This window comes from Dreissena polymorpha, chromosome 3 (assembly GCF_020536995.1).
Source record: "Dreissena polymorpha isolate Duluth1 chromosome 3, UMN_Dpol_1.0, whole genome shotgun sequence".
NCBI lineage: Eukaryota > Metazoa > Mollusca > Bivalvia > Myida > Dreissenidae > Dreissena > Dreissena polymorpha.
The window spans coordinates 29,850,225-29,994,403 of NC_068357.1; the positions used below are offsets into that span (position 1 = coordinate 29,850,225).

At 35.1% G+C, this 144,179-nt stretch overlaps 4 protein-coding genes across 10 annotated transcripts; 3 read left to right on the forward strand and 1 right to left on the reverse strand.

Moving 5' to 3' along the window:
- The first annotated feature begins 7,870 nt into the window (after positions 1–7,870).
- On the forward strand, positions 7,871–38,642 carry LOC127873469 (uncharacterized). 2 transcript variants are annotated; one of them, XM_052417348.1, is made up of 7 exons: positions 7,871–8,015; positions 13,100–13,476; positions 23,853–23,909; positions 28,670–28,859; positions 31,961–32,139; positions 34,077–35,732; positions 36,117–38,642. In XM_052417348.1, the coding sequence occupies exons 2-7, from the start codon at positions 13,192–13,194 to the stop codon at positions 37,608–37,610; spliced, it is 3,861 nt and encodes a 1,286-aa protein (XP_052273308.1). In that variant the 5' UTR covers positions 7,871–8,015; positions 13,100–13,191; the 3' UTR covers positions 37,611–38,642. The 2 variants fall into 2 exon arrangements, with proteins under 2 accessions (XP_052273308.1, XP_052273307.1); XM_052417347.1 differs by lacking the exon at positions 7,871–8,015 and adding an exon at positions 12,532–12,664.
- A 3,042-nt stretch (positions 38,643–41,684) lies between these two features.
- LOC127873476 (signal peptidase complex catalytic subunit SEC11A) lies at positions 41,685–73,419 on the reverse strand. Of its 3 annotated transcripts, none has more exons than XM_052417359.1 (6): positions 73,260–73,419; positions 53,363–53,472; positions 50,361–50,510; positions 49,302–49,421; positions 45,764–45,821; positions 41,685–43,793 (listed from the first exon to the last, which is right to left on the reverse strand). In XM_052417359.1, the coding sequence occupies exons 1-6, from the start codon at positions 73,314–73,316 to the stop codon at positions 43,743–43,745; spliced, it is 546 nt and encodes a 181-aa protein (XP_052273319.1). In that variant the 5' UTR covers positions 73,317–73,419; the 3' UTR covers positions 41,685–43,742. The 3 variants fall into 3 exon arrangements, with proteins under 3 accessions (XP_052273319.1, XP_052273318.1, XP_052273320.1); XM_052417358.1 differs by lacking the exon at positions 73,260–73,419 and adding an exon at positions 58,753–58,859; XM_052417360.1 differs by lacking the exon at positions 73,260–73,419 and adding an exon at positions 58,792–58,854.
- On the forward strand, positions 64,357–65,953 carry LOC127873473 (uncharacterized). The gene is made up of 2 exons (XM_052417352.1): positions 64,357–64,467; positions 64,620–65,953. Exons 1-2 carry the CDS (start codon positions 64,435–64,437, stop codon positions 65,577–65,579), a joined length of 993 nt encoding a protein of 330 aa, XP_052273312.1. The 5' UTR covers positions 64,357–64,434; the 3' UTR covers positions 65,580–65,953.
- Positions 73,420–99,461: 26,042 nt separating the features above from the next.
- LOC127873475 (uncharacterized) lies at positions 99,462–129,734 on the forward strand. Of its 4 annotated transcripts, none has more exons than XM_052417354.1 (8): positions 99,462–99,615; positions 114,048–114,179; positions 115,402–115,515; positions 117,531–117,612; positions 118,017–118,058; positions 120,028–120,159; positions 120,880–120,954; positions 122,676–129,734. In XM_052417354.1, the coding sequence occupies exons 2-8, from the start codon at positions 114,177–114,179 to the stop codon at positions 122,891–122,893; spliced, it is 666 nt and encodes a 221-aa protein (XP_052273314.1). In that variant the 5' UTR covers positions 99,462–99,615; positions 114,048–114,176; the 3' UTR covers positions 122,894–129,734. The 4 variants fall into 4 exon arrangements, with proteins under 4 accessions (XP_052273314.1, XP_052273317.1, XP_052273316.1 ...); XM_052417356.1 differs by lacking the exon at positions 99,462–99,615 and adding an exon at positions 102,609–102,660; XM_052417355.1 differs by lacking the exon at positions 99,462–99,615 and adding an exon at positions 104,590–104,703.
- Positions 129,735–144,179: the final 14,445 nt, after the last annotated feature.

A 144,179-nucleotide genomic window follows, 5' to 3' on the forward strand; every position in this document is an offset into this window, starting at 1 on the left:
TGCCCATAAACTAGTTGAAATATGTAAATTGCTGCTGTTCCTGATTTTGTATGTGAATGTATAATGAGTGATTTTGTGAGGTCTTGTTTACGCCTCATCAGTTTTGTTTATCGAGTCAATGTTTGTTACAAATAACGCATTATGTACCGATTAGTATGAGAACTGCTCTTAAATTAAACGTATTTAATGTTTGTCGTCTATCAATGTATGCTGCCGACTATGTGCCTTGGCTGTATACTCAGTATTTGCGTGAGTTCTTGTTTTACTCTCTTTAGGTTTTGTTATGTAGAGTACTTGAACGATAACATTAATGCAATAGGTATTGATAAGTATGAGTACACCCTTAAACATTATTATTACGGTTAATATGTATTTCTTGCTGTAAAATATTTATTGACACTACTTATGTAATTATTATAATTTCATGTGCTTGAATTAATTATGTACATATGTTTATTACTGTAAATATTATATTGTTTGTACTAAAATGTGTCCACATGGGCCATTGGCCTCCTGGAAATGATGTAAATAAAATCTAAAAAAATCTAAAAATCTATAAGTATATTACTGCCCTATTGTAGAATCCTAATAAACTCCGCCAGTAGATGTTGCAGGAAAATCTCCATCACACAATATTGGAAATATTTTTTATAGAGAAATGACTGTTCTTTGAAGAAAACACTGCACATAGATTGTGCACACGAAATCGTGTAAATGCCGCAGTGTTCAGTTCGGTTATGAGTGGATTATGGAAGCATAGATTTGCATACGTGACATTTTATTTATATTCTCAAAAAGTCAAATTGCAGGCAGTCACAATATTGCGTACCTTTTCGAATCACACCAGTCTGCCTGCACCCTTACGGTAAAAGAAAATTATCTTCACCATTTGTCTAAAGAAACCGATTGTGGAACCATGGGTTTGACGATAGAAATAAATCGATTTTTATTTGCAACACACGTTTTTTAACACAGCAAGGTTTTTCGAAGTTGTTTCATATAAAGTCCTTTGTTTGTCAACAATGATATTGTGAAATGCTTAAGTGATCTCATATATTTGATATATTTGAAACTATTTCTGCTGCCATTAACAGTAAGTACATATACTAGTATGTGTCATACTTAGTCGTTTAGTATGAATGTCCTTACACGTATACGCAAGGTATCGTAATAATATAGATAAAACGCGTGTGTGTTTATAAAACTATGCATGTTTTTATCACTTCCATATTTATAAAGTTAGTTACTCTGTAACAATTATTAAATAGTATATTATTCGTCCTAACAATGGATTAAAGTCAAAATATTGGTACATTTATTGTTTCCTACAAGATAATCTATTATCAATAAATTTATCATTTGTTTTAGTGAAAATGGTATTATTTCCGTGATGGTGTTCTGTCACTTTTCTGTAACTTTTATATCACTGGAACATATTATAAGCGACCTGAATATACGTCTTTGATATTAAAAAAGATGACATCCAAAGAACAACTTGGTTTGACATGCGTTCTGAAAATACACTCTAATTATAACAAATTCACTCAGATTACAGAAAAAGTATGACATCACTATATATCTCAATGTTTTTCACTTGATTTTTATCATATGATTCATAGGATACACGGTATTCAAGATGTTTTGAAAAATGTCATCATTAAGCTATGTTAAAATAAATTGATTTCGTGTATAAATAAAAGAGGAACGCGAATTAAAGGAAACAATTTCAGACTATCTTCAACCACTTATGAGTATTATTAAAATGTGCCTCTATGTGAGAAATAATCTCTGTACATTTCTGTTATAGCATTTTCTGGTTGAACCCTGTAAGCAAGCTTTTCAACGGCAAGAGTTATTTTTTTAAGCTGTTCGCAAAAATACAAATGAAAATTACAACGGAACCCGTATCCTGTCCGTTATTTTATTTTTTGAAATTCCGGTCTCATCTACGCTGTTCATGTAATCTCTCCATTAAAACAGAAACACATTTTAAATATAAATATTGCTACGTATATGGAGATGCCGTTTCTTTGAAATGCGTTGCAATAAAAAAGTATAGAATTCAACCAATGAAGCGTTCAAATAAAATGATTCAAGTATCGAACAATTACATTAACCGGTATATGTTCAACATGGTTGTCTCTTTGCAATCAGAGAACTATTGACTATTGTGTGACTTGATTAGCAATGAATAAAGGTTTTATAACGATGAATCATTTATGGTTTCCCCTTACTAAAGGTGTATACTGCACACACAACTAAACATGTCCATGTAAATCTTGTACCTTTTTATTATTTATTATTAATTATTATTTCAACGTTATCTTACTTTATGACAACGGATCTAATTTAACGTAAGTACTTTTTTATATTAAAAAAGTACAAATTTACACTCAAGTTCCTCACGACACATTTTCGGAGTAAGATATACACGTAAATTCATACATACAACAATGTCATCACAATTCCTCCATCAAAACTTAAATTATTGATTGGAAATCGGTTTTTAATTCTAATTATGACAAATACCCATGGTCTTAACATTTAATGTTAACATAGGAATGCATGAAATCTATCTACAAACACAATTCAGCACAAAACCTCATCTAAACTGAAGTTATTTATCGTCGGTTGTGCAATCGAACAACTAAGGTTAGTACTACGCGTTGCAAGTCGGTCTGCTCTTAGCTACGCTAGGAACGATTACCACTGCATCTGAGGCTATTAATAGATGCTGATAAACAAGTAAAGCGGGATGTTGTGTAACCTCGTTCATAGTGCATGCTACTATTGCTGTTTCTGTGAAACATTCTTTTGTTGTCAACAGATAGCGGCGATCTTTTGTATTCACGAGTGCTAACAACGCAATAGTAGAAGGTTAAGTTTGTTTACATTCACAGTTCTCAATTAATAAAACGTTGAACTTGAGTTCACCAATTACTACAGGTATATTATAGACAACAACAAAATGCTTTATAATCGCTAACACCAAATATAAGGTAGTCGGCGTAAATGCTGACTTTGAAATAAAGTTTGCAATTTACGTTTCTAAATAATTAAATTGAAACTAAAAGTTTAACTATTGTGTTTGTTAACTTGGTAGTCACATATTCACCGTATGAAATGTGTGTTATCAACTTATCATTGTCAAACCACACATTAGTGTCAGTAGATAAACATTATACTATCGGAGTGCATATCATATGTGTCCACACATGCCTTATTATGAGTGTATTTCTTCACCATCGAAATATGTCGTATGTTAATATTTGATTTACACGCAGTTTTCTTTCGACACATTTAAATCACACTTTCATAGACGCGCTATGCGAAAATGGGTCTTATGCCATTCGGCCAGCGTATCTATAGCCCAACATGTGCATTTGCGCAGTCTGGTCAGAGGCCATGTCGTTCGCTATAAAATCACCTAATGTGTTATGGTCTCATTATGTATCTCCTGGCCAGACTGAGAGATGCGCAGGCTGCGTGGGCTATACATATTATGGGCGCACATGGAATAAGACCCATTTTTGCATGACAAGGGTCATTAAAAGTCTCATCGCGAATTGTAAATGGCACATTTTAGCTAAATGCTTTTCGATACAAAATTGTATTCAAAATAGCAACTTGTAAATAAGAGCAGCCTATCCAGGCGTTTATGAACGATTTCTAGACTTGCTGACCGAGTACGGCAAACATTTGCGGTTGGATAATTAAACGATTTCCTCTTATAGTGACACTATACAATTTGTTTGTTTTCTCATCTTGAAAGCAAAACTGTGTTTATCGATAGTTAATTATATGTTCCCCGGACGATTTAGTGAACGAGTACTGACCCTGAAATTCTTCGAGATGGATTTTAACGCATAATTGTAACTGGGCCACAATTTGTGTCAGGGCTGTTTTTATAACTACCTAATTCGTGAGTAAAAAGTATTGCTCGCAGATTTATTTTTTATTTATTTTCATCAATTATCTTATTGTATATTTTGAATTTGTATATGGTGTCAAAAATCAAAAGTTTTGTACAGGAAATTTCCAAAATGAAATTATATTGTTAGTAAGATAGGCATTCGATATTCAAACAATACTCATGATGATTTCAAATTGTCTTTATATTCAGTTTTCATTACCATTTTCATCATACTTACTATGCTTTCTGAACGTAATAAAGGGCCATGTTGTTGCTATTTTGTCAAAGTTATATCTATAAAATAAATAGGATGATAAAAAGTGCACACACATCTCGACCCGTGCATTAAGACACACTCTTAATTAATAAATTTGAATGGCTTGTGTTGATTTCAAACTTGATTAATTTTGAAAAATTAGTTGCTTCTTAAATTATGCAATAGCGAACAACGTTAGTGCCTTCAGCGCTTTGATTTGAATCAGTGACCGTAGCCTTTATCAAAAATCCATTCCCAGGCTAGGACTTCATTTAAACTTTTCTTATATCACAAGTTTCATCAAGAATGGTTGATGAAAAAAGGTATTATCCGGAAACCACAAATGTGATGTTTTTTATACAATGTGTCGATTCTTTTCAGATTTAACGGATAGAGTGACAGGAAATAATGTTTACATGAATACGTTTATTTTTGTTTGATAAAAAAATAATCATCAAAACTTACCAGCATACTTCTTAAGCACATGTTTATTGAAACAATTAGTCAAGTTGAAAGTATAAAATAGTCAGTTAGAGGTTGCTCCTCGACGAGAATCAGACCACGATGTACGCCGATATTGAGGCTGAGGTATTTACACCCCAAAGTTCTGGAATCGATCGACCCCACTGCCACTCTTGTGGAGCATTCCGAAGAAAGTCGATGTACATGTATCACGTTTGTCCCCACTGCTTGCCTGCCACTTCCTGGATTATCCGATACGACTCCCTACTGTTCTTCAATAGTGTCCATTTCAATATTCATCACATTCATCCCATTCTATTTTGTTATTTTAACAACATAGAAAATTAATAAAAATAAGTAATAATTAAATGAAGAATTACCATTGTAAAATTTTAATGCTATACAAATTTAATATCACGCATATCGATTGCATTGTGTATGCCTGAAATATTTCTTGACAAAAAGGAAAGAAATGAAAGAAAAATAAGAGAAATGTTGCACACAGAAAGAAACCTAGATAAAGCTCAATTGTGATATACACACTCTAATCTTTTTTTCGGTGACAAAGATTCAATTCATGTATAAAATTAAGGCATAAGTTTTGTATGCTAACAAGTTCTTTAATTACTGACCATCGTTATGTTTCCGTTTCTGATAGTTTTATATTCAACATTATATTGTTATATTAGGAGTAAGCCCCCGATAAACATTAAACTTTTGTAAAGTGTTCTTTCTTCTAGAATCAATTTGTTTTTACTTCAATAGTTATGATGGTTTTTTTCTTTTTCAAATCCAATACTTCCAAGAATAAATTATTTATAATTCGTTGTATAGCGAATGTTAAATATGTATACTAAGATGCAAAAAAGATTGTTTCTTCTTCTTGGCTTAGAAAGGTACAATTTGTATTGTTAGTTAAATTCATTGTTTACAATAAAGAATTAGTTCCTAACATTTGGTAAATTATTCTTTACTGGAACCACTGTGGGTAAGTATCTGTTTGTATGTAGAAATGATATAGAAACATAATATATTATATATTTCCATGTATTTTCCATTTCTCAATGCGATTAGGTTATACATTCTTTTGAACAAAACATTCATATATGGCTTTAGATAAACCTTTATAGTTGATAAAACAATTAGCATAGCATGGCAGGGAAGGCATTTGCACACCCGAGTCTCTGCTTTTAAATTCTAGATTTAAACATCAAATAAATGCATTCACTGAGTGAATAAGACCTTCAAAATGAATACAGTTTATATTTGTACCACTGTATTGTTCAATTAGTTTTAAAATGAGTTTGAATCAATAACTATTTAAAGAACAAATCGTATTCAAGTGTCATACATTGCTTAAACAAAAAGGATTCGTTACCGATGTTAAATTATGCTTGTAATACGAAGGCATACGTAAGACACTGTTAACATCTAAAATATCGAACAAGTCAATCAACTATTCGTAACATGTAAGCACTTCGAAACAGAAATCATTGTTAAAGTATTTTTTTACATCAGTTGCATAATGTTTTCCTGTAATAAAAAGTGTTCCCAAATTTTAAAAAAGGCGATTTAATAAAAATGACACATTTACTTTCACATCATGAATACAGTTTGCTTAATCATGCATTGTTTTTATGTTTGTAAAATATGCATATATGCCAACCATATATAATCAACCATTTTCATACTTTTATACTAGAATGGATCGAGCCTCTCATTTTATAAAGTTTGCCATCCCAGACAAAATCAAACATAAGTTTATTGATTTTATCATGGATTTCCCTTTTAGAGGTTCGTATAACATAAAGACAGGATTGATCACAAGAAAATTATTCTACACTGATTTTTTAAAATATAATTATAATATTCGGACACCTTAATTTTTGTCTCTTAATTTTCGAACACCTGTATTTAAAAAAATATTTTTCGTATCTAAATTTTCGGACACGGCAAAAAATATAAGTGTCCGAAAACTTAGAAAAATTACGATAATTAGTAAGTAAAGTAAAATGATCGAAAACACGATGTGGTGTCGGAAAACCATAACAAGTTATGGCCGGCGCAAAGTTCTTAGGATCGGTGGAATTAGTGGCAACATACAGTGGGGTTTTCGCCTAATGCAAGATTTGTTAAAATATTGAAAACCTCATTGTATCATCGCTTTTATGCAGGTCTCTTCATACAAGCGGGAAAATGTGGATTTATGATAAAAAAAGTAATGATGTACTTGTATCGTGCCTTAAACGAAAAAACTTCAAGAAGTGCCGGAAAGTTAATGTTTTTTCAATGTTTAGAAGTTGTAATTTATTTGATGGTTATCCATGACTATTACGACGATCATTCTCATGATTTCCGGTGTTCGTTGGAAAGAAGGTCGTGTTTATTCCAGGGTGCTGCTGCTATGAGTTTTAATTACGTAACACACACTTATGTTAGTTTGTTTATGAATTTATAGTAGCTTTATCAACTATAGATTGAAATATAACACGCGCGTGTTTTTGTATTTATTCACTTCGAAAATTCGTATGCATTCATTAAGAGGGCCGATACTTACGGAATCCGGATAGTGCCTTCAATAATCTCGCCCTTCTTTTATCAAGGGCGACACTAGACACACGAAGCGATACACGATATTTTTCGCTACAGTCGCGGCGACGCACGATATTTTTCGCGACAGTCGCGGCGAAGCACGATATTTTGCGCGACAGTCGCGGGACGCACGATAAATTTAACACGATATATCGCCCTTGTGTAGGTAGCCCAAAATGCGATATACTAGTATCGTGTTTAATACATCGTGCGTCGCCGCGACTGTCGCGCAAACTATCGTGCGTCGCCGCGACTGTCGCGAAAAATATCTTGCGTGGCCGCGACTGTCGCGAAAAATATCGTGAATCGCTTCAAGGGACGCACTATATTTTGCGCGACAGTCGCGGCCACCCACGATATTTTATTGTTCAAATATCGCCCATGTTATCGGAATCTCGTGTATTGCGGTCTAATTTCAGACCGCGACACTAGACACACGAAGCGATACTCGATATTTTTCGCGACAGTCGCGGCGACGTACGATATTTTTCGCGACAGTCGCGGCGACGCACGATATTTTGCGCGATATATCGCACTATCCGGTTTCCGTATAGACATGCTAGTAGGAGTATTTTAGTAAGGGAAGTAACTCGTACGAGCTTAATTTATTTTTCGCGGGAAATTCATCTGAGTCAGTCAGCGCTTGAAATACGATCAAGCGTATAAAGATGATGGGAACAAAAGCCAAGAGCTGATAAACTTATGCAAAGAATTCGTGCCTTTTACGCAATGTGTAGATATTCATCAGATTAAGCGGCGATTATATATTGTCAAAGGAAATTCTATATACAGGTATGAATTTATTTGTTTTGTTTGCAAAATATTATCTTGCCGACACACTTCTTAATAAAAAAGCAAGTTAATTGATAAAATCGGTGTAGTTGAACGCTCTTTGAAACAATGCGGGATATTTAATTTACGAGTTATTATATCTGACATGTCAAGTGTATGTTTTCTTCTTTCATCGGTCATGATTCACTTATTTATTTAAAAGAGATTGTAATTTCTGTTGGAATGGCATTGATTCATCATTGGTGTTGCTGCTGAAGATGATGATAATGAAGAAAATACCCATGGATGGTGTCTTGTTGTCAATAATAAATTTGGCATGCTGAGGTAAACATGTTTTTGAATTGAATTCATATGGCATACAACTTATCTGCATATTAAATGTCAATAAATATTTATCTAAAAAAAAAAATAACGGTACCATCAGAGCTCCAGATAAGGTTTTGTGAAATTCTTAATGTTACTACCAGATTTTCAACAAGAATTCTTTACTCTGAAATTTTATTCTTAACGTTACAACTAAGTTTTGGAAAATAATTCTTAACTTTTTTAAATGACCTAAAAATAAATAATAATGGTTATTTTCAAGCAAAAAATCATAATAAACATACTAGCAACTTTATTTATACGAGTTCAACAGTGTCTATTCAGTATTATACAATTTTATTTTTCAAATACCTTCATTGTCGCCATTGTTTTTTGACAGATAGACTGTGCACGCCGCTTTTATTGGAAAAAATGCGCTTTGTTAAACAAACCCGATAACCATTTTATATAAGCACCGAAAAAGATCTTTAATACGCGAAAAAAACTCAATAAAAATCTATATGAACCGATGTAAAAATAATATTCGTAACTTGATTTTGTAATTCTTTATGGCATACGTCCCGGATTGTCCGGGATTGTCCCGGAAATGAAGGACGTGTCCCGCAGTCCCGAAAATCTGTCAAATGTCCCGGATTTTACAAAATCCATATATACATGTACCTTATGCTTAACTGCACCTCGAGTCCGTGTTCCCACTAATCCGCAGCGTCTCCACGGCAATGCCTACCCAAATAGGTGACTACGCTACGTGTCAAAATCAATCAATTAACAGGGGTCCTGTTATCATATCGATTGTCTCACGTTCGCAGTCAAAGCAAAAAGGCGGCATTGTTTAATGTGGTTGTTAATTGTTACTACATTATAATTTCCCTCTGTGTAAGGGAAAGATTCTTGCGGTTGTGAATTAGTCATGCGTGAATAACCCCGTGCCACTATCAATCTATAGTTTCAGTGGCTTTGATATGTCACACTAATCGGTACGTATTGTGTACTCCTCCACGATAAAATCGTGGACCGTTATTTTGGAGACTTTTGATGAAAACATTGATGATGTCCTCGTGGAAATTGTGCATTTCATGCATAGTTCAGTTACAGTTTGTAGATCTATATGAACACATTTATTTGTACGCGATATTAAATTTATTTTAAAAAAGTGTAACTTTATCGTCTTTAAGATAATTAATTATTGAACCAATTATTATAAAGTATACTAATTAAACAAAATGCGAATCGCCTATTAGGCAGATATATAATGCGATTTAACGTTGCTAGGCGCACCTGCCGCTTACATCATTTCAATGAAAATAAATTGTGACTCGGCAAACATGGCAAAAAAAGATCGAATTAAGGATGGAGATCATACACTTAGAAAAGATTAATGAAATGCCTGTGATAATCAACAATGCATAAGATTGATTTAGATGCTAACAACAAATTTATTAGTAATGTACTCAATTTACGATGTGAAAAAAAAATGCATGCCATACATGCATATATGTCTATATATATATATATATCGCTATATGTATACATGTCCCGGAAAATCTGCAAAAGTCCCGGAAAATTGAGCTCAATGTCCCGGAATTGGTCTGAAAATTTATGGCAAGTATGCTTAATGGTACGACAAGATTTTAAAATAAATACGTAACTAACTTGAAAATAATTCGTAATTACGAAAATACAACCCTTATCTGGAGCTCTGACCATGCAGGTGGATCTTTCTCGGACTTTCTCATTTGAATGGCTTTGATGTGTAGGTAATGGTCATTGAAAGAATTTTTACTGTGATGAATTTTTACAGAATAATGGCCCTTTGTGAGTTTTAACATTTTAAAACATGTAGTTCATCAATTGTGTGGTATAAACTCCCCTTTAGTTATTATGGGAACAGTGCTCGAGCTAGGATTTGAAAATGGCAGGGGGGCGTTTTTGTCAAAAGGGCATTTTCGACACGCAGTTTTTTGTCAAAAGGGCACTTTCTAGCGTGAAGGCATTTCTGTAATGCTTCCTGTTGCATGTTAATTATATGTTATTAATAATTGTTAGAATATATTATTCCCATTATTATTAAACCATTCAAATTTAATGTCTATAATGAGGAATAAATTAATTACAATGTATTACGAGATTCATTTATTATCATATGCAGAATTTTTTATTTTTTTTAAAGGGTATCTGGGGGGGGGGGCTATGAAGGGCAGGGCAGGGTGGTGCGCCCTTCAATTTAGGCCTAGCTGGAGTACTATGGGAATCTTGCCCTTACTTTAAATTAATACATAATGACCTCACTGTGTATTTGACTCTAAAGAAAGGGATTTTGACTCAGACCAGGTATTTGTTAAATTATGCCACTTTTTCTTTTTGTCCACAGTAGAATAAATAGTGGATTTGTATGTGTGGTTACCTCCAACAGTTTCCTGCAGCAGCATTTCATGTTTTAATGCCATTCCTTAATAAGAACTAATAAATGAACTGGAAACTCATCTATCTGAGGAAAATCGCATTGAAAAACCATGCTAAAAACATGGTTCAACCTGTTTTATGTCTATGTCTTGCATTATTTAAGACATTTTATGACCATTGATGAAATGGAACAAAACTACATTGAAATAATCATAATGTTGCGTTGCATGCTCTTTGCAGCATTAAGATCATACTAGAGGTGTGTTCTGTGCCCTATGCGTAGTAACCTCAACAAAGTTACTTATTTGTTGAAACATGAATTTTAAGGGTACTAAATAGATCGTGTCTCAATCGATATAGAAAATGTCCCTTGGTTTTAATGAACAGTGAGACATTTGACGCACCTCATGTGTAACATTGCCAGAACATTATAAGTTTAATAATAATTTCAGAATTTCAGACAACTCAGAATTAATTGACACCCAAATTGGAACAAAAACTGTTTTGGAAGTCCATGCATTTTACAATACAAATTTTAACATCATTTCACATCCTTGTAAGTGTTAAATATTCCATTGTTATAAAAACTGTCCAAAAAAAGCAAACATTAAAAAGTTGTGTTGATTCAGCAGTTACCGTCTTAGTCCACTTTTCTTAGCGATGAATCTTTTACAGATATTGTTCTATTTTATTCAAAAATTTAATATTACTTTAATTCAGATTTAGAAAAATGATTATAAACTAATTAAATTTAACTGCAACTTATGCAGTTATATGATTGGTAACACAACAAATTTTCAGTACCCAATTTACATGGAGAGACATTACAGTTTCATGTAAACCAAAGCCTGGTGCCAGACTATAGCATCATTTAGGAGCATGTGGTTTTGCTTTAGGACACGAGAAAGAACCAATGTTGGTACCTGTATCAATTCAAACAATAATGTGAACTGAAGTTAGATACCAAACAGAATTATGTTAAAAAAATTATATTGCAAAAGTAAACTGTACAAACATCACACAAAATATTGTAGAACTAAAATAATAAATCAAAATGTCAAATATATTTATAAATTGTCATGTCATATGTCATATTTAATTTTTTGGTTTGATAATTTTTTATCTGTAAATATGTTATTTTGATGAACACATATTTATAACAGCTATTTTTATATTAACCATGGTTATATTGCTATGCTTCATTGTTTGTTTACAGATTAACCACAAACAAGTAAAAATATCATAATGCATAGAAAGACCGTGAGTGTACATGTATGGAATTGAAATCATATGCATTTCATAATAAAATGAAACCTGTCTAAACTAGACAGATTCAGGATGGGGCATATTTTCGAGTTGTCTTGTTTTTTTAAATGCCATTTGGACAGATTTTCTTTAATGACCGAGTTCTGTTTTACAAGATTTTTATCCCCCTTTTGAATCCTTTTTGGAATTTTGATCTGACCCCTGGGTCAAAAGTTTCGGCATAGGGAAACGCCGCGGACATGCCATTTCTAGATTATATTTGAAATGAGAAGGAAGCAATAAGGACCTACAAAGCCATTTGGTTGTCAGGGATTCGGTTTTCTATTCGTTGGTTCAGACAAGTTTCACTGTATTATGTGTAAGAATGTTTCTGGAAACTGATAATAATCTTATTTTGGCCTTATTCACAAGTTGTCTAGGACTGGTGTATGTAAAGCTCTTAAAAAAAATAAACATGCTAGAAAACATTTAAAATATGGCCTAATGTTCTGTGACAAAATTTTTTTGGATAATATCTGAGTTTAAAAAACAAAATTAGTTGAATGTGTGTTCTTAATGGTTGGAATGGAAATATTGATTGTTTTTTATGCTAGTGATAAAAACCGATAACGTATGGAATTTCTTTCAACGTGTCAATATTTTAAATGGAAGTACTGGTAGGTAAAAATTAAGATAGTTAAAATATAGTAATAGGTATAAATTTGATTACATGTATAATTGTTTGTGACTTAAATGTGTTTTCAAAAAAACACAACTGCCGCTAAATACATCTTGTTTAATTTACATATCAATCAGTTGTTTCCTTTTTTTGCAAGATCTACAACAACATTTTAAGTCTAGTAAAAACCCCTATTTATATTAGTTATCATAAAGCCAGAAGACATTTATTGAGACATGAGAGTTCTTTTCCAGGGTAGAACCTGTACTTTGTTTATCAAGAGAAGACCCTTTTGGAGCTCCTCTATTGGGGAGCGGACCTACCTCCTAATTGCTTGGCAGATATATACATTTTCCCTATGCCACCACACCCACAAAATGAGTTGTCTGCGAAAAAATCTAATGCCATGTTTACTTTACAATTTTTTTTTCAGACGGTGCTGCTGTTTTGATGGACACAATTTTAGAGTGGAATATAACCCTTCAGGTGCTCTGAAAAATATTTGTGGCATCAAAATGAGAAACCATGACCAAGGACCCTTCAAAAGCTGTGTATCCCATATTCAGCCCTAATTTTGCTGCTAAGAAATTTAACCTTCGACCTCTGCCGCCAATAAAACCCGTAAAATCTGACGACAAAATGTGCATTGGGCGAATAGGATGTTCCGGGCGTGTGGGGATTTTCCTGGTGCTTGGAGTGATCTTGATTGTTTTGGGACTGGTTTCGCTGGGGCTGAACATGAATATTGGGGGAATTACAACGTCCAAGGAGCATACAGAGTTGATGCCCCTGTATATACCTTGCGGATTGGTGAGTTAATACATGTAGATAAAAGATGCACCAACTACTGGCAATTAGGTGCTTTATATCTTTGCAGGAAGGGAGTATATTTGGAGTTACTAACTCTGTCAGCATAAAAATGTTACATGAATTGTATGAGTTAGTGGAGAATTGCTTCCATATTTCTCAAGCATTTTAATTAAAACAAAAGATAAAACATTTCATCATCATTCAGTGTAGAGGTACATGTACAAGACACATGGGTAATGTATTAATATCCACACATTCATGATTACAATGTGTGTGCCCTTGAGCAAGCAGTGACATTAGAAATGATTGTGTTGAAGTAAGTGTCCCATTCGCCATTCCCCAATAAAGTATTTAAAAAAAATAGTCTTACTTTTTTGGAAATAAACACAAAATCACTTCTTAGGAATTAAATGTTTCAAATAAATATTTGTCAGATTGCTCTTGAAGATCACTAAAACACAATAAAGAACAATATGATGTACATCATGAAAACAGCACAGTTCTCTTATACTCCAACAAACCAATACATGTACCTGTAGGAGCCAGACTACTTGCTTTTTTAATTACCGCCATGCAGACTGTATTCCATCTGAGAACTATTTTCCCACGGTAAATGCCAGGAAATATAAACAAGGATGACGGCTAGGAGACCCTAACTGCATCTGTTCTCAGAACACAGATAGATGCTTATTGCTGTTGGATGACACTTTGCTAGCACACTGCCATTGTCTGTAGTCAGCACACAGGGTTGGGGGGAAGTGTGACTCAGGCCTAGATTTCCTAAATTTGTGGTGGATTTAGTTGTTCTGCATTCCTTTCCAGATGAAATTGAAAATTGGTGTCTTGAAATATAGCACTATAAAAATAACTTATATATAATAAAAGTGAAATGGTAGGTTTTCCAATTTTTAAAAGTTGATAATTTTGGCAAAAAGTGTGTATTTATTGTTGTAATAATAATTTATTTGGGTTGTTATACTAGTTATATGAATTAATTTGGAGGTTTAAATACAGACTTTAGACTTTTACCTTCATTAATACAAACAGGATAAACATCACCTGCAGAAATAACTCATCGTTAATTACCCAATACAAATACTTGAGTCCTAACCTTGTTTATATCTTTGTAATAGACATTCCAAAGATTGTTATTAGGTCTGTGTGTATTTTTCAGTAACTGTGAGAAAACCAGATCGCAAATTTTCTCAGAAAATGCTTCAGTTAAATGTGAAGTTTTGTAATTGTTTGTGGCAGAGATGTAAATCACTGCTTAGTGTTGAGGAAATATTTAATTTCTTTTTCAATTTTGACCTTATTTTTGTGTGGAATATTTGAAATGAGAAACTCTTAAAGTTGTATAATCTTTTTGAACACAAGTGTGTTATAACATTCATGCTGTTTTATTTTTGAGACCAAAAACAATACCAAACAAAGAACATAATGTCAACATCAAAAACCTATTGTGTTTAAGTGCCAAAATCACACTCATTATTACGAACAGAAGTGTCATTGTCATAGTGGCTTTATTATTGTGATCATCATGATCATTATCATCACCAGGGCTTTTCACCCTAACATAACAGGGGCCGAAATTCGGCCCCTTCTCAATTCAAAATAAGGTAATTTTTTCCAAAATTGATAGAGGAATTTCCCAAAATGTAAAAAAGAAAAATTGGGCATCTCCCAAATTAAGAGCAATGAGCTATAATATCATTAAGAATGCACCACAATGTGTCTTTTAATGCTTCTGCAAAATGAAAAAGATCCTGTTTCAAAAACTTAAAAACACGGTCTTCCTAAAATGAGCAGTTATCGTGCATGAAGTTCCCAATTTAAAAGGCTAGGGCCTTTTCCCAATTTCCTCATGAAAAGCCCTGATCACCCCCATTGTTCTCACAATCAGAGCAATCATAATTATAGCATGATCATCATCACCATTATTATCATCAAGGCATCCCACCATTGCCTCATTTTCATAATTTTCCAATACCAAACAAAAATTGCTAATGTAAGTAGTTTTTTAACTCACAGTTCATAAATTGAATTGGTTGGCCACACAATTTTGGGTGCATGTGTTTTTTTAAGCTGAAATCTCAGCATCTCAAATTTCAAAGCCCCTTTGGTTGTGGTTAACAAAAGATTTGTTGCCATGGAAACTCATGTCACTTTGGTAACCATGGGACATTGAAGAGAAGCATTTCATTCAGTTTGTCAGTGGTGGCTTAAGGCAACAAAATAATTAAAATGGAGAAGAAAAAAAAGAACGTTATTTTTCAGAGCCCTGGGTATTTTGTGCGCCAAAATGTTTTTAAGGCTTTCCAGAACAAACCATCTTTTAATGAGGTCAAAATGCAGCTCTGGTGCAACATTTTAATAAATTTATTAAATTTTTGGGAAATATAAATTTTAATTACCCTTTGTTTGGTAGTAAATCAAGGTAAAAGCGGTTCCTACTTGTAGAACCTATTGCTGAATGAAATAACAAGTTTCTGTGTCTTTTGTTTTCAATGTAATCATGAAAGGCCTTTAGTTTATTTTTTGTTAAAGTATCAAACTGTAATTAAATTTGATAACTGATTGACTTTGCATCCACGTTTAATACTATAGCCCTGGGAAATATTCAAAGAGAAAGATTGCGAAAAATGTTAACATTGAGAAGTAGCTATACTTGATTACAAGATTGACTCGTATAGCTCAAAATTAGTTTATAGTTTGATAAAGAACAATTTATATAGATGTGGTCTATGTAATGGTGAAGGTTATCTTAGTAAACCATTTGGTGTTTGTTGTATCTGATATTTTGATATTTAATGATATCCAACTGATAAAAGTATTTGTTTACAGTATGAATTTAGTTGCGTGCACCTGATGACCTTGGTTGGGTAATAGAACCTGTTCATTTTTATCACAAATACCCATAATCATCAGTATGATTTGCATTATATTTATAAGGATAAATGGCATAATAATTGGTTTAAAAGGCATTTTCATGGTGTAAGTGACAATATAATCAGTACATGTATAAGTGTTATCTCATAAGCATCAGAAGCATCAGCAAGAACATCATTATTATCAGCATTTCAACTAGCAGCAGTGGCATTGTAGTTTGAGCAGTTTGCCCATTCGCCCGCTTTGCTGTCTGTGTTATTCTCTGGTTAAAAGTTAACACGCGCAACTTCTGCTTATCACTGCCCCCGGTAGGGGGGCATATAGCAGTTGAACTGTCAGTCTGTGCGTCCGTCCCAAAACTTTAACCTTGGTCTAACTTTTGCAATATTGAAGATAGCAACTTGATATTTGGCATGCATGTGTATCTCATGGAGCTGCACATTTTGAGTGGTGAAAGGTCAAGGTCATCCTTCAAGGTCAAAGGTAAAATATATGGCTTCAACGCGGCGCAGTAGGGGGCATTGTACTTTCACAAACACAGCTCTTATTTACTTTTAAAATTCAGATTATAGTTTGTAAGCAACAACTCCAGATCTCTGTATTTTACAGATATTGAAATAAACTTCACATAAATTAACCCTTTTCCACTCAGAAGCAAATTGAAAATGGCTATGTGCAAACAGCATTATAACCAGTACAGCCTGCGAGTAACTCGCAGTCTGTTCAGGTTTTATGCTGTTTGCTGCTCATCAGTAACTAAGTCTCTATAAATGGTCTCAATGACAAAGTCCCTAAACTTAGATCAGCATTGATATGCCTCCTTTTGTTCTTAGTAAAGTGTGGTTCAGGTTTGGGTGCAAGTTGATTTTCAGTTTCAATTCCAATGCAACAAGTAGACATAATGTCTTAAACTACATGTGGGCTCTAAGGTTTCTTGTGTTGTTTTTTTATGCTCCCCTAAAAAAATTTTTTTGGGGGGGAGCATATTATAGTCGCAGCTTCGTTTGTCCGTCCGTCTGTCCGTGCACAATTTTTGTCCAGGCTATTTCTCAGCAATTAATGACCGGAATTGAATGAAACTTTATGGAAAGCTTCACTACCAAGAGGAGATGTGCATATTATCAGCCGGTTCTGGTCGGATGATTTTTCACAGAGTTATGGCCCTTTGAAAAAAAAAATTCCATTAACTGTACATATAGTGCAATTCTCCGGGCTATTTCTCAGCATTTATTGACCGGAATTCAATTAAACTTTATGGGACTTGCTTCACTACCAAGAGGAGATGTGCATATTATCAGCGGGTTCTGGGCAGATGATTTTTCACAGAGTTATGGCCCTTTGAAAATTTCTATAAAAAAGTTCTTTTCCCCCCAACTACTGTGCCCTCAAGCCTTTTCCTTTTATCTGAATATATAGTGCAATGTTGTGACCAAAAAAACCTTTGGGGAGCATCACCCGTCTCCGACAGTTTCTTGTTTTCAAGATAAACTGATACATTCTTAAGGTTACAAATGTTACAGTTTGAACTTTGATTGGGTTGGTCAAACATATAACAGTCAGTATGAATATTTGAATGCCCCTGAAGGAGGGCATATAGTGATCAGACTGTCCGTCCATCTGTCTGTCTTTCTGTCACACTTTGCATTGATTTACTGGTTTCGCATATAGGTTTGGAAAAATGCTCATAACTTATATGTCGCTTCAGATAGCAACTTGATGTTTGGCATGCATGTGTATCTCATGGAGCTGCACATTTTGAGTGATGAAAGGTCAATGTCAAGGTCATTCTTCAAGGTCAAAGGTCAAATATATGGCTTCAAAGCGGCACAGAAGGGGGCATTGTGCTTCTGACAAACACATCTCTTGTTTATTATTATTTTAAGTTTTGCCTCAGGTTCTCTGTTAAGATTGTAGAATTTTTAACAAGATAGCAGTACACACGTGAATTAGCTTTATTTACAAAATATAAGTTAACTTCACTTGCCATCATTTTATCTGCTGATTTGTTTAGTCTACCCAGAGGCCATAAAAGTAATATAAAACCTGGTGTATTTCTTATCACAGCATTTCAGAATGTTAGATGTAAAAGTTTATGTGAATATTATTTGGTACAAATCTTGCACGCTTCACTTGTCGTGCAAATTGATGTACATTTTGTACTCGTGTGTCTGGCACAAGTTGGGCACGCACACGCATGATGTTTGCTTTAATGCTTCATATTAGATGTGGCCATTGTATTGTATTTGTGGTGTTATCATTTCAATTTGCATCAGCAGCAGAAGCTACATGTACATTATCAGCAGTTGCTCCATTATTATCATCATCACCATCAACAACAATATCAGCAGTAGCTTCATGGTCATCAACATTAGCATCTTCCTCATCATCACCAGTGTCATTTTAATAATCAGCACTGTCATTACATTTTATTATGCCACCAGTAGGGTGGCATATAGCATTTGAACTGTCTTTTCGTCCATCCGTCCAAAAACTTTAACATTGGCCATAACTTTTGCAATATTGAACATAGCAACTTGATATTTGGCATACATGTGTATCTCATGGAGCTGCACATTTTGAGTGGTGAAACGTCAAGGTCATCCTTCAAGGTCAAAAGTAAAAAAATACGATTCAAGGGAAGCAATAAGCTTTAAAAGGGAGATAATTTTTAAACCTGCCAAATGATATATTGAAACTATTTTTTTTATTTCCAAGCGGTGCAATAGGGGGCATTGTGTTTCTGACAAACACATCTCTTGTTTTTACCATATTTGTGATCATGATCAGCTTTAACACCATCATGATCAACAATATTTCTTATAATTAACTATAAAAAATCAAATACTGAATTCATTAAACACAAAAACATGTAAATCAGTTTAAATCTAAAGCAGGGAATTCAGTGCTCATGAATCAGTTAACTGTTAGATAAAGCAATTCTGCACTGACAAATGATAAACGTGATTCACCAGTTTCAATAAAACATCAACAAGTGTATAAAACATGATACTGATGCTGACAGGTTAGGCAGGTTGCATGTAAACAGTTTTGTGTGGTTGGCTGGTGTCAGGCACATGCCATGGTAACAAAAGGTGGCAATGTTATTTATTCTAGGGCTCAAATTTAACTTTATTTTGCAACAAGCAAATGTGGCATGTGACTTACTCGAACAGTTAAATTCACAAACATTAGCTTTTAACAATTCCATTAAGCCATAGCTGCTGCTGCTGATGATGAAGATAATGATGATAATGATATATTGGTAATGCAGATGAATTGATAAGGATGATGAAATTGATGATGATGGTGGTGGTGATGAGGATTGTCAATATCAGCAGCAGCAACACCTCCATCATCATAATCATTATTGCATTAGTTGTGGTTTGGGCAGGTTAGAAATGAAGTGCAAATATAAAGCCCTGCCACTGAAAAATAAATTTTGTATTTTTTACGCACTTGTATCGCCTCCTTGGTGCAAAAATGTACTATGTGACATTTTTGCACCAATGTCAGCGGAATCATCTGATATCTGTCACATGATATACCAGCCACACGACAGCTGTGTTTTCATGCATGGCCTATTTCGAAACTATTGAAAAGGATGTAAACTTAACCAGCAAGCCATTCAACAAGCAAACTATTGTGTTCTTTTATACCCCCCAATATTTGGTTTGTAAAACTTCATCCATCATCCCCATCCTCTTAACCATACTCGTCATCACCATAATAATTATTTTCATTCTCAATCTTGATTATTATAATCAAAAGCATCAACATCAGCATAATTATTATCATCATCATCATCATCATTACAATCATCATCATGATTGGCATCACCACTTACATCATCATCACATTCATGAGCTTACAACTACCGTCAACAACATCATCATCACCAATTCATTACACATGTTTATTTTTGATTCATTTTATAGCTTATATTCTGCAATATTCATTGCAAAACATTTTCCTTAAAATTTAGTACCAAATTACAATTCTAGAAAGAAATTATGGTTATACCATCTTTTGTTTTTGTTCCAAAAATTGGACTTATGATCAGGTTCCATATCTGCTGAAATAAAGATTAGACCATACCTTGATTTGGATTATTTTGACTTTATTTGTGCGTCTGTTGACCAGGCAATTAACTTATTTTGCATAGAAAAAGAAGCACAACAGTCAAACTTTTCACATTGAATAAAAACGGGAACACAATGTTGCCTAAATGTAAGTACTACTCAATTTTGTTTGGGTGAGAAAACACCTTAAAAAAAACATGATTTTTTTTCAAACTGGTTTTACAATCATCCACAAGTCCTTCAGTCATAAATGTTAGTTCTTAAGCAAGTATTGCTTTATCATCATCGTTGGTAATGGAAAGGAGCACATAACTGATATTATGAAAATGCAAATTGTCAACTGAAGTTTTTGATAGATACTTTAACCCTTTGCATGCTGGGAAATTTGTTGTCTGCTAAATTGTCGTCTGCAGAATTTCTAAAATTAGCATTTTCTTCTATTTTCTTCAAAGAATACTATCATAATAGCAAACAGTTTGGATCCTGATGAGACGCCACGTTCTGTGGCGTCTCATCTGGATCCAAACTGTTTGCAAAGGCCTTTAAAATTCGGTTCCCGCACGGAAAGGGTTAAATACCAGTCTAGATCTATGAAAGTATGATACAATTTACTTTACACAACTAAGCACATGACATAGTGATGTGTCAAGAAGAAAACTTGTTTGTGTCATACATTTCCTGAAATTTGGATATCTTAAAGCAGAAAAAGTTTAACACCTGAAATCGGATTTACTAAATATGAAACCAGGGTTTTTTATTTGATTTTGGGGAAAGGGCCTGGCCTTTTTTGAGGGGAAAAATCGCGCGAAAACGACCGATTTTGAGGGGAAAAATCGCGCAAAATGCCAGACTTTGGGGAAAATAAAGAAAGTTTTAAATAATCAATTTAAAATATTTAACTGTTTTAAAAAAAATTTCAAGGCAACAGATCATTTAATTATGCAATATTATTATATTTTCTACACAGGATCAGGTTAACTTATATATTTAAAGGTTATAAAAAAAATTGGGGGGGGGGAATGAATTCTTGGGGAAAATTTACTTGCTGAGGGGAAAAAAAAATACACATAAATTCCCAATTCTACTCAAAATGTAAGAAAATAACCTGTCGATCATCAACATCACCCTTACCATCATCAATTTGATCACCATCATAATCATCATTTTCAATATTTAAAAAAATTGTCATTTTTGTATTTATGTATAAATACATTATAAGCACAACAATCTTTATAACCAAACAATTATTAATGTTGTCCCACACATGTCTTATACATAAACCAGAGCATTGGTTCAGTCTAGTAACTGTTTTATTATTGTGATCACATGACCTTACATCCACGCGACAGGTGCATTTGAACGCATCACCGACTGTGATAATTTTATACCCTTTAAAATGTGCTAAAACCTACTGACACATTATAATTTGTGAAAAAAGCATTCAACAAGTTTACAATTAGATCAGCCTTTAAGTTTTTCATACAAAGATGTTATTTGAATATCTTTGTATGGAGACTTTGGGATAAAGGATGAAATTTAAATATTTGGGGTTTATGTGGGAAAAAGTTGTACCTGGGAATTTTTTTTTTTTTAATACAACAGTTTCAAGTTAAAATGCGAGACTGTTAGTTATACTGAATTTTGTGGGATTTTAATTTTGTTATGTTTGCATTTTGGTTTAATGTGGTTGTTTCAGATCACAGCTGCCACACATATTTTTTTGTGACAAAGAAATCTGTATGTTGTGATCTGAAATACATTTGATCTCATCGTCATTTCATTCTGTAATAATATTTTTTTATGCCCCTAAAGGAGGGCATAAAGTGATCAGACCGTCTGTCCATCTGTCCTTCCATCACACTTTGCATTTAGGTCTCGCATTCAGGTTTTAAAAAATGCTCATAACTTCTATGTCCCTTCACATAGCAACTTGATATTTTCAAGCATGTGTATCTCATGGAGCTGCACATTTTGAGTGGTGAAAGGTCAAGGTCATCCTTTAAGGTCAAAGGTAAAAAAACATGTATCAAAGTGGCGCAGTAGGGGGCATTGTTTCTGACAAACACATCTCTTGTTCTACATTTGTATCTGTTGGTGTGTCCCTAAAAAGGGCAATCCGATTTCGGAAAAAATTTAAACTTAGTATTCATTACATATAGGATGTATAAAGTGCAAATCATTAAATTGCTCTCATAAAAATTCCTTAATGAAAACCTGAAACGTGCTAGTTAATATTTGTTTAATTTTTCAATAATAATTAAGGGATGGAAATGAGCAGAGATCCCTTAGGCTAGCCCTTGTCTCTTAAAATAAATTGAACGGGCTCATAGTTTTTCTGAGAAAACTCGAAACATCCTCTGAACAAGATGTATTGAAAGGACAAGGTTTGGCAACCATGGCCAAAGTATTAATTTTTAGCTCTACTGGCCGAAGGCCTGAAGAGCTTATGTCATGGCATGGTTTCCGTTGTCCGTGCGTGCATCAGACTTTTTCTTGTTTATGCGATCAAGTCCACAGTTTTCATCGGATTCTTTTCAAACTTGTTCAGTGTCTTTATATTAATGAGGACTCGAACCCTATTGGAAATGGGTTACATCAAAGTAAAAAGTCCAGAATTGTCTCCCCTTGAATTTGAGAAAATTGTGAAATAAGGCTTGTTTACGCAATAAAGTCCACAGTTTTCATCCAATCATTTCCCAACTTGCACAGTGTCCTTTTGAAAATGAGCAATATCAAAGTCCAGAATTATCTCACCTTGAATTTGAGAAAAAAAATGAAAATCTTTAACATTTTGCCATAACTTTTGCAATATTGAAGATAGCAACTTCATATTTGGCATGCATGTGTATCTCATGGAGCTGCACATTTTGAGTGGTGAAAAGTCAAGGTCATCTTTCAAAGTCAAAGGTAAAAAAAAAATCAAAGCGGCGCAGAAGGGGACATAGTGTTTCCGACAAACACATTTCTTGTTAGTTTACATATAAAGTTCTATCCTTTTGAAACTTCAACGGAGGTTTTATATCATCAAGGGCGGCAGAACCCCATTGAAAGTGAAGAAAATTTGTCCAACTTATTGTTGAAAATGAGCCATTTGAAGTTTAAATTTTAAGTTTGTTTTTGTTTATGCGATAAATTTCCCATTTTGGGTCTGTTTATTTAAAAGCTACTCAGATTGTTCATACTATCAAGGGCTTGAGCCCTATTGATTCCAGCCAGTAGAGCGATTCAGGCCCTCATGGGCCTCTAGGCCCTCACGGGCCTCTTGTTATCCAATTCAAATATTAATTATGTGAATGACATTAATGAAATTATATAACAAATATTCTGGCGTTTTTATCCACTGCAAATTTAATTATGTAAATGACATTAATACAATTATATCACAAATATTCTGTCGTTCTATTTCAGGTAATCTTCTCAGGACTTGTGGTCAGTTTTCTATTCTGGAAGAGATTCAAAGTGCTGGTGAGTACAGAGTCTTCAATATTCAGATGAGTCTTGAAGGTACATACACATATAAAAAAATTCTATAGCTCAATGGAAGCGAAAGCCATAGGAAAACAGAGGCACTATTGGGTATGTTTCCTGGGAAGAAACAGTACTTGGTGCCTTTGGGAAGATGGTGAGTATGCAGCCAGAGTGGGGATTGCAACCGGGTCTCTCAGCCGCATGGCAGACATCATATTTGTCGTGTTCTGAGAAAACTGGGCATAATGCATGTGCGTAAAGTGTCGTCCCAGATTAGCATGTGCAGTCCGCACAGGCTAATCATGGACAACACTTTCCGCTTAAACTAGATTTTTGGTTAAAAGTACTTCCTATAAACGAAAAATACCATTAAAGCGGAAAGTGTCGTCCCTTATTAGGTTGTGCGGACTGCACATGCATTAAACCCAGTTTTTTCAGAACACGACTCATATCCTTGCATCACAGTGCCATGCTCTTGAAATGGTTTATTGCATATAAATGGCATCAGTTCCTAGGAAAATACAAGACAATAATGATGTCACTGAAAGCAGCATCATTGCTATAAAATATATTTGATGATGATTACACTATAATATTTATAAGCACTAAATAGAAGAGACAAAGTAATCCCAAACTTAGGATGACCATCATTTTGCACATGACTTTGTTGCACACAATTGTGCGTTTCATGTTGTTTATGTACCTTTGTTATATTCTGTCTAATGAGCGCTTTTATTTTAAATCTTCATTAAACTATATGTTGATATTTTTATGTCCCCCACTATATTGTTTTTGCCCTGTCTGTTGGTTTTTTTGTTGGTTTGTTTTGCAATATTGAAGCTAGCAACTTGATATTTGGCATGCATGTGTATCTTATGGAGCTGCACATTTTGAGTGGTGAAAGGTCAAGGTCATCCTTCAAGGTCAAAGGTCATATATATGGGGACATAGTGTTTCACAAACACATCGCTTGTTTCTTGTATTTTAAGGCCGTGTTTATGCACACATGGACACAGTTTAATACTTTAAAAGTAAAATAAATACAAGTATACATTTTTGTATTAAAAATGAATTTTACTGATGCAATTATTTTATGCAGGTCTCTACTTTACTCCTTCACATCATTTTCAATATTCATAAATATCATAGGTAAAACTGCATATAAGACATTGTTGTAATGACATTAATCTTTCTCAAATCTTATTTCAAATTCACAAAATAGTGAGTTACTATAAACATTTAAAGCATTATAGATATTGTCCTTTGTTTTGTGATTGTACAGTTGTTTTGTCTTAAATAATACATTGAAACTGTATTTTTGTTTTAATATTATGTTTTCAAGTTGTTACCCAATACCAGGGTTTTTTCTGCCTACTTTGGGAAAAGGAGTCTGACCAAATTGGGAATTTTTATCGACAAAATTTCCCATTTTGGGAATTTTTGTTTTGTGAAACGGCCCATTTTGGGGAAAAAAATTGAATTAATCATGCTTAAATAAGTCTGTAGTTTACCAATTTTCTTTATATAAACACATGCAAAACAAACACTGCCCAAACACAAGTTACAGCAACATTTTTGGCCGAGCTAAAATAGAGCCATGGGTATTATATTTCATACTGTAATGTATTAAATGACGATTGAACTACAACTTTCTTACAAGGCTCTGAGCATTCAGTTGCCGATTTTGTGATTGACGGCCCTGGCATTACTTCTGTTGCTGTTACATTTTGCTGCGTATCGTCCGAGCCTGTCTCTTCAGGGTTACTTGCGGCAGTAATTTCGGAAGATTCTGAGCGTTTCGAAAACATCGATGATATCGTTACACATCCTTTAGCATCCATTTTTTGTGTTTTTTTAATGTAATATTTACTATTGTGCGAAGCCATGATTGAAAATAAGCGTCTACAGATGTGGTATAGAATGTGTATTGTGCGGCTCTATATACTCTTTTGTATAATGCGGAACAGTTCGAACGTCATCGCTAAGAGTAAATGCATCCGGCAAATACACCAAAAAATCTGTGTCACTAAAGGTTTTATTACGTCGCGAATGAAGGGAAGTCACTCTTTCGTTATAAATTATGTTTCCTTTTTACGATTTTGGAAGATTTTATATTTTGGAATTGGGAAAAATGCAATCAAAATTCGATTGGGAACGGGTCCGTTTGCTTTGGGAATGCCTCCGTTCCCCGGAGGCGCAGACAGTGCTGAAAAAACCCTGAATACATAAATCAGCATTTATCAAAAGAATTTGTATCAATAATAAATAAAGCAAAGTAATATTTTAATAAAGCACTATGGTTACAATAATACAATAGCAAATGAAAATTTGACACTTTAGAAAAGTTTGACCCTATGAACTCCAGAAAATTGAGAAAAGGTTCTCACCTTTAGTTGACATGAAAGTAATTTAAGCTTTATGTCTGGATGATTTGAATCCCTAACCACAATTAGGGTGAGTTGAATACTTGATTTCTATGCTTTGGCTAGAGGGACATTTTCAAGTGCAAATTATGGAAATTTTCAATTCGACTTATTCATGGATGGTTACTTTAGTCCACTTTGTTTAGCACTTGAAACTTTGTGTTGAAGATTAAAAAAGTAATTACTCAATAAACATGTTTAAAACTAAAAATATCTACAAACAAACGATTACAATATATTAAATATAAATTTTGGGGTTTTTAAATTTCACATTACCTGTAAAATAGAGAAGAACATGAAGTTTTAAATAGCAATACCAAAAACAATGCAGTCTTAACTTTACAATTAAATTCAGCAACATATTTTCTTATAAAAGCCCCACAAAGGGACCAATTTAGAGGAGTATTGTTGAATCACTTAAGAGTCAATCTTTCTTTTCTTTTGTAGATCCAAGATAAATGGTTTAATTTTAATGACTGCCCATCTTTTTTTTCCCTTTAGAAGAGACATTTCAGAGTCACAGGGCATGAAAACATTTCTGCTATCAAGATGAAGATTCTTTTGTAGACCAAAACAAAGGAATGAGCAAATTCGTTTTCTTGAAAGGGAGGTAATAAAAGAAAATAATTGATACTATGAAAATGCACTACTTCCCTTTGTTAGGTAGGAAATGTGTGAGGATAGGGAAATAACTTTTGGTTTGCTAATTATATCAATTAAATTTATTGCTTCCCTTTCCTCTTCAATTGCTGCAGGGATACTTTTTGTTTCTTTCAGCACTTTCAAAGGGAGCATTATTGCTGATAGATAAACATGCGTTTTACTTTTTTCTACAGCGCCTATGTTGTGACTTGCCTGTAAGCGCAGTGGTTAGTACACACACTTCTCACTTAGGGAACACGGTTTCAATCCCCGTTTCCTGAAGCATGTGTGATTGGTTGGTGGTCACCATACCAGAAACGTGGGGTTTCCTGTGGGTACTAGGGCTCTCCACCAAAACACAAGGGGGGACCAAAATTGAAATCGTACTTTCAGTAAATACAAATTGGCTAGAAATTTAAGTCAACATTTGTCCCAACGTTTGTGAGTCTATTAAGTTAATTAGATAGGAGTGCTAGGACACATTCTAGGTCCACACCTAATGCAGTCTCAGGTGCGGACGGACCTTATACAACTTCTAAATACAAACATACTCACTCTGTTTTTTTATTTTAGGAACACACCACAAGTATTGTATATTAAGTGAAGATGGTGATAGCCTTTATGATGAGAACTTTAGACATACAGCTAGCTAATGATTTTATTTTAATTTAAACATGTAAGTATTTTCACCTAAATATTAGGAAAAAATAAGAAGGAATTCCTTGTTAATTTTCTCACAGCTTCTGCTGCTGATCTTGTGGTAAAATTGCTAATTGGGCAAGGATAAAATGATTTTTATACCCCTGGATTGAATGATCGGAGGTATATTGTTTTTGGCCTGTCTGTCATTGTGTGTGTCTGTCACAAACTTTAACCTTGGTTAAACTTTTGCAATAACTTTTGCAATATTGAAGATAGAAACTTGATATTTGGCATGCATGTGTATCTCATGGCGCTGCACATTTTGAGTGGTGAAAGGTCAAGGTCATCCTTGAAGGTTAAAGGTCAAATATATGGCTTCAAAGCGCAGAAGGGGGCATTGTGTTTCACAAACACAGCTCTTGTTTTTAATAACTTTCACATTTTCAGTTTGTATTGTCAATAGGCCTTGGCACATCCCCTTAGGTATTCTTTCTAATGCTTTAAAAATAGAATTGTTTTTCATGGGCCAAAAAGTTTTGGTTTCCACAGCCATTGGCAATGGGCTTATTATTATATTGCAGATTAATAAAAAATGCTTAATTAAAAACTGTTTCTTCATTTGCACATCTTGCCTCCATTTCTTATTATTAAACAAATCTTAATTATTGAATATTTCTTCATGTGAAGGTATTGATTCCCATTGATATAAACACAGCCATTGTGTATTAGACTACAACTATAATAAATTATTTATTTATGCTTATACAGCTTCTGTGCTTCTTCTCATCAGAACTACACATGTTTGTTTACAGGCTAACCAACAATTCCAAATCATAAATTATTTCTAGATTGTCATGTATTGGTTACTGATCAGCGTTTAATTAAATGTTTACTTACCGATAAACAATGCTAAACTAATAACTAAGAATTATTTCTTAATTTTCAGGTCAAATGTTTTGGATGACCTCAACACAGTCAGTGTTTACTGGCCATTAAAGAATGCAAAAGTGTATATTTACAATGCTGAATTATTAATCTCTTTAATTTCAGGTCTTGATGTCGATTGGTCTGAACACAGCCACTGCTTTCCTGTGCATCATCGTCGGCGTTATAACGATCACTCACATTATTACGCCACTTCGCAACATGACTTCCTGTCGGTACTACACCTCACAGCGACTATGCCAGTGCTTTTCCCCATATCAGAGAGACGTTTTTAATCTGGATTTTTCAGAAAATGGTATATATATTTCGTTGATTTCGAATAAAGCTTTATATAAATTTTTACATAACTGTTAATACAAAAGTAAATATCAGCACTTATCATGTGATTGTTCCCCTTCTACCTTCTACAATTTGTGTGATTGATTGGCCCTCTAGCAGTAATTGCACTCTAAATTATTCATTTGACCTTGACTGCAATCTACCTGTTACAACAGATGGTAATGGATAAACATGGACTTTGTTACCATATCCAGGTATTTGTGAAAAAACTTTGTGTGGTAATGAATAATACTTGAACAAGATTTTGTATGAATTATGGTTATGCAAGATTTGGACATTTTTGTGATTTAACTGAATGTTTTTACAGAAACAAACAGTAAACAAAGTTGATGTATATTGGCCTTAGCAAACAATTGCAGCTAAGGAGGCTGAGCTACCCTACATTGGTATATAAATAATTAAAACTTTAATCTTTCTGTCTTTGATATTTGGTGGCAAAGGATTAATTTATTTCTTAATTACTGGCATGTATTTTTGGATTATAGGGAGAACATTCTGTATATTGGTGGGTATACATTGTAAAAATATAGTTTTAATTGTCTTCAGTAGGTAAGAATGGTGGACAAAATATAAAAGTAATGCAATTTTAACTTAAAAGATTTTTTACTTTTATTTTTCCACTGTTTCATATTAATGGTAAATCCTGTCCAATTGATAATTTATTACAGGAAACAAATATAAATGATATAATAATACTTGTTTGTTTTTTTAATTTACATTTTAAATAGAATGTTTTCTGTTACTTACTTGATTTGTAGCGAAGGAAGCCCTCTACATTTATCAGACTGGTATACATGAATGTTTTAACCCTTTCCCACTTAGAAGCAAAGTAAAAATGGCTATGTGCAAACAGCATAAAATCAGGATTTATGCTGTTTGCTGCTCATTAGTACCTAAGGCTTGGAGATGAAACCTTAAAAACTCGAATCTTGTAAGAAAGGTCTTAAATTGTAAATAACTTTCTGAGGGACTACAAATGCATGAAAATACGTATCTTAGTGGTATAAAAGGGTTTAAAAAAAAGCAAATATGATGTAGTGGAATAAAGTGTTGATTAATTTCTTCAAATTGCTTATATTTTTATGCCCCCCTTCGAAGAAGAGGGGGTATATTGCTTTGCACATGTCGGTCGGTCTGTCGGTCGGTCCACCAGGTGGTTTCCGGATGATAACTCAAGAACGCTTGGGGCTAGGATCATGAAACTTCATAGGTACATTGATCATGACTCGCAGATGACCCCTATTGATTTTGAGGTTACTAGGTCAAAGGTCAAGGTCAAGGTGACCCGATATAGTAAAATGGTTTCCGGATGATAACTCAAGAACACATATGCCTAGGATCATGAAACTTCATAGGTAGATTGATCATGACTCGCAGATGACCCCTATTGATTTTGAGGTCACTCGGTCAAAGGTCAAGGTCACGGTGACCCGAAATAGTAAAATGGTTTCCGGATGACAACTCGAGAACGCATACACCTAGGTTCATGAAACTTCATCATTAGATAGATCATGACTCGCAGATGAACCCTATTGATTTTGAGGTCACTAGGTCAAAGGTCAAGGTCACAGTGACCTGAAATAGTAAAATGATTTTCGGATGATAACTCAAGAACGCATACTCCTAGGATCATGAAACTTCATAGGTAGATTGATCATGACTTGCAGATGACCCCTAATTATTTTGAGGTCACTAGGTCAAAGGTCAAGGTCACAATGACCCGAAATAGTAAAATGGTTTTCGGATGATAACTCAAGAACGCATATGCCTAGGATCATGAAACTTCATGGGTAAATTGATCATGACTAGCAGATGACGCCTATTGATTTTCAGGTCACTAGGTCAAAGGTCAAGGTCACGGTGATCCGAAATAGTTAAATGGTTTCCGGATGATAACTCAAGAACGCTCACGCCTAGGATCATGAAACTTCATAGGTACATTGATCATGACTGGCAGATGACCCCTATTGATTTTCAGGTCACTAGGTCAAAGGTCAAGGTCACGGTGACAAAAAACGTATTCACACAATGGCTGCCACTACAACGGACAGCCCATATGGGGGGCATGCATGTTTTACAAACAGCCCTTGTTTTTTAATTTGTTTTAAACATCTAATAAATTACCACACACCACATTTTACCCCCGTCTCACTCCCCCCATGATCATGACTGACCGATGATCCCTATTGATTTTCAGGTCACTAGGTCAATGGTCAAGGTCACAGTGACTCGAAATAGTACAATGGTTTCCGGATGATAAATTACATTAAGTCGAAGGTCAAGGTCACAGTGACAAAAAACGTATTCACACAATGGCTGCCACTACAACTGACAGCCCATATGGGGAGCATGCATGTTTTACAAACAGCCCTTGTCTTACAAGTGTTGAAGTAAATTTTCTCATAAAATTTGATGGGGAGTCAAGTATTTACACCTACTGACATACATGTACACCATGAAACATTTCATGCTGTTCATTGGACTAGGCTTACATATGGTCTTCTACCTGATCCCAGTCACCATTACAAGTATCTCCTTTGAAATATAAGCAATAGTTTTGAAAATGACAGGTTGCAATGCAAAAACAAATTGATTTTTTACCTGCAATTTTCGAGTGTTTTGGTGCTCATTTCAAGCCATGTGTTTACGAGCATCAGTTATATAAATATACCTGCATTAAAAATAAACAGATTGCTCCATTTTAAGATTTGACAAAGTATATGTTGAAACAGCAGCAAGCTTTAAAGACATCAATTAAATGTTGGTTATTGCTTCTGTACGCAATCTCGGTTGTTACAATTGATTCATTTCATCATTGGATGAAAATGTTGTGAAAATAACAAGCAAACACTATTTGTACTGTTAAATCATTCGTTAACAAAATTTGTCAAATGTTCCATTTTCAAATGCCTCCAAGTGTGCATTAAATTGACTGCAGATTGTTAAGGCAACAAACAAACCAGACAGAATCTTCTTCATGCAATATAGATTTTAACCAATAGATATGCAAAATCATCTAAACGCAATATCAACAGTTACAAATTCATCCATTTTCAGATTTAACAAAGTATGCGTTCGAGGCAGCCACAGGTTGTGAGGACATTCAACACACGTTGCCCAATCTTCTGTACGGGATCTCGATCGTGTTCTGCATCGCCTTTGTGATTGCGTTTGTAGCGTCTACATTGGCACTTCTGGTGTTGAGAGCGGAAAGACTTAAACGGGGATTTCTTGGTGTGAGTTCAGAAGTATTTACGGTTTATGGCAATTTTAAGGTCCCAATTGGGAAAAATATACACTATTAATATAAGTAACAATACATTCCCCCTACTGAACCCAAATTTGAATAAAAAACACACACTGGCATGGATTTCCACAGGCCATTTAACGATCCCTTGCCGGGGCCCGTGAATTTCGAAATCAGTGTCCCCGGGGCGCTTGAAATTTTCTGATAAGTGTGTATTTTTCATTAACTGCAACTAGGCATTCTTAAGATCAAAGCGATATCGACTTAGCCGAAAATTGTGAGAGCCGATTTATGATCCTCTGTCAATTACGTCTTGTACCTCTTTACCCACCTTAGAAAGGTGGATCGTCGTAATGTAAAATCGATATTGGCCAATGAGAGCGCACGCTTTGAATGAGCGAACAACACTAGTAGGCAGTCATACCTGCAGTAAGATCAGGCAGACGACGAGTGACGTAATTTTCATAAGCGTGTGATTTTATGGCAGTTTTTTGGCTTTGTTTTCTAACACACTCAGCGGTCCCTACGGTGTACACCTCCACGATGAAATCTCTGCAACTTACTTAGAAGACTGAGGATTGCATTCGGGTGTTATCCTCGTGGATATTGTGCATGCATAATATTGTAAAAACATGTATTCGACTCGTAATGCGCTTTAACAAATTATCGTTGAATTAATTAAGCACAACTGTAAATGTTTCGTTCAATTCTCAAATGAGCATTATTAAATTTGTAATCTGAAACATGCTTCCAAATTTTAATGCTTATGCGACATGAACAGATTTTAGAGTCAAATAAACAGTGCTTTATCATTTGTCTAAAAAAAAAAGCGCGCGAAAATTATGCAGACATGTATAGAAAACGCGGTTGTATTTTGTGTTGCATTAAAACGGGAACAGCACTCCAGGCGATTTACGCGTGTTCAATGGAAAAAAACGCCCTGATTGGATGTTATTTCATCACATCTTTAAATAGTAACATATGCCAAAATGTATTTTATACTAAACTAAAATTGGTGAATGTTTGTGTTTCTTGGAAATCTTGAGCACTTTTATCGTAAATATTTACCAGAATTTGATCTTAAAAATGGAATACTCGGGATTATCGGTTAATAAGTAGCGACGGCAAAAGTAGTAAGTATACAGTAATAGATAGAAAGTATGGTTGATACGGATGTATTAAGGAATCGATCGAGACGGGATTTTGCGTATCTATGCGGGAAAGGGTTAAAACAATTTGTTTAAATCTCGTTATCAAAGACATTGATGTTCTTCTTGAAGAGTCATTAAGCACCGTCATGAAGTCATTTCACTGTACAAATTAAAAAAAACACGTATGTAGGGTGCAGCCCTTCTATACCCCCCCAACAGCCCCGGGGGGTCTGAAAAAAATCCTGTGGAAAGCACTGACTGGTTTATCACCTCAATACTTTTTTCCAGAGAATTTTTTTAATATGTCTTTTCTGTGAGATTGCAACCTTATGTGAAGTTAATTTCCAAATTGTGAAATGGATTAAAATGGTATATTTGTATCAATTATCCTATTTGTGAATTTAGGGACTTTTGTGAAAGGTACTTGATACGGAATAAAAAAGCACAAATGAGCCAATAATTGTCTCATAAATGTAGAAAAATATTAAAACAATAAATAATAACCTTTTTCGCATAAATATTTATTACAATAAAATTGTTTAGAAAAATATACTTACACTTTTCCTCAATTATTTATTCGGGATACATAGCTCCAGTCAGGTTCAAACTTGCATCTAAATAAATCACCCTTTTCTTTGAGAATTTTACAACACATAATGATAACTTGATTATTTATTTAGTAAATTACTCTTTATATTGAACATCAAATCAATAAATATTGATAAACAAGAATAACAATTCCTAACTGATTGATTATAAAAACTTGACATTACAGGAGGACTCTTACGAAGAAGTTTACACAGTCAGTGGGTCATCACAGGACCAATCAGATAGCGAATCAGAGGTCAATAACGAGGTAGTGACCTCTACTCAAGGTCACCTCAGTATTTCTAAAAATAGCACCAGCCTCTCTCTGGGCAACACTGGGGAAAGCACCCCAGTCAGTTACAGTTCTATTAATAGATCCAATGTGGGCTCTGTAAATAGATCCAGAACCTCTGCCACTGATCCAAATGCCATCACACCACCGCAGTTAATCAGCAAGGTTCAAGTGAGTGCAGTTCAAGGTCAAAGGTTAAAAACTCCAGGACTAAATGACCTAGACCTTGGCAAAGAAAGCTTGGCAAATAGATACCGGATATCAAAAACACCCGATAATGAACTTAATGTGCGTCAGAGACTGTCAAAAACTCCTGATAGAGAAATCGGGTCAAATCGCAGAAACAGTTTCACGGCATCAAAAAGACTGAGCAAGTCCTGTGACTCTCTGGAATCATTTGGTAACGAGGCGCAAGAAAGAACCAAAAGTCTGGGAACTGAGGGTAAGAAAAAATCAAAATTAAAAGATCACAGGCGAAAAGGAAAACGGGCCGCAACAGTTCACACGCTTGACACTGACCAACTCCTATTAATACTGAACCTTCAGATGCGATATCTCCAGGAAGCAAAAGACACTCCGCAAAACAACAGCGCAAATTTAGGAACAGCATTTGCTTCTGGATCACGCAGAGCTGTCACTCCACAACCAGTTTCACATAAATCTGTTATACCTCCGAAAATTCGCTCACATACCCCACAACCTAGAAGAGCTGCAGAACGACTAAGAGCAGAAGCTTACGCTCAGAATCTACACTCCATTAATAACTACCATAATCAAAATCACCATACATTTGGTAAAGGTCAGGCAAAAGGTGTATTGGATAGTGAAAATAGCTCACGTAGAACGTCAGAATCAAGCGAGCGTACTAGTGACCTGCTTTTGGGTAACGTAAATTGTGATAGTGAGTTCCAGTACTTCCAAGGTCAAAGATCGGGAAGTCTGGGAAATTACGCTGACAGTTACTTACACTCTCAGCAGATCAAAAGTGCAACTCAAAATTCACAAAACTCTCAAATTTCCATAAACAAACCCTACCAGCCATACATTTTCTCAGCAGACGTCCCGATTTCAGGTGATCAACATTTTGTCACATATTCTGATAGCATGCTGAGTAATATACCATCACAACCAAAATCCAGACCTTCAGTTCAAAATGGCCTCCTTCCAACTCGACCGCTGCAGCGCAGCCCTCATCAGCAACTGCCTGCAACTCCAGTTTCCCGTAGAAGCGATACAAGCACGCAATTGCATCAGCAGCCCATACATCGTGGAACTTCTGCGTTTAAAGTTGTGGATCGGAAGGTTCCGTCTAGAAGCCCATCGATTGGTAGTGATCGAAGTGGACAGTTGATGGTCGAATCATCGTCCTCTTCACGGCAGATGTTCGGGAAAGTTAGAGACGAAATGCGGGATCCGATTCTGGAGAACTTCAGTCTCAGTTCCAAACAGGGCATTGATGGGGAAGCAGATTTGGTGGGAGACTCGATAGGATTGCATGATAGCGAGGGAAATTTCATTCTAAGAGACAGAAATTACCGTCCAACTGAAGAGGTAATTAAAATTATTCTATTACCCTATGAAACAGGGTGCATGAATATTTCTAAACATACGATGGTGTCTCATGTTTAGTGATAATATATCCCAATAGATTTAGGTTATTTTGGTTTGAACGTTATTTAAATTTCCATTTATAATGCAGTTTGCATGAACCCTTGGTCTTAATTCCAGCTCATTTTTACCTTAAAAATCATGTTCCTGTTGTAATATCTGGCTAACACAACTTTCAATTGTCATTTACTGGCTTGAAATTAATATGTACACTTAGTACTAGTTAACCAGGTAAAATGTGAGTAGGTTAACTAACTGCCTTGACACGACTTAAATACTGTTGAAAGACAGAATTTTCAAATCTGATTGATTTCTCTTGTCTTGCAGGCCCTGCCTCCATATTCAGGTCCGCCATCCTACAAAGATCACGTTTCATCCAGTAATACCTCTGTAACCTCATCACTTTCTTCCAATCCAGATGACATCTACAGCTTTCCAAAACAGCGGTCACGTAGGAACAGCGATCTTGCAAAGAATAGCAGTAAAAAAAGTGCCACTGAAAAAAGAAGTGCCAAGAAAAGTAGTTCCAGTGACCAAGTGAATGTGGGGTCTTCAGATGGAGGGAATAGTTCTGGACGGCTCTTTAGGTTCACTGGGGCTGCTGTGACAGGGTTTAACCAACAAGACAAAAGTGTTCCTAATAGTAGCAATGAATATAAGGTCAAAGGTCATGGATCTGGGATTAAGGTAAAGGGTGAAAGCAAAGCGCCACCTCAGGGCATGGTAACTGCTGAAATTAGTTCAGGTCTAAACCGGGTTAAGCAGATTATTGTTCCGGAAGATTACTACACGAATGTTAGCAATGTGCAAAGGTCGAACACTCGTTTTGTGAAAAATAAAACACCTATTCAGGAACCAGAATATGGGAATACAAAATCTGGCGAGTTACAGGGATACAATTATCTGAGTAATAATTCAGAACCAGGACAGATTGGGTCAGATGAAAAATATCAAGAATATGAGGATGTTTATGAAACTGGGTCAAAGGATGGTGACAAAAAGAGGTGCGGGTCTATAAAGGAGAGTTTAAAACCCGGGGACAATAAATCCAAGAACAGAACATATGCATCAGACGGTGTATCAAACGTGCACGGGATATCTGATATGTCACTTATCAATTGTAAAATGTCTGCCGATGTTGCTATGGCAGTTAATCAGGGTAATGGTTCTGTCAGTAATGTACGTGCTGATGTGAAGAAAAGTGTTCCTAATATTCAGCTTAATAGTTTGAGCATCAACTCAAAGACTGAAGACGATGATGACGATGTTTTTATTGACAGTCGAGAAAAAATGTTTGATTCAAAGCCATCAAGAATTCCCAATATTTCGAATAACAATTATGAAGAAATTAACGATTTGGAGCTGGTCAATAGAGTTACAGATTCAAATAATGGGCCAAATCATTTAGAATCAACCAATCAGGATGTTCTGGATTCTGGTTATATGAAAATGACGCTTCCTTCAAAGGTAATTCAGCTTTCAAACTCCGAAACTTATGGCATAGCAGTGCACTTGACTGGCCCGTCTGGCATTAACACACCTTACTATGTAACTGATCTCATAGCCAATCAAAATCATTTGTCCGGATTCATGACACAGAATCAGAGCAATAAGAATCCTTCTTTAGGAGATTCTGAGATTTCAACCAATCAAAATGGACCTTTAAGTCATGTTGACTTTGCCTCGACCAATCAGAGAGGACCTATTTGTCATGAGAAAAAGATAATGACCAATCAGATTAAAGGACAGAGAGTAGAACCTGCTGGTTTTGAGGAACCAGATGATTCTATTGATGAAGAGTTTGAAGAAACTGGTGTTTAATTTGTTGATTTTCATTTAACATGATTATGAGGCCAATGTACATGTAATTGTCATTTGATTCAACTGACATCTTAAAGCCACACACCTTATTTGGCATAGTAAATTTAAGTATAAATAAGAAACATATTTTATTTATGCCAATTAGAATATATTTGGTGGTTACAAGGTAGAAATCCGTCTTTTTGCGCTTTAAAACTTAAAAATAATCGCGTTTGTCAAAATGGACATATACCTCTAGAAATCCTACTTTCGTTTTTAAGGGCGTTTCCGTTTGAAAAATAATAAATTACTAGCTAACTAGGCTATAGATTTAATTTTATCTATGCCAATTAGAATATATCTGGTGGTTACAAGGTTAAATCCGTCTTTTTGCGCATTAAGACTTAAAAAGAATCGCATTTGTCGAAATGAAAGTATACGTATATAAATCCTACTTTCGGCTTTAAAAGCGTACCTTCCGTTTGAAAAACAATAAACTACTTGCGAACTAGGCTGTAGATTAAATTACAATTTTGCACACTTTCAAATTGCATCTATATGTATTTATTAACATGTATTTCATTTCAAGGTGTGTGGCTTTAAGCAAAATTAGGTTTTAGGTCACCCAAACTTTTTTTTTTATTAATATCATAGATTTTCTTTAACTATTTTTACTATACTTACAATATGTCTACATATTTTTTCATTACAGATATTTAATAACAAAACTTTAAATCAGTATAAAACAAACTTTTAAATGTCAATATTAATTTTCCAAATATTAAAATTTTAAAAAGACTGATGCGTAGTTAAACTTTAAAGTGTTAGCATTGATAGATTGCCATTTTGTTGTATAACCATAACTTCTAGAGCCAATCTTTGTTATGTTGGCATACAATCTTCTTAAACCATCTTTATATCAAGGAATTCAATAGAGTTTAAAAATCAGGAGTCAAATGACACCATGCTTTACATCTTTTGGGGTGAGAATTTTTAAGCCAAATGCTATTTTAATTCTGGAATACATCTACTCTGAAAATGTTGTTGTGTGTGCACTTACATTGTAAGTTAAATACTATGTAAACAACACAACTTTTGTGTGAACAAATATATTTTGGAGTTAACTTCTTGTTAGCATTTCCGTCAACATGATGGAAGGCAGATTGTTTGCGGGAGTCAAAAGTGAGAAATTTAACAAAGAGCTTTCATCAAGAAGCAGGATCCAATTTTGCTTCAATGCCTTGTATATATTGAACTTTTAAAATAATGAAATTTTGCACTATTTACTTTAAATTATTATACCCCTTGCAAAAGTGTAGAGGGCTATAGTAGACTTGATATAAATGTATACCTGTAAACACAAATTTGTTAGGATGCTTTTTTTTGTATACACATGTGTTGTTTAAGTATTCTAGATGCCCTAACAGATTTTTAAGTTGCCAAAGAAAACGGGAAAGGTGGCTGAAATGTATTTTGTTATCAGGCGCCTTGGAAGAAGTGAGGGTATTTTGCTTTTGTCAGTCTTTATTTTTATTAAATTGTCAGTCTGTAGACCTTTTTATGCCCCCTGTCGGGTAGCATATAGCAGTTGAACTGTCAGTCCGTCTGTCTGTCAGTGTGTCCGTCTGAAAACTTTAACATTGGCCATAACTTTTTCAATATTGAATATAGCAACTTGATATTTGGCATGCATGTGTATCTCATGAAGCGGCACATTTTGAGTGGTGAAAGGTCAAGGTCATCCTTCATGGTCAAAAGTAAAAAAAATACAATCCAAGGGAAGTAATCAGCATTAAAAGGGAGATAATTTCTAAACCTGCCAAAGGATGTATTGAAATTTTATTTCAAAGCGGTGCAATAGGGGGCATTGTGTATCTGACATACACATCTCTTGTTGTTTTTGGCATCAAGGGTACATTTTGACCCTTTCCCTCTCAGAAGCATAGTGAAAATTGCTATATGCAAACAGCATAAAACCAGAACAGCCTGCAAGATACTTGCAGTCTGTTCAGGTTTTATGCTGTTTGCTGCTCATCAGTATCTAAGGGTTGGAAATGAAGCCTTGAACACTATAATAGCGAGAAAGGTCTTTAGAATTAAATATTACTTTCTAAGTGACTACAAATGCGTCAAAATACGTATCTAAGTGGTAAAGGGTTAACCTAAATAATGTGAATTGGCATAATGGTTACCAGGAAGCAAAGACAGGTTAATATTGGGGATCAAGCGGATTCTAGTTAAAGGTTACCGACACATACGATATATATTAAACAATCTATGGCACAAAGTGATGTCTTTTCTGTAAGTCTGGCAGGGGAGGGGATGTCATACATGTTTCTAAACTTTCTACAGACAGCATCTGATTGAACATACCTTGTACCTGGCTTTACAGCTATATAAACCCATTACTTATGATATACATGTAATATTCCCGTATGTGAACATTGTGTTTAATTATCCCCCACCATAGGCGGAGGGATATTGTTTTTGCGTTGTCCGTCCGTCTGTCTTTCCGTCTGGAGCCATATCTTGGAAGTGCTTTGGCGGATTTCATTGAAACTTGGTATGATTATATATATGGATAAGATGATGATGCACGCCAAAAGGCATTGTACACTATTTGTTAATAACGGAGTTATGGCCCTTTGTATCTTCAAAAAATGTTTTTTTGAGTGTCAAATATAACTTTTGTGTCCAGAAGCATATTGCCGGGGGATATCAATTCAACGAATTGGCTTGTTATTATTTGTGTGATGTATAGAAAACAAACTTCCAACAATGTTAAACAATTATTTTGATTATCCATGTAAAGTTTATTTTTATGCTCTTCTGACCTCAAGTTGTGTATTTTTTACCGGATTTTGTATAATTGCTTACAAATTTATGAATACATTTTTTGTTGTGATTAAAATGTTTTTGTTTTGTGTTTTTCTGTACCTTGTTAAGAACACTAATTTTTCATAGGCCTCTAAAGGTAATGTGCTGCAAGCACCTACATTTATTGCGAGCACTAGTCAATTGCCCTAGTTGTTATGCAACATCACTATCCCAAAGGTCTTCAACTTAGCCTGAAAATGCTATAAACTTAACTGAATTTGTATTTTGTTAAAGATTACAAATGTTAAAAAGTATTTTCTATGAAAACCATGTGGAGAAGAAAAACAATTGGGACAAAGCAAAAAAGCAAAGAGTAGCGACTGTTTCTTTGTTTGGTCGGTAATGGCTTTCGTGTTCACCTTGTGACTGTTTAATACTGGGTCTTATACCCACTATGGGAGCATTTTCAAGATTTTTCCAAACACCAAGAACCAGCTCTGCCAAGGAAAACAACTCACGTGTGTCTTTATAAGCAAAAGGCTTTCGCAGATACTTGTCTTAAATGAAAAGGTTGATTTATGTATGTCATACACAGGGACAAGTCACGGGACCTTTTGGTGGAAACTGATCTCAAAAATAATTGTAATTATTTACTACAGATGTGAGTTTACTAGGGGCTAGTTTAACTTTTTGGGTCTTCAATACACCACGCGCATATTTAATAAGTAGCCCTTATAGTACACCATACTAAAGATTAAAAAGCAAAACTACCATGATCCATGATTAACAAGACTGTTGCCTAGCGATAAAAGTCCCCGACCTCTCCATATTGCCATCTGTCCACGTTTCAAGTTTCATGAAAAAAATATTTATAACTTTTTAAGTTATCGCAGGATCCACCATATTCAGCAATATTTCTAGTCTATTTGTTGCCATAGCAACCAGAATTCTTGACGTAGGAACAAAATGAAATGACGTGCATAATCTCCATGTTGCCATCTATCACTGTTTCAAGTTTCATGAAAAATTATGAAGAACTTTTAATGTTATCGCAGGATCCAGAAAAGTGTGATAGACAGACCGACTGACAGACACACAGAGAGCAAACCACAAGTCCCTCTGGTTTCACCGGTAGGTGACTAATAAGCTACAATACAACATGTCCAAAACTCAGTTTACTCGCAAATAGGTTAGGACATTTTCAAACAAGTCACTGGACATGCCTTTGTTTAGGCAAACCAAGCATATTTATCTTGTTTTGAAAAAATAATAAACACATTTTACTGTACACCAATTTTTATTTCATTTCAAGTGACTTCGTGATTTTATGGTATGGTATGGTATGATTCATGAAATTGACAATATACACTAACATTCACTTAGAAGACACATGTTTGCCATGCCCCATGAATTTTCTTCTGTTAGTTCCAATATTTCAGTGGTGGTAAAGGCAAGTCTTGCCTCATTATTGCACGAGTGTCAAGAACATGAATTATTTTCAATCATATTTTAAGCTCCAATTCTTGAAAATAAAAAAATACTTCATCCTTTACAATTTAATATATCCAATGCATTATTACTTATATTCAGCGTTTAACATACAAGTTACATTTGACAGTTAATTGGAAAATGTAACATTTCGAGATTTGAGCAAATGTTTTTATACTTTCAAGAAACCATATACTTACTTTTTTATATTAAGTAATTGCATCAAAATGTATACATTAGAAAAAAATGTATGGTGAGGTCATCAGTGATAATCAATAGGTTTTATTGACAACACAAAATATTACGTACCAAGTAAGCAAATTATTCTCTCCTTTTTACAGATGATGTAAATGTAAAATGCAAACCGGGTACATACAGATCTGGATCATAAATAATTAGGAAGAAAACACTTCAATGTAGCATGCAATATATGTATGTACAAATAAACACATTATACATGTGACATCATGAATTAATTCAATACCTGGCAATACATGCAGTCTTAAAAAAGTAATTGCCAAATTCAAATCTCGTATTGTTTTTCTAAACATATTTATGTTTGTAAATATTTATATTATAAGGTAACAGAAACAAAATGTGTGACAATACTATCAAAAGTCGTATGTAGTGTATGATATTAATATACTCGCTAACAACAAACTTACATAAAGCATATTTGATTATTTACATGAAAGTTAAATAAAATGAATACAACATTTAAATAAAGACACTCATAATGACAAAGAGGCATGGCTTACATTTATGCTATCCAAATTGAGGACATATTATTCAAATCGATAACAAATCGAAATGTGATGATAACAAATGCGAAAACAAATTAGAAGTAAGAAGTAAACGCGACCATTCATTTTTTCTCAACAATAACCACTCCGGCTCTCCCCCAACAAAACAATGGCTGATAATATCAGTGCTCAGAAACTGCCCTAAATGACTAGTGTTAGCTTTAATAAAATGAGCACCATGATACAGTTGGAAAATATTGTGATCACCAAATGAGCATTAAATCAAATATTGAAACACAAATCATTTACAAGGACTGTCAGAAATATCTGTCCTTATGAAAGTATGGACAAAAAAAGAAGTTTATAACCAAAATTTTCATCTTGAATACTGAAATGAAGTAGACGAAATTAGGAACGCTGTTAAAAACACGGTAAAATTTACATTATTTGGGTAATTCTCCATGTACATGATTTATGAAATAACTACACGTATTGCTGATTTAAAGCACTTTTGGGTCAGAAATCGTTTAAAATAAAGGTTGACATCAGACTTAAAACTAAACACATACTTTTCATCCAAATTTCCTTTTACATGCATGCTTTTAAAATTGTGTTTTATGATGACCTTTAAGAAAAATTACATAAAGTTCTCATTATCAGAATTAAATTGCAGACATTACACATACATCACAAACTCCATTTTTCTTTAATGCTTTTGAATAGTGTAATAAGGCTCAAAACAGTTAACCCTTTGCATGCTGGGAAATTTGTCGTCTGCTAAAATGTTGTCTGCTAAATTTCTAAAATTAGCATTTTCTTAGATTTTTTTTCAAAGAATACTATCAGAATCGCAAACAGTTTGGATCCTGATGAGACGCCACGTTCTGTGGTGTCTCATCTGGATCCAAACTGTTTGCAAAGGCCTTTAAAATTCAGTTCCAGCTCTGAAAGGGTTAACATGATATATATCCATTACATGTAAAAATTGCTGACAATTTTGTTAATATATCTGATTCAAAAAGGGACACACACGCTGTTCACACTCCATTTTTTTCTTTCATGCTTTTGAAAATTTAAAAAGTGTTTCTATGATGACCCTCTTCAGCTACTCTCGATGTATCAACACGAAGAGTCCCAGACAGGCCAATATTGCATACTAAAAGTGAAAAGAAAATTTTCAATTATAGATAACAATAACCATCTCCAAAAACACCATTACGGTTCTTCACAGGAAATTGACTCCAGAGTGTCTTTATAAGCTTATGGCTTTAGAAGTTTTCGTGTTCTTTCTTAAGACATTAAGTACTAGTTCTTCCCATGTAATCGACTTAAGAGTCTATAAGCTTATGGCATTTAAAGTTTACAAGATCTTTCTTAAGACACCAAGTACTAGTTCTTCCCAGGAAATGGACTCCAGAGTGTCTCCATAAGCTTATGGCTTTCAAACTTTTAAAGATCTTTCTTAAGACACCAAGTACTAGATCTTCCCATGTAGATGACTCACAAGAGTATAACCAAAGGCTTATGATGCAATCACCCATAAATAAATATATTTAATCACGCATAAATAAATAGATTTAAACTAAGACCTATTTTTTTATTCAACAATGCAAATTTTTGATAAACAATGATTAAGAGTTTGCTTTCATAGAAAGGAATTTAACCATTCGAGTGTGAGGGCAACACAGAGGAGTGATTGACAGTCACATAAAAGTTATGGGATTCCACAAAGGTTTGACAAAATTTTGCTTGTGGATCTAGGCTTTCTAATCTCTAGTAAATCAGAGCAGCTCAAGCGAGATATAATAAGAGATACCAGAATTAACCATATATACTTGTGCCCATTATACATTGAAGCAGTCATTTTCATCCATGTTTTTTTTACATTTTGTTTTATTTATATAATTTTTAAATTAACCAATTAACAGGTGCAATGCTCGGCTACGGGTGCAGTTTTGAACAAGAGTTGTCAGAGGACAGCGCGCTCGACTATTCAAGTGCTTGACAGTATAATGTAAGCCATCATGGAGATGGGGGGGGGGGGGGGGTATAATGTAGGTGTGTGGTCATTTAATAATTGATCTTTCAAAAATAAGGAAAAACACATTAATTAATTAATTTTTTTTTTTTGGGGGGGGGGGATTCTGGGGTGGGGCATGGGGGATGGTTTGGGTGGAGTGCACTGTGGTATGTCAGGTAAGTGTTGTTTTGTCAAAGTATGAATAAAATGTGATCATAAATAAAGAAGTTATGGCAATTTAAGCAAAATGTTTAATTATCTAAGTATAAAAGGGGTCATAATTCTGTCAAAATGCTTGATAGAGTTGTCTGCTCTTGTTTATAGATTGGGATCATGTTGGTAAAGAAGTATGCAAAATATGAAAGCAATATGTCAAAGGACATAGAAAATATTTGAGGTGGTACGCAAACTTTAACATAAATTTATCAATAATATGCATATTCTAATAGATTGGGGTCATGTTGGTAAAGAAGAATGCATAATATCACCCCCTTGGTGCAAAAAGGTACCATGTGACATTGAAATAAGAAGGCACGTGGTACCTTTATGCACCAATGGGGCGATATAAAAGCAATATGTCAATATTTGGGGTAGTACGCAAACTTTAACATTTGCACGCTAACGGGAACGCTAACGCCGACGCCGGGGTGAGTAGGATAGCTCTACTATATATATTTCATATATAATAGTCGAGCTAAAAAATGAAAGCTTGTCAGATTTTTCTTTTAAGGTCACAGTGACCTTGACCTTTGACCTAGTGGCCCAAAAATGGGTGTGGTGTGTAGAACTCATCAAGATGCATCTACATACGAAGTTTCAAAGTTGTAGGTGGAAGCAATTTGATTTAAGAGCAAATGTTCAAAACCTTATCAAAATGTTAAGGTTTTATCACGACGCGGACGACACGACACGACGAGGGTCACGACGTGCTGGCTATGGCAATACCTCGGGTTTTCTCCGAAAACAGCCGAGCTAAAAATCAACTATGTGGTTAGTTAGAGTATAACGAAACCCATGCTAAGCAGCAGCTATTGCAGAACTGCGAACTAAATTATATGTAATGAACACGGGTATGGAAGCGTATGTTAAAATAAATAAGAACTTACCTTAAATTTTGGATAATCATTCATAAGAATTGTAACTATCCCCACATAAGGAACAAATCTGAAATTAAATACATTAGAGTAAAATATTGACTTACATTTCTGGAACTTTTTATATAAATTTTGTAAAAGTATCATTACACTGTGTGTACCATGTACACCCCCTGACATGAAATGTACGCCAGTCAACTGTCAACAGAGGGGGTAATCAGGTGACAAACAAGATGGCGACATCCATGCCAAGGCAGGTATTTTTTGTCGTTTTATACCCTTTATTACTTGTATTATTTTTTTTATTCCACTCACTTTCCAGCCATATTAGGAAGAAAGTTACTGGCTTTTATTTCATAGTAATATTCGCTCTATATCTCGACTTTACTCGGTGCACAATTTTTAGCGGGATGACCTAATTAGGGCTCCACTAAGAAAATTTGCCGGCAGTTAAGTCAAGACCTTTTTACTGATATGGCTGCGTCATTTAAAAAATAAGCAGAAGTAATAAAGGTTAAACAAGAGCACCGCCTTGCAGGTGCAGACCGCTTAGGCGGTGCAGACCGCTCATCTATTTTCTTTTTAAAGGTGAAGGGACTCTTAATTTCAATCACAAAGGAGGGAGGGGTGGAGTGAAGAGGTGTGTATAATGTGGGGGTGTGGACATGTATTACATTATCTTCCAACAAGGGACAAAATTGTCACAAAACCAGGTTTTCATTGTGAAAAAAAAATCTGATAAAGGGAGAAAACTCAAACTGAACTTTTGAAATGAACAAACAAAATTAACCCCCTTTGTAAGTTTGTTTTAAAAAAAAAAATCTATTTTTAGTCGTGGCGACCTTGACATTGGAGATATTGACGTGATTCTTTCGTGCGACACACCGTCCCATGATGGTGAAAAATGTGCCAAATGATTTTAAAATCTCACAATGAATGACATAGTTATGGCCAGGACAAGCTCATTTATGGCCATTTTTGACCTTTGAACTCAAAGTGTGACCTTGACCTTGGAGATATCGACGTAATTATTTTGCGCGACACACCGTCCAATGATGGTGAACAAATGTGCCAAATGATCTTAAAATCTGACAATGAACGACATAGTTATGGCCCGGACAAGCTTGTTCCGCCCGCCCGCCAGCCCGCCCGCATTCGCCAATCTAATAACCAGTGTTTTCCTTCGGAAAACCTGGTAAAAAATGCGAAAAATAATGCAAAAAAAAACAAAAATCAAGGGACAAAATTGTCACAATACCAGGTTTTCATTGTGAAAAAAAATCTTACAAAGGGAGAAAACTCAAACTGAACTTTTGAAATGTACCAAAAAAAAATTAAACCCCTTTGTAAGTTTTTTTTTTTTTTAAATCTATTTTTAGTCGTGGCGACCTTGACATTGGTGATATTGACGTGATTCTTTCGTGCGACACACCGTCCCATGATGGTGAACAAATGTGCTAAATGATTTTAAAATCTCACAATGAATGACATAGTTATGGCCAGGACAAGCTCATTTATGGCCATTTTTGACCTTTAAACTCAAAGTGTGACCTTGACCTTGGAGATATCGACGTAATTATTTCGCGCGACACACCGTCCAATTATGGTGAACAAATGTGCCAAATGATTTTAAAATCTGACAATGAACGACATAGTTATGGCCCGGACAAGCTTGTTCCGCCCGCCCGCCAGCCAGCCAGCCCGCCTGCATTCGCCAATCTCAAAACCAGTTTTTTCCTTCGGAAAACCTGGTAAAAAAATTCGGGGGTGGGGGGGGGTGGGTGGGTGGGTGGGGGGGAGAGGATTCTTGGGTGCGATGGTTGGACGGTATTTCAAAAATAAAATAATAAAAATTAATATTTGTGTTTTTTAACCGTTTCAAAAAAAATAATTGGGGGGTGGTGGGGTGGGGGTGGGGGGGGGGGATATAGTGAGAGGGTGTGGTGGTCATTTGTGAGATGACTTAAAAATATAAAAATAAATAAATAGGGGGGGGGGGGATTTGGGGAGGGGCACGGGGGATGGTTTGGGTGGAGTCTATTGTGGTATGTCAGGTAAGAGTAGTTTTGTCAAAGTATCAATCAAATCTAATCATAAATAAAGAAGTTATGGCAATTTTAGCAAAATTTAATAATTTGACCTTTAGAGTCAAGGTCATTCAAAGGTCAAGGTAAAATTCAACTTGCCAGGTACAGTTACCTCATGATAGCATGAAAGTATTTGAAGTTTGAAAGCAATAGCCTTGATACTTCAGAAGTAAAGTGGATCGAAACACAAAATTTAACCATATATTCAAAGTTACTAAGTCAAAAAAGGGCCATAATTCCGTAAAAATGACAACCAGAGTTATGCAACTTGTCCTTTTACTGTACCCTTATGATAGTTTGCGAGTGTTCCAAGTATGAAAGCAATATCTATGATACTTTAGGGGTAAAGTGGACCAAAACACAAAACTTTACCAAATTTTCAATTTTCTAAGTATAAAGGGCCCATAATTCCGTCCAAATGCCAGTCAAAGTTACATAACTTTGCCTGCACAGTCCCCTTATGATAGTTAATAAGTGTTGCAAGTATGAAAGCAATAGCTTTGATACTGTAGGAATAAAGTGGACCTAAACACAAAACTTAACCAAATTTTCAATTTTCTAAGTATAAAAAGGGCACATAATTCTGTCAAAATGCCAGTCAGAGTTACATAACTTTGCCTGCACAGTCCCCTTATGATAGTTAGTAAGTGTTGCAAGTATGAAAGCAATAGCTTTGATACTTAAGGAATAAAATGGACCTAAACACAAAACATAACCAAAATTTTCAATTTTCTAAGTATAAAAAGGGCACATTATTCTGTCAAAATGCACACCAGAGTTATCTAACTTTGTCTGCCCAGTCCCCTCATGATAGTTAGTAAGTGTACCAAGTATGAATGCAATAGCAGACGCCGACGCCAACGCCGACGCCAAGGTGATGACAATAGCTCATATTTTTTTCTTCAAAAAATAGATGAGCTAAAAACGGCGAAAAATAACGGTGTCGGTATGGACGTCGCCATCTTGACTATCACGTGATTACCCCGTCTGTGTCAACAGATCACAGAAATGAAGTTGTGAAAAATATTTAACATGTATCAAATTGTTGTAAGAAGATTTACCATTGATAGTTTTGTTCATGAAGTTTAAGAACTTTGCTGAAAAAAAAACAAAAAACACCAACATGGGTATGATGAAACATACCCCTTCACTAACAATCGTAGAAGAGAGGTCATTCCATGGACATCTGTCATTCTGACTGCCCATCCAACAAAGTAGCAATCCTTAATTTATGATAAAGAGTGGGCGTGTGAAATGTCCATTATCACAAGTTTAATGCTGTTTAAGTTTTTCCCAGTTGTTATCTTTCCATTTTTCTATTACAGATTTATAACATTTTGCTACATTTTACTGCATGTGACATCGGAGGATATTCAACAGTTCTGGGACTGATTCTAGTTTTACAGGTCAATTGATGTTTAGACAATGAACTTTCATCAATGACCATTGAAATCCATGCTTACCCTCTAGCACGGCCCACAACTTCCTTCTTTTCCAACCACAGCTGGCCAGGGGCATACAACCCTCGATCATCCACAGAGTTGTTGTCTCCCTTGGTTAGAAATTTTACTGTACCATTCTCCCTGAAAAAAAAGGGTTAATTTCCTTCAATTTAAATTCAAAGTACCAATACCCCTACACACATTTTTTAAGGAATACGGGATACCATTTTATTTGTTTCCCTTTGTCTGGAATTTTGTTTAATCATTTTCCCTGAAAAAAATTCTAACATGGCAAAACTAGAAGCTTGGTAACGCTGAAATTCAATAAAGAATGTCCTTAATCAGGATATTACAATCGCAAAATGTAACTGTAGGAAACCCAACATGTCAATAACAGTAACCTCCTATAAATTAAATATTGACATGAGTGGCGATTTATTCCCAGTTGCTTAAGAGAGAAGAATGTGTACGAACCAATCACTGCCCTCTGAACAAGGAGTGGGCATGTCTTACGTAATATATAGACAGGGAACCCAACTTTTGAAAAGGTTCTTAAACATGAGAAGTGAACACAATATCAAGGCAATATTATACCAATATTTTTCACGTACTTCAAGAAACCTTTTATTCAGAAAGCACATCAGAATTCCTTTACATGCAAGTTGAGCATAAAAAAACACTCTTGATATTTCTTGGCCATTCATTCTTGGACATGACTTTCGCCCGCACACCATCAATATATTTGGAAAGTTGACGGATGGTTCACAACTGCATCAATACAGTGTATTATGAAGGCAGATAATTTGCTATGGTTAAAAAATGAGTCTATTGCAATATGTTTGCATGAAGAAAACAGGGTTTTAGTAATCAATTTGAAAACATTAAATAAATTACTTTTCAAGCACCTATAACTACCTTTTTTGAACATTCCCAGTGAATCTACACTTTTTAATCACTAATACACAATAGAAAACCTTGAAATCAATAATTTTTAGAATTGCTTACATTTTACAAAAATCACTACTTTCAAATTATTATGACAACTCTGCTAAAATACCAAAAGTATTTGTTATCAGTTACTTTTCATGCACTTTGAGCACTCGATGAACTATGGGTATCTCCCGTCCCTCTATCTTGAACACAACAATCTCCCCTACACGGATAGGCTCCTCGCGGTAGTTGGTCAGGAATAGCAGGTCACCACGATAGAAGGCTGGCTCCATGCTCCCACTGGAATAGAACAAACCAAATTTAAGAGGGCAAATGGACTGGTTTTTAGCATAGGTGCAACGCACCTATGCTTAAGATATATATAACATTTCGAAAACCCACATCCATCGGTTGACCATTATGAAGCCTTACCTGATCAAAAATCAGACGAAATATCTATTTAATTTAGTATATGGTAATTCTTACAATTTTTTTTTGGAAACGTTTTTCTTACGTTTTCTTCCAAGAATATTGCTGACACTGTTTTTAGTGAATTTTTCTAAGACCGTTTTACGTGAAAAAACCTTCTACGAAACTAAAACAAATTTTGTTCGTAAAACAATTCTGTTCTTGTTGATAGTGACCTCACACCAAATTTCTATTTCCTTTGTTTACTGTTCTGTGAGAGGTCAAATGTTTACATAACTGAATTCATAAGGCCCTGGTTTAAGGATATGTAGCATTTCATCGGTTAATTTTAAATAGAAATTAAAACATATTCTCAGCAGGAAGTGGGGCATAAAACACTTTATTCTTTGAAAATGTGTAAAAAATGGCGGAGTACGATGAATGTTTTCTGATTTATGACATGGATTCTGACCTGCCTTTCTATGGATTTGATGAAGTAAAGTTTGAAAGCAATAGAGATGTGTTAATTGAAGTTAAAATGATTTACTTTGAGCCAGAAATTAACGTTACGAGTAGAGCTTGGTTTAAATGTGGCATCAGATTTAATGGATTCGCGCGAATTCTGGACGAGTGTTGTGTCTGTAAAATATTAAATGGAAAGCTGTTAATGTATCAAGTCGGAAAAGAAAACGGATGGTTGCATAATGGTATGCGTGAAATAATGTAATTCTACGAATTTATTTTCATAGTTATGTCATTTGTAACCATTCACATTCGTCACTATATGGAAATCCCGTTTCTAAAAATAAAACATTTTGGTAACAAGGGGGGCGACTTGTGATGTCAGTAATCGTTAAGGTTACAATATACTAAATAATCGAGTCATGAAGGGCTGTACTCTCTAAACAAATCATCATATTTTCCTCGAAGGAATGTTATACACTTTAGACTGTTGTTCTGGTTTTATCGTTTGGAGATATTGATAGGGTAAGCATAGGTGTTCACTACTAAATCCCTGAAATAAGATAAAGTTGGAGATTAAAGTAAAAAATGGCACTGCAAAAGGTTACAATCCACTAGAAAACGGCCGAAAAAAAGGCGCAAAAACAGTCGATTTTGATTTGAGTCGAATTCTTTTTTGGTTTGAACATGATATATCTTTTTTATTGCTTAAATTGATTCAGCTTAGAATGCCCGTCAAGAAAATGTATGTGCAAAATGTTGTATTTATTTTCGCTCAAAGTTGTCGCTTTTACATCGAAACATATAAGGAAACTTTTAAGTATATTTTGACCTTAACATTTACTTCAGCAGCAACTTCCCTGTATCTTGCAACTATGCTTTCAGCGCCATCGGCGCTCTTGTTTTAAATGAACCAACTTGAAACAGGGCCAATCATCTGTTTTCTAGAGGGAAAATGTGTGTTATTACCCCTATATATAACCACACACAGTGTGAATGCACATATATATATATAGAAGGAGGCTCCATGCTTCCACTGTAAAAGAAGATAACACTTTTTCTAGTTTGGCATTAAAAAAGCCGAAAAAGTTGACAAATTACATGCTATTTTGTAATAAATACCTTAGAAAGCATGAGAACTTGCTTTATTTTAAAATAAAAACAGAAATCTTAATACCCACTTAAAAACTTTAGTACCAAATTCAGAGCTTTTTGTAGCTATCCTCTATTTTGGCTACTGGTCATATAACAAAGCTTTGAAAGAGGCAAATTGACAGCGTAACGCAAAATACACACAAAAATTTTATTAACAGTTATCTCAGCAATTAACTGTTTGAGTTCAACTATCAATGATACGACTCATCAATAGAAAGACTCTATGAAACCTGTCAGAAAGTCGGACAATACAAGACAAACATAAATTTTGTTGTTATGCAATTTTTAGACCAAGCATATAATAAGGGAAAAAAAGGCTATTAACTATGGTGTTGTTTGCCACCCACTAATAAGAATAAACAAGAGCTGTCACCATAGGATGACATATGCCCCCTATAAACGCTTTGATAGAAGTTATAGCATTTTTCAAACCTAAACGCAGATTTCGAAACCTTAACGCGGACCCTAAGTTCAAGGTGAAGGTCACAGCGGGGAGAAATAGCCTGGACAAGAATTGCACTATATGTACAGTAAATGGAAAATTTCAAAGGGCCATAACTCTGTCAAAAATCATCCGACCAGAACCGGCTGATAATATGCACATCTCCTCTTGGTAGTGAAGCTTCCCATAAAGTTTAATCTAATTCCGGTCATTAATTGCTGAGAAATAGCCCGGACAAAAATTGTGCACGGACGGACAGACACACGCACGGACAGACAAAGCGGCGACTATGTGCTCCCCCAAAAAATTTTGGGGGAGCATAATAAAGGTCACAGTGACCTTGACCTTTGACCTAAAACCATGTTTGATTGTAGATCTCAATGAGATGCATGCACATGTGGAGTTTAAAGATCATAGACCGAAGAGTTTTCATTTTATGAGCAAGGTTACAGTTTTGGGACAGACACACACATACAATGTCAGACAGACAGGCCAAAAACAATACAACGCCTGATCATTCGATCTGGGGGCATGAAATTAAGTAAATGGCAATTTGCTTGCATAAAAATGCAGGATTTGGGGTCTAATGAAATCCCAGCTGAACATATCCTCTCATCTTCAATATGGGTAAGAAAGAATTTTACAGTAGTTTAACTCACCCATTACAATTACTTATAAAATTTACCTGAGAACAACGACTATAGGACTTTCACTGCCAGTGACCACCATCAGTCCTTTCCAGATCATCAAAGCAGAGGAGACTATCATGCCAAAGTTGAGCACCTGGTAGTACAGCTGAAAACAGATTTGAGTCGAGTTCTGAGAAAACTGGGCATAATGCATGTGCATAAAGTGTCGTCTCAGATCAGCCTGTGTAGTCCGCACAGGCTAATCAGGGACGACACTTTCCGCTTTGATGGTATTTTTATTTTCAAGGAAGTCCCTCCTTACCGAAAATAAATTTTCGGCGGAAAGTGTCGTCCCTGGTTAGCCTGTGCAGACTGCACAGGCTAATCTGGGACGACACTTTACGCACATGCATTATGCCCAGTTTTGTCAGAAAGCAGCTCATTTCAATAAATTTGTTATTCATATATTATTCTTTTTCCAACAACGAGAATATCGATAAAAAATTTAGCATTATAGTCTATTTGCTCAAGCAAGCATGATTTCTTATATATTACATCATCATTACTTGAAATCTATACAAGAGCTGTCAGAAGACAGCACGCTCGATTTTTCGAGTGCTTGACTGTATAACGTAAGCCATCATGGGGAAATTGTTTATATTCAATTAGGTCAAGGTAATATAGACATATTCTAAGTGATAGAGAGGACCATAATTGAAACATATTGATCGCTTATGTTTTAAACAAGTTGTACTTTTTAGACGATTCTGAGTTCAGGTATATTTTCCATAATCTATTGCACATTTGTGAAGACATAAAACAAACTAATAAGATTTTATTTCAAGTCTGATCGCAATGGCTTGGGCGGGATGGTTGGATGGTCCTTCAAAAATGAAATAAATAAAAATAATAATTTTTTTTTACCATGTTTCAAACAAAAAACATGTTTTTTTTTGGGGGGGGGGGGGGGTGGGGGGTGGGGGGGGGTGGGGAGGGGGTATAATGTGGGGGTGTGGTAATCTATTAGATTATATTTCAATAAAAGCAATATGTCAAGGTGGGGCATGGGGGATGGTTTGGGTGGAGTCCATTGTGGTATGTCAGGTAAGTGTTCTTTTGTCAAAGTATGAATCAAATCTGATCATAAATAAAGAAGTTATGGCAATTTGATAAAAAAAAATCAACAACAGGGCCTGAAAGGCCCAAACTCACTCACCTGAGATAACAAGATATATTTGAGACAAAAGTTTCATGGAGATCGGAAAATAAATGTGGCCTCTAGAGTGTTAACAAGGTTTTACTATAGCCATATAAGGAAAAATGCCCCGCCCCCTGGCAGCAATGTTTTTCAACCAACTGGCATCACTTTTGATCTCGTCCAAGATATTATAGGGATGAATCTTCTGACCAAGTTTCATGAAGATCATACAGTAAATGTGGCCTCTAGAGTGTTAACAAGATTTTATTATAGCCATATAAGGAAAAATGCCCCGCCCCCTGGCAGCAATGTTTTTCAACCAACCGGCATCATTTTTGATCTCGTCCAAGATATTATAGGAATGAATCTTCTGACCAAGTTTCATGAAGATCATACAGTAAATGTGGCCTCTTGAGTGTTAACAAGATTTTATTATAGCCATATAAGGAAAAATGCCCCGCCCCTTGGAAGCCATGTTTTTCAAGCAAACATAATTATTTTCAAGCAAAGGTTACCATTTTTAAACTCATCCAAGATATCATTGGGACAAATCTTCTGACCAAGTTTCATGAAGATCGGAAAATAAATGTGGCCTAGTGTTAACAAGGTTTTACTATAGCCAATTTAGCAATACATTGTATAAGGAAAAATGCCCCGCCCCCTGGCGGCCATGCTTTTAACCAACTGGCATCATTTTCAAACTCGTCCAAGATATTATTTGGATGAATCTTCTGACCAAGTTTCATGAAGATCAGACAATAAATGTGGCCTCTAGAGTGTTAACAAGATTTTACTATAACCATATATAGCCATATATGGCAAACTGCCCCGCCCCTTGGCAGCCAGGTTTTTCAAGCAAACGTATCCATTTGTGAACTCATCCAAGATATTATTGAGATCAATCTTCTGACCAAATTTTATAAAGATTGGACAATAAATGTGTCCTCCAGAGAGTTAACAAGGCAAATGTTGACGCCGCACAACAGACGACGGACAAAAGGCGATCACAAAAGCTCACCATGAGCTAAAAATAAAATAATAATAAATATTTGTGTTTTTGTACCATGTTTAAACAAGATGCGTTTGAGAAACACAATGTCCCCCTATATGACGTTTGACCTTGTAGGATGACCTTGACCTTGACCCTTCACCACTCAAAATGTGCAGCTTCATGAGATACACATGCATTTCAAATATAAAATTGCTAGCTTCAATATTGCAGTAGTGACATTACATGAGAAATTTTGACCCATATATTTGACCTTGAAGGATGACCTTGACCTTGACCTTTCACCACTAAAAATGTGCAGCTCCATGAGATACACATGCATGCTTAATATCAAGTTGCTATCTTCAATATTGCAAAAGTATTCATAAAATTAGCGATTTGGGCCACATATATTTGACCTCTGACCTTAAAGGATGACCTTGACCTTTCACCACTCAAAATGTGCAGCTCCATGAGATACACATGCATGCCAAATATCAAGTTGCTATCTTCAATATTGCAAAAGTACTCATAAAATGAGCAATTTTGGCCACATATATTTGACATCTGACCTTGAAGAATGACCTTGACCTTTCACCACTCAAAATGTGCAGCTCCATGAGATACACATGCATGCCAAATATCAAGTTGCTATCTTGAATATTGAAATACTGCAAAAGTGTACATTAAATGAGTGATTTTGACCCATATATTTGACCTTGAAGGATGACCTTGACCTTGACCTTTCACCACTCAAAATGTGCAGCTCCATGAGATGCATATGCATGCCAAATATCAAGTTGCTATCTTCAATATTGCAAAAGTTATTGCAAATGTTAAAGTTGGCGCAAACCAACCAACCAACCAACAGACCAACAGACAGGGCAAAAACAATATGTCCCCCACTACTATAGTGGGGGACATAAAAATATTATTATTTGTGGGGGGGGGGGGTGGAGAGGGGGAATAATGTGGGGGGTGGTCATTTATTAGATGATATTTCCAAAAAAAAAGAAAGGGAAAACTAATATTTATTTATTTTTTTTTTTTCGGGGGGGGATTCTGGGGTGGGGCGTGGGGGATGGTTTGGGTAAAGTCCATTGTGGTATGTCAGGTAGGTGTTGTTATGTCAAAGTATGAATAAAATCTGATCCTAAATAAAGAAGTTATGGAAATTTAAGCAAAATTTATTTATTTGACCTTGAAATTCAAGGTCATTCAAAGGTCAAGGTCAAATTCAACTTGCCAGGTACAGTATCCTCATGATAGTAAGAAAGGATTTGAAGTTTGAAAGCAAAAGCCTTGATACTTTAGAAGTAAAGTGCATCTTAACACAAATTTTAACAAAATATTCAAAGTTACTCAGTCAAAAAGGGGCCATAATTCCGTCAAAATGCCATCAAGAGTTATGCAATTTGTCCTGAACAGTCCCAGTATGATAGTTAGCGAGTGTTCCAAGTCTGAAAGCAATAGCTATGTATTTTAGGAGTAAAATGGACCAAAACACAAAACTTAAACATATTTTCAATTTTCTAAGTATAAAAGGGGCCATCGTTCTGTCAAAATGCTAGTAAGAGTTACATAACTTTGCCTGCACAGTCTCCTTATGATAGTTAGTAAGTGTTGCAAGTATGAAAGCAATAGCTTTGATATTTTAGGAATAAAGTGGACATTAACACAAAACTTAACCAAATTTTAGATTTTCTATGTATAAAAAGGGGTATAACTCTAAAACTAATGCTGACAGAGTTATGCAACTTGACATACACAATTGTCTTTTTGCCATTAAGAAGTATTCTAAGTTTGAGTTAATTATCTTTGATAGTGTTAAAGTTATTTTACTTTATAAAATACTTTAAACAACGCCGACGCAGGGGGAGTAGTATAGCTTTCTTTTTTCCGAAAAGTCGAGCTTATAATGTTAAAACGTCTGTCTACAGATATATGAAACAGAGATTATGACCAAACCATGTTCAAAATTTACCAATTAAGGGCTTGTTTGCTTGTGCTAATTACAAACAATGTGGGCAAATATATGGTATCAAGTACTTTGTTTTTATTTCACTACATTTCAATTAGTACCATGCATACAAATTCAGCTTCAAATAAATTTCAATGTATTTACCAATTTTCTGCATGTGTAAACGAAGCAAATAGCAAAATTCCATAAATTCTTTCTTTTCCACAGACAACTTAATATAATCAAATAAAAAAATCTATTTTGTAAATCCCCTTGCCTGTTTAAACATTATAAGTCAGTCAAAGTGCATTCATACATACACGGATCTGATAAATGATTCTAAAAAAATAATTATTAATTAATGCTTAGATGTGGTGTGCTGCTTCATGGTTCAAACAGAATTCTCAAACCTAAATTCAAGGACTTTTCAAGGCCAAATTTTCATTTTCAAGGCCGAGAACCGTACGTTAGTTTCCTTAAAAAAGTGCATTTTCAAGCAAGTTTAACACAGTAAATATCATTTATTTGCTCAAACAAATTAAACTTATTCCACAATAACTCATACATGTTATTTCTAGTTATTACATACATGTTATCCATCCTTAACTCAATGAGTCTCACATACAGTTTGTCAACCAGTTCCCGATAATCAGCAGTTCCGATTAATTTGTATTTAATTTTCCATAATGCCCCAATAAAAACAAAATGATTAGTGTCTAAGGTATACATTAGGTAAAGGAATAAATTAACAAAGTTTTAGCAAGAAATCTTTTGTAAATAGCTTACAGGGAGGAAAAATGCAGCAAAAAGTTAACCGGAACTGATTGAATGAGTTATGTTTTGAAATGTGCATATGGATATAGAAGGCTTTATTATTTCATATATAAGTTTTTTGCTGATTGAAAACAAATGCTATGACAATGTTTTGAAATACTAATTCTGTAAGCTAAATGATTTTTAATAATTTTCCTAAGGTTGAACTTTAATTGGCTATTTATGACAAAAAACTGCATATGCCGTCTGACCTAACCTGTTATCATACAAAATAAATATTACCCTTTATTTTTACATCTTCTCACATTGACACTAAATCCCGAAAAAATTATTGTGGTAAAAAGAATAAACGTTTTTGCCGGGCGATTCTAAACTGGTGTACTGCCTGTATGTATTTACTTTTTAAAGTTATTACAAACAAACACATTGCTTCTCAATTTCATGTTTTCTTTGTGGGTTTCCCCTTTCTCGTGGCTTTTCAAAGCGATTTCCCCCATCCCCTGACATCAACGGTCTTCATACAGACCCGACAATGTGCTTTTTGAATGTCATTTGTTTTCTGTACCCAGGAATATTCAGTTAACCACCCTGGTTTGAAATGACACTTCCCCATTGCTGCATTTTCACTCGCAAAAATTGATCACAATGGAGAACCTCTGACGTAGTACACATAATCTGTGACGTGTACACATAACGTTTCGTACTCAATAGTGTACGAAACTTATATATTTCGTACTCAACTTTTTGCGCGAAGGAATTTATGATAATTTTTCGTAATATTTCCCTTAAGAACGATTTAAGATGATAATTAAAGCGATGATACATGTAATTTTGAGCAGAAATAAACATTTTCAAGGCTTTTTTTACATGAAATAAGCACTTTTCAAGCACTTTTTCAAGGCCAACCTTTGTTCAAGGGCTTTTCAAGCCTAGGACTCGTTTTCAAGCACTTTTCAAGCCCTGTGCGAACCCTGTGCTTATATATGTGATCTATTAGAATCATTAATTATCATGTGTTGGCGCTCAAACATTGCATTGTGTTTGTCTATGTTTTTGTTGCTGTTGTTCTGAAACATTTTAACTTAAATAACAAAAGCTTAAAAAAATACACAGACTTGTAAGTAAACGGTATTAAAATCTAAAATAATAATTTACAATTATCCATGCTTCATGAATTAGAACCATCAGTTACGCTTGGATCTGCATGACAGACGAAATTTGGCACCATTGCATTTTACAAGGTCAAAGTCATTTTCGCCAATTTCTGTTTATGCTGAATATTTAAGTAGATTACTTGGAATTTATATGTTTTGCTATAAAATGTTTGAAATAGCTCACCCAGGTTTGAATGCTGCAGGCAAAATTCTTTAGTTTAAAATAACACACTATTAAAAAACTACAGGATAACATGCAGATATGAATATTATTATGATGCTAGACTTACAGATTTAGATTAAGAAAGCTAACCCATAAATATTAAAATTAATCATGAATGAACCCATAACAATGGTTGTTTAAAATGCCAAGTGCACTCATTACTAAAATATGTCACAAGACATATCATGTGTAATTTAAACAAGAGCACCGCCTTGCGGGTGCAGACCGCTCATCTATTTTCTTTTTAAAGGTGAAGGGACTCTCATTTTCAATCACAAAGGAGGGAGGGGTGGAGTGAAGAGCGGTGCATTGTATGGGGGATGTGGACATTTATTACATTTTCTTCCCAAAAATGCGAAAAAAAGGAAAAAAAAATCGGGGGGGGGGGGGGGGGGGGGGGGGGGGGGGGGGGGGGGGGATTCTTGGGTGCGATGGTTGGACGGTATTTCAAACATAAAATAATAAAAATAAATATTTGTGTTTTTTAACCATTTCATAAAAAAAATTGCGGGGGGGGGGGGAGGTGAGGCGGGGGGGTATAGTGTGAGGGTTGTGGTGGTAATTTGTGAGATGATCTTAAAAAAAAAAAAAAAAAAAAAATAGGGGGGGATTCGGGTGGGGGGAGGGGGGGGGGTGGGGTGGGGATTCTTGGGTGCGATGGTTGGACGGTATTTCAAACATAAAATAATCAAAATAAATTGTTTTGTTTTTTAACAGTTTAAAAAAAATTGGGGAGGGGGTGGGGTGGGGGGGGGGGTTTATAGTGTTATAGTGTGAGGGTGTGGTGGTCATTTGTGAGATGATCTTAAAAAGAAAAAAAATTGGGGGGGGGGTGGGGGGGGGCACGGGCGATGGTTTGGGTGGAGTCTATTGTGGTATGTCAGGTAAGAGTAGTTTTGTCAAAGTATCAATCAAATCTAATCATAAATAAAGAAGTTATGGCAATTTTAGAGAAATTTAATACTTTGACCTTGAGAGTCAAGGTCATTCAAAGGTCAAGGTAAAATTCAACTTGCCAGGTACAGTAACCTCATGATAGCATGAAAGTATTTGAAGTTTGAAAGCAATAGCCTTGATACTTAAGAAGTAAAGTGGATCGAAACACAAAATTTAACCATATATTCAAAGTTACTAAGTCAAAAAAGGGCCATAATTCCGTAAAAATGACATCCAGAGTTATGCAACTTGTCCTTTTACTGTACCCTTATGATAGTTTGCGAGTGTTCCAAGTATGAAAGCAATATCTATGATACTTTAGGGGTAAAGTGGACCAAAACACAAAACTTAACCAAACTTTCAATTTTCTAAGTATAAAGGGCCCATAATTCCGTCCAAATGCCAGTCAGAGTTACATAACTTTGCCTGCACAGTCCCCTTACGGTAGTTAGTAAGTGTTGCAAGTATGAAAGCAATAGCTTTGATACTTAAGGAATCAAATGGACCTAAACACAAAACTTAACCAAAATTTTCAATTTTCTAAGTATAAAAAGGGCACATAATTCTGTCAAAATGCACGCCAGAGTTATCTTACTTTGCCTGCCCAGTCCCCTCATGATAGTAAGTAAGTGTACCAAGTTTGAATGCAATAGCATTGATACTTTCTAAAAAAAGTGGACCTAAACGCAAAACTTAACCAAAATTTTCAATTTTCTAAGTATAAAAAGGGCACATAATTCAGTCAAAATGCACGCCAGAGTTATCTAACTTTGCCTGCCCAGTCCCCTCATGATAGTTAGTAAGTGTACCAAGTTTGAATGCAATAGCATTGATACTTTCTGAGAAAAGTGGACCTAAACGCAAAACTTAACCGGACGCCGATGCCGACGCAGACGCCGACGCCGACGCCAAGGTGATGACAATAGCTCATAATTTTTTTTCAAAAAATAGATGAGCTAATAAAAAATAATTATAGAATATTGGTGTGTATGACTGTTTGCATGTGTTTAATAACCTATTAGAATTTGATTTCAAGTACACCCACATTTTCTATTTCCCTGAAAAAACTTTTTCTGTTGAAAAGTCACTGTACATTCTACAAAAAAGCATCACATGACTTTTCTGGAATGTTCTTTGTTTAAAACAGATGTCATTTGGATTAAATCAGATACAGTTTAAATGTAAAATGATGGAATATTAAGGGTTTAGTTGAAATGGATGAACATTGTCTATTGTGTAAGAATGTGAGTTTTTTTTATTTATTAATGCTATTGCTATAATCACTACAATTAGGTAATCTGTTGCATAAACTGTGTATGCAAATTAAATAACATGTGACAGATGCCAAAAAATGGTAGAACGTGAAAAATACCCCTGCTTCGAAAGTAACCAATGCACTGATACCGCTAGAAATTATACGGGCAAAAGCCCGCATAGCGGGCGTTGACCTTTCATACATATGGAATTTACAAAAATACACAAGGGATGCATCTCAAAAATTTTCGTCACGCGACATATATTTTAGCGATGCAATTATCTCCCTTGAATACTAATCTTGTCCATGTACTGCCTCTGTTTGTTTAGTTGCGAATTTATTTGATCCGATTAATTCAATATCTTAATGTTATTATTATCCTCAAAAATCAATAAATAAAACTGTTTAAAAAAATGGATTTGCTGAATTCATGAATATCGGCGTTGATTTCGAGCTCTCAAATGTTAAAGGGGAGCTAACCACTGCACATACAGCGTCCGGTGAATAACGACACCGTACTGTTTACTTGTCAGAATTCGTGACGCATTTACCATTCGCTATCAGAAAGCAGTTTTACTCGTGATCATGAGCAATAGTTGGGTAAGTTGCGGTTGTTATCCACGAGGAACACGTTTTTTTTACCAAATTTGACGTTATTGTGATTGAACTTTTCAGCATTTTAGCTAATTTTAACTGGTTTTAACTTCGTCTGCACTCACGTTCTCAATTCTCATTAATTTTCATATAAAAGGTTACACATCACTATATAAAGATTAGGCCTCAAACCATTTAAGTGATTAAAAATCGGTTGATAATTATTGTATTTGGTTACATAAAATATCAATTTATTGTTAAAGATTACCTTTTATAAAACGGAAACTGCTTTCGTCACATAGAAATTTTTCGCCGATTTTGAGATTAGTTCTATCTATGGCTATTCATTAAAACTATTTAAACAAAATCGGAATCCATGTATTTAACGTTTTGGTTATATTTCTTAAGAATATTCTACATGATTATACAAAGATCCTCTCTCTTTGGTATGTAAACATGGTAAAGATACGCTGTGATTGTTAATAATATTTCAACTTGCACTCAATTGTTTTCGTAAAACTGTGAATGATTGTAACGTACGCGGCCCTATTGTCGTCAGGATCCTTAAGTCGGCATGTTTATGTATACGTCATTTCCTTTTTCAATTTGACATTGAAGAGTGTTGGGCGCTTGAAATTTGAATGGTAAATATATTTACTTATTTCAGAATTTAAATTCATCTTTAAAAATAACAAATATATTATAGCAAATAAGCGCAAATCCCATGCTCAGTGGAGCGTTACAAATGTCATAGCGGGCGTAAGCAGTGTACGATTTATCGTGTCAAAGGCGACAACGTCCTTGAAGTTAGTAATAAGCCTTCTGAGTGTTATGAACACGTGACCAGGAACACGAGGCATTGAAAAACTTAATTGGTTATCTCCCTTTGACCTGAAACTGAAATTAATATATGGATATACGCGTAAATTTCATTGACGACTTTATGGCACACATGACGACTTAAAAGCACACCCATACATAAAAACAACATTAACTGTTTTAGTGATTAAGTCATAGACAATAACATAAACGTTACTTCATTTGTTTCTAACACGTTTCAGAAATATGGAAACAGATCGAAAAAAACGCAAATTGCGGAAATGGTCACAGCACAATATGGATGAAGCTTTTAAGTGCGTCCAAGCCGGCAAACTTTCGATTTCTGCAGCGGCTAAAACATATAGTGTCCCCAGAATGACATAAGCTGACAGGCTGTCAGGGAGGGTGAAACTGGTCGCAAAAATGGGGGCCTCAACCTACCTCTCTGCAGAAGACGAGGCGTCGCTTTGTAATTATATCGATTACATGGCGAAACGCGGTTTTCCATTGACAATCAGCGATATCAAAGGCTTTGCATTTTCAATTGCAAAAGAACGTGGTCATGCTGATACTTTTGAAAAAGATGGTCCGTCGAGGAAGTGGTGGCGAGGATTCAAAAAGCGGCATCCCGAATTTGGTCTCAGGCGCACTGATGCGTTAGACAGGGGAAGGGCTGTTATGGGTAGCACACATGTCATCAAAGGGTACTTCGATCTTCTCAAGGCCACACTAGATGAAAACAATCTATTTGATCAGCCCCAAAGAATATATAACTGTGATGAAGCGGCATTGTATCTCAATAAGTCAACCCAGAAGGTTGTGGTTCCCATCCGCCAGAAACACGCACACTCTCTCGCTGTTGCAACTAGTGAGCATATTTCCGTCCACTGTTGTGTAAACGCAGCTGGCAGTGCAATACCACCCATGGTCATTTTTTCGGGGAGTTTGCCGGGAGGTCCATACCACAAAAATGGACCTATCAACGCTCTATATTCTGCGTCTGATTCTGGATTCATGAATCAACATATGTATTTTGAATGGTTTGAGAAATGTTTCCTTAAGCATTGCGTACCAGAAAGGCCAGTTCTACTCATTCAAGACGGCGCATAATCTCACGTTAGCGTCCCACTGCTTAAGTCAGCAATTGCTAACGATGTCATCTTACTCAGTCTGCCGCCAAAAACAACGCACATTCTCCAACCTTTAGACGTGGCTGTGTACAGAAAAATGAAGATAGAAACGGCAAAAGTCATGTCACAGGTATTGCTTCGCTATGCATACATTATTTACTTACATCTAATTAATTTAATACTCATGGCGCTTTGTTTGAAATTACGTAAACACTGCCAACTCAAGCAAATATTTAACACTTCATATCCGCATGTGTAATTCTGTAAATGCTTTACTTGTAGGCGAAGCTTGTGAAGTCTGATCTTTGGGTTTCGAAGAAAGCTGTAAGTGGTGTTTTCAAGATTATCTTTGAAAAAACGTTCACAATGAGCGCGATTATCGAAGGTTTTCGCAAATGCGGGATTCATTCTTACAACCCGAATGCGATTGACAAGAATCTTCTTCTTCGTTCATGTGATGATGTCAGCGCAGAAAACATTGATTTGACTCAGACATGTTTTAGTCAGATAGATGATGCATGCGGGTCTGAATCGTCAAACAATGTAGATATTTCGGCAAATACGTCAGCATTGAATCTATCGAATGAATCTTTGCCGGCATTATCCTCTTCAGAAGTGTTCGGGGAGCTGAATTTCCTTGTAGGGGACGACGGGATACTGACGTTAGATACAACGCAGACAACGAACACTGAAAATCAAGTCGCAAGTTACGAGTCGGATAACGATAACTGCACGGCAGTGTTAGCTCTGAAAGCGGTAGAAAGTTCGTTGACACCGAGGAAGAAGCGTAAATATGAAGAGTGTCTGAACTTCGAAATTGATTTAGACCGCGATAACGTCTTCCAAAAGTGGAAAGCCCTGAAATTAGACATGGCCTCACACTGTAAACAGGTGCCGTCAACTTCATCTGTTAGCTTGCCATTAGAATCTGTGCCTGAAACGGACACAAACCCTCCTGCTCATGCAAATAAAGATAACAATGCTATGCAACACCCTTTAGTGAAAGCGGGTCTCATATCACCGGAACTTGTAGATATTTTGATCGTTCCATCGACTGGAAAACAAGAAAAAAAGAAAACTCAAAAGGCAAAAGTTCTTACAAGTGAAGAAGTTTTGAAGGAACTTGAAGAAAAAGAAAGAATGAAGAAAATGCAGGAAGAAGAGAAACAAAAACGAGCTTCTGATCGAGAACGTAAAAAATGGAACGAATCATACAACAAGCACAAAAGAAAGAAGAAATGAAAAAGAAGAAAGAAGAGAGAGAACGACGCAAGGAAGAAAAAGAAAATGCAAAGAAGGAAAAACAGAAACGTAACAATGATCACACGCCAAATGAAACGGAGCACAGTGGGTTAGTCAATCATATTTAAGAGTTTCGCATGCGCACGGGACTATCTGGCGTGTACATAAAAGTGATGGAGTTGCCCATAAAAAGCAACAATTGACATGCAAAATGCGTTTGTTACGTTAGTCGTTTGTAACGTAAGCCGTTAAAAGCTGTTCTTGTTTTGTTTAAACTTGTTAATTTTTTAAGTAACAAGCACTGTATAAACCGAAAGTTTATTTGCTTTGTTTTGCAACAAAATACGTCAATAAAATTCTTTTGTTTCTGTTAAGGTTGTCTGGTTTACAGTAGTGCCGACTTAACGAACACACTGACGACCCTTGGGCCACAGCGATGACGACCATAGGACGCATAGGTCTTTAAGCCGTCACAGCGTACCCCTCATCGTTGCATGCAAATTTTCGTGAAATAGTGTGTAACCTCGAGTTAAAAAGACTTGCATTGTCTCCCTTTATGTTTATACTTAAGGATCCTGACTGCAATAGGGCCGCGTACGTTAAATGATGTCTCTTTAGCTGACAACATTTTGATTAATGACGACAATAGGGCCGCGTACGTTAAACAATATTTAAACTTGTTCTCGATCATTTTGTACTACAGTAAACGGGTTCATACTGTAAAAAACTGTGATTACATAAACAAAGGATATTGCCTTATAAATGTATATTTTATTGATTTTTCTTTTGTTAAATATTTTAGAAGATAGTCTGTCAAGCACTGGGCGTCACACACTCCATACATTATTCTGCACAGCAAAACTGACTGGATGCTAAATACTCAACAACGATGCCATTCTGGATCTATCAAACTTTCCAGTGATGGAAATTATGCAATTGTGACCTTGAAATATTCAATAGTTCTGTTGGGTTATTTTTATGTAACATAAGTAGACTGTAAAGAAACTGCAGTTATTATGAAGAGTGTCTGTATGTCATCAAAAAGCAGTTCCAGCATAACAAATATCAGATGTACAAACAATAGTAAAAGAGAAGTGAAATAAACAACTAGCAGATAGCAAACATGTTAAATTTATGCTTATACATGTACTAATAGTGTCCATGCATTTATATAATTTTTTATGCAAGTCTAGCAGTTAATTAAAAGCGTGCCACAAGCAAGGAAGCGCACTCAGGTTTGGGATCATTGTGTTTTGAAGACTTCTAGCAAGACATTAAACTTTTAAACAATATTAACTAGCATGTTTTACTATAGAATTTGTTATATATTGTGTAATTGAATGTTAATTTTTCTGCCCCATGATATAGTGGCAAAATTGTGAATATTTTAATTGCAAAAATTCCTGTTGATCTTCGACATATATCTTTTTTATTCTTGCATAAATAATAATTGGACACATCATGCTGTTTTTATTTTATGTTTTTGTTTTAATATTTCATCAGTTTATGCCATGAGCAATTGCTTTCAATTCCTTCTTCTACTTCTTCCCATAAAGTGCATGAAGCATCGATACACCTTAGGTTAAAGAAAAAGACCACTTTCAAGCTCAATGCAAACAACCCGGGAATAATTGTTGTGTATACTTTTTTGGCTTTAATTGAATACCAATAGTTTTCCGATTTACATATGCAGGGCTTTCATTTAGATATGCGAATAAAATAAGGTTAAAACCCGGCTCCTTTTTTAAAGCTAAAGCCGAATAAATAAATTCGTACAACTTTTTAAAAACAGATAAAACGTTGATGAATTCAAAACTATAATTTAAGTTCAGAAGAAGTAGCACCAGAAAATAAATGAAAGAAAAGGTGTATCTAATAGTAAATAAATTTCTGCTATACAGAAAAAAACTCCTTCCGTATGCGTGTTTACTTGCTTGTTTCACTGTAGTAAACACTATTTGATTTATGGTACCATATAAGGTGAATTAATTTAATTGAACATTCTACGGTCATTTAAATATGTTGGGTTGGGAAGGAAGAATACAATGTTGACATAGAAATCATATAACATACTCGCTTTAAGTAAAAAAATGATCATTTCACCCTTCTACTTGATCTTCCGTCTTCAACTTGAATATTGAAATCCCTGCATATGTTCAAGAAACATAAAACACAATTTTAATAATAAAATACATTATTTATATTTTGACTATTTAGAAATAATTTTCTTTTTCGGTGGACAACAACTTTGCATATGCATGTTTGTTAAAAAAAATGTCATTCAGTTATTCGTTTCTAGCAGGGTCAAGATGAAATCATGGATGTCACACTGCTGTAAATATACCCATGTAAAGATAGATAAAATATATGTTGATATGCAAGTGATTTAAAGATGCCCAACAACTTATATTAAAATTAATCCTGATATTTATACATTTATTTTACTTTTAAACGCAGTTACTGTCATCTATTCAAGAGGTTTTTAAGATATAAATTTTAAATATTGTTTATTTAAAAAGTGAACAACCATTAAACTTGATATTAAAACGTTTGTAAACAAGACTAGTGGTTGCTACAAATGTATATCCATTGCCTAAATCTTAAAAAATTGTTTTTGGTTCATTTCTCTAAAAACGAATTACATTTTGGGAGTTGGGTTGTTCCATCAAAATGTACAGGCTTTTATTAGTAATCAATATGCAAACTAAAATAGACATCTTTTAAGCTTTTGTCTGCAAATTAGGTAGCACCTATAATCATATAAATAGCCGACACACAAGAATACCGGTAGCAATGCAACATGATTTTTTTTAAGTTGAATTTGCATTCAGAAAACATTATTTATGTTAAGAAACATCCTTTGTGAGTACAACACACTTTATTTGAATTAAAACTATTCAGTAGAAGTTAAGTTATGGATCTTTTTACCCTTAGCCCCGCAATACCATAAATATGCCCATATAGTAAAATCAAGAAAAAAGCAGCCCAACATTAGATCTACTAATTAAAGTTGAATTTGCAGTCAGAAAAAAATCTAGATGTTAAGAAACATCATGTCTGTGTACAACACACTTTATTTTAATGAAAACTATCCAGTAGAAGTTAAGTTATGGAGCTTTCAGTGTCGGACAGGGCTTTCGGACTGGATGGTTATGGACTGGGTAGAACACTATGGGAAAATACTTCTTCAAAATCAGAACTGTCAAACAAATCTTGGCTCATCTTTCCTGAAATTCAATTTTACATGTCAAACTTGGCATGGTTTATAGGACACAAATGTCCCAAACTTAAATATTGTCAGAAAGAATCATGCAAAGATGATTTTAAAAACCTTTGTTACAAAAGAAGAAATGGTTTGTGAAAAGCCATTTTCTTCTTTTGACACAATGTTTTCCGGTCCATTTTGATATAAAATTATTATTTTCCATTATTAACATGTGTTGTCGTCTGCTGATACTTTCAATTCACACATATTGATTTTTTTATGTGGGGTTAACTTATTGGTATATTCAGAATGCAAAAAAAATCAGCAATGAAAACGTGACGCGAAAGAGCAGTGGAACGAAGGCAATGGTGACGAAGAGTATTTCTTTCCAGTGTTTTTTTTCATGGAAATTTTGGGGCCGATATTCGGCCCCATTCCCCTCAAAAAAGAGTATATATTTTCCCCCCATTAAAAAAAAAAAATCCCCACCAAGATGAAAAAAAAAAAAATATATATATATTTTTAGAAAGAACTCAGTGCCCCAGATAAGCTGCGTATCTGCGTCTTTCACCCTATTAAAATGTTGAAAAACGCAAAGAAATTCAATATCATGCGTATTGAAAAAGCTATCAATTTGATTTTTACGCAAAAGCGTAAAATTCGATGCGTACGACACACTAGCTTCGATCGAAAATGCTTTGCTCATGTTCGGTATTTTCTTTTGAAATTATTATCGTAACGCGGCGACGCTTTTATTCAGCAAGCGCCTGGATGACAGAGCAGAAAAACAGGCAAAGTTATTCAAACGCTCTGCGGACTAGACATAGATATCATAAAGCGTTTGACCATAATATTGACAACGGCATACATGCGTTTTCAATCTGACTTAATCCGTCGTTCATTGTGCGTGTATTTGTAAAGCGTCTGTACTGTCAGTTTATATTACGATGCGAAATAAAAATGCCAAAGAGAGGTCGAAAGACGTCCGCTATTGTTGTGCCAAAATATCTGTCAATCACAAACTTTCTCGAAACAAGAAAGCAAGAGCCAATAAGTGCCGAATTATTCGTGTTATCGATTTTTTTTTAGTTTTAAGTTTATATTAAGGACAGTTTCAAGGATTAAAGATGTTATGAAACATCAGTTTATTAAAGTTAATTATGATAGTTTACAGTTTTATTGCATCAATACAAGTGTGCAGCTTCAACATAGGTAAAGCAGAAATGATTTTAAAGTATGCATTTTTTTAACTAATTTCACCCTATTTCAAGAATGAAATCACCCTATTTTTCAAAATCAATGGGTGAAAACCCTATTTCCCAAATAATTATCTGGGGCACTGAGAACTGTTTCATAATCATGATAAATATATCTCAAATTTATTTCATAAATAATTAACAAAGTATATAACTATAATTTATATGATTTTTAATTATTATAAAGTGTTATATCAAATTAGATTTTTCTCCCAAAATGGCCAGGAAAAGGCCTGATGTATCTATATTGTGTCAATATTTGTTGATAAAAACATTCCAATTTAGTCCATTTTATTGATAAAAAAGCTCAAATTTGCCATTTATTCGATTTAAAAAACTCAATTAGACTCAAAATGGCTAAGAAAACTGAGACTGTGCATGAAGGCTGAACTGTCTGAAACTAATGTTGAAAAAATCATTGATATATATTTCAGAAAAGGGACAGAAACATTCTACTGTGAATATTATATTCATACAAACATGTGTATTTATATAATAAATATCATTACATATAAAAGAGTGAATTTTTAATTTTCCCCTTTTCCTAAAAAACAACGCATTTTTCCCCTTTGGATGGGCATCGCCACCATTCCCCTATAAGTGAAAAAAAACTGCTTTCTTGTTTTCAATCAACATTGTTTTGGAATGGTAAAAACTATATGTATAGTTACAGTACACTCCACGCGTTTTCCCCAAAAAACGCGCTCCCTCCGCGGGGTTTTTTCTGCTAGCGAGTGTTCACGCGGCGTTGGAAGAGGGAGGTGAACTCGATAAAACGCTCGGCGTTACGCTGCGTTCGCTAATTCCCGCGGCGTGTATTACTTTAGGCTAGTCGGTAAATGCAGACACTTTCCGTTCTTATCAGTGACCGCCGCGCAACGCCGCGTTAGCAGTGTGCTACTGGGCATGCCAAAAAATAAAAACATTGTTATAATAAATTGTTTAAATACTGTGGTACATGTATTAAAAAGATGATTGTATAGACAATTAATACGTATAAAAATTATGTTTTTTAATTCACAGGTACGTCTACAATATGAATTAGTCTAATATAATACATTTGACAAATTAATATTTAAATCATAACACATATGACACAAGAATAATGTTCCGTAAAATTTCCAAATGAGAATAATAATTAGTAATCCGAAACACACTACGATTTTTAATTGTTAACACGACGTTTACAAATGCTTCCAATATACAGTCATCATGTATATATTTCCCGACAAAAGCGCGCGAAAATTATGCTGCAATGTACAAGGTCAAGGTACAATGTATACTCCTGCAAAGCGTGCGTGTATTAATTTTTTTGATACAAACTTTGTAGCGCAGAGAACATTGAATTTTGTTGATTTCGGTAAAAAGTTTCTTTGGTATTTATTAACAAAATTATATCGCGAATAAGTTGATATTTCCTCTAATATAATTTCAAATCGAACACGCCGAATCTTTATCGTTACGGTATTTTAGTAGAGAAATTATTTTAACACTAATTGTACAGTAAACTGAATAAAGAAGACATCTGGGCGGAACTGGATTTTAAGTGTTTGACGTTATGAAAACACGCAAAGCTTGTCTACTGACCAATTGTGTAGACTGCTGTCTGCGGTGTTTTGACAAAAGGGATTAACATGTGTGAATGTCACTCTGCCGATTTGGTCCATAATTACTGGTAAACATTGTTTAGAATGTCGACGCAACAAGAATACAACTGAATATTAAATGCAATTATCAAGTCAATAGTTACCACCTTTTAGCAATCAATGGAATAACCTACAAACAAAGAGAAAATCAATGCATTAGCGAGCAGAGAATTGACTTTGTTCCGACAATTAAAACCATTCCTTATGCATTCGTTGAACGTGTTCACTTGAGTAAGTTATGCCTTTAGACAGGAAGCGGCTTTTCTTTGATTACGTCAAACTGTCAATTCACACAGATTTGAGAGCTTTTTAGGGTCCTTGGTCATTTGTATACATGTTTAGTATAGAAAATCACCTGCTAACATGAAAACTTTGGATTAAATTATCAAAATAAAAACAATGTTGCAAACTGTGTTTATATTTATTGGTAAGTATTAGTTAAAAGACGACGTTTTGTGTGTAGTAAATCAACGAGTTTTCTATACAACAACAACTACTTCTACAACCACGTCGGGATCGATCTATCTTGGTTGTTTTTTTTTAATTGTAAATATTATACTACATGTACATGTATGTACTTGTAATAAATGTAATTTTATTTGAAAATCAGGAAGTCAAACAAAATTAAATTGATCGTTATCTCGTAAAACGCGGAGTTTCCCCCGCGTTGCCAACGCCGAGGGCCGCCGCGTCGGCTTATCAGTTTTGCCGATCGTTAACCGCCGCGTCCAAAATCATGCAAACGCCGCGTATAGCGGGATTTTCTTAATCTCCCTCTAGGTCGAAACCCGCGGAGTATGGAGGGAAATTGGGGAAAACGCGAGGAGTGTACTGTAGTAACCATTTCATGATCAGTATTTTTATATCATGAATTGATTTGAAAGAAAAAAAACATAAGCATTCACAAAATACAAATGGGCAATAACGAAAGTACGGCATTGCGCCATTTTATTTTCATTTTATGGGATCATATCAAAACCTAAAGTAAGTTATTCTCCGATAGATTATTGCCTAAACAATGCTCAAATATGTTAGTAAATACATTAATATGTCTTACTGTTGCAAGAAAAGATGCGAGGTATAAGACTACACAAACATAAATGGAAAAATGCGATTTTACTATTCTACCTCTTTTAGCTGGTTTTCCAAGAGAAAGAATGGTTACCCGCTTCAGGGAATTATCGTATTTGAATATGCAAATTTGTTTTGGTTCCTTCTCGCACGTTTTCAGTTCTTAAAATAGCGTAATATATTCGCACTGTTCTTGGGTCAAAAACGTACCTCATAAATATTCATGAGATCAAAATAAGGGACGCTACTCTAATCGATTTTGCATCGCTAATACCGGATTTGAGTATACTATGAAGACAAATCTTACAAATTGTCGGGTAGACCTGACGACATTTATAACTCGCGATAAAGGGTTATGTTGACAAGGCCACGGCATGACTAGGTCGTGGAAAATTTGAGTTTAAACTTTCCATCAACAAATATGGTCATGCTGTCATATGGTGTAGCAAAACTATCAAGAAATGTGCCATTCAAACAAAGGGACAGCAAAAAGTATACGCACCTGTCTTTTATTCATTCGACGTACATCGTCAAGAAAGTCAAAGTCCATCATCCCCATGATTTGTGGAAGTAAATGATCAAAATGTGAAACAAAACCGGCACAAATTTTCACTGACGACAACTTCCGCTTAATAACTGATGCGTTTGATTGACTAAAGAAGTTCATGGTTTAATCGATTATGTATCATGAAGGTTACACACAGCTATATTTCGACTATTATTGAACCAACCTTCGCGCAGAGATTTGACTGGAACCAGCATAGCTGGATTGTATGTGAGAGCAAGGAAAGTGTTAAAGTGAGCATGTTATTAATTAATCAAAGCGACCCGATTTGAATGCACAAGTAAGCACATGCGGAATTTCTTCCAATTTGACCCAAAGTCCACTGTATAAGACCACGCCAAAATTGAATATGTGTCAGATAATTAATTTAAAGTCAATTGGTGAATAAATGAAAAAGTTAATATGATAGTAGGTGCTACCTAATTTACGGGCAAATGCTTAGATATTTTATTACCATGTGTTGTAATACCTATATGGAAATTATTGTGTACAAAACATTACAAGACTTTCAATAAAAAAGTAATACATCCAAAAAAAAAAAATTATATTTTTTGCTTGATGATAGAATTGTTTTATATCAGCCAAGCTTAATTAAGATCTTATATCTTATAATTGCGTGCTTTTCTAGCCTCTGTAATACAAAGCTGGTTCAGTGGCTTCGGCGTAGTGGATATGGTGTCCGCTTAGCGACTGTGGGGTCTTGGTATTGATCCCTTAACTTAAGAGTGAGTGTTCTTTAGACGACCCTTAAGATGCCAAGTACTGGTCCTACCTCGGAAACAGGTTGTTTCATTAAATGTCTCAAAATCTGGCTAAATTTTGATTATCAATGTATAATTATGTGGAACTGAAGGACAGCGAACGTGTTTGAAATTGAAGTATGTCATCAATACAGGCATCTGACAGGATTTTACTTTCCTTTGGTAAAGTAGTGTCGCTTAGTTGAAATTATGCTGCCACTAAAAAACTAGTCATTGTGTAGCAATTCATAAATAATAGTCTAAACTGCAAACAATTAGTTTGTAAGCAAAAAAAAAAGTTATATCATCCATATTTTTTATTTATACATTTTAGTAACACATAAAACAAACATAGATGAATCAGTAATAATGTGAGCTTATTTAATTGTTATAATGATTGTCTTTCTATGCTTAGCTCCTAGCAGAAGCATGTCAAAGATGTTAATATATTCAGTACATATATATACAAAGGTATATGGTTTTGAGATTAAAAACACTTAAATCACCTATTTTCATGTATAAGAATAGTAACAAAATCAACAAATACTAAAACACTGTCATTAACTTACAAAAATATTTACGTACATGTGCTAACAAAGTGATGTTATCTTTTGAAAAACTGTGAAATCAATGGCCTATGTATCATAAACCATTTTTTAAATACATGCATGAAAAATAAGTATAACAAAGCACAGTATTCAGTTTGTTTAAGTCAATATCTTAGACAATTGTATTACATAAAAAAAATACAAAATGCTGGCTTTGAACAAGCGTTTACAAATTTATCGTGGAACAACAAGTAAAAGCCAATTGATTAATTACACAATAAACAGGAAATATCTTAATGCATTAAATAAACGAGCTTGTATATACTGTTTAGAATGACACTATCTTACTTAAAAAATGATCACAACACAGTGGTCTAGGTAGTGAGTCTTTTTACATACTTAGTTTTTTTATTACTAGTTTAACATTTATTTTCATGCACTGTTAATTTTACAACACTTTGACAATGTTTGAACACCTGATCGTCATAACAACGTAGCTGATTTTTGTATACAGACATACATATATAGAATCTTCACAGTTCTATAAAATTTAACACATGTTCCATCCAAGAAAATCCATGAACAAGATCACCACTGGTTGTATCTTTCTTCATTGGACACTTTGATAGTGCAAGAATCACCCCTTTGTTGATTTCTGAAAACTATCTGTTTTGCTCTATGGAATGGCTTGTGTAATGCCCAGCACTTGGCAGAACAGCTTCTAAAAATGGAAAACCATAAACAATCATAAAATTTGAAAAATAAATATAAGACAGACATTTTTTAAATGTCTTTTTTGTTGATTTTGACACAAGGTTAATTGTGGTACAAAAATGATGTTTGCAAGCATGGCTTCTTACTTCTAATTTTCTGCAAATAAAATCATGTGTGATCTTACATTTACAATCCAATCCTAATTACATTCGGGGACGATCACAACATTATTAGAATATGTGGTTTGAGGCCTAATCTTTATATAGTGATGTGCAAACATGCATATGCATATAAATCATAAATGTGACCGGGGAAAGTGCAGACAAAGTAAAAAGAAGTTAAAAAATACTGAAAAGTTTAATCGGAATTACTTTAAATTTTGTGAATACTCGTGTTCCTGAGGGATTACAACCGCAACTTACCGAAATATTGCGCTGATCACATGTAAAACTGCTTTTTGAGAGCGAATGGAAAATGCGTCACGAATGTTGACATATAAACAGTTGGGTGGCGTTATTGAAATACCGCGAGAATACTGCGAGAATACAGATGCCGATAATAATGTTTTGATTTTTTTTAAATCCTGGGTCAAAAGTTATTATCGTGTGCGTCGCATGTTGTTAGTAAAATGAGTGAAAATGTCTTCATTTTACCCCTATAACTTTTGACCCAGGGGTCAGATAAAAGTTCCACATAGTGCACCGTCGCACCTATGCTCATTGCTACCATGTGTGTAAGTTTCAAGGTTTTAGTGGTAATAGTGAAGGAGGAGATAGTGGCCAAAACAGACGGACAAAACGCGGAGATCAATACAATATCCCCACGCTTTTAAAAGCGTAGGGATAATAATTCATTCGAATGTTAATGTTGTACGTGGATAAACATTATGTAGGAGAAGTTTTCCTGAAAATTTGCGGCGCAAGAACAGATTGACAGGCCCTCGTGGCTATTTCATTGTACAATATATATATATATATATATATATATATATATATATATATATATATATATATATATATATATATATATATATATATAATCTGGTTGGGCCAGATTACATGTGTCTGAACATAGGAAGTTGCAAAATTACATCAACAGCTTGGGCAAAAACTTTGTGTAAAGCGTGGCGTCAGCATGCCATTAAAATAGATACTAATTGCTTTCATTACTTTTAATGAGAATTTAATGAGATACTGCCATATCCGCTCAAAGGTTAACTACATTTTAATTGACAATTAATTGCTTCATAATGTTCACAGATTCTGAAGTACTGCCACATCTGCTTAACAGATACACTCATTCTCTCAAAATCTAGACAAATAGCGTCGCTGATACTCAAACTAAATTTACTGTATTGTTAATGTTCGGATATATACAAATACGCTTGCTATCAAAGTGAAACAAAAATTATGTACATTATGTATACATATAGGATCGGATATGTTCCCGTTGATAACACTGGCGGATAGTGTGTCTTGGATAGCACATGACTATGGAAAAAGGCCATACGAAACTATTTAAGAAATGTCATAATGCATTGCAAACATGTGAATTACAACTTGTATCATTATATTAAAGTCGGCAATTTGATACATAAACATTTTTATTCAATATCTACCATATCCCCAAAACAGGAAATATGGCCAGTTGTTTTTTATCCCCACGCTTTTAAAAGCGTGGGGATATTGTGGTTATCTCCGCCGTCTGTCCGTCCGTCCTGGCCACTTTCTCCTCCTACACTATTAGCACTAGAACCTTGAAACTTACACACATAGTAGCTATGAGCATATGTGCGACTTGGAATTTCGGTCTGACCCCTGGGTCAAAAGTTATGGGTAAATCGTTAAAATTTTATGGGTAAAATCTCTGACCCAGCCCCATCCCAACCCCCATAACTTTTGACCCAGGGGTCAGATCAAAATTCCAAAAAGTGCACCGTCGCACATATGCTCATAGCTACAATGTGTGTAAGTTTCAAGGTTCTAGTGGTAATAGTGTAGGAGGAGATAGTGGCCAATGGGGGTTGGTGTTGGGCCGGGTCAGAGATTTTCACTCATTTTTTAAGGTTATTTTACATTAACTATTTCATTTCTACACCGATTTACTTCAAATTGATACTGAACATCTCTTATGACAAAACGGATAATCTCAACTATGCATGGCCCCATTACCAACCCTGGGGCGCCCCGCCCACATAGACCACGCCCACCCAACATTTTGTTTTAACATAACTTCTTCATTTATTCACCAATTGACTTCAAATTAATACTGAACATATCTTACGACAACACGGTCTATCTCGACCATCCATATTTTATCGAGAGGTCCACGGGTACTACTTCCTCGTACCCCCAATTTTTTTTTCGCACCCACAATTTTTCGTACCCAATATTTTTTTCGTAACCAACATTTTTTTCGTACCCAATTTTTTTTTTCCTTCCCAATTTTTTTTCCTACCCCAATTTCCCCGTACCCCCATATTTTTTTTTGTACCCAAAATTTTTCGTACCCATTTTTTTTCGTACCCAATTTTTTTGTTCGTACCCAATTTTTTTTCGTACCCAATTTTTTTGTTCGTACCCAAAGTTTTGTTCGTACCCAAATTTCTTTTCATTCCCAATTTTTTTTCGTACCCACATTTTTTCGTACCCAATTTTTTTTGCGTATCCCTTTTTTTTCGTACCCAAATTAATCTAATTGATACTGAACTTCTCTTATGACAATACGGTCAATCTCAACTATGCATGGCCCCATTACCAACCCTGGGGCGCCCCGCCCACATAGACCACGCCCACCCAAAATTTTGTTTTAACATAACTTTTTCATTTATTCACCAATTGACTTCAAATTAATACTGAACATCTCTTATGACAACACGGTTTATCTCGACCATCCATGTCCACATTACCCACCCCGGGGCCCTACCAACATAGGCCGTGCCCACCCAAAATTGCCTTTTAATATAACATCTATGCGGCCTGGGGATACGCGGAGGCCTCTGCCGCGCCATTTCTAGTTATAACTGAATTTAAGTGGCATCTCATAACAAAACACTAATTTTTATAAGCAATCGGGTTATCATACACATAAATATTTAATTTTCCCCAAAATCTAGAGTAATAACGGTATTCATAGAAAAACTGGACAATATCCCAGGAAACAATGATATCCTTAAATAAAGAGTTAAAGAGAAAAACGAAAAGGTAAAACAGATACAGAGCTTAGGAGAGAATGGAAGTCCTTGAGTGGATTGAGCAATCGACAAAAGAGTCTTAAAGACATGCACACCGGGTGACAGATCAGTACGTGTATCAACCCTGATTAAAATGGACTTCAGTGAAAACTATCCCCGCACAACTCTAGAAAAATTCCAGCATGTTTATTGTAATATAAACGACGAAAACCGGCTTGAACAAAGTAGTTCCATGTATGTTAAAGAGAAATTGAGCAATATCTCAAATATGGTCATTAACACAATAAAAAAATAGCAGATCAACAGTTGGCATTGACATAATAAACAAAATAGTAATGCGCAGTGTTAAAAAAAAGCCATTCACATTTGTTGACGGATTCACCTTATTTAATTATCTTAACATAACGATATTCGATTTAGTGAGCATTTTTAACAGCCTTTAGATTTGACCTCATCATTGCCATACTTTGAATGTGGTCATGACAATTCCTCATGCTATAACAAATTGGAACCACAAAGCTCAATGCAGATAATGCCGTGAAAAAAGAAGAGTTCTGATCCGAGACACATATTATCTCTGTGTATGGTGTGCCATGCTTCAACCCATGATAGTGCAATTAATTACGAATTGATGACATAAGGGGATGATGAGACCAATAAAGATAGTTTACCAAAGGAACCTACGAAAGGTCCCATGAAGCTACATGCTGTACTTGGAGCAGAATCTGCTACCACTGTATGGGTGCGCAATGCAAGTTGTGCTTTTTCTTACTATTTTAAAGGAGTATATTTTATTGTCACATCAAACTGTATTTGGGAAAATATTTTTGGAAAAGCAAACTGATACTGATCATTCCGATGATTTCACAATAGAAGCAGGAGAAGAACACATTAATGTTGAGATAACAAAAGATGGGCGAAATCAAAAGAGACACATGTGGAATTACAAAAGAGTCGGTTAGACAGGTCCATAATTGTTTGTCAGATCATTGTAGCTCAGCACAAAGAAACAATTTTAATACGTTAGGCTTGTAAAAATGATGATAATGACACTATCTACTATACATGTAAACGTCTTTACCAACAGTGGTAAATGTACTGATCTGTTCAACTGGACAATACAGCAGAATAAGATTTGGATTGAGCCTGAAGATATCATATAATAAATTGTTGCCCCAGAACCAACAGGGAAAACCAACGGATTTTCTCTATTCCAAATGACATATTTGCCGTCCTTAATGACTGAATATCTTTTTGAACATCATGATATAATCAGTCTACGTATCAAGTGGGCTCCTGTCTAAATATTCATTTTATCAGCATTTAACCTTGGAGTCGAGAGGTATTTGCTCTGACCAACATCTACATTTTACGCTTGTCGATACTTGGCATACATTCCAAAAGATTTAATAATCATAATGTAGACTAATTTTCTTCTCAAGTTTTAACTAAGCGTATTGGTACACATACATTTGATAAAAGACGCTCATTGCAAACCAATAGAGACCCCGGATCGCACTTTTTGTGCATGACTGCGTATAAAGAAATAAAACATTGCCTTGAATGGATTTGCGTTCATTCTAAATTTTAATTCAATTTGCCAATGGTTGTTTTTTTTATAATTTAATCTGAACTGCGCTACATAACTCACCCTCATGCTACACCCGCATACACTATCCTCATGCTCAACCAACATACCTCACCCTCATGCTCCACCCACAGAATCTACTCTCGTGCTCCACAAACATACCACAACCTCTTGCTACACACACATATGCTACCCTCATGCTCCACCCACATAGCCCACCCTCATGATTCACCCACATACCACACTCTCATGCTCAGCCCATATGCTCCACCCATATTCCCCACCCACATAACCCCACCCTCATGGTTCACCCAAATACCTAACATGCATACATTGCCGTCATGCTCTACCCACATAACCAACCCTCATTTACCACCCACATACCTTACCTACATACACTTCTCTCATGCTCATCTAACATATCCACATACTCCACCCTAATGATCCACCCACATAATCCACCCTCATGTCCCCCATATACCTAACCCGTATACACTACCCTCATGCTCCAGCCACATAACTCACCCTTATGCGCCACTTACAAACACTCCCCTCTACTCCACCCACATAACCCACCCAACCGCAGACCCCACCCTTATGATCCACCAATAACCTCACCCTAATCCACCCGCATGTCCACCCACAAAATCCCCCCTCACGCTCCACCCACATAAACAACCCTCAAGCTCTACCCACATTCTCCGACCTCATGCCCCACCCACATACCCCATCCTCATGCTCCACCCAGATCTCCAACCTCATGCTTAGCCTTGGATACAATAATTGGATAGATTTAGTGACCGAGAACAGACGCTAAAATTATGTGAGATGGATTTTAATGCATAATTGTAACTGGGCCACAATTTGTGTCCATGTGTCGTCTGAACATGCAGAGAGTAGTCCGGAATTCCGTACATTGAACAGTGTTACATCCTTTACGCTGCGCACAGACACAGTGATGCAGCCAAATTTATGGGAATTTCTCTCGAATCAGCCTATAAAATATTCAAATAAATTCATTCTTGCCTGCTTGCGTTATGTAGAGGTCATTTAAGGTGAAAAGCTGGGTAAAACAGCTACGCCAAAAAATCACAAGAGTGTTCTATACCGATGTTAAGGTAAGAGACTGGTTGACACCGTGTGAACTACTAGGGTAACAAGAAATGCATCAACAACAAAGTAAGGGTAAACAGCGCTGTCTTTATGACTACCTAATTCGTGAGTAAAAACTACTGCTCGCAGATTTTTTAATTTTTTTTTTTCATCGATTATCTTATTGTATATTTTGAATTGTATATGGTGTCAAAAAAAAGGTTTGTAAAGGGAATTTCCATCATGAAATTATATTCTTAGTATGATAATTATTCAATAGTCCAACAGTATTCATTTAATATGATGGTGATTGCAAATTTTATTTTATATTAACTGGTCCTCATTATACCAGTTTCATCATATTTTTAATGCTTTCAGAACGTCAAAAAGTGACATGGTTTTGTTATTATTTTGTACAAGTTATCTTTATAACATAAATATGTGGATAAACAGTGCACACACATCTCGACCTGTGCGTTAAGACACACTCTGTATAAATTTGAGTGGGTTGTGTTCATTTCAAACTTGCAATTTAAAAAGCGATAACATAATTTTGAAAACGAGTTGCGTCTAAGATTATGCAATAGCGAACAACTTCAGTGCCTTCAGCGCTTTGATTTTTGTTATGATATCGTTTCATATATTACTCTCTTAATAATGGCATGAACATAACAGCCTTATACTATAATATACTATGCGATAGACCAACAACGGCACAATTGGCCACACGTAATTTATCGGGTTCTTTCTCTTCGATACGATGTGATTCGAACCCGTACTATATGATGGTTTGCAATCGGTTACAATTTGTTCACGATTTGAAAATTACAGACACCAGAATATAACATGATATGATATCCAGTTCAGGTAACATCCGGTTGAGTAGATATTTCGCATTATTCGTCTTTATTAGACTGATTTGAGTCCCATGAAAGTAAACTGCTAAAACCATACAGGAAATATAAAGGTAGACAAGTCCTATTCATATTACATAACATGTCCTTTCCAAAGTTATCATGTTACTGTCTTGAAAGGTTCAAAATGACCAGTATGTTATACTAGCAGCAAAGCAGATTTGAAGAATCACGTAATATAACAAAAACAATAGAAACAGACACGTCTTTGTCTTTTCACGATCACCATACTCAGGTTGCATAATAAGGTATCGCATGCAGAAACTATAAGATACGTGTATTTTGTTCCTCAAAACAAAATCGTTTGGATGTTGTTTTGATTTGGTATGTTTATAAGAAACGATTGTCTACCATGTTTCATTAAATAAACATACATGTAATTAAGTATTTAACTCCACACACAAGTGACTTAACTACAGGCCTGGTACGCTGTTTAAGCATTCATTAAGACCACACTTTAATATGGTTACACATAAAACATTTGATTCGTGTGTGATTCCGAGTAAAGATTGTCATTAAGGAAAGATTATCAAAACTTCATAACACTCGCAGTTCAATATGGGAACCTGAATGCATTAGTCATAAAATAAATACGAAAATGCTGCTATACACGAAATGTAACATATGTTACTTAGTCACCTTACGCAAAACGATATGCCATATAAAACGTTTCAACCCTAGATAGATAGATAGATTTATTTCAACATAAAATGCATAGATTTACATGGCAGCATGTTATATACACACAATAAGTAATAAAAAACAACCTGCATGTATAAACAAAGCCATGTCAATCAACATTATACGTTAAGGATTGCACAATAAAGGGTTTGCAATTAAACCCTTATTTCCATTGTGGTCCTTTAGTTATAATATTGTATGACATAGGAGACAACGTTTTATATCACAGTATATAGTAATATCACAGTGAATAATAATGAAAGACATGTAACATATTTAAGTTACACTAACCTAAATGCATAGAATATATTCTGATGAGTTCTAGACTAGACAATTATTAAGAAGTTATCACAATTTAAGTGTTTAAAAATTAACATAAAATTATTTGCCAAGCTAAAGAATAATCATACAGCAACTAGATAAGACACAATAAATCTATCTATATTGACATTCAAGTTAAATCAACAGTAAAAAATCTTAAAGAGATGCACATTAAAAATCTATCTGGCTTAAAAAATGCTCCCTAACACTGTGTTTAAAAGATGGAATACTTTTGGCATCTCTGATATGCTGGGGAAGATAGTTCCAGAGAGTACACCCATTGAAAGCAAATGACTTTTTGCCAGAACCCTTGACCCTTGGAATGGCAAACCTATTGCAATCATGCATGTTTAGATCAGTATTAGGAGAGTCTGACTGTGTTCTAACTCTGAACCTAGTATTCTTATTGTGAATATTACTGACTGGAGTAAAATTATCTTCCATATATAGCGGAGCCAACTTAGAGCTTATTTTAAAAACATGACAAAGTGTGATCTGGTTTACTCGACTTTCAATGGGCAACCAGTTAAGTCTAGTAAAATGTTCTTTACCAATGTGAGACCTAGGATGTAAATTTAATATGAACCTGATAAGTTTATTTTGGGTGACCTGTAACTTGTTTTTTAACATTTGAGTTAAACCAGTGTACCAAACAGAGCAACTGAAGTCAAAGTGGCACTGAATTAAAGACATGACTAGAAGCCTTCTAGTATCTGTGGATAAAAATTCCTTTTTTCGATATAAAAACTTTAACCTTGCATTGGCCTTCTTGATGACTGACTCTGCCATAGAAGTAAAAGACAAATTTTGATCAATTGTAACCCCTAAATACTTGACTGATGATGTAGATGAAATGGGTGTTCCATCACATGAAATATTTAGAAAGGATTGTGACCTGAGTTTCTGCCGTGAACCAAACAGGATTGATTCGGTCTTACCTAGGTGCAATGACAGTTTGTTGTCAATTAACCATTCACTGACTTGCTTTAGATCATCACTAAGCATCTTCTCAACCGTAGATATACTTTTATCCAAAATTTAAATGGCAGAATCATCAGCATACAAGAGTAATTTATGTTTAACAACAGCTGACATATCATTTACGTAGATTAAAAATAACAAGGGACCAAGAGCTTATTAGAATTAGCTATTTCATTAATATTTACGGAGGAAATGCCCTTTAATTTTTTGTGTGAATCAAAACTACATCGTTATTGAAGGGATCCAAAATTAAGGTAAACTGATGAATACGCATTGACATATTGAGTCTGGAGGCTGTTTCTTCTTCGACTTATGTTAGTTACAGCTTATAATTTGAAGGCTACTTACTCAAAACAAAGTTCGATTAAACAACCTTCTGTAGCAATAATTAACGCGTTTCCCAAGTAAATATGGTCCTATATATATATATTGTATTATATACCTGTTTACAGGTACAATGTACGCATCAACTAAATACAAAACGACATTAACAAATATCGAATGCCTTACTCTTTTTTATCGAGCTGTTTTACTAGCACTACCATTCTAGTGGAACAATTTAATGACGTCATCAAAGAAAATATATCCAGTTTATCCAGTTTAAATACATTTGAGGGTATGGTAAGCATGTATCCAAATGTATTGATGCTGGCTATAAATTTGAGAGAGCAGTAGATTGAAGCTTGCATCTATTTAAAACAGTTAGTGTTTAATTATGTATTTTTAAAGTGGATTTGAAATGTGATCACATTTATGATATTGTATGAATATGCAAATGTAAATACCATCGTTCATGCGTGTTAGGAGCGTTTTTTGCTGTTCGTGGTGTTCTGTTCAAACACACAAGTCAAATAAAATACGTTAACTGAAAGAAGAACTAGACTAAAGTCAATTCAAAGGTTTTATAATTATCAGAGAGACAAAACACTCTAATAACTATCATCCAATTGCTTCAATTAGACGGTCCAATACAGCTTGATTCGTGTTTTCCAATTATCATAATTGGAAGGGATCCTGAATGTTTTCGCACCATTTGTAGTGTTTTAATGAGATAGTTACATCTATATTTAAATAAAATATATGATTAATCATCTCTGCAGATGTTAGAAAATGATCAGTAGCTCCGATATATTTCTGCTTGAGAAGGCGGGTCCTGATGGGCCATTATTCGTTTACGGTAACATGACCGATGATTTCGATTGGCTGAACAGCTGTCGACGTAACTGGTTATGTCATTCGGCTATAAAAAAGAGAGTTCTGTTGGTAACAAACACTTTGGTTCCGACACTCGAATAAGTGCCTGTGAAGCAATAGGAATTCTACGTGTAAGTATTGAACATTTTAATATCTTTGTGTCATTATATTACTGGTCGTGTTCAAAAACGCGGTCTATAAACACTCTCTCAAAATCAGTTGTCCAAAACATTTCATTTTCAAACTAAATAGACTGACATATATTTTCAATAGGTACAATGCATACAGATATTCGGTTATTACTATGCACAACTCTCGTGTTCCACGCGTTTGGACTGGAGGTTAAAAAGCGGTACGAGTTCGAAAATGTCATAGGGGGAGCTGGAAGTGCCCGAACTCCATGGAGGTCCGCCGCATCCGGCAACTCGTCGCTTCACATGTTCAAAGGCGACCAGATACAGCTGACGCTGTGTGCCGACGTCGCGATGACACTCAGTATTGACGGCCTAATTTATTCGAACGTCGGCGAGAGCGATACTATCGATGTATCAGTGAAATATAGCACGGGTGTATTTTTTCCTTACGGAACAGTGTTTACGGAGGAAACCAGCGGCGGATGGGGTAAGTTCTGGAACTCTTTTAAATCGTCCGTTCCTTTTCCCGCGACACCGCTTTTTCTGACACCGTGCACAAATACTACACTTAGGTTAACGGTCAATGTAGCGGACTGCTAGGGTTCAGAATTCGACGCACTTGACGTCACACTTTCTACTAACGTTGCGAACGAGACGCTATGGTGTGACGCGAAGTTGATTTACGCAGCTACCCCAACACCTTGCGCTGTATAATAGACAATCCATAGCTGACCTCGACGCTAACTCCCACATTGGAAATGACAACGTCGGCGACGACACCAACGCAAACATTGGAAATGACAACCTTGGAATTTACAACTTCGGAGACGACGCCATTGCCGACATCACAGGTGGGTAGCGTGTGGCTATGATATTAATTAGCGAAAACATCATTTTGAATGATAAATAATCATATTATAACGAAAAATTAACTTTTCTGAAAAAAAATATTTCACTATCAAATATATATATATAACAAGGTATGCAACTCAAAATCAGCCCAATACGGGGTGCATCGCTTTGAACAGCCATATCTTCATCAATTGTGCAGCGATTTTCACGATCTTGATCTTATTCAACGCAGAAATGAATTTCCTTTCTGGAAATGCATATGTCTTGCAATATTTTTACAAATGCTGGGTCAACTTTTTAGAAATAACACGATACACAACTCGCATGACCCAGTTGACAGTGATCATGCTGTCTTTAAGACTGAAATCTTCACGGAGTAAAGGGCAACTTCCCTTCAAAGTTCATGTAGTTCGATACCATAACTCAACAAGAGTTCCGCGGTCGGAGATGACCGCATTGAAGCCGGATTTTTGATTTAAATGACAGGAAAGTACCTTTCGTGTTTTTGTCAATGCAATACTTAAATTACTGAAATATTGTTCAAAGGTCAAAATGAAATGTAAGTACTTTTCAAGGCATGAGCAAACCTTGTGTTATGTTTTGAATGCATGCATATACATGAACAACAATAACATTTAAGGTCACAAATATGAACTTGAATTGACAATTAGGAAAGTTTGATCTCAATTTTTTTATTAGCAAATTAGTAACATATTGTTTGAAGTTTCCATCAATTTCATTATCAAATGTAAGAAAATAAACTTAGATGAAATAATACTATTTATTGTTTTGCTTTCACATACCTACACAGAAATCCAGACAGCCTTATGATCACTCCAAAAGGTTTCTATCACACCAGTTCTAGCAGATAGATTGGACACATAAATATGATCCAAGCTTGAATGATAGTCTGTGGTTTCACTTGGCCTTGACCTTCAAATGAATGACCTTGAAATGTCCAGTGGTTACTTACTAGTTCTGGCCAACCTTCATGTCAAGTTTCAAGACTCTAGGTCCAAGCATACCAAAGTTATAACAACTTTAACATTTTTACATTCAAGGTCACAGTGACCTTGACCTTCAAATGAATGACCTTGAAATGTCCAGTGGTTACTTACTAGTTCTGGCCAACCTTCATGTCAAGTTTCAAGACTCTAGGTCCAAGCATACCAAAGTTATAACAACTTTAACATTTTTATATTGAAGGTCACAGTGACCTTCACCTTCAAATGAATGACCTTGAAATGACCAGTGGTCATCTGTTAATCCTGGCCAACCTTCATGTCAAGTTTGAAGACTCTAGGTCCAAGCATACCAAAGTTATACCATGAAATAAGAACTTTAACATTTTTACATTCAAGGTCACAGTGACCTTGACCTTCAAATGAATGACCTTGAAATGACCAGTGGTTACTAACTAGTTATGGCCAACCTTCATGTCAAGTTTCAAGACTCTAGGTCCAAGCATACCAAAGTTATAACAACTTTAACATTTTTATATTGAAGGTCACAGTGACCTTCACCTTCAAATGAATGACCTTGAAATGACCAGTGGTCATCTGTTAATCCTGGCCAACCTTCATGTCAAGTTTGAAGACTCTAGGTCCAAGCATACCAAAGTTATACCATGAAATAAGAACTTTAACATTTTTACATTCAAGGTCACAGTGACCTTGACCTTCAAATGAATGACCTTGAAATGACCAGTGGTTACTAACTAGTTATGGCCAACCTTCATGTCAAGTTTCAAGACTCTAGGTCCAAGCATACCAAAGTTATAAAAACTTTAACATTTTTTATATTGAAGGTCACAGTGACCTTGACCTTCAAATGAATGACCTTGAAATGACCAGTGGTCATCTGTTAATCCTGGCCAACCTTCATGTCAAGTTTGAAGACTCTAGGTCCAAGCATACCAAAGTTATACCATGAAATAAGAACTTTAACATTTTCGAGCACGCCGCCACCCCGCCCGCCCGCCCCCCCGCCCGCCCGCCCCCCCGCCCGCCCGACAACATCAATCTATAAGCCGAGATTTTTTCGAAAAAAATCCGGCTAATAAAACGTATGAAAAAACATTATTACCGTTCTTGTCGTTACATTCTGCATCAAGACTAACTGTCCAGCGCCGTTTGAAACCTTTGTTTACATACATTTCAACTAACTGACATTTTAAACATACGAGTGATTTCATTGGTCCAATGCGAAGGTGTGTCTTTACAACTTTACAATTCATTTCTGCGTTGAATAAGACCGAGATCGTGAAAATCGCTTCACAATTGATGAAGATATGGCTTTTCAAAGCGATGCACCCCGTTTTGGGCTGATTTTGAGTTGCATACCTTGTTATATATATATATTTGATATTAAATTATTTTTTTTCAGAAAAGTTAATTTTTCGTTATAATATGATTATTTATCATTCAAAATGGTGTTTTCACTAATTAATATCATAGCCACACGCTACCCACCCGTGGCCGACATCTGTAAAAACGCCAACGTCAGCAACGCCAGCACATGTTGGTAAAAATGAACCAAAAACAGAGGCGGAAATTAGAATCAGCGTCCAGCAGAACAGCTTTCAAAGCGATTGCAAAGACGAATACAATCGGCGTTCAGTATCTGAACAAAGCAAAAGTGAACTCATCCTATGTAATTTACCGAACGTTTTCACTCAGTGACAAAGTAAACGAATGGAAAATTCCAGCGAAGGCTCTCTCACCGTCGTTAGAAAACGTGCTGACGCTACATTTTGACCGCCTTGAACCGGGACCTGTAAATATTGACTACTTAAAACTTGCATTCAATCCGCGGAAATGGGGCACGCAATCGGTGACCATGCCCTTGGACTCGACAAGAAATTTGCGCGCGCTTAAATACAGAGAAAATGCGAGCAAGAAGAACAAGGATGTGGAAATACCTAAAGGCATGAATTTGTACGTAGACGGGAAACGCATCGACGGCGAAATGGAAAAGGTAGTCTTGATGCATAAACCAAATTTGCAAGTTTTCGCGATCTCGGAGAATGGCAAGATTAACGTGAATCACGTGACAACGTCCGGCAGACGACAGAACAGACGGACCATCGGTGAAGACGGCGAGGATCAACAAAAAGGAGCGTCCGGCTTTTTGATCGGTAATCCCGATAACAACATTGAGACGGTAGCGTTCAACACGAAGAATAACGATATCAAAATCACGTACGCGAACAGCACGTTTGTCACGTTTACCTTGCAGTATTCCGTACTGGAAACAAGGCTAGTCGTAACCGATACGAATATTGCCGACGGGTCAGTGACATTCTTCTCTACGCATATCTCCGATGGCCTCGCGGGCGCTAATGACGTCATCGTTGACGGTGGCGTTGCACGGAAGCACGTAATGGATCCAAGTGTCGGTAACTTGAGCGGTACGAGGTTCAAGTTCGTCAAGACGAATCCAGACCAGACGTTTGACGTTAGTGCTGAAACGGAGATCGTATTTCCCGTTCTGTTATCCGGTTAATAGTTTGCACGTCGGCTGCAGAGCCATTTACATTTGAAGTGAGCGGCTATTGTCCATTCATTTCTGTAGTAATTCTATTTATAGAGGTGTGACATCATTGATATCGTCCGACCTCCATGCCAATGTGTCATTTCAACATGTTTTTTTTACGAAGAAACAGACAAGCATAATGTATTGCATTATTGATGAAAAGCCATGTTTTAACTGATAACTTTACATTTGTTTTCAATTCAAACACTCGTAAAAGTTCTATGCGTTTATACTTATACGTGAATAACATTGGTTGTACTTGCGTTGTAATTTTGTTTCTACTTTATCTTCCGAGCACGCATACAAATATATGTATTAAAGGTAAAAAAAACTATTGTTTATTCATAAAATCCGGTGGACCAGAATAGTTCTCAAAATTTAAATGAAGTACATATTGAGCGAATGGCAACAATAGGTCCTAGAGACACAAGATGTCCTTTTAGCATAAGCGTCTTATACACATAGGCGGCATTGAAAATAGTACGTCACATAACGAGAGAAACAACGTATCAAAACACAATGCCGGTTGAGGGTAATATTAAGTAGGAGACTACATTCCAATCACATCTGCAGTTCGCCAAGTAAATAGTCCAACATCACGTGCCCTTAGTCCATTGACCATAACATTAGTGCATTAGTCATAAAATAAATAAGAAAATGTTTCTATACACGAAATGTAACATGTGTTACTTAGTCACCTTACGCAAAACGATATGTCATATAAAACGTTTCAACCCTATCATTTAATTTCAAAGAGTTATATAAAATCGATTTTAAATAAGCACAACAGCTTGCCAAATCAACAACATCAAAATGCAATCCTTGTACTGAAACTTCATTTATAGCTAACTTATATATGGAGAATGCAAATGAGCCTCGGTTGGGAAAACGGGTTTTAATGCTGGTGCGTTTAGTCTCGTCCCAAATCAGCCTTTTCAGTCCGCAATTAGGGACGACACGTTCCGTCGTAACTGGACTTTAGATAAGAAGATACTTCATTAAAACGACACATACAATTAAAGCAGAAAGTGTCGTCCCCGAATCAGGGACGACACTTTACGCACTTGCATTGAGTCTGGATATGCCACAGAGAGGCTCAAATCAATAGTTTGTTTATTGTAAAACGCAAAAAAAATAAGCGCTTAACGCAAAAACAAAACATCACCAAGATAGGAGCTCAATACAATGTTATGTCAAATGAACTGATTCCTATACAAACATGGATTTGTTGTTATATAGCAAAACGGTACAATATGTGCCAAACCTTTACCATTTGTTCATAAAACTATTGTCATAATAGTTAGATTTAAAACACAAAAATTGAATAAGCTTTAACTGTCTCAAACCTATGTGTTTTAATAAAAATTGCATACCCCTTTAAACGGTACATTCACCATATTCAGGTTCGCAATTGCGCCATAGAAAAATACCTCGCTAGATCATCCTAAATATACCTTGATACAGAATTGACATGCACACGATGTTTCTCAGATGTATTCGGACGTGTTCTTTAATGTGATTGTATGGCTATGTAAACACAAACATATTGTTGGCAATTTGACAACTGGACCATATGGAAGTCATCGCTTTTACTCACAACCACCATCAACTCCTTTTATGGGCGACAAAGTTTTTTACTCGAATTTACATTTGTTCGATTACATTTTAAATACCAGATGTTGTGCCGATGATTGATGGAAAATCATACGCATTTCCAAGTGAAGAATCGATTGAGCATAACGGCACTTCGACTATTCATGTAAAATCGCACATGGAAAGCATTGCGTGTAATGTATCAACTGTTTAAAACCCATTTAAAAAATATAACTTTATATCTTTCTTGATTAGTTCCTGAGTTAATTCTCTTTGCTTACTGTTCAAATTGCTTAGGCGTAATGACGATCTTGGACCAGGTATAATGACATCATCTATGACGTACGCAGTGGGTAACGACACCGACTTCAGAACGTTCCCGGGTATCATACAAAAGGGAAAACCAAACCAATAACATTAACAAGAGCTGACCCAAGACATAAACACTCGACTATTTTTGCGTTTTGCTAGTGCAATGTAAATATATCTGTCAGTAATCTGATATAATGACTTTGAGGACATATTTGATGGTGAATATCTTGATAAGTTACAAAGTTAGTCATATGCAAATTTAAACCTGAAACTTACAATACAAATGACTGCCACCTAAAACTACACTTTCATTTTTTATCACTAAATTTATTTTAATTTAAATAACTATGCGATCCTATGCACCTTTTCCTAAGCTACCGAAACACACATTTCAACGACAAACGTTGATAAAAACTATTGTATATGCTTTGCTATGAATAATAACAGTGACCTTCACCTTTTTCTGAATGCAAACCCAAGCTAAGCCCATCGTGACACATCGGCTATCTCCGGACTCCTCCGTAAGATTGATTTATGGAATAAATCGTCTACTGATCCAGCGTGAAGCTAAGCCTGCCATTTATGCAAGTTTCGCACCAAGTTGCAGCATTATTTCTCAGAGCAAAGTCATTAGCGTGAAGTAAATGGCTAAAAGGTAAAAGCGACTTTAACACGAAAGTCCCCGGCTAGGTCTCTTTCTACGATATATTCATATCAAATTGCAGCGAAATATATCCACCTACCGGTAAACTTACGTTATTGAAAGGAATTCGTGTTCCTAAATTATATTTTAACAAAAAAAACATAGTCTAAAGTACATAAGTAGCATTATTCCGCTAAATGGCAAGTTAGAGTTGAGGCCCTTGTTTGGTGACGCTATATAAAGACTACTTAGAAAAATTGATATTTAACTGATGAGTAGAGATAGAGATATAAAGTTGTTTCACGCAAACGCAACCTGAATTTGCCAAGTACAAAACTGGGCATAATTATGCGTAATTGCATTTCTTAGTTATAAGCCTTGATTATTGATCATAAATAACCTAAAGAATGGTATGAGGTTTCAAATGAATATCTGTAGTAGTTAAACAGCCATGCAACCTTAAAACCGAATAAGTATGTTAAGTTTTATTTAAATTTATGTTGTGGAAATATAAATATATAAATATAAATATATTCATGTACACATGTATTTGTGTCTCGGACAGACGTCTATGAGGCTTCCAGTGGTTTGTGTGTGTCTACGCGGTGAGATTAAAGGGACCTTTTCACAGATTTTGGCATCTATTGAAGTTTGTCATTAAATGCTTTATATTGATAAATGTAAACATTGGATCTAAACAGTTCCAGTAACAATCCAGGAATTAAATTAAAGAAAGAAAAAAGTAACCCTTAACTGGAATAAAAGTCTATCGCTTAGACCACTCGGCCATACGCGCTCTTACCATGAGAGATGTATTTTATACTTTATATAAGCAATCCTCGTGGTATCACAAAATATAAGTCTAACAACAGAATTCTCCAAAGTATTCAATCGTTCCGCGATGCAACACTATAATTTTCAGCTTTTTAAATCGTCAAAAGATGCATACATGTATAATGGACATTTTAGGGTATGGTAAATGTTCAGTAATACTGTTGCCTAGCAAATATCATAACAACAACGAAAATTTGCGAATCTGAAACATTTTTTTTTACAATTTTGTCAATTTACCAAAACGTGAAAATGCCCCTTTAAAGGGGCCTTTTCACAGATTTTGACATTTTTTAACTTATTCATTAAATGCTTTATATTGATAAATGTAAACATTGGGTCGTAAAAGCTCCAGTAAAAAATCAAGAAAAAAAATAAAAAAAGGAAAAGAACATGGCCCGGGGCAGGTTTCGAACCAGTGACCCCTGGAGTCCTGCCAGAGTCCTAAAGTAAAAACGCTCTAGCCTACTGAGCTATTCCGCCGAGTACACATTCTTGACGTATTTTATACATTATATAAGCAATCTTCGTAGTTTCACAAAATTTAACGACAAAAACAAAACTCTCCAAATTATTCAATCGTTTCGCGTTGCAACGCTTTATAATTTTTAGGTTTTAAGATCGTCAAAAGATGCATATAATGGCTATATTAGAGCATGGTTAATGTTCAGTATTACTGTTTCCTCACAAATATCATAACTAAAACGAAAAATTACGAATCTGAAACAACTTTTTTCAATTTTGTCAATTTACCAAAGCGTGAAAAGATCCCTTTAAACCATTTTAGTTTATCTTTTACTCGTGTTTCTTACCATGACAGCGATCACTGGTGATTGTTAAAGGAAGTAACCACTACTTCCGAGCAGAGATTAAACAGGTTCAAAATTAGCCCATTGAATCCCTGGCGCACTAATAAACAATCTCATTCTGATAACCATCTACTAAAATATTGATATAACATTTGTTATGATGTTGTTTTTTTCTGTTTTATTTCTTTTTGTTTTTCTACCTTGAAGAGTACATTATAAATGACCAATAATTTAGAAAATTGCACTGATTTTTATTTAATGATAAAAAATACAAACTAATAATTCTTCCAGATCTGGAAGGTTTTCACTTGTGATAAAAAAGAGGTTAATGTCATGGAGATAACATCTGCGATGAATTTGAACGAACAGGTCCCCACGATGTACGCACAAGCTGCAAGCTGTCCTTTTTAAGTCACCAGTTGGCCATGAAAACATTTCTAAATAAAAATAATATTGTACCTTTTAATAATTATAAATACCAGATTTTAGGTGTATTTAAATAACATGATATTAAAAATATATATTAATTGTTGATGATGAAAACCAGGCTTCTATAAAAGAAAGAAGAAGGGGGGAGAATCACACAATTCGTTAACAGGTTTATTATAAGCTTCGGCCATAATTTTTCGATGAAATTCAGACGGACAAACGACCATGAAAAAACCCCTCATTTAATCACAAGTTTTCACTGTTTTAGAAAAAATTTATTGGAAATAAAGCGTTAAAAAATATGGTGTAAGGACTGGCAGCAAATGTTCAATTGTTTGCTAAAATTGCTTTAATTGCATTGGAAGAGAGGTGGTAGAGATGCAAGTCTTGAAATAAAACATGCTAAATATTTAAGCGCAATTGATTTGAAATGTGTTTCCTTTTAATTAAAGAAGCTTCAAGCTAAGTTATATTTAAAATGTGCTTAGTTTATTTTCAGGTATTGAGGTACTGCATTTATGGAAAGGGATTGATGTTCGATCATTGATGTTTCACGAGTTGAAGTGCTTGGTATAGAGCTGCCTGTGGTTAATCTTAGTCAGGGGTGATCACTCAGTAAAACTCGATTCGGCGAAGGTTTATCCTTCTTAATTCCCTTGCATATTTCAATTTGTGTGCATACCTTCATCGTTCATTCTTCAATATTGGTATTTTCAAACGCCACAGTAAAATTCACCAATTATATATAGAAGTAATAGTCTGCCATTTTCATTTTATTCGGTTTACAAATCTACATTGTTAAAATAACTCTCAATCCTTGAACACAATAAACCCACGATGTGAGTACACATTATACGTACATGATGTATAATTATGATATAGAGTCGATGCGGCTAATTCCGTACGGGCGTCTAATTTCGTACACTATTAATTTATTGTTTATATCTTCTTAGTTGGGTTACACAACACTGAATTAGCCGCATCGACTCTATTTGACACGACGGAAAATGGGTCAACAAGAATGTGATTCCTTTCTCAATTTTAATCACGATAATTAAAACTTTTTCAGTTTCGCGTAAAGGCTGTTTCTGATTGGATAATTAGATCGCGTGACATGATTTTTTCATTTCTCGATTGACAATTTCCGTATGCATATTTAAATGTATAAATACATGACCGTCATACGTTTTGGGCGATATAAGTTATAACTTTACCGGTTCATAAAAAGAATGTGAAGTGTGTAACGTTTGCTTTCCGTTGCGCGCTTTGGTGCCTTCAATTCTGAGTGCTCAAATCGGTCATTTAAATGGAAGAAAAACTCATTTTGGAAACCCTCGTAAAAAGTCAAGTTAATTAACGAAGTACATGTAGTTAAGTTCTATGAATGAAATTCCATTTTGATGACGCATTTTCACATGTTTTCACACGTTATTTCACCTGACAAAACAATCATGTTTGATTGGTTTAATTTTATAGAGTTGCAGAGCGACACTAGAAATGTGAACAAGTCATAGTTATGCATGTTACGTTCTTTATGTTTATGATATAAAGAGTTAATAGAGATATTTAGTATGAGTAACATATGGAGATCCAATGACCGGTACATCAAATTTGCGTACCATATGTGCGTTAATTTCATTTGTTTATTTGTTTTGTTGAAAATGTAATGCATACATGAATATTGGGCCGTGCTCTGTGAAAAGGGGGTTTAATGCATGTGCGTAAAGTGTCGTCCCATATTTACCTGTGAAAACCGGACAGGCTAAGCAGGAATTAACCATTAATTAGTTAAAATAAATTAATTAAAAACGTGGTTAAAACATACCTGCAAAATTATTAAAATAATTCAACAACAAACATGGTTAAAATAATTTAATCGAAAACTTGGTTAACACTAACCTGCAAAATGATTAAAATATTTCAACCACAAACATGGTGAAAATAAATTAATCAAAAACGTGGATAAAACTAACCAGTAATTTGGCTAAAATAATTCAACCACAAACATGGTTAAAATGAATTAATTAAAAACATGGTTAAAACTAACCTGCAAAATAATTTAAACAATTCAACCACAAACATGGTTAAAATAAATTTATCAAAAACATGGATAAAACTAACCGGTAATATAGCTAAAATAATTCAACCACAAACATGGTTAAAATGAATTAATTAAAAACGTGGTTAAAACTTACCTGTACAATAATTTAAACAATTCAACCACAAACATGGTTAAAATAAATTAATCAAAAACATGGATAAAACTAACCAGTAATATAGCTAAAATAATTCAACCACAAACATGGTTAAAACACGGGATGAGCCAGCCGCGCATATTCTTTACTACTAAAAAACACGAAATTTCATGCCGGCACATATAATGATTTACAGTATGCGGAAGAAGGATTATATTACATTTCATTAAATATATTAAAATATTCAACATTTAAATGTTGGTTGCCAGTTTGTATGTTTCGTTCAGTTCCGATGCGCAGGAATTGTTTGGAGTTCAACAATAAAACAAAATTTTATAATCATTCTAGTAGATCTCATGCAAAAACACAGTCTATGGAAGCCATGTACATAATATGTCTTCGGACGTAAGTGTAAAATGTAATAGATAAAGTGTTCCAGTGCTGTAATGTGACAACATTCAACGTCAACGTATCATTAACGAATATGTTTCTATCAAAATAGAATAACACTGAGCATCGCTCTGTGATAACTGGGCTTAATGCGTGTGCGTAAAGTGACATCCCAAATAACTGGGCTTAATGCATGTGCGTAAAGTGACATCCCAAATAACTGGGCTAAATGCATGTGCGTAAAGTGACATCCCAAATAACTGGGCTTAATGCATGTGCGTAAAGTGACATTCCAAATAACTGGGCTTCATGCATGTGCGTAAAGTGACATCCCAAATAACTGGGCTTAATGCATGTGCGTAAAGTGACATCTCAAATAACTGGGCTTAATGCATGTGCGTAAAGTGACATCCCAAATAACTGGGCTTAATGCATGTGCGTAAAGTGACATCTCAAATAACTGGGCTTAATGCATGTGCGTAAAGTGACATCCCAAATAACTGGGCTTAATGCATGTGCGTAAAGTGACATCTCAAATAACTTGGCTTAATGCATGTGCGTAAAGTGACATCCCAAATAACTGGGCTTAATGCATGTGCGTAAAGTGACATCTCAAATAACTGGGCTTAATGCATGTGCGTAAAGTGGCATCCCAAACGAGCGTCTGCATTCCGCACGCCTTAGAAGAGACGACACTTTCCGCCTAGACTGGTTTTTTGTTTAGATGAGACTTCCTTACGACGATAAAAGCTTGCTTATAATTCTTTGAACTTCCTTAAAACTTAAGACAATATTTGAGTTTAAACAATAATACATTATCCTTTTTGCAATGCATACACAACGCTACATGAAAAGGTGTCTATACATTTATATACAAAGCGGAAAGTGTCGTCGCTGATTAGCTTGTGTGGGCTGCACAGGATAATATGGGACGACACTTTACGCAAAAACATGAAGCCCAGATTTCCCAGAAGGCGGCTCAGATCTGCAGTGACAACAGACAGTCCTAGTTCTCTCTGGGCGGCTCAGATCTGCAGTGACAACAGACAGTCCAAGTTCTCTCTGGGCGGCTCAGATCTGCAGTGACAACAGACAGTCCAAATTCTCTCAGGCTTTTTGCAGATCTAGGTGTCCGCCTTGTGATCAGGAAAATGCGAGTTCGATTTCTAATGAACTAGTTAGAGACCACTTCGTCACATCTATATTGTTGGTACGTTGTTAGATTTCACAGGCAACTGAAACTTTGACTGTGAGGGTGTTTGTAATAGAAATTTTCATTTAATCGATGATTTACAGAAAGAAAATACAGTGTCTCCAGATGGAATTGTGTAGAAATTATCACCAGCATATTACGTTGTCACTAGAACTAAATAACAAGATGGCTAGCAATGTAAATTAGCAGCAGAAGATCATGAAAGTAATAACATGACGGCTATCGCTAGACGAATATCACTATTATATGGGCCGTGCTCTGTGAAAAGGGGGTTTAATGCATGTGCAGTCCACACAGGCTTATCAGGGACTACACTTTCCGCTTTTATGATATTTTCCATTTTAAAAAAGTCTCTTCATAGCAAAAATCAAATTTAGGCGGAAAGTGTCGTCACTGATTAGCCTGTGCGGACTGAACATGCATTAAACCCTTATTGATAAGTGCTCCACCGTGTTCAATATGAAACCTAATCCACACGTTTCCTTAAATGGCGTCTGTAATAGAGAAAAATGAACGAAAACACCGCCAGAACGCATGTCCTGTAACGAAACACTCAGATGCGAACGTCCAGTATGTGATAACATTCGATCCTCAAATCAGACTGTAATATTCGGAAAGTAAATGGACATGACGTAACGTCAACCGACGTGAACGTGACGTTACGCGCCAATACTCTGAAGTCACTGCGTTATATGCTGTTTATCAATGCTGCATTTACTTCCAGTATTGTCAACAAACGGAAACGCTATGTTAAATTTTCTGTATAATCGGTTACTGAAGATGGCCTGTGGCCGAAATATTTAATAAAAGAGTGACCGTATCAAGTTTTAATAATTTCCTCCCTCTGAAGATCCAATGTATAGAGTAGTTTATATACAAATGTATATATATATATATATATATATATATATATATATATATATATATATATATATATATATATATATATATATATATATATATATATATATATAGTTTCAGATTGGGTAAAATGGTGGGTCAAACGTCCATTTTACGGCCGTATTGTTGGGTCTTTAGTCGATTGTCGGGTCCCAAAGTCGATTATCGGGCCCTTGGACCCGACAGTTGAAGACCCACTTAAAAAAAGGCTGCTTAACATACTCATGACTATTTTTAAATTCAAATTTGCATATGTAATTTTACTCGAATTGTCGGGCCTATATCTCCCATTAGCACACATTAGGTCAAAATCCACACAGCAGTTACTTCCCTTGGGCATTCGCCAATCATTAATGTCTTTTTCTAGAATAAGGGAGGCCACTGCGTATGAGATTGACCAACCTCGGCGCAGTGATTTACCGGGAACCAGCATAGCAACGAACGACAACTCTGTAATAAAAATTGCCAATTTTCGCGGTTAAACTTAAAAAGGTAAGTGGCGATAATATTTATTAGGTTTATTTATATTTTTGGTTATTAAAATTATTCTGCAAATGACTGAATTTAAACTGAAACTGCAACCAATAATTAGGACACAGTTTCTGAAACGTTTGCTGACAATGAAAACATATTTCAAACATGTAAAGCCGTGGCACGAATTTAGGTGACAACCTTGTTACCGCAAACAAACAAATGTAACCTATAATCTGCATTTAATGCAGATATAGTGACATTCATGAAAGCAAGCATGATTGTAGCATTAGATCATTTCCATGCGATACAAGTTCAATATATGTTTTAGGCTGACTGCAATGGTTAGACTGGGGAAATAAATTATAAAAGAACAGAATCTTTAACCACACAAGACAGTTGGACTAGCCTTAGTGGTACAGTCATGTTACTATTACCGGATCAGTAGCGTAATAAAGTTGTTCTGGGGAAAAGCAATAAATGGTTTAAGACTTCTTTTACATCAGTTTGATAAGGTTTCCAGACAAACGCTCCCACAAACAATCGCTCCTACGCTAAATTAGTTCTGGCTTCAATAACTTTAAAATTCGCTTTCTATGAATTTTGAATGGCGCAACATTAAAGTTATGGACCAACCCCAGTAGGAAAGTCAACCAGGAATATACGAAAAGTTGACAGTTAACAAAGACCGCTCCAAAACAGCTTGTAAAAGCAGTTATTGGCCCAAATCAGCTACTTTATGTCTTTATTGGAAAGATTGACATTTTTCACATTTAACCGATATGTTTTTTTACAAAATACTATCTTAAACATTTAACATTTATCTTTTCTGCTCTAACATATAGACCAGTTGACGAGTGAAGTCACGCGCACCTGCAAATATTACACTCCGCCCACTGGTTGGCAAAAAGAGGTGAAATTCATATAAGCGCTTATAGAGAAAGTTGAAATAATAATCGTTTTTATTGATAATCTTTCACTATATCAAATATAATTTTACTAACTATGTCTGAATTAAACATAAGCGTGCAAGGAAATGCATTTTTGGAACGATTATATTGTTGTTATTATTTGTTTTTACTATAAACGAAATCTGGAGTGGAACACAATATACGAGCACGGTATGCAGTTACCATAAAAATCTCTACTTGGCACATCTTCGCGACCATTTTTTAGATAAAAAATTCTCTGATATTGAAATTTTTTCAGAATAAAACAAATTTAATGAACGAACAAAAATAAGGATGTAAACAAACAGCAAATAGATCGACTTTATGTACGCAACATATAGTAACTGATTTGAACATGCCTGTAAAAACTTGCCTTGTTACACATTAAATAAATTCTCTTGATAAATGTAATTGTTTTTATTTAATTATTCACACCAATTTTGACACTCTTTGTTTCAGCGTTTTTAACCCGGTGTTTTATTGCACTTTTGTTCATCATAAAGCGATTATCTCGTTATGATCGGATACTGTCCAAACAATTACAAAGAACACATGGTGTGATAAATCCAGGGACCTATTCTTGGCCACTGCATAAACCACATGTGGCATACAAGTGTCTGGTCATTAAACATCATTTATGATACCTCCATGTCATCTCTTGGCATATTGAGCGATCATCTAAGCAAAATTGTAAAGCCAAAATACGAAACAGTTGCTTTAATAAAATATTTGAACATATTAAAAAATGAAGATATTTGTCCGAAATGGATTAACAGGAATTAGTGTATGTATATATTAGCCTGTTTAATCATAATAATAGAGTGTTAATAACTATAAATTAAAAATATTGTGCAATTTCATTGCTACACAATTAACGTATTTAACGAGTACCGGCAAATGTAAACTCGGCTATTCATGTTAAGATTGTACGTTTCTGTAGTGTATGAAATGACATGAAAACAAGCAAACAACAAAAGGGTAAAAAATACTTGCGTAAAATAAATTAATATATAGATATATTTATCATAAAATGCTAGATTGTTATCACTCCTTACCACCAGTAAAGAGAGTGCATGCAAAGACAGTTTAATTTGCTTAATATGCAGTTCTTGTTTTTCATATGTATGCTAAACTTTATGATATTGTCATTCAATGGAAACGAAACGGTAATTCATTCCATGTAAAATAAAATTACTACAATGTTTATTAATTGTAATGTATTCCGCTTTTAGGGCTTCGTTTTATAATTGATTAAATGCCCCTCTTGCACCTTCGTTCGCTTATGAACAATAACAATATCTGCACCACTTATAATTATAATCAAATTAATGTATGTGTTATTATCTTTGAAATATAATTTACCAAAATCTTACAATCACAAAAAATATGAAAGAATATTTATTGTTTTGTTTTGTTGGATTGCCAGTTTTTAGTCTGATGTATTAATATGTATTTTTATACAGAGGTAATTATATTTATGAAAATACATTTATTGGTACTAAATATTATATTTTTGCACTATTATTTAAGAGTTTTTATGTTTATTTCGGATTTTTGTATCGTTTTATTGACTAAACAAACGACATGTATACATGTTTTACGTTACTGTAACCAGTGTTTTTTGCCAACCAGCCAGTGCGCATGCGCGGAAAATCCCGAATGTAAACAATAACATTCAACTGGTCTATCGAGAAAAACAGTGACGTGACACACATGATTGAAATGCGAATCTCCCGAGATTTCACGGTCATATGATGTTATTTCTATTTTTAGTAACAAACCATGTGCTCAATTGTTTACAAATTCAGAAAGACATTTCCCGTTTTTTTTATAATTATTCTTGCTTGTTTTGTAAACAAATTGTAGTGTAAATACAAAATCAATGTACAAAATATTCAAAATTACCAAATTCACTTTGAAATCAGTGTTTAAATCCACCAGACGTAACTTGTTAATCACAAATAATAGATTTCAGAAAACGAAAGTAATGTTTACAATTCCAGCAAAAAATGTCAAGGTCGATCCGAAAGTATCCAAATGAAAACTCGTCACATGACAAAGCGACAATGGTGCAAAATTATGACTTTCAGGCTGATGAGAGTTATTTTCATCTATTGTAAGATGCATTTGAAACATTTGAATCTTAAAATATGCCCCGATGCAGTAATTTATATTCATTCACCAATATATGAAGGAATGTATCCAAGAAAACATACTGTCTTTGATTTATAGCGTGACATAAATCTGTCACCACTCTGGTTGACTTTCGATACAGGGTTGACTTCAGCGTACAGATATGTCAATACTATATAAACTGTACGCTGAAGTTTCTTTAGCTAACGCTAAATTTGACAGGGCGGACATTCGCTCCTACAATGTTTTGATAGGGCGGACAGTAGCTCCTATATTATTTTGCCAACTCGGACAATCGCTTCTACATTATTTTGTCAACCCGGACAGTCGCTCCTACATTATTTTTATTCAACGGCAAAACGTTCTATATGCCTATCAAAGACTTACACCTATAATTAACCGACAATTAATTTTGCCAACTTGTTGACAGTTAGCCAATTCAAAACATTACATTTCCTACATTACATTTATTGGAATACATGTAAGTGCCATTTTGCGAATGGGATAAACATAAAAACCGCAAATATGTTGTTCTTAATTTCATTTGTTTTTATGATATGACATTTATATGACATTTATAAACATATATATACACAAAATACACAAACGAAAAAACATCCAAACAAAAGGTCTTTTGTGTCTGTCAGTGGCTCACCGTCTTCTTTCTTACGCGTTTTATCACCGATTATATTTATATAATAGCAAAGAATTAAATTGTTATATATTGATAGAATGTTATACCAGAAAAATTATACATTGAAGACGAAATTCATAAAATGCAACATGCAGGCAAATTCGACTGTACAGACATGTTCGATTTACTGCATAACCATCATATGGTTGACTTAGACATGTGCTTCTTTGAGTACGAGTGACCCTCTAAGCATAGCACAGACTGACTGCGTTTGTTTGTTAGAAGTTCCATGTTGGTAGTAAATTATTGGCGTAATATTGACATTACAATATATACATATTGTTTTCACAGATTGCTAAATTACATTTAAAGAATCGACCAACTGTAACATAGTTTCTTAATAAGTAAATTGATTTATTAAAATCACATTGATCCGCTCATGTTAAATTGGCTTTCTGTTAACAAGTTGGCAAATTTAATTGTCTGTTAATTATAGATGTTAGCCGGGTTGGCAAAATAATGTTGGAGCGACTGTCCGCCTTGTCAAATCCAAAATGTATTTGTGTTACCTTTTTTTCGCCGCAGAATTCATGCATTAACGGATCAGTTGTAGCTATAACGGATCACATGATCAAAACCACTCAAGGAGGGGGGCATTTAACATATTATTTAAACTGTCGAAACATGAACTTTGTTGTTTACAAGGACCAAGTTATATTGCCAGTTATAAATAATATTCATGTTTTTGTTATTGTTATTGATTGTTTTCTATATGTGATCTTGTATTCTTGTGTGAAATATCTGATGAAAATCCTAAATAGATCAGAAAGATATGGGCGTGTTAAAAACCATGAAATTATTTGAATCATATATAATCATCGATATTAAACATGGATCATAAATAAAACTATAAGATTGATGTCATTTATTGTAAGAATCAACAAGATTTTCATATATTTTAATATAATATATTAGCAATACGCATATTATCACGCTTGATCTGTTATTGTCCTTATTCTTTATTTCATTTAAGGTGCTGCAAAATCTTTAAACACGAATCAAAACTGAAATGGACTTTTGCAGGCAGGACTACTAAATGGCCTTAAAATTAATGCTTAAACTTCTTGCTTGCCAACATAGTTATACTAGCATGTGGCCGCGAACAATGTTTAACCTCGATTTGGAAACGAGACAGAAATCAACAAAATTGTATATAAATGTCAGCAAAACATACCGAAATGTTTGACAAAGAGTCTTTCCCATTACGACTCAATCAGTGCGTTTTAAAGAACAGACCTTGAAGATGCTATATATTAAATATCATCTAAAATATCAACTATTTATCGCAATGCGCAGTCTGTAATTTACTGATGTTTAGGAACCAAAAGTTAGGTAATGTCCGGTTATATGATCATATGCTAAAAATGAAGTATGCTTTCTGCTTTCTGTGCATTGATTTTTTTAATCCAAAATGTTTTGGGCCTGCCCAGCTAGCTGAGTTGATGGCTCAGTTGATAGAGCGCCAGACTGTCAATTTTTAGGTTTGAATCTGGGGGTAGGATAAAGTTTCTTCATAGAGATTGGTTCCCGAACATTGTAACATTGTATTTGTAGGTCATTCTTCCCCAACCTCTGAATCAAGTTGGGAAGAAGTGGGTCACTTGTGGTTGGCTAATACTGGTCACAAGAAGTAGGAAAGCTGGTTCATGTCCTGACCACTTGCAAAATGACCTTAATTTGGGTTCAAGAAGGCATTAAACCTGATCAATCTAAATTCAACCAAATTCTTTTGCCCAAAGGTCAGAGTTTCAAATACATTCCAACACAACAGCTGTTGGCAGTCACCTCGATTATTGATTATAAAGCCCCGTCCAGTTCGATTGTCAGCGGCTAGCAGTCAATAGTATGGTCGTTTCAATAACATTGCCAACAACGATCATTTGTCTAAACTGTTTTCAATTTTCTAAAGATTGACTGTTTCCAAAACACAATTTAATAATCTTAAAGAACTGGACCAACGTTATTCCTTCTTCTGTTTGAGATTTTGCAGAACTTCTCCCTAAAGTGACTAGTCTTTATGACATTAAGTGAGTAATAAGGCCTTTCAAAATTTCATTCTCTACAGTTATTTGATTAATCATTAAATATTATGAAAATTTAAATATCATTTATGTTAGATATAGAGCCATGTATTAATCTTGCATGATTTTCATGTCTGATAGATGTTTCACTCAACAGTTTGTTTATGCAGAAATAAAACAAGTAACTGATTTTTATGCCCCCCTTCAAAGAAGAGGGGGTATATTGCTTTGCACATGTCGGTCTGTCGGTCCGTCCACCAGGTGGTTTCCGGATGATTATTATAACTCAAGAACGCTTGGGCCTAGGATCTGTGCAAGTGGAAGTCAAGTTCTTAAACCTTTGCATGCTGGGAAATTTGTCGTCTACTAAAATGTTGTCTGCTGAATTTCTCAAATTAGCGTTTTCTTTGAATTTTTTCAAAGAATACTATAAGAATAGCAAACAGTTTGGATCCTGATGAGACGCCACATTCTGTGGCGTCTCATCTGGATCCAAACTGTTTGCAAAGGCCTTCAAAATTCAGTTCCAGCACTGAAAGAGTTAAGAAAATCCCTGGAGTTGGTACTGTGCATCATTTAAGATTCCTCTTTGTAGCCTTGACCTTGACCTTAAGTCATTTAATCTTGTTTGTTAATTTCAATTTCAGCTGGCACTACATGTTTTTGCCTTTATATGTTTGAACAAATAAAATGGGCATCAAATCCTTTAAGCAAACAAACAATTGACTCTGGGATACGGGATACCTTTCAAAAGGGGAAAAATACCATGTGACGGGCACTTTTGGGGGAAAATTGCAATAAATTGTCATAAACCGAAGGTTAATTACATGTAATAACCATTATTTGCTCCACTTAAAAGCTGTAGCTTTTTTATATGGCTTTCCCCTACCACAAGTGATTGGAGCTATACTGCAATCACTGTGTCTGTCTGTCTGTCCCACATGGGTTTATGAATAAAATAAAACATTTCAAGTTTCAAATGCTTAACTGTTCCCTGGAATTGTTCATGAAAAATGCCTTGTAATTTGTTTAGCAGTCACATAAACAACCAAGCTATGTAATATGGAATTTTCACACCCATTATTGCTGCTTCTTCCTGTATTTGCGCGATGATTATCTGAGATATTAACTCTATGATTCTATATTCTCAAATCTTTTCTATAAAGAAGGAATGTAGTTGACAATTGTTAATAGTTTTATTTGATCGTTCGTCAAAAAGTTGTAATTCTGTTACTCTTGTATCTTCAATGCAATTGAGTAATTAAATAGCAATTAAATTGAATGCGTTTTAATTCCCTTTTATTATTGTTTAATTTGAGTAACAATGCTATGACGTTAAATTTTATTTACACTTAAATGTATTATGAATATTGCTGGGCCAAGTGTGAGGTTGAGCGCTCTATAACCAGGTTTAAACCCCCAATGCTTTGCATTGACCGTTCCAAGGCGGTGACCCCAGCTTTATTCATATTTTGTGTTTATGTTGGTTTGTATTGTGCTGTATTGTGCTGTTTTGTACTGTTTGGGCAATCGGTCACTTGCCTTAAATAAAGGACCTACTAATTGTTTTTAATGAAAATTCAATACTGCTCCAGCAGCTGGAGTTTCACTTCTTTATATTGTATTATTTTTTAACCGATTTTTTTTCAAAACTTTCCCTCTGTGTCTTCTGTAAAGGACTAAGATTAATATTTCTTTGCCAAAATACACAGGAAATTTTTAATGGAATATTGATTGTTGCTTTAAAGCTTTTATGATAATCAGTAACAGAAGCAGTAACATTCAGCCATAATTATGTATCCACACGGCTATAAACTAATACCAAGCTTCCCATTCCCCTTCTCTTCAGATACTTCCTTTCTTTCAAAGGGAAACAGTGGTGGTAAACAGATGATATTGCAATATTGCAATACTTCTTCCTCTGCCAAAATACATGTTATAAACATTGTTGGGCCTCTTATCAGTTATAAAAATTGTAGGGTCCCATATAAGAAATAAACATGTTGACACTAATTTTCAGATTTCATATAAGTCATATTGTTGAGTCTCATATATGAAATACTGTTGGGTCCCATATAAGTAATATTGTGGGGTCCCATATAAGGTATATTGTCAGGTACCATATAAGAAATATTGTTGGGTCCTATATAAGAAGTATTGTTGGGTCCCGTATAAGAAACATTGTTGGGTCCCATATTTAAGAAATTTTTCAAGAAATATTGTCAGGTACCATATTATATAAGAAATATTGTTGGGTCCTATATAAGAAGTATTGTTGGGTCCCATATAAGAAACATTGTTGGGTCCCATATATAAAAAGTATTGTAAGAAATATTGTTTGATCTCATATAAGAAACATTGTTGGGTCCCATATACGTAAAAAGCATCGTTGGGTCCAACATAAAAGATACAAGTTGACATTCTAGGGTCCCTTATAATTTAATTAACATTAAATGTATAACTAACACTTTAGGTATCCATATAAGTAATGAAAATTGTTGGGCCTGGCCCTTTATTAGAAGTAGACATGTTTACACTTAATGACTAATGTTGAGACCCATATAATTAAAATATATTGCTAGTAGACTGAACTGCAATTTTCTAACACTGGTTTCAGTGACACACATTCACTGTGCAGATTTCTACTAAATATGTGTTGTTTTAATCTCAAAATTAGTCTTGAGCGTTAATTGACACACCCATTAAATTATTTCCTTATAACCATATGGTATCCGTTGTTAATTCGAATGTTATTTATCATTTTGCCGTTCATCGTAATTTCTTTTCTGCTTGCCACCATCTTGGACGATGACGTAAATACAGGCATGCTCAATCACTATACATTGACCACTGCCAGTATCCTCCGCAATATAGACAATCCCAGAATCGATAATATGGGCGCCGCCATATTGGCTATTACGTATTTTTGAGTAGTGACTTAATGGACTTTCCTACATTAATAGATAGTGACATCTACAATTATTTTGTGCTGAAAATGAACACACAAAAACCATACCTATGCTTATTTGCTCAAAGAGACATTCAGACAGGAGAGGAGCTTCTTTATGACTATAGTGTGTCTGATCTACCATGGAAGGTTAGTTATATCATATACATCATATTTAATAAATAGATGATGCCATTATCATGAAGAAGCACACATGAATGGATGTCAAACTACTAACATAACTTTTGTCATCAAACAGCTTATGGCTTTTCGCTAACATAATTGTATCCTCAAAAACAGCTGTTAACCCTTTGCATGCTGGGAAATGTGTCTCCTGCTCTAATTCATCTGCTGAATTTCAAAAATTAGCATTTTCTTCGAGTTTTTTTCATAGAATATTATTAGAATAGCAAACAGTTTGGATCCTGATGAGACGCCACATTCTTATTTTTTCCCTGTAACAAAAAGGAAAGAGCATTTATACATTTGTATTTGGTATCTAGCGTCTCTAATTGGTCCACTATCAGGATTGTTTAAATAATGCCCCTTTGGTTAAATTTGCTCCTTCCTTGGAGATCACATCTTTTACAAAAATTAATGAGCTATCAGATTCATCTTATGTTCCAAGTTAATCAACCCCACAAATCAATAAGAGTTCAGCAATCTTTATTATAGCTGTTGAGCAATATTGGGCTTTTTTATGTCCCCCACTATAGTAGTGGGGGACATATTGTTTTTGCCCTGTCTGTTGGTCTGTTGGTTGGTTGGTTGGTCTGCTGGTTGGTTTGCGCCAACTTTAACATTTTGCAATAACTTTTGCTATATTGAAGATAGCAACTTCATATTTGGCATGCATGTGTATCTCATGAAGCTGCACATTTTGAGTGGTGAAGGGTCAAGGTCATCCTTCAAGGTCAAACGTCATATAGGGGGACATTGTGTTTCACAAACACATCTTGTTGGACCTTTTGTTTAGTCTTGTGTTATCTGGTACCTTTTATAAAATCAATATTAAGTTACTTTTGCAATAATTTGTAGGAAAAGAAAGCCAATGGTATGTTTAGTTCACAGTTTTGAATGGATGTAATGATACTTTGAATGGTAATATTGGGAAGTAAGTAGGTAAATATTCTTGTTTAAATTGTCTAATTATTGAGTAAGCCAATCTTGTGAAATACAATTTAGCAGAACGTTCAAAGAAAATAAGTTTTTATGGCCAACTTCGCATCATGGTTGTCAGTTTTTTTCAAGGCTGATAAATAGTTATGATAATTTCAATACTGTCAAAAGTATGCAAATGATAGTTGGCACACATATTCATGTACATCTCTTAGGAAAAAAGCAACATAACTTTAAGCGGGTATATTCGATTTTTAAATGCGTTAAATTGTAATATATTGAAACAAATATGCTATAATAACACGCAATATGCAAGAAAAATGATACATTTAAGATGAATTTCATAAAATGCAGCAAATGCAAACTTGCGCACCAAGCTGATTGTGACGAAGATAATTCGTACATATTTTCCTACAATAACCGATGCATTCGTCTTTTAAGTAAGTGTTCGTGTGTCGTATGAATCAATATCGCTGCAGGAATTTAAAATGAACCGTTAAACTAAATTTAGATTCACATCTTACATGCATGATATACATGCTGGCGAATTCGACTGTACAGGCTTTTTCGATTTCAATTTTAAATATTCTGCTTATTTCGCATTTTCCGACAAATGTTCTTCTTTACTTGTATTTTAGTTTATATTGAAATATATGTATAATAAGTTTTTTGCACATTTTATATTAATTAATAAATATTTGACAAGATCGTATATACCCGCTTTAAATGGTCTGCCACCTAGGGCAAACATGTATATGATACTTGAATTATCCAGTGAATGGCAAAATCAAATTCAAAGGTATCATTACAGCCTGCTTGTTAAGATTTAATTTTCATGTTAGTTTGCATGTTTTCATTTTTAGCTCATCTATTTTTTGAAAAAAAATTATGAGCTATTGTCATCACCTTGGCGTAGGCGTCCGATTAAGTTTTGCATTTACAGGGGTTTTTCTGCCTATTTTGGGAAAAGGAGTCTGACCAAATTGGGAATTTTTTATCGACACAATTGGCCATTTTGGGAAATTTTGCTTCGATTAAACAGCTCATTTGGGAAAAAATAGTGAATATATCATGCTTAAATAATTCAGTAGTTTAACAAATAAATTTGTTTTTATTTGTTATTTTGTCTTCTTTATATAAACAGATGCAATATTGGGCGTGTTCAACGTTTATTCAAGTACTGCATTTTTGTTTATTAGTTACAGTTACACTCTGAGATAAGAACTGAACAGTCAAAACCTTATAGCAGATATTTTTTACCAAAACAAACACTGGTTAGTCACACAAGTTATAAGACACTTCATTCTTTAAAGAAAAAAAAAATTTTTTTTTTGGAAGTTGGGACTTTTTTTTAATATTTTGGTTTGGGATCGGGTCCGTTTGCTTTGGGAGTGCCTCCGTTTTCCGGAGGCGCAGACAGTGCTGAAAACCCCCTGATTTAGGTCCACTTTTCTCATTAAGTATCAATGCTTTTGCATTCAAACTTGGTACACTTACTAACTATCAAGAGGGGACTGGGCAGGCAAAGTTAGATAACTCTGGCGTGCATTTTGACAGAATTATGTGCCCTTTTTATACTTAGAAAATTGAAAATTTGGTTAAGTTTTGTGTTTAGGTCCACTTTATTCCGTAAGTATCAAAGCTATTGCTTTCATACTTGCAACACTTATTAACTATCATAAGGGGACTGTGCAGGCAAAGTCATGCAACTCTGACTGGCATTCTGACGGAATTATGGGCCCTTCATACTTAGAAAATTGAAGATTTGGTTATGTGAATTTTGTGTTTAGATCCATTTTACTTCTAATGTATCAAGGTTATTGATTCTAAACTTCAAATACTTTCATGCTATCATGAGGGTACTGTACCTGGCAAGTTGAATTTTACCTTGACCTTTGAATGACCTTGACTCTCAAGGTCAAATTATTTAATTTTGCTAAAATTGCCATAACTTCTTTATTTATGATTAGATTTGACTGATAATTTGACAAAACAACTCTTAACTGACATACCACAATAGACTCCCCCCACCTTATAAATGACCACCACACCCTTACACTATACCCCCCTCCCCCCCCACCACCACCCAGCCCATTTTATTTTTTATGTTCCCATTCACTATAGTGGGGGACATTTGGATTTTCCCCTGTTGGTCTGTTTCTGCCAACTTTAACATTTTTCAATCACTTTTGCTATATTGAAGAAAGCTACTTCATATTTGGCATGTATGTGTTTTTCATGGAGCTGCACATTTTGAGTGGTACTTTCTGATAATGGGTTAAAATGAAAGTGAATATCTGTTAACAGTTGCACTGCATAAGCATGAAATAAATTGCCTGGATTATTTCATTTATTTTTCTTACACATACTGCTCTGATAGGGAATACATGTTATAAACATGACTTGCGAGTTTTTCACACCTTTATTGACATTACACAACAGATTAACACCAATGAGCTGTCGAAAGTCGTTTAACCTCTATGCCATTAAAATCTGTTAAATGGACGAATAAAGCAATTAAGCTGTGATCTTCGCCATCTTTGTACCAGATTGCAGAATTTCCAATTTCAGATTTCCAGTTTGCGAAGTCATTTTTGCCAATTCCCAATGGGCAGAATATTTATTTATTAGGTTGTTTACAATGTTTATTATTGCAATATTTCTGCCTAAATACATGTAATAAGAATTGTTGGGCCTCTTACAAGTAATAAACATAGTAGGGTCCCATATAAGAAATAAACATGTTTACACTAATTTTCGGGTCTCATGTAAGTAATATTGTTGGGTCCCATATAAGAAATACTGTTGAGTCCCATATAAGAAGTATTGTAAGAAATATTGTCAGGTACCATATAAGAAATATTGTTGGGTCCTATATTAGAAGTATTGTTGGGTGCCATATACGAAACATTGTTGGGTCCCATGTATAATAAGCATTGTAAGAAATATTGTCAGGTACCATATAAGAAATATTGTTGGGTCCTATAAGAAGTATTGCTGGGTCCCATTTTAGAAACGGGTTTTTTACCTTCTATAACAGACGCCGAACTAGGCTGTTTGTTTCCCCTTTCTGGTCAAAAAAATTCCACCTAAAAAAAAATATATATTTATTTTTAGCTCCATCTGGCCAGCGGGGCTTATGTCATGGTCCTGTGTCCGTCGTGTGTCCGTGCGTGCGTTAACTTTTTCTTTAAACATCTTCTTCTTCTTCTTTTTACAGTTTTGAGCACGAACAGTCCGTTTTTCACGATTTAAAACGGCCGTTTTTGTAAATATTCACGGACATGAAAGGATTGTGAATTGGCCGTGTCAAAATTGTGAAATGTCCGTCCATGGCCAATCGCAAAGAAGGAAAAAAAGCCCTGAATCCACAACGAATACAATGACACAATACAACATAAAGCTAATTATGGCATGTTCACAGACATTCAAATATTTTGCAGAAATGCATTTGCCGTTGTTATACATTTTTATACACGTATAATATGTACGTAAAAACGACACCCTTCTATTACTCATCATATTAAGGGTTGCGGCATGTGGATATTGTCTTTAACATCTTGAATGGCAAAAAGGGATATTTGTCCGTTAAATGAAGGATTTTTTGGCTGTTTTAAAGAATTTGAAGTATTATAAAATTGTTTATAAGTTTTTGTCACAGTGTATATGGGTTCCTCTACCCCTCCAGTGCACATATTACTCCTCGTCAAATTTTTCTTGGTCATACGTGCACTGTTTGGGTAGAGGAACCAATATACACTGTAAACAAAAAACTATAACTTATGATATACATAACAGCAAAACTTCAGTTGTAATGTCCAATATACTTTTCTGTAGATTTCAGTAAGACCCACCAATGGATAATAATATCAAGGCCCAACTGTTGACTATATATTTATATATATGTGGCGCGTTTCTGAAAAAGGCCCCTTTTGTGTGAACGTCAAATAACGGAGAAATGACGTTGTGAAGATATGCATTATTTTTCGACGTTTAAAAATTATTTTAGACAAACATCACACAAATTTAATCACTATGCTAATTCATTTATTTTAGAACGTGTAACAATACAAATTGGCCATATTACATGTATAGTAATAAACAACAGACAAAACTTCTTGCAAAATTATATCGTCAAAATAGTTGCATTGATATAAAAACATTTTTAGAGTTCACACAGCATCTCTTGAAAATTATAGGTTTGAACAAGTTTTCATTTGATCATATAAAACGTGTACATTATCTGAATAGGAAAAGAACGAACTTTAAGAACATTTTAAAAACTCAATTTATTTTTGTCACATTCATATGGCCTTTTTTTCTAAACCATGTCACGTAAACATAATAGCAAAACCTTCTGTTATCCAAGCCAATATATATTTTCTATAGATTTCAGCAAGACCCACCAATGGATAATAGACATACAAGACCCCACTGTTGACATTATATGTTTACAGTCATTAAGGCAACTGTTGAAGACACCCACAGTCTAGAATCTATACAGGAGTCAGAGCCTCTCATGATACAACATGCCAGTGTTGACTGTGCTGATCATATGCAATCTACAGGTTTCACTTTGGTTCTTTCAGAGTCCATGTCAACTGCTGACAGTGAAGAGCCAGGCAGTCTGACCCATGATAGGAAGGAGCCAAGTGAAGAGCCAGCCAGTCTGACCCACGATAGGAGGGAGCCAAGTGAAGAGCCAGCCAGTCTGACCCATGGTATTTCTGTTATCTGTTGGGCCTCTTACAAGTAATAAACATCGTAGGGTCCCATATAAGAAATAAACATGTTTACACTAATTTTCGGGTCTCATATAAGTAATATTGTTGGGTCCCATATAAGAAATACTGTTGAGTCTCATACATGTATAAGAAGTATTGTAAGAAATATTGTCAGGTACCATATAAGACATTCTTCAAAAGTTCCAAGGTTACTTTGTCATGGCGATTTGCCAATCATTGGTTCAGCATTTCTTACTTGCTGTCAATATACCTTGAGCGACCATTGCAGTCCTTTTGTTTACTTTAGTCTTTGATACATAGATTTGTTATTTTATATTAAACTTTGCTGTTAAATCAAGAAATTGTTGTGTTGTTTTATATGCATGTATTTGCTTTGGTTCGAATATGGCCATATTAAATGTATGCAAATGTGTTATCCTTGTCAAATAAAAAATCATTTCTTGAAACATTCAAGGTTCAATATTGAACTTTCTATTTATTATTCAGTACTTATTTTTTATTTTACAAACTGGTACAATCGTTCACAATTACTTCTAAAGTCTAGTTGTGCAAATATGGGATTGCTTAAGCCATTTAAGAATTATGGTCTTTGTTTCATATCCCTGTACAGATGAGATATTGTGACCTGAAGGTTTCTTTATTATGGCACAATATTTATTTAGACTTTCAGCAATTATACTACATTCTCTTCCAGTTTAATGGCATACATACATACATGTATACTTCGGCTTTTATACAGAAATAAGTAATTATGTTGAATTTGCTTGCCATCAATTTGTGAATAAATTATAATAAAAACTTTTATGGAGACCTTTGATTTTGGCAGCTTTTGTATGACAGAAAATGGTTATCTGTGAGAACCCAATAATTGATTTTAAATTGTTAGACCCAATTGTTATATTTAACATAAATTTTGGCATATATACAGGAAGTAGCTATTTTCAAAATGGCGGATCATGTAAATACCAAACCATGTGTTGGCTTTTTCAGAATTAAACATTACAAAATTTTTGACTCTGTAAATGCATGGTGTGATTACAAGAATTTGGAGCACCATAATGACTACAACTATACAGATAAAAGCTTTCTTGTGTACATCTTTTCTGTAGAAGATGCAAAACAAATTGTTAAATTGGCAGCAAACTGGAATGATGACTGCATATTTGTGAATATAATCAAGAATTAACATGCTTTATAGATTCTTGACATGACTCATGGTGAACTAAAATTGCTTGCAAAGCATCTGGGACATGATGTGAAGACCCACAAGGAATATTATCAGTTGTCTTCCAGTACCATGGAACTCTCAAAGGTATATATTTCATTAATAAAAATCTTTAAATTTTCCATACACAGATATTTGAAAAACTAAATGCTATATTGTAACTAAGAGGGCTAAAAGAAAGAATAATTTAACAGGCAGCCACAGTAAGACCATATCTGATGTTGACTTTGACTAGTATGCTTTGCATTAATGGCTTTTTATGCCCCCCTGGATCGAATGAACGGGGGTATATTGTTTTTGGCTTGTCTTTCTTTGTATGTGTGTGCGTGTCAAGGTGTGTGTGTGTGTCCAAAACTTTTACCAAAACTTAAACGTTTGATCATAACTTTTGAAATATTGAAAACAGCAACTTGATATTTGGATTACATGCGTATCTCATGGACCTGCACATTTTGAGTGGTGAAAGGTCAATGTCATCCTTCAAGGTCAAAGGTCAAATAAAAAAAAGCGGCACAGTAGGGGCATTGTGTTTCTTACAAACACATCTCTTGTTGTGAGTGTGTTTTGTGCTACAACCAATGTCCATGCCAAGGTGTAAACTCTCCAGTTCATGTTATTGTTGTTTTGTCTATTTAGCCCTCATTGTCATACTGTTTAGTGTTGTCTGCTAATTTGTTGCCATTGTTGACTATTTTATATTATTGTGGCTTTTCTTCATTTATTCAATGGGAATTTTGGTCACTGACCAGCTTTTCATTAATTAAGTTCTTTTACCGAAATGGTATCAATAAATGCAATATCTAAAGGCATGTACATCACACAAGCTAGCATTAATATAAAGCGTAATTATACCCACTTACCTATGTGTAATGGGGGCTATATAAAAGTCACTTTGTCGGTCTGTCCCGAAATTTCATCCGATCTTCACCAAACTTGGTCACAAGTTGTATCTAGATGATGTCTAGGTCAAGTTTGAATATGGGTCATGCCTGGTAAAAAAACTAGGTCACAAGGTCACTTAGTGCTTTTAAACACAAAGTTTGTCTGGACCATAACTATTTCATTTATTGTTAGATTTTTAATTGACTTGGTTTTGATTTGTTCACCATCATGGGACCGTGTGTTGCGCGAAAGAATTGCGTCGATATCTCCAAGAACTTAGGTCAAGGTCACTTTTGGAGTTCAAGGGTAAAATGCTTGTCCGGGCCATAACTTTTGTCATTCATTGTGAGATTTTAAAATCATTTGGAACATTTGTTAACCATCATTGGAGGGTGTGTCGCGCAAAGAATTTCATCTTGTCCGGGCAATAACTGTGTTGTTCTTTTGAGATTTTAAAATCAGTTGGAACATTTCACCATCATTGGAAGGTGTGTTGTGCGAAAGAATTACGTCGATATCTCCAAGGTCAAGGTCACACTTTGAGTTCAAATGTCAAAAATGGCCATAAATGAGCTTTTCTGGGCCATAACTATGTAGTTCATTGTGAGATTTAAAAATCATTGGCACATTTGTTCACCGTCATATGACTTGTGTGTCACGTGAAAGAGTTACGTCAATATCTCGAAGGTCAAGGTCACACTTTGTTCAAAGGTAAAAGAAGGCCATGAATGAGTTTGTCTGGGCCATAACTATGTTGTTCATTGTGAGATTTTAAAATCATGTGTTCACCGTTATGGATGGTGTGTGGCAGGAAAGAATAATGTCGATATCTCCAAGGTCAAGGTCATGCTTTAAGTTCAAAGGTCAAAATGGCCATAAATGATAATGGCATAATAATTCTTAAAAATAGCCATTAATTAGATTCTCTTGTGTGGATGGGGCACGTGGGGGTATAGGTCACGTCTGTGACAAAGCTCTAGTTTCTTTAAGTGTTGTGGCAGATAATTGAGATTATATTATTTGTAGGGCTGTGTAATTTACAAATATGGTACTGTGCAGACTTTCACAAGCTGTCAACAAAATAGCATATGGCAACGTTTGTGTTCAATTATATTGATATTGAAATAAAAAGTGAGGTCAGGGAACTATGGATTGCTACTGTTGTTATGATGGAAGTATTGTTGACACTGGAATATTATGGTCTTCTTGAAATTTTATAGGTTGCCCTGATGTTGTATGCTGTTGAAAATGGTAAAGTCAATGAGTGGAAGGGAAGGCAGATGAAGGACATAGTAGTAGAAGGTTTGATTATAAGAATTTTATTAATATAATTCATTTTACTGAATTGGGATGGAGAATTTTTGTTACTTTCTCTCCTATGGCTGTCAGTAAATTCGACTGAATGATCATTCTTCAGAACAAAACAGAGCGCTTGAGAACAGACAAACGATGTAAAACATTGTTTGAAAGGCGGGGCCCTTGTTTTGGCCACGTTAATTCAATAAGTCTAAAATTTACGTGGTAAAAATAGGCAAACCTATTTTATGTGCCTTGAAAATTGTTTATCCTCTTAAAGAAATGCTAATGCAACAAAATACTTTTTAACAACCTTGAAGTATTGAAAATATTTACTGTCGTATCAAGAGTGACTTCTGGTTATTTTTTTCTAAATAGTTATTTCTAAAATAAAAAATCATTTTTTACAGATTTACCTCTTCCAATTGAAGACGAAGATGGCCATCAAGAAGGTAAAATAGTTATTTATACCCATGATAGATCATTGGCCACTGTTCATTTGTATTATGAAAGTGGTCCATAACAGAGTCATTGTTATGGTAGCCCATTAAAAAAAAAAGGAAGTATAGGAATACCTTTAGATTTGGACACCTTATGAAATAGTTTATATGCTCAATTAGACATTTCTGTTTCTGAGTTATTTTAATGATTTAAAGGATAAATAACTTACTTGCAAGTATGAAGATTTTCTGATTTAAATTGTAAGCAGGTCTTATAACATATTTTAGTGGGGGATATGTGTGTTGTTATTTTGTGTACATCTCATACCTTATACCGAAAAGCATAAAAAAACACTTTTAGAAGTGCTTTTGGAAAACAAAACATTTCCTTTGGTATTTCTATTATCATATAATAAAGGCCCACCTATTGATGATAAAGACATGACCCAACTGTAGACTATATATTCTAGTACAATTTTCTGTTGTCCAAGCCAATATATATTTATGCCACCCTTCGAAGAAGAGGGGGTATTTTGCTTTGCACATGTCGGTCGGTCTGTCGGTCGGTTCGTGAACCAGGTGGTTTCCGGATGATAACTCAAGAACGCTTTGGGTTAGGATCATGAAACTTCATAGGTACATTGATCATGACTTGCAGATGACCCCTATTGATTTTGAGGTCACTAGGTCAAAGGTCAAGGTCACAGTGACCCGAAATAGTAAAATGGTTTCTGGATGATAACTCAAGAACGCATACGCCTAGGATCATGAAACTTCATGGGTAGATTGATCATGACTCGCAGATGACCCCTATAGATTTTGAGGTCAAAGGTCAAGGTCACGGTGACCCAAAATAGTAAAATGGTTTCCGGATGATAACTCAAAAACGCATACGACTAGGATCATGAAACTTCATGGGTAGATTGATCATTACTCGCAGATGACCCCTATTGATTTTTAGGTCACTAGGTCAAAGGTCAAGGTCACGGTGACCCGAAATATTAAAATGGTTTTCGGATGATAACTCAAGAAAGCATATGCCTAGGATCATGAAACTTCATAGGTAGATTGATCATGACTCGCAGATGACCCCTATTGATTTTGAGGTCACTAGGTCAAAGGTCAAGGTCACAGTGACCCGAAATAGTAAAATGGTTTCTGGATGATAACTCAAGAACGCATACGCCTAGGATCATGAAACTTCATGGGTAGATTGATCATTACTTGCAGATGACCCCTATAGATTTTGAGGTCAAAGGTCAAGGTCACGGTGACCCGAAATAGTAAAATGGTTTCCGGATGATAACTCAAGAACGCATACGGCTAGGATCATAAACTTCATGGGTAGATTGATCATTACTCGCAGATGACCCCTATTGATTTTGAGGTCACTAGGTCAAAGGTCAAGGTCACGGTGACCCGAAATATTAAAATGGTTTTCGGATGATAACTCAAGAAAGCATATGCCTAGGATCATGAAACTTCATAGGTAGATTGATCATGACTCGCAGATGACCCCTATTGATTTTGAGGTCACAAGGTCAAAGGTCAAGGTCACGGTGACCCGAAATAGTAAAATGATTTTCGGATGATAACTCAAGAACGCTTTTGCCTAGGATCATGACACTTCATAAGTACATTGATCGTGACTCGCAGATGACCCCTATTGATTTTCAGGTCACTAGGTCAAAGGTCAAGGTCACAGTGACAAAAAACGTATTCACACAACGGCTGCCACTACAACGGACAGCCCATATGGGGGGCATGCATGTTTTCTATAGATTTCAGCAAGACCCACCAATGGATAATAGACATACAAGACCCCACTGTTGACATTATATGTTTACAGGCATTGAGGCAACTGTTGAAGACACCCACAGTCTAGAATCTATACAGGAGTCAGAGCCTCTCATGATACAACATGCCAGTGTTGACTGTGCTGATCATATGCAATCTACAGGTTTCACTTTGGTTCTTTCAGAGTCCATGTCAACTGCTGACAGTGAAGAGCCAGGCAGTCTGACCAATGATAGGAGGGAGCCAAGTGAAGAGCCAGCCAGTCTGACCCATGATAGGAGGGAGCCAAGTGAAGAGCCAGCCAGTCTGACCCATGGTATTTCTGTTGTCATATAATAAAGGCCCATCTATTGATGATAAAGACATGACCCAACTGTAGACTATATATTCTAGTACAATTTTCTGTTGTCCAAGCCAATATATATTTATGCCACCCTTCGAAGAAGAGGGGGTATATTGCTTTGCTCATGTCGATCGGTCCGTCTGTCAACCAGGTGGTTGTCATACGATTACTCAAGAACGCTTGGGCCTAGGATCATGAAACTTCATAGGTACATTGATCATGACTTGCAGATGACCCCTATTGATTTTGAGGTCAAAAGGTCAAGGTCACGGTAACCCGAAATAGTAAAATGATTTTCCGATGATAACTCAAGAACGCTTTTGCCTAGGATCATGACACTTCATAGGTACATTGATCGTGACTTGCAGATGACCCCTATTGATTATCAGGTCACTAGGTCAAAGGTCAAGGTCACAGTGACAAAAAACGTATTCACACAATGGCTGCCACTACAACGGACAGCCCATATGGGGGGCATGCATGTTTTCTATAGATTTCAGCAAGATCCACCAATGGATAATAGACATACAAGACCCCACTGTTGACATTATATGTTTACAGTCATTGAGGCAACTGTTGAAGACACCCACAGTCTAGAATCTGTACAGGAGTCAGAGCCTCTCATGATACAACATGCCAGTGTTGACTGTGCTGATCATATGCAATCTACAGGTTTCACTTTGGTTCTTTCAGAGTCCATGTCAACTGCTGACAGTGAAGGGCCAGCCAGTCTGACCCATGATGAAATGAGGCAGCCAAATCCTCAAGGTATGAACTAAATTTGAAGACGGGTTTCTCTGCATTTTCTATCATTATGTGACAGAGTCTTATGTCATGACTGTATTAAAGTAAATGAGTAGTCCAAGTCAAGTGTGATGCTCTAGACGACCTCCTCTGTGATCTACAGGGTTACAACAATGTGCTTGTAAAAGTCCTTGTAAAGTACAAAGTAGGCAGTTTGCTATGAAAGTTAATGTTTAGTACTTGTTCTTCCAAGAAATGATAGTTCTGCGAACTGTCAGTTCTTATATGTGTGAAAAATTGTTTTAAACTGGTGTTAAAACAGTTTCAGTTAGTTCATTTTACCTCCGAACATGTTCAGGTTTTGTGCATTTTTATCAGGAAAACCTTGCTCTACAATATTCAATCATTGTATCACTTGCAGTGTTCTGCCGTGAAATTTTACTGTTGGGGACCCTTTAGGATTACAAAAGTGGGGACAAAAAGAAAAAATATGGGGACACAGAAATATTTTTGTAGCAGAATTAAATGTGTGGAAACTAATAACCTTTAACTTGAACTTTTAAACGTGCTTAAACTTCTTACAGTCAGGTTGTAACATTGTTATTAAAACTGGAACATTCAAAAAACTTTTTAACACTGTCAAACAGTTGTCAACATATTTACAAAACTTTGAACAGATTTATGGTCATTGGACTCCGCATGTCAAAGTACTTGTTCGATAATTAGAAATACCGATAGTAAAGGCGTTTTCTTTTTTGCTTTATGCACAATCTGCATGTCATTTTGTTGTTGTCAAACAGTGACCAAGGACATTTTTGAAGCCAATTTTCTTGGAATGTACGTTTAGGGGCAGACTTTTTTCGTAATTGCTAAACGATGTTGGGACTTGGGAAGACTCTGTTGGGTTGTTAATATTATTGTCATATTTTCTAATTTTACTTGCCGGAGGAAAAAAAATAAATGGATTTTGTTTTCTTTGGCCTGTCACTTTAAGCCATTTTGATAGGTTCGGAAATTTCCTTGATATCTGATTGGTTGTTATAATCTTAACTTACCAATGAAATAGAGTGTTAATATTAAATAAATTAACCATTGGCTGCGAAATGACGTCATGTCCAATGAAATAGTTTGTTCTGGTTACACATTCACTCGATTACTTTACCGACTTACAAATTGAATCGATTAGTTTTTATTTCTAATTCATGTGCGCCCGCGGACCCATATACAGAAAACGGGTGGGGACAAATATTTGTTTTTTGCGACAATAACACAAGGGCGCATCCACGGCAGAACACTGACTTGTTATGTTGATACTTTGTGTGCAAGGATCAATTCAGTAGAAAAGTCAACAAAATAAAGGGCTTACAGTCACTGAACAAATGAGTTTGCTGCTTAGAGTGTATATTTTTCCCAAAAATATTTGAAAATTTCCCCTCTTGGAAGTGTAGTTCAATTTTAAATCCTCGTTTAAATAATTCACAGAAAAGCCAAAAAATGTTGATCTTTGAACATAAACATAACATGTTGATGACAAAAAAAGTTGGAATAATGTTTTTCTCTCTGTGTATGGTGAATTATGGTGTTACAACTTGATTTTGTATGTTACTTGCTTAGCATTGAAATTTCCCCTTTTACACGTGAATTATCCCCCTCTCAGGGGACCCGACCCCTTTCCCCCAAAACTGAAGAAAACACTGACATGATACTCATTGCTATTTTATTTTTTATATCTATTCTTGTTTTAGGGACAGGGACAAGAAAAGGAATGAAACGAAAGTGGGCCAGCGAAGAGAACATATGTTTCATGAACTTTTTTAGAGATGAATTAAGAGAAAAAAAAATGCCATCTGGCTCAAAAATAATGGGGTCCCTAAAAATACTTACCGGAAGAACAGTGGCCCAGATAAGGGCAAGGGTCCATAACATTATTATGGAAAAACAAAAATGGAAAAAGAATTGTTGAATTGTGGAATATGTTTATGCCCCTGGTAGGGTGGCATATAGCAGTTGAACTGTCCGTCAGTCAGTCAGTCTGTCCATCTGGCCGAAAACTTAAATGGCCATAACTTTTTCAATATTGAACATAGCAACTTGATATTTATACCCCTATTACAATTGGTAATGGGGGCTATATAGGAGTCACGTTTGTCGGTCTGTCCCGATATTTCATCCGATCTTCACCAAACTTGGTCAGTAGTTGTATGTAGATAATGTCTAGGTCAAGTTTGAATATGGGTCATGCCAGGTCAAAAACTAGGTCATGGGGTCACTTAGTATGTTTTAAACTGTAAGTTTGTACGGACCATAGCTATGTTATTTATCGTTACATTTTTAAATGACTCGGTACATTTGTTCACCATCATGGAACGGTGTGTCGTGTTAAAAAAAATTACGTCAATATCTCAAAGGTCAAGGTCACACTTGGGAGTTCAAAGGTCAAATGCTTGGCCGGGCCATAGCTTTGTTTTTTATTGTGAGATTTTAAAATCATTTGGCACATTTGTTCACCATCATTGAACAGTGTGTCGGGCGAAAGAATTACGTCGATATTTCCAAGAACAAGGGCACAATTTGAGTTTAAAGGTAAAAAATGGCCATAATTGAGCTTGTCTGGGCAATAACTATGTTGTTTATTGTGCGATTTTAAAATCGTTGGCTCTTTTGTTCACCATCATTTGACAGTGTGTCGCGCGAAAGAATTACGTCGATATCTTCAAACTCAAGTTCGTAGTTTTAGTTCAAAGGTCAAAAATGGCAATAAATTATCTTGTCTGGGCCATAAATATGTCATTCATTGTAAGATTTTAAAATGACTCTGTACATCAATTTTGTTCAAAGTCATTGGAAGGCTTGTCATGTGAAACAATTCAAGAGTTCAAAGGTCAAAATGGCTATAAATGATAATGGCATAATGATTCTTAAAAAATCGCCATAAATTGTATTATCTTGTTTTGTGAAGACAGCATACAAAATAGTCTGTGTCAATGCGTTATGTGGGGGTATATGTCACGTCTGTGACAAAGCTCCAGTTGGCATGCATGTGCATCTTGTGAAGCTGCACATATTGAGTGGTGAAAAGTGAAGGTCAAGGTAATCCTTCAAGGTTAAATGTTAAATATATTGCTTCTGTCCGTCCGTCTGAAAACTTTAAAATTGGCCATAACTTTTGAGCTCACCTGAGTGCAACATGCTCATGGTGAGCTTTTGTGATTGCCTTTTGTCCGTTGTGCGTTGTATGTCGTCAACATTTTGCCTTGTGAACACTCTAGATGCCACATTTATTGTCTGATCTTCATGAAATTTTGCAGAACATTTGTCACATTGATACCTCGACTGAGTTCGAAACTGGGTCATGCTGGGTCAAAAATTAGGTCACTAGGTCAAAAAAAAAACAAAAAAACTTGTGAACACTGTAGAAGTCCAATCTTCATGTAACTTTGTCAAAATGTTTGTCTAAGTGATATTTTGGTTGAGTTAAAAATTGGTTCCGGTCCGTTGAAAAACATGGCCGCCAGGGGCGGGGCAGTTTTCCTTATATGGCTATAGAGAAACCTTGTGAACACTTTAGAAGTCAAAATGTTTGCCTAATCATCATGAAACTTGGTCAAAACATTGGTTTTATTTATATTTTGGACGAGTTCGAAAATGGTCCAGATCAGTGAAAAAACATGGCCGCCAAGGGGCGGGGGAGTTTTCCTTATGTCTTTAGTTAAACATTGCTAACACTCTAGAGGCCACATTTATTGTCCATTCTTCATGAAATTTGGTCAGAAGTTTGGTCTCAATGATATCTTAGACGAGCTGAAAATGGTTACGTTTGCTTGAAAAACATGGCTGCCAAAGGGCGGGGCATTTTTCCTTATATGGCTATATATGGCTATAGTAAAACGTTGTGAACACTCTAGAGGCCACATTTATTGTCCAATCTTCATGAAATTTGGTCAGAATATTTGTCTCATTAATATCTTGGATGGGTTTGAAAATGGTTATGTTTGCTTGAAAAACATGGCTGCCAAGGGGCGGGGCATTTTTCCTTATAAAAATGGCTATTGTAAAATCTTGTTAACACTCTTGAGGCCACATTTATTTTCCGATCTTCATGAAACTTGGTCAGAATATTCATCCCAAAAAATATCGTAGACAAGTTAAAAAATGATGCTGGTTGGTTGAAAAACATGTCCGCCAGGGGGTGGGGCATTTTACCTTATATGGCTATAGTAAAACTTTGTTAACACTCTATAGGCCACATTTATTTTCTTATCTTCATGAAACTTGGTCAGAAGATTTGTCCTAATGATATCTTGGATTAGTTCAAAAATAGTTTTGTTTGCTTAAAAAACATGGCCACCAGGGGGCGGGGCATTTTTCCTAATATGGTTATGTATCATGCTTTACTAAAACATTGTTAACACTCTGTAGGCCACATTTATTTTCCGATTATTATGAAACTTGGTCAGATGATTTGTCCAAATGATATCTTGGATGAGTTCAAAAATGGTTCTAGTTGGTGAAAAAACATGGCCACTAAGGGGCGTGGCATTTTTCCTTATATGGCTAAAGTAAAACCCTGTTAAAACTCTAGAAGCCATATTTATTGTACGATCATCATGACACTTTGTCAGAAGATTTGTCCCAATGATATTTGGACAAGTTTGAAATTGGTTCCAGTTGCTAAGAAAAACATGGCCACCAGTGGGCGGGGCATTTTTCCTTATATGGACTTATGAATCTTCTTGAAACTTTGTCAGTATATTAGTTTAAATGATATCTTGGATGTGTATTTCACGTTGACATTTGAAGCTTTAACTTTGTATGATTCTAAATATGTGTCAATGCTGTCAGTTGAATTTTGCAATATGAAGTTTTACATTTTTTGTAGATTAAATAATTTGTAAAATGTTGCAGTTTCGTCAATCAGTTTTATAAGATATTGAGCTTTAAATATGATGCAGATTGTAAGATTCTTAATATCTTTCAATATTGTGGATAAGTTTTTGAGATATCAAGCTTTGAGTTTTATGCAAATTGTATGATTTTAAAATGTTTCAATGGTGTTGATCAGTGTAATGAAGATTGCATAATTTTTATGCTTTAATTCTGTCTATTGGTTTTCAAAATGAAAGACTTTGATTTTGTAAGTGCACTTTTATCTCCTGAAAGATTCTTTTCTAGTGTTTAGTTTATATTTTAAGGCTGTTTGCAAACTCGAAGTGAAAACAGTTCTATTACAATTTGGTAAGGACATGACATTGCATATCTGATTTTAAAATGTACTTTGCTGGCAACGTGTAATTTTCTGAAATGTCTTAGTAAGACTGTTGTTTGCAATCAAAAGGTCTGTGCTTCAAATACAGGGTAATGCATGTTTTTTGTCCAAATTTATGGCGATTCAGACATTGTTCTATGTAAATTTGGGGTTTGCTTGAAGGTTCAGTCTATTTTTATGTCCCTCACTATAGTAGTGGGGGACATATTGTTTTTGTCCTGTCTGTTGGTTGGTTGGTTGGTTGATCTGTTTACGCCAACTTTAACATTTGCAATAACTTTTGCAATATTGAAGATAGCAACTTGATATTTGGCATGCATATGTATCTCATAGAGCTGCACATTTTAATTTTCTGAAAGGTCAAGGTCAGAGGTCAAATATATGTGGCCAAAATCGCTCATTTTATGAATGCTTTTGCAATATTGAAGATAGCAACTTCATATTTGGCAAGCATGTGTATCTCATGGAGCTGCACATTTTGAGTGGTGAAAGGTCAAGGTCATAATTCAATGTCATAGGTCGAATATATGGCTTCAAAGCGGCGCAGTAAGGGGGATTGTGTTTTACGAACACAGCTCTTGTTGTTAACTGCCTTTTTAGTCCCTTACCAGTGTTTCACTAAAGTCCGTGTACTTTGGACTCATTTCAAGTTGACATTTGAAGCTTTAACTTTGTATGATTCTAAATATGTGTCAATGCTGTCGGTTGAATTTTGAAATATGAAGTTTTTCATTTTTTGTAGATTAAATAATTTGTAAAATGTTGCAGTTTAGTCAATCAGTTTTATAAGATATTGAGCTTTAGTTATGATGCAGATTGTAAGATTCTTTCAATATTGTGGATAAGTTTTTGAGATATCAAGCTTTGAATTTTATGCAAATTGTATGATTTAAAATGTTTTAATTTGTTGATCAGTGTACTGAAGATTGTATACTTTTTATATGTTATAATTCTGTCTATTGGTTTTCAAAATGAAAGACTTTGATTTTGTAAGTGCACTTTTATCTCATTATGCCCCCCTTCGAAGAAGAGGGGGTATATTGCTTTGCTCATGTCGGTCGGTCTGTCGGTATGTCAGTCTGTCGGTCCGTCCACCAGGTGGTTGTCAGACGATAACTCAAGAACGCTTGGGCCTAGGATCATGAAACTTCATAGGTACATTGATCATGACTCGCAGATGACCCCTATTGATTTTGAGGTCACTAGGTCAAAGGTCAAGGTCACGGTGACCCAAAATAGTAAAATGGTTTTTGAATGATAACTCAAGAAAGCATACGCCTAGGATCATGAAACTTCATGGGTAGATTGATCATGACTCGCAGATGACCCCTATTGATTTTGAGGTCAAAGGTCAAGGTCACGGTGACCCAAAATAGTAAAATGGTTTCCGGATGATAACTCAAAAATTCATACGCCTAGGATCATGAAACTTCATGGCTAGATTGATCATGACTCGCAGATGACCCCTATTGATTTTGAGGTCACTAGGTCAAAGGTCAAGGTCACGGTGACCCGAAATAGTAAAATGGTTTTCGGATGATAACTCAAGAACGCATATGCCTAGGATCATGAAACTTCACAGGTAGATTGATCATTGCTCACAGATGACCCTTATTGATTTTAAGGTCACAAGGTCAAGGTCACGGTGACCCGAAATAGTAAAATGATTTTCGGATGATAACTCAAGAACGCTTTTGCCTAGGATCATGACACTTCATAGGTACATTGATCGTGACTCACAGATGACCCCTATTGATTTTCAGGTCACTAGGTCAAAGGTCAAGGTCACAGTGACAAAAAACGTATTCACACAATGGCTGCCACTACAACGGACAGCCCATATGGGGGGCATGCATGTTTTACAAACAGCCCTTGTTAAAGATTCTTTTCTAGTGTTTAGTTTATATTTTAAGGCTGTTTGCAAACTCGAAGTGAAAACAGCTCTAGTACAATTTGGTAAGGACATGACATTGCATATCTGATTTAAAAATGTACTTTGCTGGCAACGTGTAATTTTCAGAAATGTCTTAGTAAGTAAGACTGTTGTTTGCAATCAAAAGGTATGTGCTTCAAATCCAGGAAAATGCATGTTTTTTGTCCAAATTTATGTCAATTCAGACATTGTTCTGTGTAAATATGGGGTTTGCTTGTAGGATCAGTCTATTTTTATGTCCCCCACTATAGTAGTGGGGGACATGTTGTTTTTGCTCTGTCGGTCTGTTGATTGGTTGGTTGGTCTGTTTATGCCAACTTTAACATTTTGCAATAACTTGCAATATTGAAAGTAGCAACTTGATATTTGGCATGCAAATGCATCTCCTGAAGCTGCACATTATCATTGGTGAAAGGTCAAGGTCATCCTTCAAGGTCAGAGGTCAAATATATGTGCCCTTAATCGCTCATTTTATGAATACTTTTGCAATATTGAAGATAGCAACTTGATATTTTGCAAGCATGTGTATCTCATTGAGCTGCACATTTTGAGTGTTGAAAGGTCAAGGTCATCCTTCAAGGTCAGAGGTCAAATATATGTGGCCCAAATCGCTTATTTTATTAATACTTTTGCAATATTGAAGATAGCAACTTGAAATTTGGCATGCATGTGTATCTCATGGAGCTGCAAATTTTGAGTGTTGAAAGGTCAAAGTCATCCTTCAAGGTCAGAGGTTAAATATATGTGGCCCAAATCGCTTATTTTATGAATACGTTTGCACTATTGAAGATAGCAACTTGATATTTGGCATGCATATGTATCTCATAGAGCTGCACATTTTGAGTGGTGAAAGGTCAAGGTCATCCTTCAAGGTCAAATATATGGGTCAAAATTGCTCATGTTATGTTACTTCTGCAATATTGAAGCTAGCAATTTTATATTTGACATGCATGTGTATCTCATGGAGCTGCACATTTTGAGTGGTGAAGGGTCAAGGTCATCCTTCAAGGTCAAACGTTATATACGGGGACATTGGGTTTCACAAACGCATCTTGTTGTGTATGTAATTAATTTTTCTTAATTTTTGTGATCCCCCGCCAACAGCGGAGGGATATTAATTTGGCATTGTCCGTCTTTCCGTCTGTCCGTCCGGCACTTTTGTGTCTGGAACCATATTTTGGAAGTGCTTTGGCAGATTTCATTGAAACTTGGTATGAGTATATATATATATGGATAAGAGGATGATGCACGCCAAATGGCATTGTACATCCTTGAATAATAGCGGAGTTATGACCCTTTGTATTTGAAAAAAATGCTTTTTTTGTGTGTCCAGAGCCATAACTTGTATCCAGAAGTATAATGGCGGGGGATATCAATTCAACGAATTTGCTTGTTAAATCAGTTTTTATTTTCATGATAATCATTTAGTTCGTACTGCAACTTATGATGGATTGTTACTACTATCTCCAATTATTTGTTTGTCATGGGTCCGTCACCTTTTATCTCTTATATAATACTTGAATTGAGCATTTCACAATCTGACAATCATGCATATCATTTATTAGTTTCATAATAAAACGTCTGACAAGGGTCAGATAATTTTAACATATATTGTTGTTATAATTTGTCATGTGTTGTATGAATAAATGACACTTCCATGATAGAGAAAATTTAAATATATTTTTAGAGACATTTGTAAAATGAAAATGAAATAACTATACATTTTTCAGTGGCTAGTCGTACGGCTAGACAAGAGGCTAGCCGCACGGCCCCGTACGGGTAGACAATAGGTTTGCCGTACGGCTCTGTACGTATAGCCTTTCCTATGGATATTGTCTAAGTTAAAGACAACCATTTTCAGTGAACTGATAAATTGCTTGTATGAAACCATATATTTAGCCATTGTCTGAACGACAATTAAATTATTTGTGTGACTCCATTTCTGAGAAGTACCTTGGCCGTCATTGAATTTCATAATATCGATGCCGCAACTAATTAAAACAGTTTTCACTCCTTACATAGGAAAGTCGTCTTATTAAAGAATCAAATTAAAAACCGATTTAAATTATGAGTGTAAGTCAATTTCTAGAACGTAACTTTGACGGCTGTCGTCATTAAATTTCAAAATATCGATGCCGCAACTCTTTATTACAGGTTTTTCACGCCTTAGGAACGTCGACTAATTAATGAATCAAATAAGCAACCGTATGACATGAAAGGAAGCCGTGAAAGATGAAGAATTTTTAAAGCGAGATTATACGATTTTTTCAAATATTTATTAATTTACATAAAATGTGTAAAAAAAAACAATTTATTAAACATATATTTGAACATAAACTTAGAGAGAAAAGTTAAGAAGAACATGTGTCGATATATGCAAAATAAGCCAGATATTAAATTCTGAAATCGAAAATGTATGTACAGTCGAATTCGCCAGCATGTAAATCGTGCATGTACATGTACGATGTGAATCTAAATTTAGTTCAACGGTTCATTTTTAGTGTGAGCGTCCGCTAACGCTAATGTTTTTGCAAATCGGTATGTGCGTAGAAGCCTTAAAGGGGCCTTTTCACAGATTTGACATGTTTTGAAGTTTGTCATTAGATGCTTTATATTGATGAATGTAAACATTGGATTTTTAACGCTCCAGAAAAAAAATCAAAAATAAAATTTAAAAATGGAAAAAAAGTAGCCCGTACAAGGGCTCGAACCAGTGACCCCCGGAATCCTGTAGTAAAAAACGCTTTAGCCTAATGAGCTATCCTGCCAAGCATACATGAGAGGTGTATTCTATACCTGATATAAGCAATCTTCGTAGTTTCACAAATTTAAACGATAACAACAGAACTCTCCAAATTATTCAATCGTTTCGCGTTGCAACGCTCTATAATTTTTAGGTTTTTAAATCGTGAAAAGATGCATATAATGGCTATATTAGACCATGGTTAATGTTCAGTAATACTGATTCCTCACAAATATCATAACTAAAGCGAAAATTTGCGAATCTGAAACAATTTTTTTCAATGTTGTCAATTCACCAAACCGTGAAAAGATCCCTTTAACTATGACATGGAAATACAACCACTGTCCGTTGCAGCAGACTACACATTCTACTAGCGTCTGCTAGGAAAGATAACCACCATATTTGCCTGTTTATAGTCCACCACTCACTGGTGCACTGCAGTTGGTGTATATGAGTAATAGAGTTTAACAGCTTGTAAGACGATATTGGCCAGTCTAGTGTTTATCATTGAAAATCTGCACATACTGGCTGCTTTCAGAGAAAACGAGGCTTAATGCATGTCAAATAAGATAAGCCTGTGCATACTGATTAGCTTGTGCAATGCAAACACGTTAAACAAGGACGACATGTCTTATTTTATAATGTTTAAAGGGTCTCTTGTACTGGGATGACAATTTATGCATAAGCATTTAGCCCTGTTTTCCCAAAACGAAGCTAAAAATATATTTTTTATTAATGATTTAAAAAAAAACCATCTGAACCTGTGCTTTAAGACACACTCTTTATAATTTTGAATGGATTGTGTTCATTCAAAACTTGCAATATAAAAAGCTATAAAATAATTTTTTAAACTGAGTTGCGTCTAAACTTATACAACAACGAACACCTACAGTGACGTCAGCGCTTTGATAAATTCCTGCAACCATTTATACGCAACACGAACACTAACTAAAAATACGAATGCTTCAGTTATAGGCTTATTGTAGGAAAATATGTACGAAATATCTTCGTCACAATCGGCTCGGGCGCTTATTTGTCTTTGCTGCATATTACTGATTAACAGCACTAAATGACAATTCTATACTTTATAAGCCGTACGGCTAGACAATCTCTATAGGAAAGGCTATAATACGTACAGCGCCGTAAGGCTAGCCTATTGTCTAGCCGTACGGGGCCGTACGGTTAGCCTCTTGTCTAGCCGTACGGGAATGTACGACTAGCCACTGCCTTTAGTTATTGGAGGTTTTTATGTATTATACCCAGTCGCAAGTGGTATAGGCTATACTCAAATCTTTTCGTCCGTCTGTTATTGGATACTGTGATGGGTTATGTATCACATTCAATGTTTTTTTTTGTTTATAAGACAAAAACTGGATTTTTTTCAAATACCTTCCTTTTAACTAATTTAAAAGCATTTTTACAGGTCCATTCTTGCGAAGCAATAATGCAAGTTAAAGAACTGGTTTTACAAGTCCCTATTCGATATTTATGACATAACTATGACTAAAATCTTCAGAATAGTTCAAAGCACGAAATGAATACCTTTCTGTTGGACATGAGGAAGTGGACCGAATATCGATGACTGGATCATTTTCCACGAAGGCACATAAAACTACAGTAAAGTTCCGCTACTTTCAGCTTGGTCTTAATAGCATGTCGGACTAAATAATTAACAGGGTATTTTGTTCTTTATTTAATACTTTGGGACCATGCAATCTTGAAAAATTGCAATTTACAGTGTTCAATGTGGTCTTAATAGCGGTACTCTTCTTGTACTAGGAATCGCTGCGTGTTTTAGTCATTATCTTTGAAATCCTTTTCGAAGCTATCATAAAAAACATTTATACTCGTGTCACGCCAGGGTGACATCACGTCAGGTTTAAACACAATAAGTAAATACATATTGTTATAACGTTTAAATATTCGTTTGACTTCTATTTTTCATTTCAATTTAATAATCCTATAAATGTTTTGTTTTTGGTTGTCATATCTATTTACCATTAACGATCCGCAACTGCTTTACCTTTACGTATCTTTGCAATGAAACTGTTATAGCGACAACTGTTTCATTATAGCTGCTTGCATCACACGAACACCACTGTTAAATAATTCAATGATTTCTACAAGGATGATTCTATCCTACATTATCTCAATTGTTTAACCAAGGACATTGTGCTTTTAAAAGTTCCGGCGACTACAAAATCACGCAACAGGAGAAAATAACACGATACGTAGTCAAATAATGCAAAAATTCAAAAAAATATTAAAATAACATTAAACACATATTTAGTTCACCATTGTGTCATTCCCTCTGTAAAATGAATTCGACTCAAAATGTTATTAAATGTATAATGCAAGGAAACCATGCAGAGCGATTCATGCATAGGCCACACAAATACAAACACATCTGATCGTGAGGATTTAATATATCAAGTTTGAGGTCGAGAAGATCTTAACCACAATTCTAATGCGAGTGTCGCAAGATATAACTATGCTCAAGGCCAACTCATTTTTTAGCAAACAATGGTTCGTATTTCAAGTGACACTAACTCAGGGACCCGGTATGTCGGTATCAAGTATCACAGAGTATACATATATAAAAAAATAATTGGGTCATGGGGACCCAGATACGAGGTTTAAAGTAAAAAAATGTATATGTTATTTGTCTGCAGAAATAACTAGATATATTAAGTTTTGAGTTATATATAGGTTGTTGAAGGTAATTCGCATAAAACACGCTAATTTTCAGTTGGATACTAGCATGGGAAAGGGAAGTACCCAACAGTCCGGAAATATATCACAGACCCTATAGTTAACCCAGTATGAGTATATATATATATATATATATATATATATATATATATATATATATATATATATATATATATATATATATATATATGTATACACATCGTAACACTCGATAATGCAGGCGCAGGATGAGATAACTGTAATGCACTGGTTGCCGTGTCACATAAATATGGAAAATGAATACATGATTTACATTTTAAATAAAACTAGTTCATTAACAATATTCGAAAAGAAAGTTAAACAATATAAAACTAACATTCAAACAACCATTTTCAGAAAAACAAAAGAATTGATTGCATGTAAAAAATTCATCAAACCTTCAAATAATTTCTTAGTGGAAACTGTGTAAAGCATAGAAATGAATTCATATTGGATCTACGTGGCATTTTAATGTATAGAATTAGCGCAAAGCTTACTATACCCTTCACAATTACTTAGGACAACTCAAACATCATAAATAAATAATGTATGAACTGCGGACAAGTTTTAATAATAAGAGTTGGCAAATAATTTTGTCAAGTTGAATTTACATATACGGTGAACCATGATACACAAAAGAACTAAAAAACAATTATGTTTCATTATTTTCAATTTCGCCAACTATGAATACCGCAAGATACCACTATACGATATCGCTTTTTAGGGGCGTTGCCTCAATCGCAACCACAACTCTTTTTTAAACAACTTAACTATGTGGGAAGCATCGGTCATCTCCTTGGTGGAACGAGAATGTGGACGCAGCGAAAGGCTTTTTGCAGAGCAAGCTGGCAATTAAACACGTTTGTTTATCACGAATGCGAACATAATATAAAAAAAACCTGACTTACGTTAAAAAGTAGTAAAACAAAGTCAAACACTTCTACGTCGGTTAGCTAATTAAAGGGATTTGGTAAATTGACAAAATTGAAAAAAGTTGTTTCAGATTCGCAAATTTTCGTTTTAGTTATGATATTTGTGAGGAAACAGTAATACTGAACATTTACCATGGTCTAATATAGCCATTATATGCATCTCTTGACGATTTTAAAACCTAAAAATTATAAAGCGTTGCAACGCGAAACGATTGAATAATTTGGAGAGTTCTGTTTTTGTCGTTAAATTTTGTGAAACTACGAAGATTGCTTATATAACGTATAAAATACTTCAAGTATATGTAGTCGGCGGAATAGCTCAGTAGGCTAAAGCGTTTTTACTTCAGGACTCTGGCAGGACTCCAGGGGTCACTGGTTCGAAACCTGGTCCGGGCAATGTTCTTTTCCTTTTTTTAAATTTTATTCTTGATTTTTTACTGGAGCTTTTTCGATCCAATGTTTACATTTATCGATATAAAGCATTTAATGAATAAGTTCAAAAATGCCAAAATCTGTGAAAAGGCCCCTTTAAAGATCCCCAATATAGCATATCCACTTGATGCATCTTTAAACGAGTCTTCGAACGCCTTTTTAAGTAGGAGGCTTTGCAGTCTGTCATGAATGTTCATTGATGTAGATGTTGACAAATCTTTATTGATGCTTATTGTGAACCAGCTCGCATCAAAATAAATAAATTCCACTTCGTTTGTCCAATAACCCGATTTTACATATACTGGCAACATTCTCAATTAATTATGTAACATTTTGGACGTTTCTAACATAACAATACATGTCCAACAGAAATGCTCTAATCTTTTTTTTTTAATTTGCCATCTCTTTGAACATCGTCTAACGAATGCATCGTGGATTGTTTCAACATAATGAATGATCTGCTTCTGCAGAACCCAATTCTGTGTTCTTACAATAGCGCTCGGGGTCAGATCTAGTGCAAAACAAACACTTCCGCGATTTCATATGACGCAATCCTCGTTGTGTTGGTTGGAACTATTTGAAGTTGTAAATTTTGTTTATGGACATACTTCCAGTGCGTGGCAGTGTCTTTCATAACACATCGACTGATATCCGTCTTTGACAGAACAAATCCTTTTGTTCACCAGAGTCGGCGACACTTTCTCTGAAAATATAAATTACTTATTATAATTTTTTTATACAAGCATATTTATGACAGTGTAAAGGAAGTTCCATCAATATCGCCTAAACACAACATAATCTAGATATACACGTATCGTATAATTCAAATAACAGTTAAATGTCAGCGTGTCGTTTTTGAAGTAGGTACTGACATAAATATTAAACACATAGAAGCCTCTTAATAACAACAAGTAATTTGTTACAAATAAAGAAAAATTGACTTGTAAATATAACTATCAGAATAATTAAAATAACTGTAAACGCCGTGCAACTGCATTATTTAAATGCGATCCCGCGAAATATTATGTAGTATCAAATATTACACTTTTATTACAAAAAAGCGTTGCCAAACTTAAAATCCTAAGAGTTTTGATCGAAACATGTTTGGATGCTTGTTGTACCCCGTGTTTTACAATACAGCGGTCAGGTAATCCACTGAAAAGTTTGCTTCATAAGCTTGTCGTATTCTAATTCACGTTTTATCAGTACAGAGTGCTCATACGTGTACTTGTAATTGACAAATGCACATACACATGTATATATGTATTTATATGGTATTTATTTTATTGAGTTATCCAATAATTTATTATTCCTTTACATTTAAATCCTTTTAGTATTAAACATGCTTGCATATATTTCACAATCAAACAAGCAATTCATTCAACTTCACATTAGCTCTACGTGTGAGTTATAAATGTTGATAAAGTATACCGTATACGGATCAAACACCGGGTCTGGAACACACGAATTAGCGAATGACAACTTTTTCAAATCGTCCTTTCTTTCTAAAGTCAAGAAAATAAGTGAATGGAATGAACAGAGTCTAAAACGATAAAAGCCATAAAACACGTGTCGTTAATGTTAGTTTTGATTAGCCCGTTGCACAGAAAGCAGTTTGCGTTTTTGCATTTGCCGTTAAAAATCAACGTGTAGGAATGGCACACGCTTTCGGTTATACTGTCGTATTTGCGTCATTCCCATGTCATGTCGCATTTTATAGTTATCAAATGTCAATATTCATGTTGTTGGACGATGACGTTGTAGTAAAACTGGGAGTCAAGAAACTTAGGTTAACCATTTGGCTTATCCAAAAGATCATATACATGTCATTTACACTGTCAAATAGGTAACCAAGTTAAGCGATATCATATATCAACGTGGTTACATATCGCACATAATCTGTTGTTTGTTTTTGTATTTCAAAGTGCGGTTTTGAAAAGTAGTCAAGTGCATTAAGATCGCAAACGGATCCTCGAAGTGAATTTTATGATAGGCCTTCTCAAATTTAATGCTTTTTGTTGTTTATCGAGAAATTCTGGAAAACAACGTGAACAGCAGCATGACAATACATTTACAAAGCCAACTGCGTCTTATGCAAACGTGTAAACTAAATTATACTAAGGTACTATTCTACGTGTGCTGTTTAACGTCACATTGGTGGATGCTAGCACTAACATGTTCAGTTCGAAAAGATTACTGTTCGCAATAATTACTTTTACGGATGGATTATTTATTTGTTAGTCTAAATACTGCGTTGTGCGAAGACACTCAAATTGGCGATCAACCAACCAAACTGCCATTGTCGACTAGACATTAACTGTGGTCAAATTCAGAGAACAGTATGCGTGTATTTTTTTATTTATGTTATTCCACCATGATTGTTTATAGATTGAGGTTTAGTATGATAAATATACTTGATACGTATGTGACACGACTTGTTTCGATGATGAATCAGGCGATTCGATAAATCGAAGTACTTGTGAAGAGTGGTTGTAAAATGTTGTCAACTTAAGTTGTTGTAATTGCGTGGATTAAGGGAGGTATTATCCTATATCTACCTATATGGATTGAATCGAATTAGAATATTTATTTGATGGATTTAACAGGTCGAATGAACAAACCAACTTCCGCTTTTCAGATCTAATAACTAAGCTGTACAGACTTTTTATAATCGAAACATAGTTGAACCTATGCAACGACAGTTTCGACATCTTAAGTATTTTCCATCGTTCAATGTTAAACCATTGCTACGGGAAATTAATATAAATTTGAGACAGCATAAGCTAATGTGCACATCTATCAAGTAAATAACCACGAAATGATCGTACATGGAGTTTGAAGAGCATCTTGTGTCGCCCTCAGACGGAGTTTCATTCTTGTCTGAATTAGTTTCTTCATCGGCGATGAAGAGTAGAAGTGCGGTATAAGGTAAGGGCGTGAATGGTGACCAACATGTATCATCTATTTCAGCCCTTCCATGACCATTACATATAAAACAATGCGTTTTTTATTTGCCTTTATACAAAGATTCGTACAAAAGGCATGCTTTTTCGACGAAACTGTTATAGTCTCGCCAATTGCCAATAATGTTGCATTTGTCTATCACACTTTCCGCCTTAACTGGTTTTTCGTGTAGAAGAGACTGTCTTTAAACGAAAAATACCATAAAAGCGGAAAGTGTCGTCCCTGATTAGCCTGTGCTAATCTGGGACGACTCTTTACGCACATGCATTAAGCCCAGTTTTCTCAGAACGCGGCTCGAATATGAATGCCCGTCATAAGCCGACGTCCAGTCTAATGGACGGATCTGTGGATACACGAACGTTCCATATTTTATTCAAAGCAAACTCGTCGTTGGACAACCGTGCATTTTAACGGTAAGGACAGCAAGCGTTTCCGCATTAGTTGCTACAAAGACATTCTTTACATGGCATTTGTGTATATAAGCCGTTACGAAACAATGCCGAAAAGTCATTTGTCGCCAAGTAACACGTGTCGATGTACGGACAACGTGTCCGATATTGCACCACCATCGCGCACATGAAAGTGTCATTTCACCAGGATAACCATCGTTAAAAAGTGTTGAATGCAGACTTACAACTGCGTGTAGCAGAATCAGGAAATATCTGCGCACTGACACTTTGATGTTAGCGTTTCCGATCGCAAAAATCGCCAAAGCTGGCTATTGAAGTTAAATAAATGTAATCGGCGAGTGTCTTAACAATCGATTTATCTCTGTAATTTTATCAATATATCCTACTTTAAATGAGCACACGGTACTTAAATTCACATGCACTTGCCATAAACACCATATGGAATAATATGTAATTCACTGTTTATATATCACCCCCTACAGAAATGACCTATTCTGATTGGCTTAGAGCGGTCACGTGCACATGGTGTATTTTTCATACACCCCGAGTAATTTCCATACACCATGAGTAATCGAGAAGTCGGTTGAGATATAATCGTTACACAGTTAGTAACTGATGGTGTATGGAATATACACCCTCAGTACTTCCATTCCATAATCGAGCTTCGCTGTCGTATGGTATGAAATTACTGAGGGTAAATATCCCACATACTATCAGTTACTAACAGTGTAACTAATAATACATAAAATGAAGCACATCTGGAATATTCAAACCACATATGCCTCATGGTAAATGCTCCCACTATTTTGCTGTCGCCAAACTGTTATGTTCACCGTCCGATAGGTTTAGAGGATGCATATATGAGGGCGTCGTTACAGGTTGGATGACATGGCGATAATACCTGATTTGGCCCCAGTATGAAATTATGTGCTGTATAAATAACCAGCAGCTGTCTTTTAGATAAATGCGACCTCCCATAATCACATTGTATAACGTCATTGTCAATATATGAACATTAATAAAATGATATGATATGAACATAAACGAAATGACGCGTTTAATTTTATGTGCAAACGGTTCTGTTAAAATATGGTTTGAAAGCTAAATTAATAGAATGCTTGAGGATTCCAATACATAATAATAATAATAATAATAATAACAATAATAATAATAATAATAATAATAATAATAATAATAATAATAATAATAATAATAATAATAATAATAATTATAATAAAATAATAATAATAATAATAAAATAAAATAAAAATAATAATAATGTTGCTATTCATTCTTTGATAATCTCTCTCTCAAGCGTCAGAAATGTGGCAACTACTTTTTCCCAAGTGCCAACCGGATAATAAAGACTATTCAAAGGACGAAGTTTAACGATCAAATATCGGGTTAATGCGTTAGTGAGACAGTGTTAACAAAAGTCGTATTTGAAATTAATACAGTTCTGATTTCTTTATAACCAGTCAACATTACGACTACAAAAGATATCTGAAAAACGCATTAGTCGATTTATATCAGTCAACTCTCACATTTGTTAGCCCCCGAACGCCAATCTTATAATCAAACAGAACTATCGTGTAATTATTATACAGAAACATGGCACTAATAAAAGCACTACATTCTACAACGTAACAGAACATTTCGATAAACTGGTCGGCCAGTGTGTATTTCGAAGTTTATGAAGTCCTTACGCCTTAAGGCTGCATTATGTGTGTTCCCAAGCACTGTCTAAATAATGTTTCTAGACTCACGAAAGATGGGCTGAATTTCGCATTAAAGCTGCAATTCCTGCTACCGGGGGTATTCCGTTTTTACTAAAAGATTTGGGTGTGGTCTGATACTGTGGGTAGAAACCGGAGTACCCGGGAGAAACCCAATCTGTCCGGTATTGTAACCATCAACCAAATTCACGTGCGCCAGGAGCTGGGATTGAAGCCGGGTCGCCTCGCGTGCACCAACGACAGCGCTCATCGACAGGCTTTTCGTCCTGCACCTTCATAGCACCATCCTACAGTTACGTTATTGACACTAGCTCTGCGGAAACAAAGATAAATGCCAGTTAAGAGGATTGAAAGTTCTTACAACGAATATGGAAACCGGACAAATTGTTTCAATAGTGATTTCTGAATTTCTGATTTGAAATTTTAAATGAACACTTAATTCAAATTAAAATGAATTTAAAAGTATCCATTAATTAAATATTTTCCTTACTGATATCACAGAAGCACGTTTTTCTAAGTAAGCACTGTCTTCCCCGGATTTAACGCCACATGACAAGCCCAAAATTCGAGTTCTTATTTATTTATTTCAAAATATGATGATAAACACAAAGAATGAAGATCTAAGATTATCCAAATATTAATCCAATCGACTCCGATAAATCCAATAATCCAATTAATCCGATTATTTCACTTCGTTAACAATCACGATAATACGACCGCGAATGACTGGTTGTTGTTTTCTTAGCGGTACATGTTGGCCCAAAAAGTGAGCGTATCAATAAAACGTCATAACATCACTTTATTTTATGCTTTCCGGTGGTTTATAGAGAAATATCAATGAATTAAAACTGATAATTTCGCTGTTTCAAAGAGGCAAAATTAACAGTGAAAATTATCGATAATTTTCACTGTTTACTGTGAAATGACGTCATTTTTTTACGAAATGACGTCATTATCCCAGCGAAATTCTTTAGATCTAGTTGAACTCTTTAACAATGTATATAAACGGTGAAAAAAAGCATAAAATAAAAAAAAATTGGATTCGGTGGAATCGATTTTAATTCACTCGTGATCATAGAAAATATATATTTTTACTCGTGGCTGCGCCACTCGTGAAAATATTATTTTCTATGATCACTGTGAATTAAAATCGATAAAACACCGAATCCAACAAATATCCTCTATATATTTTTCAATAAACGTACGTTGTTTAAAATCGAAAAATGAAAAACAACAGCTGTGTTTATAATTGAGATATATATAACTTTCGCGAGACAAAGTGTGATTGTACGACATTATAGATGTAGACAATTTTAATTTACTTTAAGCTCAGGATATAAACTTTCGCCAAGATATCGCACATTATAGGCTTGGTTATTATAAATCATTTAGTTAAGCACGATACTCTGGCCGATAACTAGATGTTATAGTGTATCGTTTAATGTTGCTCGTATTGATAATTTAGGTAATCGTTGGTCAATTATAATTATATAACTATCACACATTTTGATAATTATGATGCATTAGTTCATATCTTTTATTTTGAGGAAATCTATTGATAAATAATCGAGAAACAATGAAAAAGTCATCTTTGCGTTAGAAGTGCGATAGAAAGTAGATTGGAGTATTTCGAGTCTTGTGTCAGATTATTATAGAAACTTTTTTTTTTTTAATGAATGGTTTTACGTACTGTCCTAGAAGCGATGCTATAGGCATACGTCATCAAAAACAAGTTTATGTAGAGATGATTTTTCCGAAAAAGGTTCAAGTTAAATTCAATATCTATTGATGTTTAAACACCAAAGCGTTGCATTTACCGCTACAAAGCGTTGATCCAGAGCTCCAGATAATTTTTTCAGCCGAGGGTTATTTCGCTCATTAATTTTTTTATTAATGAGTAAAAATCAAAATCCGATCATTTTAAGGAGTATTTATGTTCTAAGGATCTGAATTAATAATAGATTGTACATGTAGTGTTAACTCGCTATAACAAGCAGTCTTGTACACAAAAAAGCAATCAATTTTGTTTTATTTAACTTTTTTATATATTTGCCATTGGCTTATAAGCAGCCATTAATCTCTTTTTCCGTCTTGATTTGTCAAGCAACTGTTTTGCACACACTGTACAGCCTCGATCAAAATCTTCTTAGCTTGGCCCACAAAACTTGTTTATTATATGTGTATTTCGGCTGCCATTTAACAAGTGCTTTAAGGAAAAATGGTTTTTCCATAGTGCCACACAAGAGATGAACTGATAGCAAACATTATATGCTTGATGTTTGGCGATTTGGGTTTTTTCGAATGTGATGTCAAATGTTTTCACCGTACGCGTATATCGATTCTCAACAATGCAGCGAGGAGCCCGTTGTGTTAGCATCAGCCTTTATCGTGGGCCAAAATGAAATGATACCGTTCTGACTGAGGAATAAATTAGGTCGGGAATCACATTCTATACATATATGGTGATTTCACTACGTGTGGACACAATGACTGGAACCAGCCATGTTTACATGAATTTATAAGCATATATAAACGGCTAATACGCATTGAAATTGCACAGGATGCGTAATCCGAATTTAGCCAGGAGTTTTTCAAAAAAAAATTTAAGTCATGCGTATTTTCTTTTTTTTTTCATGGGTATTTTACGCAAATACGCATTTTATCCGGCCCTCTGCGATGATCCCAGTTTAAGTCATGTTTTGTTTAAAGCTCGTGTTTGGTTTAGAGATATTGGATATTCTCTTCTGATATATTTCCGTCATGTCCTTGTTTGCCATATTGAATTTACTTACGAGTTCATCCAAAGACATAAAGCATACTTCAAATTACATGTGTGTGTGAGTGTGTGTGTGAATCTTTTTTATAACTGTTATGGACATGCAATGTTTCTGCTGATAATGTACAAAATACATGCATACACATAATTCGGGCACTTTTTATTATATCGAATGTATTAGTACACAGAAAATAACCTTCTTCCTTTGAGAAACAGTCAATAATAACATTTTAGCACACGGTTTTGCATTAAATCACTTTTTCAGTTTTAGTTTTTCTGGTAATTAACAGTGTCTACATGGAATTGAATAATATGGCAATATAAAAGTCATGGTCGCAATTAACATATTATACAAGGAAGCATGCACCCGATTGAAAAAGGATTGCTTGTTCGCAACTATGCTATGATTGGAATGCTTATGAAAGATACTTTAACCAGAATTAGCATAAATCTATTCAGGGATTCTCATTAACAATATTGCAATCCCCCTGTATTAGCTGTACTTAACCGTCAAAGCTATGTTTTTTTAGAATCTGTCATTGCCGAGCAATATTTTCGTAACATTGTATCTAAGCCGAGAGGGATTGGACGAGTCTCGTAGGGTTTGGTTATCGGGAAAGTCTAGGTATCCCAAAACACTCATGCTTTTGTTGCAATAATTAAATATGTCCTGCGCTTCATTGAGTTTGATTTCAGACCTCCATTCTATCGACGTTGCAGTAGAATTCCTCCGCTGCGTGCAGTAGTTACAACCGTCTAAGCTAGACTGAGTTTGGCTTTTGACAAAACGTGCGATTTTGTCATCAAATTTCAGTCCGCCAAAAGCATATAAATCTTTTGAAGCTTCTAATGGATGTTCTGCAATGTCTTCATATTGCACTAGCTTGATTATCGACGGATGAAATTTCATCAACAATTTGGTATCAGATAAATCATTTTGCAGCCTAGAACAGAAAATGGTTGGTTGTATAGTAGCTGCCTCTTCTATATGTCCATGCGGCAAAACATTTCGTCTCGAATTTATTATCGCCCTTGGGTCTCGCACTAGATGGATAATCTTCATGTTAGGAAAGAATGGTAAAAGCTCGATTGCCTGCTGAATGGACAGACGAATAAACTTCAGGATAATAGTTTTCGATTCCAAACATCGCTGACGAGCACTACGAAGAAACAGTTGAAAATCAGGGGACGTGTAAAAAAAATATCTCATGGAATTTGGGATTTTCCATGAGGCGCTACCCTTAAGCGAGTCTAAACTCAATTTTTCAAGATCACATGTCAGCCAGTACTTTATTTCCTCCATAATCATTGACGCTTTTGCAAGAAT

Coding starts and splice junctions, on each gene's coding strand:
- LOC127873469 (XM_052417348.1), top strand. CDS start 13,192: ATGACCAAGGACCCTTCAAAAGCTGTGTATCCCATATTCAGCCCTAAT. Junction 23,910..28,669: donor GGAAGAGATTCAAAGTGCTG/GTGAGTACAGAG, acceptor CTTTAATTTCAG/GTCTTGATGTCGATTGGTCT. Junction 35,733..36,116: donor ATTACCGTCCAACTGAAGAG/GTAATTAAAATT, acceptor CTTGTCTTGCAG/GCCCTGCCTCCATATTCAGG.
- LOC127873476 (XM_052417358.1), bottom strand. CDS start 58,839: ATGGGGAAGTGTCATTTCAAACCAGGGTGGTTAACTGAATATTCCTGG. Junction 50,511..53,362: donor CCTATAGTCGTTGTTCTCAG/GTAAATTTTATA, acceptor GTTCTATTCCAG/TGGGAGCATGGAGCCAGCCT. Junction 49,422..50,360: donor GTGCTCAAAGTGCATGAAAA/GTAACTGATAAC, acceptor CTTTTTTTTCAG/GGAGAATGGTACAGTAAAAT.
- LOC127873473 (XM_052417352.1), top strand. CDS start 64,435: ATGAAGATAGAAACGGCAAAAGTCATGTCACAG. Junction 64,468..64,619: donor CGGCAAAAGTCATGTCACAG/GTATTGCTTCGC, acceptor CTTTACTTGTAG/GCGAAGCTTGTGAAGTCTGA.
- LOC127873475 (XM_052417354.1), top strand. Junction 115,516..117,530: donor GTACCATGGAACTCTCAAAG/GTATATATTTCA, acceptor GAAATTTTATAG/GTTGCCCTGATGTTGTATGC. Junction 117,613..118,016: donor GAAGGACATAGTAGTAGAAG/GTTTGATTATAA, acceptor CATTTTTTACAG/ATTTACCTCTTCCAATTGAA.